This window comes from Python bivittatus, unplaced genomic scaffold (genome assembly GCF_059951505.1).
Source record: "Python bivittatus isolate LINGU-HERP-01145 unplaced genomic scaffold, Pbiv_v1 ctg000980_np1212, whole genome shotgun sequence".
Classification (NCBI taxonomy): domain Eukaryota; kingdom Metazoa; phylum Chordata; class Lepidosauria; order Squamata; family Pythonidae; genus Python; species Python bivittatus.
Genome location: NW_028277125.1, coordinates 59,610,430 through 59,754,608, shown reverse-complemented (window position 1 = coordinate 59,754,608; position 144,179 = coordinate 59,610,430). Strand labels below are relative to the sequence as shown.

Genomic DNA, 144,179 nt, shown 5'->3' with positions numbered 1-144,179 from the left:
TGCTTGCACGGGAGACGGGGAGCAGTTGCTGGTAACGCGGAAGCCGCGCATGCCCGAAAAAGGCACGAAGCAACGGAAACCTCATCTCCTGCACTCGCCAGCTGGGCTCTGCTCTAGGAAGGAGGCAATGGCAAACCACTTCAAAACACCTTGCCTTGAAAACTGCAGGGACTCGTCTAGGCAGTTGCCACAGAATCGGTAACGATTGAGTGCAGATAAAAAAAAAAAATTATATGCTGTCCATCTCCCACAGAGTTAAAATAGGCTTATTTATTAAAACTGCCAAATCATCATGCGACAGTCATAACTCTAGAGCAACTTTTAAAACAAAGATTGAAAAGTAGTGTGTGCTGGTAAATTGTCCTTCTTTGCTCACATCGCTACGCCCTGTCCACTAGTATTAGTGTGAATGGAATACATATGTACCATTGCCAGAAATTATGGAAATAAAACTACGGTCTTGCAATTAAAAAAAAATGCTTAGGTTTTAGAGAAATAAGGAACTGTTACATATGAGAAACATTAACTTCTGGGTGAGTAACCTTTGGCCCTGGTATAGCCTTCAGTTGTATGGTGGGGGAAAGCAGTATGTTGTAATGGATAAGTTGTCAGGTTGGGGTTGGGGAGACTCAAGCTGAAATCCAGCCTCAGCTTGCAGAAGCTTATTGGTTGATGGCACTTGGTGCTGTCTTGTGGTTCAATCGTCCTCACAGGAATCCTGTGGGGATAAAATAAGGGTATTTTATGCAGTTACCTTGAGTTCTTGGAAAAAGTATAAGATGTAAACCCAATAAGTAAGCAAGTAAGTTAGTTAATTTTAGGCAGCTATCCTAATTTCAAACAAAATTATGCAAGACATCAGTCCAGCCTTTTGGTAATCATGATCAGTCCTTTTCCTGCAAACTGCTGTTTGAGAGAAAGGCAGCATAAAGATAAAAAAAAGAGTAAGAGAAAAGGAATGAGTGCTTCCATTCAGTTTTGACTCTGGTCCCAACCACTGCTGCCTAAGCGTATGAGGAGGACCCCAGCTGATGATCCTTGAAGGAATGCAGCTTAAAATATCTTTTCCAAAATTCCTTTAAAGCAAATGAAAAGTACTCTTGGATATTTGATATTATAGGTAGTCCTCAGTTTAAGAATGAGCTCTGTTTCAAGGTCTGTCCTTAAGTTGAATTTATATGTAAGCCGGAACAGTATTATTGTATAATACTGTATAAGTAGTATTGTGTAATGAACTCCAACCATTATGTATTTAACTTGAATTTTGCTATAACAGGCTCTGTTCTTAACTACAGGTCATCTGTAAACCGGGCGTTCTTAACCTGGGGACTACATGTATCAACTGCATTTGTGAAAATAAAATTTTGGAGAGAATGTGAATTAGACACCACAGGGTCTTTTTACAGCTCTGAGAGACCCTGGGGAAGAATATTTACAAATGAGCCCCCTGACTATTTTTTTCCTCACTGTATTTTCTGTCAATGTAATTTTAGGTAAATGAGCATGTGAGGAAACCCCAAATACTGAAATGACTCTTGGAATAATATTTGAACAGAATAATATTTGAATGCAAAGTATCAAACTTTCTGATTGTGTCAAATACTGAGCCACACTTTGAATGGGATTTTCTCTCCAAAAAGCCTCGAGGAACAGTTTTGGGAGACTTGTGAAGGAATATATTTGTCACTTTCCTGTTCCAAAAAGTCTGATTAAGTGCTTCTGAATGCATGCAGAATTCCTTTCAAACAAACAAAGTGAAATATTTATTTTACAGTGGCCTATAAGAGGTAAAGAGAATCTTTTTTTAAAAAAAAACCAAAACAAAGCAAGTGTTCCTTCATTTGGCAGAAGACTCTCCAAGACTTTATTATGGTGCGCTTGTTCTTCATCCAGGCCACCTTTGATGGAACCAGGCCCTTAGGAACTACATTGGGTGAGAGGTGGATTGGCACAAGGTAACAGTCAGAGGTTTAGCTGAGGAAAAGAGAGTTGGATTCATTTCTGTAGAGGACAGTTCAAAGATTGGTTCACATACTGTATTGCCCCCATGACAATGTAGTATGAATGGGACTACAGCCAGTATGTAGACCCCCTGCATGGTAAAACAGTTTAGCTGAATTTCTACATGGCTTTTTGTTCTCCATTTCTAGTACCCAGAGAAATTCTGGCCTGTAAAAATTGTTTCTAGGAAAAAAAACCCTTTCTCTGATTTCTCTAACAAGTAGAGGTTCTGTAGTCTGTCCATTTAGTAAACATGTTCTAAGGTGAATTCCATGTGGTTTAGAGTGTGTGGTAAGCTTATTTCCTTGTTTATCATTCAAGAAACATGCAGATGTGTTCAATATAGACATGGTGAGCTGTAGTACTGGAGTCATACTGCTAATACTTTTGCTTTAAATAGTTTTAAGTGGCTTGTTATTTGCTTGTTTTTAATCTTCTTTATTTTACTGTTGGTGATATAATTCATCAGCTATTATGACCATCTGACATTGAGCTATATATGTGCAAAATGCACAACTGGAGAAACAAATACAAACTAACTGAAAGTGGTAAAAAAATCTATGACAATAGATTTGCACCTCTATTTTTTTCAAAAAAACAATGGATTAAATTTTCCATCACTCAAATATCTACACTGAATGCATAGATGTCAAACGTGTTAAGTGAGAGCTAAAATAAACTAAGCACTTAGCGGTCTAGGCAAGGTCTGCAGAGAATTAGGCTTCTCTGAGGGTTTAAACAATGGCTCCCCCCAGGGCCCCCAAAAATCCATTATATCTTCTCGCTTGCTCCCTACTTGTTTTGTTCCTGGCAGAGTTGATACCACTTATATTCATGCATGCATGCATTGGGAGGGTGGAAAGGAATGCAATGGATCATTTATATGTATTATTCCCTGCCCAGCCCTATGGGAAGAAGCAGAATGGCCCAACAGCAGGAGTTTTTTCCTTGTGCAGGATCAAAGATGCCCTGCAGACATGACAATGGAAGCTAACCTGATTCTAAGCAACAAGTACAGAGTTAGAAACATTAATTTTTCATTCCATTGCTGTTTTGCCTAACATTCATCTATAGTGCAGTGGTAAAAAGAAGGGAGTTTAATCCCCACGAAGAGTGGGAAATAAATAGCTTTTCTAAACGAATACAATTTATTGTTCCCATGCTCCAGTCTACCATAGCAAATATATTTTAACCTTAGAATTGTGGTGGGTTAGGGCAGGACTTTAGGTCAGAAATCCAGGGCTCCATTCAGTAGTATGAGCAATAAAGTTTCCATTACTTCTCATAGTTCAGTCTCCTGTGCAATACATTTGACTTACCACATAAAAATAATTCTGGATTTTCATATGGTAAATTATATATTTTTTAAAAAATGGCGCAATGGATTATTCAGTATGAAACAAGAGTTTTGGGGCCACAAACAGGCTTAAAAACATGTAAAGTAGCTTAATACTGAGTGACACTGTTTACTGGCAGTGGACGTCCCAAGTCTGAAGCAAAGATCTTTGCATTTCTGTGCCCTGAATTGCTTTTAAAGTAGAAAAGCCAGGGACTAAACTTGGGACTCTTCAGTCACAGATGGATTCTACCACCATGAGGATGTAAACCCCATCAATTACATGACTAATGGGAGGAGGATGTTGTTCTCCAAGGAAAATGAGACATTTTAGTTGTGTCCTTTGGAGATGGAACCACTAAGGCAAGTGCCAGCCTTCATAAAACTCTGTTGCAACTGTTTATGATTTCTTTAACATTTACAGAGTGAGTGCAGAGCACTTCATTGATTTATCTCACTCAGTCACAGGAATTCTATCATAGGGTGCCAGTAGTATATTTTACAGAGGGGATGACCTGGTCAGAATCATCAAGTGTTTTCATGATCAAGCAAGCTCTGTTACATCTTCTCCAGGGATTTCTCACTGATTCTTTGTAGTACTATAGGAAAATCTGGATGCCCTAAATAAGCCAGCGCAAGTGAGCCATGATTCCATTTTGCTTCTCCTTTCTTGTTCAGAATTTCCAGTGCTGAGCTCATCTATCTTCTCCTTAAAAGGGATACCAAAGTATCTATTTTCTTTTGGAGGACTGGGTTCTTAATACATTAAACTACTTAAGTTATTAAGCTACTTAAGGTATCTTAAATGTGTCTGGGAGGAGAGTCTCACGTGAAACATTAGTAATAAAACCTGTAAGTTGTAAAACTTGTTTTTCTCTTTGCTATTCAACATATTTCTCTCAATTTAAAATACAGTACAAAAATTAAATAAAATGCAAAAATATAGTGTGAAAAGGGAGCCTAAAAAAAAATCTGTCTACTCCTAATAAAGGTTAGGGAGCACCTAAAAATCCAAGGAAAGGAAACCTAGGAAATGAATTCTCACAAAGTAAATCTTTAGTATTTTTAGTTGGAACTTGAATGTCCGACTCCAGTAAATTAAGGTTTTATTTTTTTCCACATGTTTTATCTTCTCTGGACTAGAGCTGTTATTTAACTGAAAGCTAACTGTTAGGATTCTCTTTGGCAGAAGAAAAAGGAAAGGAAAACAGATTTGTAAAGCCTAAAACAGATGCATCACGTGTTTTGTGTAAGAAAGGTGATAAATTGAAACAATAAATAATTAGTTCGAAGGTTTCATAGAGTAGCAACCTTATTCCAAGTCAGAATATTTATCTAATGAGACCAGTATTGTTAATTGTGATGGCAGTAGCTCCCCAGCGTCTCAACTAAGAATCTGTTGTAAAATTCATGGACTACTTCTTAGTTTAGTAGCATGGCATATAGGTAATGGCATGAGAAAAACAGTGAACAAGGCAAGAAAGCAAACAAAGCAATCAAGCAATCAACGGAATGCGGCCTCAGATATGCAAAACCCAGTGAGTGACCCAGTTTGAAATGAGTCCATGCTGGAAGCTGGCTACTTAATGAAAATTATACACCAAGCAGTAAAACCTACCTATCCCAGCAACAAAGCATAGCTGAGGTGGAGTTGTAAAAGAAGTGCTATAGAAAGAAGGGCCAGAAGGGCACCTGATTGGAACACAACCATCTGGATAGTGATGTAACCTCTCCGCTCCCCACAGGCATCTTGATCAGTTATTCTGGTGGAGTGTGGTGAATATATGGGAAGTAAAGGGACATATGTGCATGTGCTCATGTGCTTAAGCAAAGCCTTGCTATATTGTAATTAATAAAGCTAGGAGGTTAACAATGAATTCTTTGTATGCTGTGTCATTCACCTGCCCAAGAACCCATAAATGTTGATATCTCCTTGAAAGGTATGTGTGTTCCCTGCATAAAGTCCCAACCAACCACCAAAAATCTCAAGTCAGCCACCTTGCCATTCCTGAGCTGTGAAGAATTGGAAATGGGGAGAGCTGGTAATATAAGCCTCAATGGGAGGTACAAGGAACCCTGACTGACTATAAGTGAGATATTTAATGGTGGAGGATGTGGGCAGTGGTCACACTTTTGTTAATTCAGCAGATTTTTTAGTCTGGACAAGTGGAGGTAGCCTATGAGAAATGAGGATGGCCATGGGTCAAAAGAGAAATCGTCAGACATGTCAGTGACTCTTGGGAATGGGAAAACATAGAAAACTTTTTTTTGTCCATCTCAGGACCTTTGTCCCCAACTGACAATCATTGCAGAAGGCAGTACAACATTTGCATAGGTTTATTGAATCAAAGCTTGAATACAATTATTCCTTTAGTACATTTTTCAATTTCAGCAAACTAATTAGAGGTACACATCACAGATAAATGCAATTTTCCCAATTAATGTAAAAAGAAAGATTGTTTAAATTATCTCAGATTTTGGACTCAATCTTGTCATGGAATATTATTACAATTTAGAACACAAATTGGGGAGGGGTCTACTGTTTGGGGACAGTTCTTGATCATGGAAGTTCCTGTCCTGACCACTTTTATCCATCAGTCATAATTTGATCTTTTTCTGGTCTTTGGCACATCATTGTTTTAGTCTGTCATATCATGCTGTTCTATTTCCATGCATCTGGGCATTGAGAGGGATTATATGTACTTCATTAGATTGAGTATTCATCATGTTGTTCATGAACCCAATATCCAACATGATCACTAGAAGAAGTCATATGCTGGGCAAGTCTGCAAAGAAATATATTCCTTTCAAACATGAATTAACTTTGGTTCAGCTGGTTGTCTTGATTTCCATATATCCAAAGTACCCTACCATTGATGAACCTTATATCCTCTGATCTTTTTGTTCCATGTCAGTGTCAACCCTATGACCAATGCTGACCTTTTGAGAGAGTTGGTGGGCATGACTGGAGTTCCCTGGGACAAAATTTGCAAAAGGATAGAGCAAATACAAAACTCTTATTGAAGCTAAGGAAAGAATTGCTGACTATTGAAAAATCAAGTGGCCTAGAACCAAGAAGGGCAATTTGGCTTCCTTACTTTGAATAAGTTAGGAGGTACATTAGGGGCTGCTAAACAATGAGTAGAAAATACCTGAGAGGAAATCAATGCTTTTGAGGAATTGAGGAAAAAGCTTCTTCAGCAACAAATTTCTTCAATAATATCTGGGGTACATTTAACACACAGGGTTTGAGTAAGTTTCCATACCAGATGGGAATTCAAAGCCAGGTTTGTTTAGGGATTCAGTGGAAAGAGTTTGACAAACCTGAACTATGAGAAAAGCAATTTGAGAACACTTAGGTTCTCAAATTAATAGTGAATAAAGGGTTGAAGATCAATTTGAAAAAGGCTCAACTTCTACAGCAAAGGGTGAAATATCTGGGTATTGCTCTGGAACCTACTAGGAGAGAGATTCAGGCAGATGAAGACCTCACTCTGCCCTGAAGTATATTTTTCAGGAATCTCATATGCCCTATGTGTCTAACCCATAGTTAGCTCAGTGATTAGCATATTTGACACAGAAAGGGCTCCCCTCAAAACACTTAAAACAATCAGATTTGCTTAATTCAGTTATTTTAGAACAAAGTACAGAACATAGTTATGGACCCAGAGATTGGGAATTAGAAAGGCAATGCAAACCCTTGGCAGAATGTTTTTAGTTTGTTTCATGGATGGGGCCTCATGGTGGGAGGACGAGGATAAATTTACTATAACATGGGCCAAGGTTTCTACCACTGGCCATACAATGGATGCCTCTATACCTAACTCTTATTGTGTTCAGAAAACCAGAAATATTAGCAGTAGTAAATGTCCCTGAAACTGCAGTCCAAGAGGGAGAACAAACAGTTGCTATAGTTACTGATAGTGAATATGCTTAAGGCATACAGCATTACATGACATGCTGAGCTAAAGATAACTGACACGATGCTTTTAAAAAAATTAAAACATGTTAACACTTGGAAACATATTTATAAATTGTGGAAGAAAATTGAAGGCTGTCTCCATTCAAGGCTCCCCAAAAGCTCACGCAAAAGAACAAGACTAGATTAGTAAACATAGCGCACATGCAGATGCCCACACAAAAATGGTAGCTTCATCCTTTACAAAAATTGCCTAAGGTCCCTAGATGGGAAGAACAAGAACAAATTACTTTTGATAGCCACAACATGGCACATGAGGGTGTTGATAAAATATTAGTCAAAGTATGACAAATCGAGTTTTTGCCTGAGCAACATAAAATGGTCAAACTCCTTGTGGAAAATTGTTCTACCTGCCAAGTACAAAAGAGGGATGATGCAAAGATTAAAATTCTTTTCTGATCCATGGCACACAGTGTGTACAGACTACATTAAATGGTTGCCTGCTTCTTCAGAAGAATTCACTCATCCTATGGTTGTAGCTGATGGATTTAGTAATTGGATTGAGGCTTCCCTACCAAACAAAATAGTGCATTGGTTATGCTTAAAGATCATATCAAAATATAATGTGTAGATATGGTTTGCCTAATGAGCTGTGGTCTGACAGAGGTGTAACATTAGTTTCTGAGAATCTGGGAAATTTATGTTACACTTTGGGCATTTCCTGGAAATTCTGCAATGCATACAGAGTTCCAGAAAAGTGGAAGTATGAATGTGGTAAGCAAAACTGCCTTAAACTCTGCCATGAACAAAAACAAATCTGTATGAAATTCTTTTTGGATTTCCTATGCACTTCAGGATACATTGGGAAACCAGGGGAGAAGACTGAAGAACAATTTATCCGAAATGTACAAGAAATGAAAACTCAGAGCAAAAAGCAAATTGAACTGGCTCAAAAGGCAAATCAGATACTGAAAGAGGTAAAACAGATTGGAGACAGAGTTGAGGTGATAACATTTGGAACTTTAAAATATAATTTGAGAGGAAGATGGAAAGGGCCATTCATAGTCACTGATTATATATCTTCTCATCTGCATTATTTGGAAAATAAGAAGTGGTATCATAGAAATCAAATGAAGCTATGGCATGATCATCTAACATAATTTTTTAAATTATCTTTTTCTGTCTTCCTTTCATTTCCACTACTTCTTTTGTTTATTGTCAGGCATTGTTGATGAATGCAAGTGGTTATATTATTTTGTTGTGACAGCTAGCTAATGGAAATACCTATGGGAGATTGTGAAAAAACATTTGGATAAAAACTCTTAATCTGAAATCTTGGGTGAGAAAATTATCTAGTTTTTGGGTATGTCACCAAATGCCTAAGTACTCAGGACAAGAAATTATGCTTCTGGCTTGTTGCACCCTATTCCATTTTTGGATGTTTATCAATGATACCACTGTTATATAGAAATACCCACCAGGCACTGCTCCCAACTGTACCATTCTGTGCCAGGCCCACAGGTCATCTAGCTTTGTGTGTCTGTCAAAATTGAACTATCCATAAAAATAAGAGTAGACCCAGTTTGTGGTATGCAGTGAGAAATCAGAGAGGTTGTTTAAACAATGGTACTATAGAATTATGAGAACTAAATGTGTTGGTATGTAAAAATGAGACAATAAGACACTAGGATTATCAGTGGGCAAACACATCATATCATACATTGGTTAATTGAGGAGGTAGTTAATGGTTCAGACCCTTGTAATAATAGCACAAACATTCAAAGCATCCAGTGTGTGTGTGTGTGTGTGTATATGTGTAAAAACTCAAGATGGCTGGCACAGCAGTACAATAAACATATTATAAATGCTTCCATGGCTTATTGGATGGTTTTTAGTGATGCTTATTCCTGGGGAAGCCTGAATAGGATGGCAAGTTGGTTCAATAAGTGAAAAATGTCTATGTCCCCTAGGAGCACTGTTTGTGAGGTTCAAATATGTGTTTGTCTCTCTGTGTGTGCGTGTGTGTAAGATTTTGATATTAAAAGAAACAAATCCATACCTACATAGGGTTGTATCAAAGTAATAAGGAAAGATACTGGAAATTATTTAAGCATTGGTTTCTGTTCAGACAAAAGAGAAATCAGTATCATTCTGGTGGTGCACGGCCTAGTGAATGGATGGTTTGTGCAACAGAGTTGCCAGGCCATTGGAGCAGAGTAGATCACTCTCCCTAACTGTGGCATCACTGGGTTAGTCCTTCAGGGCCCCTAGTTTGTTAGCATATGAAGTTTTATGTTGGGAAAAGGAAAAGAAATCATTTCCAGATTGGGCCAACTAAAGATGACTCTAAACTGCCTCAGCATTAGGCTGGGGTGAGATGGAAGTGATGTCATGAGCACATGTCCCTCAAAAACAGTTAGTAAAGCAACTCCATGCCATAGCAAGCAGTACATGAAGATGATCTTTTAGTCTAACTACAGCATAGAACCTGCATTCTACTTTCCTAACCATTGGAGAGAAAGAGAAATATGTGAGGACCTGAACTGAACACAAAGACAAGACAAGGAGATGAAGAAGGAAGTGAAGTGATGGCAGCTCTGAGAATATCTTATAACTTATCCAGTAGGAGGCATATTATGTAGACAGGCAAAGGAAGTACTGTATTTTAGACAAAGAGCAAGAGATAACAGTGCAGAGTCCCTCTGCTAATTGTCCCTGCTTCTGTTGCTCCTAGTGGTCAATAGGTCTATAGGTACTGAAAGTCAGTACCTGCAAAGTTGGATTACAATAGTTAATCCCACCATTTGAAAATGCTCCACACACCATTGCCAAAATCAATCACACAGTTAAACTTCAGGGATTTCTTTGGCCACCACTGTTCAAAAATATGTAAAGCCAAATTTGTTTACAAGTAGAGCTTTATTTTCCTTGAAGGTGTCTCCAAATTTGTTCAAAAATTTTAATTTACAGTCTTCCCTATTCTGCAATCAATTAAGTGGAGATTTTGTATAGCAGTATCAAGGCTTTCTATGGGCTGCTTAATATCCCATTATATTTTCCCCTCAAATAAAGATCAAAAGACCATAACAAGCAGAGGGAATTGGATCGGGAAGGGTAAATTAAAATCAGTACATTTGGAAGGTGCTTTGTTTTATTAATTAATTTGTTTGTTAACTTTATATCCTGCCTTTCCTTTGGAAGCTCCAGGTGGCATATACAAGTCTCCTCAGTCCAGTTTAAGGTAGTTTTAAATAATTTTTATATTATAGAAACTGGCTTTCCCCAATATCAGATTGTCCATCTTTATATTAGTATCCATACAGAATCACTATTTCAGCCCATGTAGACATATACACACATATAAACACACACCCAATGACACAAAAAACACACATGTGCACACACACACATTTTGTTTTCTGCTGAAGAGGACTCTGCAAATACAAAAGCAAAAAGTATGTTGAATCCTTGCACGTAGGGAAGAAAGGATTGACTTAGTTGTTTCCTTGACAAATTATTGAAAGATCTCCTCCACCCACTAGCAATTTTCTCACTTGCAGCATACAATAACTCTCAGAGAACAATGTATAGCTTACTCTATTATATATATAAATTGTCCTTGATCTGTCACTAATGTGATATTCTCTGTTTTCCTAGGACTGCTTATGTAAAGATTTTATAAAGGATTATTGCCAGATAGCATATTTTATACCGAACTCATTATGAAGTGACATCTATTGCTTTCTATTTATTTTATGGTGTTTTAAAGCATGTTATGCAGTGCCACATAGTCTTAAAAAGATCACAAAGTGGCTTACTATAAAAGTGACATAAAGCAGCACCATATGGACACAAACAACTCCCGCTTAAAATACAATAATTAAAGCTGCAAAACACCAGAGCAAGGAAACATTAAAACTGTAAGTTAACTCTCAGAATACCTTCTGATTTCTCTAAAAAAGAAGAGGTGTGCAGAATCAGATTAAAGGCCTAACTAAAATGTTTGAGTTTTTTAAGCTTTATCTGATTCTGGTAGTTGGTTTGTTTCTCATCTTGTCTTATTTAGCATCCTGAGTAAGTCAGTCCACTGCATTGACCTCCTGACTGGGCCACAGGATATTGGCTTGTAAGGTAGCCTCTCAATTGGAGCTTGCAGCTTGCATAGAATAGGATAAGGTTGCTTGGGTAAAACTGGGCTTTGGTTGTGCTTGTTGCATAATGGGGTCAAACTTTAACAGACCTGACCAGTACTATACTGACCATTAGCAGGGATTGAGAATGGTTAAGATGGTAACTTCAGTTACACCTTATCTCACTTGAAGTTATGCCTTGACTGACCAGAGCCATAATGGGTGTTAGATGTCAATATCTGTGGGCCCCAGTGGTGACAACCATGGCATGGAGAAGATTGCAACTTGGAATGTAAGAGGAGTAATAGTAAGGAGCCTGCATTGATGACTGCAATGAAAGAAAGAATGTGTTTGTGAAACAAAGAGAAAGGGGAATGATGAGGTAGGTATAAATGAAGGTGCTTTGATTTTATTGAGTGGAAGAAAAGGAAGATAGAGGTTTAACTATGAATGTCAACATGTATGTCAGAAAGTATAAACTGATACAATCTACATTGTTGTGGGTGTGCATGAAAGTAGCAACCTATATGTTGGTGGTAGTTGCATGTTATACTCCAGTGAAAAGTGATAATAATAAAAACAGAGATGAGTTTGAAGAAAAACTGCAACTTTCTGAACATGGTCAAGAGGGAAAATTATTCTGCTAGGTGATATGAATAAGTGGGTCAGAATAAGATGAGAAAATTAAAAAAAAAAAAAAAGGACTGGACCATTTGGAGTTCCAAGAATGAATGAGAATGGTTCCTGGCAGATATCTGCTTAGCAAAAAGTCTGTCTTGAATACATGGTTTAAGCATAAGTCCAGTCATGAATGCATGGCCAAGGAATGAATGTAATCTAAAACATGATTGATTTGATTGTTTATGATGACAGATCGAGAGAATAGTGAAGGCCACAAGGATAATGAAAGGTTCTGAATGTGGGACAGATGATTTCTTAATAATGTGACGAGTGGATTTGGGGAAAAATAGACATGGGAAAAAAGGGAAAAAAGGGAAAGAAATAAGAAAGTGAAAGTAGAGCAAATGCAAGAAGAGAAAGTACAAGTCCTATATGCAAAAATAATATAAGGCAGAATAATCTCTCAACAATGTATGTAAGTAAAAAGATGTTGAAGCTGCTTGGAACATAGAATAATTATGTTACTACATAGTGCCACACAAGTATGTGGAGTTATGTTAATGGGAAGGAAGAAAATCTGTTTTTGGTGGAAAGATGAAGCAAAAGAGAAAGAAAAATGCATAGGCTGTTACAAAAAGAGGATGAGAGAAATATATTGTGTAATGGGTATAGAGAGAAAAATATAGTTGTGAAGAATGTAATGAAAAAGAGCAAGGAATGGTAGAATGGTTTGCAACTTGAGTTGCATCTGTGCCTGGTGACTGAAAAACACTATTATTGTTTCCCTGTATAAAGTTAAAGGTATCAAGAATGAATGCAAAAACTACAGATGGGTAAGTTTACATGGGAACATGTTTGGCAGAATTTTAATTGAAATATAACAGAGATGACAAATACGGGAAATGCAGTATGGCTTTATGCTAGGCAGAGGTGTGCAGAGTAGATTTTTGCATTTCAGAAGATCATTAAAAAATGTATGAGTATGAGAAAGTTTCATTTGTTGATTTAGAGAAAGTGTACAATATAATGAATAAGCAATTTTGTATGACTTTGACAATTAATATTCCAAGACCAAGACAGCTATATGCGACAGAGAAAATGGAGTGAGCAATTGCAAGTTACACAATAATGGTTAAAAACTAGAGCAAGTAGATGAATTTGTGTAACTTGATGGTATTAAGCTTCACCCACTCATGTGTGACTGAAGTCCTTGATAAACTCCCAAGAAAAGCCACAACTGGGGATAAGCAATACTGAAAAAAGAAGTAATAAGTAACACAGTTTTAGGAATTAGCTTTATTTATGGAGAAATGGTTTAAACTTTCTTGTGTTTTATTTCTCTTTCCACCCTACTTAATGGATTAATTGGCCATCTCTTTGGATGAGCTGGCTTGTTTCCATCTGACCTTTATTTTTGCAATAGTCAGATTTCTTCTTATATTGTTTTTTAGTGACAGTGTGAGAACTAAATCTCACAAGTGGAATCTTTAAATAGGGAAATGGATGGAAAAATTTTAAGATGTTTGAGTGCTATTAAAAAGATAGTGGGTAGTATGCAGTCTATTGTGTTGAATAAATGAATGTTTGTTAAAAGAAGAAAAAAAGACTCTATAAGAGCATGCTTCTGGCCACGTTGTTATATGAAAATGGGAATTGGGTACATCAGAAGAAACATAAGGGTAAATAAATTGAATGCAATAGGAACGGGGTACTTAAGAAATGTGTGATAAACAAGAAAGATGGGGCCAAGGATGAATAGGCATTGAAGGAATGTGGACTGAATACAAGAGAGGGTGATTGGTGTGATATATGTATGCTGAAGTTTAGTCATAGAGACTGAATGAGGATTTAATCCCAAAAGGAGTGGAAGAAGGAATAATATTGAGTACTGAGAAAGTATTGACTTGATGGAGTGGATAAGACCCTTGAAAAGAAAAAAACAAAAGGGGAGTGGTGAATGAAGTAGTGGAAGCAAAGATAGAAAGGTGCGGAGAGGTTTAGTAAATGGTTTTGTAAACTAGTTTTAACTATTTAGTTTTTTGTTTCTTTTTCTAATCTCATGCCCTTAATTTCTTTGCCTTATTATTTCTTATTCCTTTTCTGTGCTCTGCATAAAGTTGCTTACCCTGAAAGGAAATTCAGTACATATTTCCTTTAGCATGATGGATATGTATGTATGTAGGTTTTGTTTTTGTGTCCTGAAATTCATAAACTCCATTTGGATATTGTTAACTGCCAAGTCTAAAAAGCTGTTAAACATATGGAAAAGCACTCTTGGAAAGCCTTTCACAAACACAGTAGTGGTAGTGAAGACTAATTTCTTGGCAGCCATTACTTTGAATGAGCTCTTAGCTGTACTTGATCGAGTTCATTCAATGTTTTTTCTTGATTGCACTCAGGTTCTTATCTCTGTCTCTTCCTTGGCATTCATTTAAAGTACTAGTGTGACTTGCAAGCATGGAAAGATGCTTCAGAAGTGTTATATCAATCTCCCAAGACACATCATTAAGGCATTTTGGTGACTTACTGGATCTAGCAACTATTGTAGAGGATACTTGGAATAAAACTACAAACCCTCAGGTCTGGCAAGGATAACTTCTGGTGGTCCTAACTTATTTGGTATATGTGACTCCATGATGATGGAGTGGTTATTAGCAAGACTGTTGGATCAAAACTAAATTCTGCCCTACTGCCCCCTTGACTTATCTGCCTGGCTGATCTGCAGGGAAGGTGGGTGGAGCAATGGCAGTCAGCAGCTAAATGAGTGAGAAGGGAAGTAAGTCAGGTAGCACTAAGGGAGAGAGAAGACAGTTGCTCCTAATAATCCTAAACAAATATTGACTCTTGTGTTCCTTCCTGCAAATCTTAAGTGCAACCTAATTAGACCTTTCATTTTGGACTTTATTCTCTGCTGGATTCAAGGTTGTTTTATGGCCAAAACTATTGAGAAAAAACTCAAGTAGTGGGGTATTGCTTGCTGCTCCTGGAGTATCTCTTCTTCCTCTCTCAGCTGAAGAAGGCAGTGTTGGAGTGCTACTGGATGGGTGACATGCACAGTCTTCTTTCTAATGTAAGAGAGGATGCCAGCTTATTCCTACCAGTTTAAATGTATCCCAAGGGTGTATTCCAATCAACGCTCCAGAGGAAGCACTTCATTTTAAAATGTGCCATGGTCACTAGTTTTCCTGCCAACTGTTTGTAAATTGTGACAAGGGCTGAAGTAAAAATAATGGTATATATTTGACAATTGAGAATGTTAGTTGGCTTTTGTGGACTGTGATGGCTTTGTTTGGATTTTTCATGAACATTTTTTTTTTCATATAAAAGAAAACTTTGGTTGTGACAGAATGGAGAAGGTAAACACCATCTGCTTTCTTGTCATGTGACTTCCCAGTCATACAGACTGTACTCGTGGATGATAGCTTGAGCCTGGGAAAAGGACTAGATAATGAGTTTTCATATGCAGAGACAGTTTCAAGGGAGGGGGCAGGGTGGCAGTTAAAAATGGTCTAAGAAGCTGGCAGGAAATTGGTTGTGGGGACATTGGAGAGGAAAATAAGAAGGAAGGTAGCTAACCACCAAGTGGGAATTAGACAATATTAGGTTGCTGAAAGAGGTGCAGGTTCCAATGTGACTCAAGATCACTGATTACATATTGGCATAAGGGTTGCTAGCAAGGAGAACAACCCAGCAACTTGCAGAGATGGCTAAATGGACTTCCTTGATTAGAAAAAAGACAACATCTACATTCTGGCTGACTGCTTATAGACTTTTTGCATGAAACCAACCCCCCCCCCCCCCAATGGGCTTATGATTTAAGGTTTTGATGATTAGAAAAAAATAGATAATAGAAAAAAGAGCCTTTTTTGTAATCATAGAGTAAGAGATAACTTTTGTAATCATACTTATATTTGCTGCAAAGGAAATCGGAAGCTCCTTCTTTCTGTTTCTTTTATCTTTTCTTTCTGCACTTTTGTCTTTTTTCCTTTCTTTTTTCTTCTTTTATTTATTTTGTATTAGTTTGTGTTAGGTTTTATGTTCTTTTTAAAACTTTTAATAAAATTATATATGCATATATGAACATGGGATCTGTTTACCCTGCACAAATATGTCTCATTTCACTAAAAATACAAAATAATGGAGGGGAAGAGCAGGAATCCTAGCAGTTCTGAACTGGGCACTTAAATATTGCCCTTCTACAGACTAATTCTATCCATCACTGCTGTGGCATATTTGACTCAGAGCAAGGATTTTGTTTCAGAGAACACTTCTTCCATAGACAAATTTTTGTTACTTCTGGTGTACAGATACTTTACTCTAACATTCCAAACTACTGCATTGCTTCACTGGGGGCCCCACAATAATTGGTTTTTGTGGGCCCAGAAGTTTGGTTGTTGCAAAAATTGGTTATTGCAGTAGCTGATAACTGGGGCTTCCTTTATATGCCTTGTATAACAATACAAGAAATTGTCTTTGAAAAGCCTGCTTCTTTCCAGTTTTCTTGCTTCCTGAGAAGTGGTCCTAGTCAGAAAGGAGAAAAAGGCAAGGATGTTTATAGTATATTACTGGCTTGTTTTTCAGATGCAGCTACTGACCATTACGTAGTCTCCTGAATGATTAGGTCAATCCACAGGGGTTCAAATGCTGGATACTGACTTATAGTGAACAAAGCAGAACAAGTTGCCCAATAAAATATCCAGTAGGCTCATCTAATACGAGGACCTGCTTTTAAAATAAAAATACCCAGATCAATGTAGTTAAGGGTTAAATTAGGCCAGCGTAGCTGAATGGGCATCAGAGAGGTTTGGGCCACTCTTTTTCTTGGACACTTATGCAATATTCCTTTATTGGGATATTCCAAAGGAAAGTATAGTAGATTATTTACCTCACAGAATTCACATTATTTATGATTAAGCACTGATGCGTCTGTTTCTACATATCTTTAAAAAATGCTAGTAGTTAGGAAAAAAATCACAAGGGGAGGTGCCTTATTAAAGATACAATGAGCAGCTTTAGGTTTTTCTAGCATGCCAGGAGTCTGTTCCCCTAACCTGTTCCCTGACCATTTGGCCTAAGAGATGTTTGACGGAATTGCAGACTTGGACATTTTTGGTTTGTAGATGATTTTTTTTCTCTGAGAAAATTCTTTCTCTGAAGCAATGAATTCCCTGCATAAATGGATTTGCACACGTTTGACACAAATATAAAATGTTTATGGATTACTTTTCTCCCAAACAAATTATATAGAAGCAAGTTCCACTGATACTACTGGAAAGTAGTACTTTGGTCCAATGATTTACTGCTGTGCCACCAGTGTATACACAGAACATTTCACCTCTCCATAAGGATTCTTCTATAAATCTTGTTGATTGATGGAACACCACATGTCTGCTTGCATGTATAAAATTGCCTTTCCATGAGGCTATGTAAGAACTGGGGCAATAGTAAACATGAGCTTTTGGAAAAACTACTGTTTGTCTTTCAAAATCTGATATAGCTTGGAACTAAGGAACCCAAACAAAGCCTGCTCCCAGCCTGTATCTTGATTGACCCCAAACACTAAGCCATAATGTGGTTTGTTTGGTAATTATGATGTTGGGCTCCATCCAATGAGGTTTAAAGAAACTATGGCTTATCATGAGGTGTTTATGTCAGTATAGAGGCCACCCCTCCCCCCCAAATGCTCCCTCTCTCAAAGGTTAAGTGGGTGATAATTCAGAGACAGTCTTTGTATTGTGGTTATTCATTGGCAAAACATTTTACTAGACACCTACAGATCTCAATGCTAGGGGGCAAAAACATTTTCTATTTTGGGACCAGTTACTACTTGAGAAATTTTATTATTTGTCTCTATGCTACTTTTATTTTGCCAATATATTTGGAATTTCATTTAAAATACATTTTTTACTTTGAAAAAATAATCTACCTAGTTAACTGGCTTGGAAGTTATACTCAGTAGTGCACAACTGTCAAATTTATGTATAGGCAAAAAACCAATCGTTTATTTAATAATTTATTTTTGAAGCCTTATCTCTTTCATTTTCCATTACATTTGTCCAGTTTTCCACTTCTTTCGAAGACCCAGATCATCTTCTATTACTTAAACCTTTGCATAAATTGGCATGAAATTATAGGCATTCTAGTAACTGCCCAAGGGCATTAAAACTGCCAGATGTGTGATGAACTGGAAAATTAAAAAGGTGCACATGTACATCCTGTAACTTTCTCCTTATTTTAATGGAAGAGCCAGCAGATGATTTTTCCACTTGTTATTTCCACATTTTTGATAGAAAAGTCTTCTTCCATTCTCCCAGGATATCACACTTGTTAGATCTCAAAGAGCTGTGACTAACCATCTGCATTTTGCAAGCTGTTAAAACAGGGTAAAGACAGAACTTAACTGCTAAACAGAGCTTACTTCTCCTTCCTTGAGACCTTTTGGTGAACTATATATAAAGTGTTAGCCTGCAGTTATTTAAAATGCAGTTAAAACAGGTTTAATGAATACATTTTCATTTGAATTTGTTCAATTTAAAAACATATTTTTATTTTATAAATGAATGAATGTACAGAACAGAGAAGATTAAAAAATAAATAAACACCCTTAATCAGTGCTCTGGAGAAAAACAAGCAAACTGTACTACTTTGTTAACCAGGGCACTCAAATCTATTTCTGTGTAGTTACAGTATGCCAAGACTACTTGATACTAAAATTTATATTGCAGCAACTCATACTGTAAATACCTATTCTCTATTATATTTCAAGAGGGCTTTATGGACTATACAGTAAGTATAGGTAAGTCCCACATGCAAAATTTCAGATTGCCTTTGTTGAAAATAAAAATCCACATACAACTTTATGTCAATCTTCTTTATGCCTGTAAGAATTGTGGAGAGCAATTTGGATTCAATTGACATAATGAAAGTTTGCTTCTCTTTTGATGCTCCCAGAAGTGGAGAATCTGAAACTTCACAATTTGCACAAAATTTACTTGTTAATCCATTTAGATTAGTTAACTTTCTCCAGGCCTTTGTGATTTCTCTGAGGCCTTTGTGATTTCTCTGAGGCCTTATTTGTTTGACCAGGACTTCTCCCCGAACTGAGTGGTTTGTAAAGGAGTCTTGTTTTTTTTTTTTTTTGGAGAATGGGGAAACTGAGGATCTTACCCTCTTTGGAGGTTTACAGATTATTGGAATTAAGCAATATTTGGTTATTAAACTAATTTAAAATCTGTTTAATATTGTGTGTAAAAGATCGATTTGTGACAAATTCAAATTATCAACATTATGCATCATGCAGGAAACGAAGATGCTCGCTGTGTGTTAATTTCTTCTGTATTTTGTAAAAATCTCTTCCATTTTTAAAATTTTTAATTACAGCAAAAGAACAGGATGACAAATGTTCTCAGAACTAATCTTTATTGTTTTGTTCCCAGCAGTCTACCTCTAATGTTGATTAACACGTCAGAGTGTTGGATGCAATAAAACTAATGTCATATGATCATTGCTATGGTTACAGCAGACTATGAAAAAGATCTAAGGATCTAGATTTTAAAATTATGCAAAGAAGTAGGGCTTCAATAGAGCCACCAAAGAAATACTTTTTATTTTTTTATCTAAGAGGTACCTTATGGCTATAGATTATTCTTCCCAAATGTAGTACTCTTAAAGCTGAAGCTGCTTGAAATTTGGGGATTTGCTGTCCTAACACATCTGAAGAGTCCTGATTGGGGGACACTGATATAGATACATACTGTACCTATAGATACTATAACCATAGGACAGGATAGTGGTGGATATAAATCACTGTAAAGTATTGGCAGTTTCACTGACAGCAATTCTGCATGTACGATGTTCACTGTTTCCACCAGAAATCCCCCACAAATCAATTTTAAACATCTTTAGTTCTGCTGGCCTTGAAATGCTAAGAACAGAAAGGAAACACCATGAACCAATGATACCACTAGCTGTCCAACAGAAGAGTTCAAAACACAGGACTCACATGGTGTCCCCTCGCCTCCCTTTATACTTAGAAAAAGAAAGTGGATTGCTAGCACCTCCCCCCCCCTTTTTCATAAATGTGCCTTTGTTTAGATGTTGGGGGGGCAGGGAGGAAGTAATTGTTATGGGAAAAATAATAACACCACTATGCTATGAAGGCATTATTTATTCAATTTCTTTTTAAAAGCTTTTGCTAAGTGTTATGCTGGAAAGGTAGCATAGTGACATACTTGCAGCCAGGTGGTTTTCACAAGAGCTCTAATAATGGCTGTAGGTTGCACGTTATGTGTGCTATCTATGACGGGGTAGACTAATGGCTTACTTAAGCCCAGTGGCTTGTAGGTGGGGTTAGGCAAGGAATGGTCTTGCTCTGTCCTGTAAAGCATTTTTATTGGATAGCACTGTTGATAGCCATAGAACCCCCTATTTTGTGGGACTAAAAGATAGACCTGTCAGTCATTCAGCTTCATTCCCCCAAAAGTTAAATTATAACTTTTAATCATGTATTTCTGATTTTAGTTTGTTGTAAGCCGCCCAGAGTCCCCCATTGTGGGGAGATGGGCGGGGACAGGTCTATTAAATAAATAAAAAATAATTAAAATAAATATCATGTCCTCATTCTAACTTTTTCCATAGGAAAAGGAAAATGACTGGAATGGAGTTTGGTAATCTTAACACCCATGGCAGTGATAGATGATGCCAGATCATCTCCAAATAAAACTAATGAATAATGTTAAATTTAAAAAGTGGCCAAATTTACAATTGGCTGATGGGTAAGGACTGGGCTTTGATTTGTGGAGAAACAAAATTAGTTCAAAGAAGACCAATTCAGTTTGTGATTTAGTGAAATCTGATGCATACCACACCACATTATGATTCATCTTTTAAGAATAATAATCTAGAAATTTAAATATCATAGAACTATTTTACATTGTGGTCAAAAGGGCAGAACAAGTGACTAATTGAATTTAGCAATGCATTCTTAGTTTGGTAAATGTATTAGGTATGCTTATGAAGAAGTCCTATAAAACATTTACTAATTTTATATACAACTGTATAAGCCATATCCAGCTCATTACTGTCCTTAGATACCAATTCAGAATTTTATCCCAATGTCTGCAATGATGAAAAGGACAGATAATGTTATGTGTCATGCACATACTGTGAGAACACATTTAAAATTCACTTTACAATCTAGCAGTTTCACATAAAGAACATTTATTATTGGCAGAAGTTGTCAAAGCTTTAATAATGAGTGGAACTGATACTTTACACAAGTGCTCATGAATGCAGTCAAATGTTCTTCACATCTGTCTATCTATCTATCTATCTATCTATCTATCTATCTATCTATCTATCTATCTATCTATCTATCATCTTTCTCATCCATTTCTAAATATGCTTCATGAGTTGGTGTTATTACCCATAGATACTGTATTGGATTAATTACCTGGCAGGTACTGTTATGCTTGCATAGTTTATCCTAGCCTTGTTATAGTGTGTGTGTTTTGGAGGGGAGAAGGGCAAAACTAATCATACTCTCTTACTGAAAGTATCAAAGTTGGGATTTATCACTGTGCTGTCAAAATTCAAGCCCATAAGTGTGCCCTTGGATTTGATTTTTCTTGCAATCCTGAATTTTGTTTTGGCTTTCAGTAAAAGCTTTGTGGAATGGCTTCCTGCATCGAATTGTTTTAATTAAGGAGGAAAAAAAAGTATTAATAGCTCATGCAGATAGATGCATATTACACAATCTGTGGAAATAGCACATATTATAGTAACCATATATGCCAATTTATATTTATATTTACATCTATTTCCTACCTTTCCAAATTCCAAGTTACTGACTCCGAATGTATGTAATTGACTAGAGTCTCTTACAACAGCCAGGCCAGGCCAGGCCAGGCCAAGCCAAGCCAAGGCCCCCTCCCCCAACACCTGGCAATTACGAGCTGCTTGAATCCCTCAAATTTGCCTAAGCATCTTCTATCATTGTGCTAAATAATAAACAAGAAGGAGTAAGAACATAGGTATCTGCAGCAAGTTTTCTAGCAGGGAGAGACATACTAGACATAACAAGCACTGAGAATAAGTCTTTGAGGTTTCTATAATGGAGCAGTCACAAAACCGTGCGTAGAGGTGGCATCTGAAAGTGTCTCTCATTGGTTAGGCCTATTATCTGTCAAAACTGCATCTGCTGTTCTGATATTATTCCCCTACAATTCTTTCCCTGGCTTCTTTATCTCTCAGCATCTTATTCCCAGCTTTATATTCTCCTCTGCACCTTTTTCCCAAACTTAATCCTGCACCTGCTAGATCTCTTCTCCCATTCCCTCCCTCCCTTCCTTCCTTGTTACTTTCTTTTCTCTATTAACTTGGGCAGCTCACCTGGTTTCCTCCTTTCCTTCCCCCAATAGCAGCCACTATAGTCAAAAGGGGTGAAAAGATACCTATCCAAGTGTCTGTGTCTTTGTTTCCTAGAAACATGGCAGACTCATTTTCTTACCTACAACATCTGGGGTGAGAAGAAAACAGAAGGTGGCGGCACTGGGATGAATTAAGACTGTTGTCAGTGAAACAGCTGGTGAGGAATTGCTTTCATTGCAGATATCCATTAACAGGAATAACAAGACGAACAAACTGAGGCTAAATTCTGACCAGATAGGAATGCTGTTGGTCATTAGGAAATCAGAACTGAAGGTCTGAAGCTAATCTATTCTGGGACAAGTTATGTTCCCTTTGAAAGGGCAAGTTTACATGCTGGGTGTACTACTTCATCCTGAGGTGCCCCTGGAACCCTAAGAACCAGTGGTGGCAAGTGATAATTTGCACAATTACATTTAGTACCCCAGCAACTCTTCCTGAACAAGTCAGGTGTGGCGACAGTTATGCAAGCTTTCTGCACTAGATGTCTGCAATGTGCTCTACGGGGAACTTCCCTTAAAAAGTGTCTAGAAGTTTCATTTGGTGCAAAAGATACAGGGGAGCTTCCATCTGCCTGTAGGCTGCTGGATGTGAGGTGCCCATCTCTGTGACCTGGGTGACATGGGGTAGGGTGGAATTAGAGGTGGAGAGTAGCTTAGTGTGAATGTGTGGTGAGGGAGGGAGGGACTGTAGTAGTCATATGCACTGAATTTGTGGCAGAAGGACTAGGTGGTTGGGTTATGTCTACTTTTTCCCCACCTTGGATGCAGCATGTCAGTGAGGCATGGCCTGGAGGTGGCAGAGGCAGTGGGTGGGTGGGGGCTGGATGGCATTAGGCGGAGAGGGCAGTTGGCAGCATTGAAGGTGTGCTGGCCATGTGAATATATGGTGAAAGACAGCGGCAGACCACTCTTAGGGATGGCTTACTACATTCTGGTTACCTGTGCTCAAATCTAAGACCTGGTCTTCAGAGCTTCATAGACCCTGGACTCCAGATGTTGTTGCTTAATGCTAGCCTGGCCTATAATACAGCTTACCTTATCTCTGTACTTCAGTTACTTTTCTGTGTTATTTTTAATTTAATTTGATTTAATTTTATTAAGTTGTTAGCTCCTTTGAGTACCCTTACTACATGGAAAAACAGACAGACATCTACATCATTATCCTATTATCATTAATACTCAAAATTTAAGATATAAATTTTAATCCACTTCAGTTAAATTTTTTGTACTTATTTTTTCCATATAGGAATAAGTCTTGATCAATATTATTGTGACTCCCCTCTTGTGGAAAAATCCACATTCTAAAACACTCCTGAGGGTTTCCATTCCTCAACTAATTCTAGCTCACTAGCTACTTTCATAGTTATCCAAAGAAGAAAATTTAGTTCAGCAAAAATGCATTCTGTCCTCCCCATTCAGTACATAATCCAGAAAATGTTCCCTCATAAAAGTGTCCATTACCTGGAATCTGGAATAAATGTAAATCGATATTGCAAAAAAAAAAAAAAGAATACAAGGCTTGAAGAACACCAATTCTACATTAGTTATACAATGAACTGAAGAACTTAGTTATCTTTCTATACTGAGTAAGTATTTTTCTGGCTGACTTTATGCATCCCTATGAAATGTGGACTTCATATTCATTTCCTGTTTTTCCTATGGTTAAGGAAAATTGTCATGAATGTATAACATGGCTAGCTCTGTTTATCATATAAAAGAAGCATGTTTTGTTGATACTTTTTTCGCTTTCTCTCTCTTTCTCTGTACATAATGTATATTTTTAAGTGGTTCAAATCATACCTAAACTTCAGATTTTCTCTTTTCTTGTTAGTTAGCAAGTTGGATTATTGTGATGGGTTCTTCATGGGGTTTCCTTTAAAGACCACTTTAAAGTCGTCCACAGTGCAGCAGCCTGTGTGTTGACTGCTGGGATATATTACACTTTTGCTATGGGCCCTGCACTAATTACTAACAGGCTTCCAAGTACAATTTAAAATGCTGGTGTTAACCTATAAATCCTTTTATGGCTCAGCACCAAGTTACCTTCAGGACTTCATTCTCTGATTAGAATTGGCTTGACACATCCAGTCTTATTGGGAAAAGCTCTTGATGGTTCCCCATTTTCAGGGGGCGAGGTGGATGTTTTGTTTTTGGTAGTAGTGCCAGCCCTATGGAATGGCCTCCCTTCCCTCCCCCCCCCAGAAATTGGGCTAACCTCCCCTTTAAGTGCCTTCTGGAAACAGTTGAAAATGGAGGTCTTCTGGAAGGTAGATGGGAGTTTATAAATTGATGGCTGATGGTCTATCATGTCACATTTGGGATTTTATTATATATACATAGTTTTAAACTAACTGTGGATGTTTTCAGTATTGTGATATATCCTGTGAACCATCGATATTATTTTGGGGATTGTGGAATATAAACAAACACATTCTGAGATGACAGCTATCTCCAAATACCTTCTGAAGGCAGCTACTAGCTACCCATAATCCTGCACTGAAGATGTTACCTAGCCAGGTAATGAAACGCTTTCAAGAAAACAACAAAGCTCAGAGAACCCCAAGGACTCCACAGAGGTAGGGAAAAGATGCAGAGTGTGGCTTGCAGAATGGCATGGCTTTCCAACCCCTTTACTAGTTGTGGCCATTTGTATTTTCTTCCATGTTACATGTGTGTCTATATGTGTGAAGGTATGTTTGGGATGGGTGCATATATATTCTCTCCTCATAGGTGTGTGTATGTATCTGCTTTCATATTGAGTTTCTGTGTTTCTGTGTATATCTGTGAACTGGGAAGCACAAAACAGGACCAGTATAAGCTCCATTCTGGTCATATGACTGGGAGGAAGTGAGAGGGGAGCTTAGAATGAACCAACCTGCAATATTCTGAGCCACTGTCCATTTGCTTCTGCCATAAGGGTGAATTATGGATTTTTTTCTGGAATGTTTTTCTCTGTACCCCCCAGCCTGTTCCAGCCCATTTTGAACTAGATCTTTATTTTGCCAGCTCTTCCCATCATACTGAGTTTGTTCTGTTCTTTTTAGTTTCAAAGACTAATCCTGCTGAGGGGCAGACAGACGGACTAGTCCCAGCTTTCTTTACATAATTTCTTTTCAACATTCTCTGGAGTTGGAGAGAATATAGAGAATTGCATAGGACCGCTCATAGGACCACAAGAAATCCTTCTCCCTATCACTAGAGACTTCATCTGTGCTCATAATGCCACAAACATGATAATAATAGAAATGTTGATAAGTATACTCCTTTCTTCTGCCAATATTACCAGTAAATTCTGTCATAATCTTGTGATTATATTTGAACCTTAAAATGTGGATTTCATAAAATACAAATTAAGATTAAGAGTGAAACAAAATTTATTCAAGAAATAATAAAAAACAAATGCATATTAATATAGAAAATTCTATATTGTTATATTATTTATTCTTTAGTCAGAGAAAAAATTAATCTGATAAACCTACTCATAACCTAAAAATCTAAATCCTTCATTTCTCTCATCTCATGTTGCTAGCCAAAACGCAAAAGGCAATGGCAAGATAAATTGTGAATTAGACTGACATAACAATATAACTGATTATATTACATTACAACATTTTAACTGAATACATTTGTAGTCTATATTTCTTTTTAGACATTACACTATCATGTAGCATTATATATTTATGCCTGGCCTTTCAAATAGTTTCCTGCTTACCCAAAGGGAGATCTAAAAACAACCCAGAGTTAAGTTAGCCTGTGGTTCTGGAGTGCACGTAAACAGGATACACTTTAGTAATCAGTGTAAAGGATTGCATGAATGAATAAAGATATTTTGAAAGTTTAGTACCTTTTTATTTCCATCAGTTGTTATCCATCTTGATATTAATCTGATGTTATTTTACAAGCAGCTGACTAGCCAATAAAGATTGAGGTTGGCGGACAGGGGAAAAAATCTCAAGGGAGGCAAGAGTCTAGTGCTTCTAAATGTCCATTTATTTTCCTCTATTGGGTAAATTCTTGCATCAACATTTAAACTAATAGCGTTTTCATGTGACAGCTACTTAGAGAGACTGGTGTTTCAGCAGAACCTTCAGAGGGGAAGCAGTAATGCAAACAAGAAATCAATTCTAGCTATGCTGTTTACAAAACTTAATGTATTAAATTAAGTCAGATAAAAAGTAGAATTCAACATATATTGGTTGAAGATCCTGCCCCAAAGAAAAGGACTAGAAGCAGGACTTTTCTGTTATGTTGGCCTTGCATGGATGGTGTTGTCATTCTTTCTTACATGCTTCAATAGAAATACCTTTAACAATGGCTTAATGGGAAGAATTAACCAGCAATAACACACTTTCTAGGTAAAATTCATATGGGGGGAGCAGAATTGGATCTACCAACCTTCCCCCAGTTTTATGCAGTTGCTTGATCATATGTGCGGAATCTGTGCTCCTACAAGGTTTATATACATAGATTCTGTACACAGGACTTGCAGTCTACATTTTTGCTGCATTGTGCTAATGGAGCCAATACAATGATTAAAATTTCAAGAGCAAGATTAGTCCCTACTTGTGAAATAGTCTCTGAGGAAATAAACTCATGAGAATTAGCTCTTACTGCATGCGGAGGATGGCTAACAATTGGAAAAGCTTTTATATACTTGATGTTCCTCCCAATTTGTAATTTTAACTAAGTATGGTTTCATTCTGTAGAAATCTTTAAAAGCTTGCAGAAGGACATCTCCTACTGATTTTTTTCTGTTCTACTTAATTATTTATTTTTATTGTTTTTTAAATAATAACAGAAGAACAAAAAACACAAAGATAATCATCATAGAAATACATACATTATCAAGGAAGGAAAAAAATGACGTGTGCTTAAAGTAAAAAAAACAGAAAAAAGAAAATATAACAGTAAGTTTCAATTCTATATATGCTTATCTAGTATAAATATTATGCAAGTATAAATATATTTATTTTTAATACATTTATATACAGTAACTAGCATGCTTTTTAAAAAAATCTATTCTATTTTGTATAAATGAGTCCCATATTTAATTATACTTATCCATACAAAGTCTGCATCTATAGGCAATCCGCTCATAGATGGCAAGTGTAATCAGGTCCTCCATCCATTGAGTAAGGGGGGCATACATTTATCTTTCCAATGCTGCAATATCAGTCTTTTGGCCGTAGTAAAGACACAGAGAATCCATTTACATTGTCCAGTTGTAATAGGTATGTAGTTCAAGACAATATTATCCTCTGAAAATTTTAACTTTTGTCGCACAGTCACATTTATGTAGTCCACTACTTTCTCCCAAAACTTAGTAAGTATAGGTCATTGCAAAAATATGTGTTTTAAAGAAGCATTATACATCTCCAACAAAACACTGTCTTAGACAGTCCTTTTCTATACAAATGTAGTGGAGTCCATTAAATTTTAAATACTATTTTTTGTTGTATAAGTTGTAATTTAAGGTCCATTGACACTCTTGCTAAAGAAGTTAAGACACTCTCCCACTGTCTAGGCAATATAGGAACCTCTAATTGTTTACTCCACTCATTTCTTAGCATCTGCATATCTCATTGATTTATTGCTAACAAATATCTATAAAAACTAATAGTAGGTTTTTTAGCTTTAAAAGATATAACAAGTTGTTCTAGTATCTCAGGTGTCTCAGAAGCTGAAAATGCTGCTGGTCCAAACAATGGTGTTAACAAATGTTGTAACTGTAAATACTGCTATTGGGTTACATCTGATAGATTATATTTATCTCTTAACACAGCATATGTTAAAAATTCATCTTCATCATCTATCAATTGGTCCAAAGTCAATATCCCTGCTTCCATCCAATTTTTCCACATCACCATCTTTTCCCTGATTTTTAATGTTGGGTTTCCCTATAATGTCAATTTAGCATTGGAAAATGGATCAATTTCTTTTTATTAGACATTCCATTCCATAGCTTTGTGACTGATGTAATTGTTTCCAGTTGTACTAGAGTTTTAGTATATTTAGATCCTAATACTGTCCATTTGACCAAAGGTGCCCAAATAAGAAAATTAACACCAATTGTTGGCTTCCAGTATTTAATACTGGAACAATAGGTAAGCTTGATGATACAGCTCCAGATTTGGAAAACCAAATCCTCCTTCATTCACTGGTAATAGCATTTTCTATAGTGATATTATCGGAATCGAAGAACCCCATAAAAATTTTCTAAACAAAGAATTTATTTTCTGAAAATATTTTCCCAATATATGAAATGGAATTCCTCTCAGAATATAAATTAATCTCAGAATAATATTATTTTGAGAGCATTCACCTTTCCTCAAAGGGTGAAGTTTAATGATTCCCATCTATCAATATCTGAAGAAACTTCGTTATATATTTTATTTATATTACCTATTATTAACTGAGTTATATTTCTTGGTATGCACATACCTTAATATTTAATGGATCCAATACAAATATGGAATTGATATTCCTTAAATGAATGGGTATCCAAATTTTCACCTATTGCATCAATTCCAATTGGACCAATTAATAGAATATCCTGCTATTTTACTACAGGCATCTATCATTTGCATCAACACTGGAATAATAGCGTGAGGTTTAGAAATAAACAGAAGAATGTCATCTGCAAATAAAACCAATTTGTGTTCAACTGAATTATGTACTATTCCATAGATCTCCTTATGTTGTCTAACATCACAAGCCAAGGGTTCCACACAGATATTAAAAAGCAAGGGTGAAAGTGGACATCCTTGCCTGATTCCACCAGTAGGAAAGTAGCAGAAAACGTGCCATTAACCTTTACTTCTGATATGGGTGACTCATATAATATCCATTTTACGAATTTCAAAGGAAATCTGAACCTCTTTAGTACAGCAAATGTACTGTCCATAAATTTTGTCAAAGATGTTTTCAGCAGCTAATGATAAAATTACAAATTGATCTTTGTTTTTATTCAAGTCTATTAAATTTACCACTAATCTAATGTTATCTGCTGCTTGCCTAGTTTTTATAAACCCTGCTTGATTGTTGTTAATAATGAATGGTATCACTTGCTATAATCTATTTGCTAGCACTGCTGCTAAGATCTTTGTATCAACATTAATCACTGACTTGGACGATAATTAGTACATTGAGTATGATCTTTACCTGCTTTTGGTATAACTGTAATATAGGCCTGTTTAAATGCCTCTGATAATACTCCCTTATCAAATATCATACAATTGACAAAGTTTTGGCACCAAAAGATCTATAAATATTTTATAACATTCTACAGGAAATCCATTCAATCCTGGTGTTTTACCACTTGTTATTTTTAAAATTATTTGTTTTATCTCCACCTCAGATAGTAGAGCAAACAAAAGTTGTTTCTGTGTATCATCTAAGTGTGGTAGGTTAATATTATTTAGAAAGGCCTCTAAAAAAAGTATTTTATGTTCTTTTTTGTATTTTCGTCACTTATTTTTGTGTGTTTTTTCTGTTATTAATTGAAAAGCAATAAAAAATTATATTAAAAAATAGAATGGCCTCTATATCTTAGTTCAATAATTCTCTGATTTGCTATATAATTCTGAATAGAATTTTAAAAATCAACAGTTTTTATACCCTTTGAAGTTTTATATATTTCATCTTTTTCACTTCTAATAATTGGAATCATTACCCTATCTTTCTTTTGCTTTAAGTGATTAGCCTGGTAAGCGATTCTTTCCAGGTCTTTCACCATTCTCCCAACATGTTAGCATGAATTCTGTCTGCTGTGATATTATAGTATTTAGTTCATATTTCTTCTTCCATATTTCTCTATACAATGTAGTATATGGGCATCTAACCATCTGTGCCCATAAATATTTCAACTCATCTTTCAAGTTATTTTCCCTTTTATTTTGAATCTTATTTTTGCATGATACATAAGCAATCATTTGACCTCAGATATATGATTCATATGCTTCCCATTCCAAAATTTGGGCACTTGATGTTTCTGAATTCAAATCAAAGTATTGCAAGATCTCTACCCACATTTGTTGTACAAATTCTTTATCATTCAATAAGGTGACATTGAAATACCAATTTCTTGATACCTTGACCAGTTTCTGAAACACACAATTCAAAGTATTGCATTATGGTCTGATACATAACAAACATCAATATTACATTCTTGGGTTTGGTGATATAAAGATGATATTAAGAAATAATCAAGCCTAAAAATATTATATTGTATATAATATATATTCTCTTTTAGTTGGATACATCAAATGCCAAGGATCTATTAAATTCAGTTCTTCTGTATAAGTCTTAATTGTTTTTTCTGTTTACTGAGGAACTTCACTGTCAACATCCTTGAGTTACTTCTTTAGACAATAGTATAAATGTATTTTCAATCCTAAAGGAAATCAACCCTGATTGCTCATTGGAAGGATTGATAATGAAGATCAAGCTCAGATACTTTGGTCACCTAATGCGAAGAGAGGACTGTTTGGAAAAGACCCTGATGCTGGGAAAGATTGAAGGCAAAAGGAGAAGAGGACGGCAGAGGATGAGATGATTAGATAACATCACTGAAGCAATGAGCATGAAACTGAGCAAACTCAGGGAAGCAGTGAAGGACAGGAAGGCCTGGCGCAATATGGTTCATGGGGTCACGAAGAGTTGGACATGACTTAACGACTGAACAACAAACAACAAATAAATGTATTTTAAATTTATTCTTTGTTGATGAGCTTCTTTCTAATATTACTTTCATGTTCTTTTTAACTTATATTTGCTATTTGCTATTACTGTATTGGCAAGGCTTAGCAAAACATATTTGCTAATATGACATTAGTGTAATGATTTCCTTAATTTTCACATTTGACTACATTAGCTTTCTTTCAAAGAAAGAAGCAGTTAATACATATAAAAATTCAATGAATATACATATATTTGTTTCAAGGATTATGATTTTAAATTAATCTGTGGATACAATTTCAGCTTGGTATATATTGTATTTCAATTGTATTCAAGTGCCCATAGCCAAGGATAAAAAAAGTCCATTACTTACTGGTAAAACACATATTTCCTATTCAGAAAGCATTAACATACCTATAAAATAAATGTGCTGCTCAAATGTTTTATATAACCCAGGATTGTTTTTTTCTGATAACAGTGCTTTGAAGAATGACTTCAAAAAATTCAGCTAGCTTGCTGTTTTAGCTAAAGGAAAGCTTGGCATCCCTTCACATTTCACATAGGACTGCTAGTTTAATTTTATGCCAGTATTGATATTGTGATATATTGTATCACGCTTGAGGCAATCAGCAAGTTAGAAGAGCTTAAGACAGGTTTTGTGACATTTACACTATTGACAAAGAGGAACAATTGGGGAGTTGAAGAGAACAATCTTTTGGAAGATCCGGTTCTGCAAGCATTGACTTGTTGCACTTTCCCAACCTAGTGGCCACTTAAAATTTTTGTATGGATTTCTCTCTTTGACTCCTTCACATTTTCTCTTTGAACTACTGCATGTCTCTAGTTGGTTAGACTGATATTCTCATGGCTGTCATTACCTCTAGTTCCTGTTCCTTATTCCTCCTCCTCCTCTCTCTCTTCTCTGGTAATGGAATAGATACTGTCAGGCTCCAAAAAATCTAGCAAATTGCATGGCCTTTCATTCTTTTATTTAGAATATAGCTGAATCAGGCTTTGTAGTGAAATATCATTTCCTAATACAGATCTTTTTCCTTTTTAGAAACAGCACTGAGCTCCAGAATTCCTTCTGTGATGGGCTGTTTTATTTTTATTTTTCTCTGCACACAAATTCTGCTGCATAAAAGTACAGTACTCCCACACAATCATCAATGCCCCAGCATTTGCTGCCTGAAGTGATGGCTATATTTTGCCTAAAGATTGGGTCAGGCTTGTGCCATATTGATTAGCCTTGACAATGACAAAATGAGAACCTAACGGGTTGAATATGTGGCACATGTTTTGAATGTAAAAGATCCCAATTAAAGCTGCATTTTTTCCAGGAAGACTTCAGAACATCTTGTTTTCTGAAATTGTGGAGGACTGCTACCAGTCAGAGTGTAAAATAGTCTAGATTTCTCAACCTTGGCAACTTTAAGATGTGTGGGCCAGCATGCTGGCTGAGGATTTCTGGGAGTTGAAGTCGCCACATCTTAAAGTTGCTGAGGTTGAGAAACACTGGCCTAGATGGATTAAAGGACTGATGTGGCAAGGCAGTGTCCTGAATTCTGGTTCAAAGAGTTCTTTAAAACATCTGACTGAAATCCTGCTGGATTTTCTATACAAGAATATTTATGTTGTAATTTTTAATTGCTTTGTCTGCTTTTGTGCTAATTTGCTTCAGCCTTAGCTAAGTGACCGTTGAGTATTAATATCACTTTGTCTAGCTATAATGTTTTTGTTATTTTAATTCTGCCACCCAGAGACTTTGGAATTAAAGACATCCATAACTGTTCCTGAAAAAATATTTACCATTTTCACAGCCTAAGCACACATTTTTTCTTATACAACCCCAATTGTGTGCCTTTGAAAATAGTGTCTGTCTACTTGCTAGAGTGGGGACATGGTGGCACAGCAGCTTAATGACGCTGAAAGTTGCCGGCCAGAAATGGTCGACGCTTCAGCGGTTCGAGTCCAGCCTTCGCATTAGCAGGGTGAGCTCCTGTTTCCTCCCCAGTTCCTGTCAACCTAACGGTTCGAAAACTCACGTGAGTAGATAAATGGGTACTCTCACTCGGGTGGGAGGAGAAATGCTGGCAGCGCCTTGCAAAAAAGGAGTTGAGAGCAGTTGCCGGTAAGCGCGAAAAACCGCGTGCGCCCGAAAAGGGCACGAAGCAACGGAAACCCCGCCTCCTGCACTCGCCAGCTGGGCTCTGCTCTAGGAAGGAGGCTCTGGCAAACCACTTCCGAAACACCTTGCCTTGAAAACTGCAAAAGGACTCATTCAAGCAGTCACTGCAGAGTCGGTAACGACTGAGCGCAGATTAAAAAAAAAAAAAAAACCTTGCTAGAGTATTCTGCTCCCTAAAAGTGACCCTTCAGATCTGATGTATTTTAAAGTGCTGCTATTTAACTTTGTAACACAAACAGATCCTCTGTTAAACTTAACAATATTTAATTTGGGGGAAGGGGGGTGTTACTTGGATCCTAGGGAGAGTTCAACTCATGTCTTTATTCCATCTCCTTTCCTGATGAATGTCTCTCAGTCGCAGGATTGTAAACATATTGATGCTTTTCATCTATGATGTCTTCCAGCTGTGACATATGTTTGACAGCTAGCAATAGAATGTCGTGGCCATAGGCAGATTCATCAGTTGATATCTCCCTGCTGTTCTAAGATGGATTAATAGCTACTTCGGACGTATGTGACAGAGAGTCTGACAGGAAATGTTAAAAATTCAGGCTAAGGGTGTAAGCCTTTGCATTTTGACTTTCTTGATGAAAAATGGACAAATGATAGATGGCATATGTGTTCGTGCATTTCTTTGATAAATTCCAATGCTAACATTGCTAATTTAGGACACCTCAGTGATAAATTGCTGTATAGTGAGCAGTAATCCTTGAATGGGTTTACAGAGCTAGTTTATTCTACCTATATTTTTATGCATTGAAACCCCAAAATACAAGAGAAAATAGATTAATTTTTGTAATTTAGTTCAGAATAATTCTAGTTCTAGTAATTTGTTAGAGGTATCCCAAAACGTTACTGAATAACAACAATGATAAATATTTTAAATCCAAGATGTTTTGCTCTTGAGCAACATAAAAGATAGACTTTATCTTCCAAATAAAAATTTAAAGGAATAACAACAGAAGTGAATGCCACAGTGTCTGTGAAATAAGGCAAAATATTTTGGTTTTGGTTTAGCATCAGGATTTTATGCTCGAACAAGTAGTTCAAGGCAAGGTAATCTGTTAGTTAGCTGTTGAGAATTTCTGCTTGTAACTTTTTTGGGGGGGTGCTTGACGTCATAATTAAAGTTTGGGGCTTATATGTTAGCCACATTATGTTTTTACAGTTCAGGGGCATTGGAGTGGTCAAAGAAGTCAAGATGGCAGCTTTGACTGCTAATTTATAACTATCTTGACGTTTTTCACACTCACACCCACAGGGAGACCGCTGCTACAGATTGACATAGACTGGGAATTTATCTGATGCTTCAACCAAAGGTCCTATCACATCTTCCTTCCATAAAGGGGGAATTATTTTATCACTGGATTCACAATATATAACAATTAGCTGCCTACTTATGATACCCCGAAATCACTGATAATTTTACCTAGTCTGGTAGTGAAACATCTACAAGAAAATTCAGAGAGCAGGAAGAACCCAACAGTTAAAACCTGAGCTACATACATTCTCTTCTATGAGACTCTCAAATCAATTACCCAAGGTAGCCATTATGCCCTACTTAATGGCACCCAGATTATGTGTTGCGATACAGCCTAGCATTTAAGGATTGGGAGGGGGCAACCTCATTGGAGGTTATGTCAATTTCATTTGATTCTCCTACAGTACTCGTGAATGTCACAGATGCCACTACACTTGCTGTAGCTTTTGATTCCACTGTCCCGGTGCGTGGAGGCTTTGAGGGTCTGGATCGGAGAGAATAGGCTTAAATTGAATCTTAGCATGATGGAGTTACAGTTGTCCATTGGGGGTTCTCTGTCTTCTCCAGCAGTGTTTCTTGATAAGGTGCCACTACCCTGAAGGAGCAGGTTCGTGACTTGGGGATCCTTCTGAATCACAACTCCTGCTAGTAAACAGCAGGTGGAGGCCATGACCAGGGAGCACTCAGACCTTTCTACAATCACTCATGTGATCATTACCCCCAATGTGCTGCCTTTAAATATCACTCAGAAACTGCACTTGTTTCAAAACATCTGCCTATAAGTTTGCTAGCTTTTGCTGCTGTTAGCACATTACGCCAGTGCTGTGGGCCTTGTATTGGTTGCCAATAGACTTCTGAGTAAAATTTAAAGCGCTGGTGCTGACCTGTAAATCCGTGCATGGCATGATGCCAGGTTATCTGCCTTCTCCCACTGGAATCAGTCAGGTGAAGCTGTTCGTGGTTCTCTGCTTTAGGAAGGTCAGAAGAGCTGCATTTTGGTGGTAGCACCTGGCTTTTGGAGTGGTCTCCCAAGGGATAGTCCGGTTGGCTTCCACTTTAACTACTCTCTGGAAGCTTCTCAAAACAGAGCTCTGCTGGAGGGCCTCTGAGACATGATTCCATCACGGCTGGGTTTATAGATTAGTTTTATTACATATTCTACATTTTGAGTTTTGTTTTAATTGGGTTGCGAATGTTTTAATTGTGTATTTTTATTGCGTATTTTTATATTGGCGACTACCTTTTGGATTGTGGCTATAAATGTGATTAATAAACAAATAACCCACAATAAATAAATAAATAAATGTCAAGTAGTTCCTACAACATCTACTGGCATCTATATGTTTATTAAATGTATAAAACCATTCAATTCAGATCATACCTGCAATGGCTCACTTAAGTCCTGAAGAGCAAAATCTCAAAAATCATATACAAATGTGTAAATACCTTTAGTGCAATATAGTGTCTCACATTTTTTGTACATAGTCTTGAAAAGAATAGAAAAGGGAAAGTAGAAAAAGAAAGAAAGAAAAAGACTTGGGAATCAAGCAATGAAGTCTGAGCAACATCATTCTTTTTGCCTGTTGAAAAAAATGTACCCAAGAATTTTTATTGTGAAATTCCACTTTATGTGTACAATAAGTGCACTGTACATGTACAATGAGAGCCAGTTTGGTGTAGTGGTAAAGGCATCAGGCTAGAAACTGGGAGACTCTGAGTTCTAGTACTGCCTAGGCACAAAGCCAGCTGGGTGACCTTGGGCCAATCACTTTCTCTTAGCCCTAGGAAGGAAGCAATGGCAAACCACTTCTGAAAAACCCTGCCAGGAACTTGTCCAGGCAGTCTCTGAGAATCAGACATGATTGAACAGATTTTTTTAAAAAAGTACAATAGACGTTTATATTATTTCTCTATTTTTGGGCTTCATTTCTAAAAGAGGTTCAAATCTCTGTTAAAACTAAGGTTGTACCAAAGATGTGTAAATTTTGTACTATAGTTATGTAGATATAGGAAATTAAATATTAGGAGGAATATATTAAGTGACTAATTCTGTATTTTCCTCATTGGAATTATGTGTACATACACTTCTAGAAGGGCACTGTCAAGGGCATGAGTGATGCTAAACTTATCCATTGTATGCCAATTCTTTCCTATAAATTCACTCCTCAGGCATTTTTAAACCTCCCAGCTTTTCTGCAAAAATATAAATAAACTCAGCTCAGGAGGAAAAAAAAACAGCTTGGCAGGTTTGCAAGAAATAATATATGAGTACAAGGAAAATTAAGCACCTATCTGTTTTCCATCAAGATTCTCTTCTGTGAAGGTTATATTAAAGTTACTTGAACCAATTCAAATTTAGGAAGAACCTAGCCCAGTGATGGCGAACCTATGACACAACATTTTGGGTGACACGCCAGTGTTCACCAACACCTGACAACAACAATTCTCCCTGTTTGAATTACCAAAGAAACTGAGTTTGTTTTGCTCATATTTCCTTTTTGTAATTATTTGTCGTTTCTTTATATAATACATAGAATTACACATGATTGGACTGTATTTTTAAAAATAAATGAATATGTAAAGAATTGTTTCTCTTTTGTTCATGGGGGTTGTGTGACATGCCAGCAGAGTCAGGTTAGGCATTTTCCAGATTTTTGACACGCCAAGCCCAAAAGGTTTGCCATCACTGAGCTAGTCCTTGTGGTAATATGTAGTTTGCCCTTCATCCTACTTGGGGTTGGATTAGTTCTGGTTATTCGGTAGTGAGCAAATAGCCCATTCCTGTAACTCAAAAGGATTCTTTTCTCAAGGTCCCTGGGCATGTGCCACTGTTTTTTCTGCTCCCAGTTATATTACTGGATTCTGAACCTTATCAGTTTTGGTGCCAGAATTAAATTACGTGGAATGACTAAACATATGATCAGGATGAGATATGAGAAGCTCTATGTCAACTCCTTCAAAGAAATTGGGAGAACAGAAGTTTTCTGTGTCCTCACAGAGCATTAGACATTTCAGTAATTGAATATTACAATATGTAGAAGGAATATAAACAAAGAGAGTTTCTAGGAGCAACAGTCTAGTGGGATAGCAAGAATTTGAAGAACTTGTCATTACTGATCAAGTGAACTTCCCTGCTAGGTAAGTCTAAAGAACTAACTTTTTTGAATTCAACCCACTGGCATTTCTTTAGGCTGAACAAAGTATACATTCTGGAGCTTACAATTATGACAGGGATTATTGCTTTTACAAATAATGTGTCATTGCAATGTGATGCATATGTTCCTATGAATAGACTGCTGTCTTTGGTGAGTAATAATCTGCAATTTTATTGCCAGAGAAGTCTTACTTTGTTTGCCACAATTATATTTATTAATATGAATTAAACTTACAGTTCAATGGTAGAGCTGGATTTTGCTTTGCATCAAATTACTCAGGCAGAGTTCATAGTCAGTTGTGCCTTTATACAGCTGCTATGGCTGCTGAATGCCAGGTCAGTCTGTAATAAGGCTTTCCTCGTTTATGATATAATCATGGATGAAAGGGCTGACTGGGCATATGTTACCAAGACCTGGCTGAGTGTGTAATGTTAGCTGAGACTCTGGGGCAACAGTGGGGGTGTAGCCAGTGTCATCTGGGAGACTCTGCTGGCTTCCATGGGTACTGCTCTGCAGATAACTGGATGTGATACCTTATTTGTGAAATTTGGCCATAAAAATTAGTTGGTTGCTGCTTATGTACCAGTCTCCCCACTATCAGCAGTCTCCCTACCTGAGCTGCCTGATTTTGTGACCAGGCTGGCGATGGAATTCCCCAGGCTTATGGTTCTGGGGGATTCCAACATCTTTCTCTGAGTTGGGTTTGGAGGCTGCTTGGGAATTCATGGCCACTGTGGCAACCATGAACTTGATCCAGGTTGTGGATGACCCAACTCACAGTGGGGGTTGCACACTAGATCTGAATTTTGTCTTGGTGCAGTAACAATGTGATCTGGAGTTGGAGATCTGCAGTTGGAGATTACTCATCACTCCCTTGTCATCATTCATCACTCCCTTGTCCTGGACAGATCACTTTCTGTTAGCCTTGGAGTTTTCCAGGGCTATCCCCCACTGCAGTGGGGAAGGACCTATTCAATCAGTTCATTCCCATTGCCTGATGAACCCAGTGGAGTTCCAGATGGAACTTGGAATTGTTCCTGAAGCTCTGGTTTGACCAAAGTCTTTGTCTCTGCTTGGAATTTGTAAATGACTGTAATGAGCTGTGAGCATAACCATGAAAAACGGGGAAGAGCTGCAGCCTAGACAACAGTCTGATAAGACAAATCTGAGTCCAAAGCAGGAATGGGGTGGAAAAAGCATCTCAGAACTGACCCTCTCTAGTTCTTTGGAATGTAAAGGCAGGGGAGGGGGGAAGCACTTTCAGACTTGCAAGATTCTGTTACTGTAAGCTTACAATAAAGGTAGTATTAGTCATCTTGGTTTTAGCTTCCTGGTCTGGACTACCTTGAATGGACAATGACTGTAACTTTGGATTGGTGTGTGACTATGCAGATTCTCTATGTCCATGGATCCTGGAGGAACCCTTGGTTTTCAGAAGCAGCAGCATAAGAGACACCTGGACCAGGGTTCCTCAACCTTGGTGACTTGAAGATGTGTGGACTTTAACTCCCAGAATTCCCCAGCCAGCCCATGCTGGCTGGGGAATTCTGAGAGTTGTAGTCCAGACATCTTCAAGTTGCCAAGGTTGAGCAACCCTGATCTAGAGGATCACTAAAGAAGACTAAAAGCCAGTTTGAGAATAAGCATGAATCTGTATTAAGGAATATCTTTTGGTAATAAGGGCAGTGAAACATATTTATTTCTCTGTCCCTATTGCATCCATGGACAGCCACCTGGAAATCCTGTTTCAGGTAACTTGATCCCTCATTTTCTTCCACCTTTTCCTCCTAATTTTTGCAGACAGTTTCTAGAAAATAGAGAAATCTTGTTGGTGCTTAGCAACTGACTGCAGTACTTAATATTGGAAACTTGCCAGCTGCTTACCCACCTTCAGCCACCTCCAACAGAGTATTTTGCAGCTTGGCCTGAGTTAGCTTTGACCCCTGATAATTGTTGATTAAATCTGGATCTTGCTTTCAGGCAACTTAAACTCTGTTTGGAAAGTAGAAAGTTGACAGTTAATTTCTCTTTCATAATTCTTTTAATTTCTCCAACAACTGTCTTAATAATATTGATATTAGAAGTAATCACATTGGTTTATTTGGCTCAGTCAACCAGCTTCTTTTTCCTAGAAAAAGATCCCTTTTCACACTGAAGTTAACATGCTCCCTGTTTTCCCAGATAAAGAGATGCTCAGAGGCCATGATACAGAATGTAGTTTCTTTGTAATATTTTGTTTCATTTAAAATTAAATAAAGAGAGCATAGTAAAACCAAATAGGTTTCTTAAAGCAGGCAGCAGAATTATTGATTCTGGAAGGGATTTCTGTTGAACTCTTAGATCTCAGCATATAAGAAATGGTGAGCAGACCATCTACACATTAACTTGTTTTGCTGATACGCCGGTAAGATGATCTGTAGTGAAGAGTCTTCGCATATATGCAAAGGCTTTAATATGAGCTGGAACCATGATAGTATAGGGATATTGCTTGAAAAGGGTAGTTGTGTCGTATGTTGTCCGATGCTCCAAAATTCTTACTAATATTTTCAAACGCTTAGCCTGTTAATCTTTGGTTTCGAATTCAGAACTCTGAAATTGAATATAGACTATTGTCTGTCTTCTCCCAGCTGGAGCATATCATCTTCTCACTCAGACCTTGCATTTCTTTCATTCCCAGCTGTCTTTTGTAAAGTAGATCCAGGTGGGTCTAGTAGTTAAGGCACCAGGCCAGAAACCAGGAGACTGTGAGTTCTAGTCCTGCCTTAGGAATGAAAGCTAGCTGGGTGACTTTCGTCCAGTCACTCTTCCTCAGCCCAACTCACCTCACAGGGTTGTTGTTGTGGGGAAAATAGGAGGAGGAGGAGGAGGAGGAGGAGGAGGAGGAGGAAGGAATATTAGATAAGTTCGCCACCTTGAGTTATATAAAAACAATAAAGACAGGATAAAAAATCTAAAACAAAAAAGTGCCCAGCCAAAAATGGGTTGCACTGTTTTAATACTTTTTTTTAAATTACACATAATTGCCTCTATCAATTTTTTTGATAAAAAGTAGGAACATTTGTTCCCTTGCTGATTACCTCTTGGCTGCAGCCAATAGTTCCTGCTAGTGAATTGTTTTATTGCTTATCAGTAGAATTTCTGATTACAATAGAGACGTAGATCATGAAACATTCAGAAAACATGTTGCTTTCTCAGGTTGGCTTTACAGTGGAAACATTCTGGTGGACACTAGGTCATAAACTTTCAGTAACTCTTTATAATTTACAGTCTTAAAATGGAAAAAAAAAAGCCCCTCTCAAAACTAAACCAAACCAAGGGACAACCTGGTATTACTTAACTGATAATATCTCATAAAATAACTCTCCTGTAGGAGGTTGTAGAAGAGAGGAAAGAAATGTCTGTGAAAATAATGGCACATTTATTCAATTGGTTTTGGATTGTTACGCACAATGATGATTATTTGTGTGTTAACATGGAAAATGAATTAAAGAAACAAGATACAGATTATTTTATCTGTAACCTAAAATTAGCATTTTAACTAAGAATTCCTGGCTTCTCTCTGATCAGAGGTGTCCTACCTTTTTCAAGAGAAAAAAACAATCTAGTTTTATGTGAAAATGAAGCTGAAACAGATTATAAGAATTATCCCCAAAATACGGAACTGGTACAGTTTTCAACAGGATCCCAAATTGGATTGTACTACTGCTATATTATTTTCTAGCAGAAAAGAGCAGATGCTTGTTGTCAGTGTGAGAATGGCTCCTGGAGATAAAGCTACTGCCTGGTGATGCTTGAAATGGGGCTCATGTCTGCTGTTTGACAACCGATGGCTTCCTCTAATGAATATTTGAAAGTGCCTTGTGCAGAGACAGCACCAAGTATTATCTATACTGGTTTACTCCAGAATTTCAACTATGAGTCTTTTCCACGTACTGTACATCTGGAGACCATGGGATCTGAAACTGGAACCAAAGCATGTGCTCTGATGCTGCCTTACTTTTCTTCTGTGCCACTGCAGTATGAGTTGGATGGCTAAAACAGTGTTATATGATTTGACTGTGATTGCTGTAGAGATGCTGTGAGAAATGGTTTTGATATGATAGCTGTATTGTTTGCAGCTTTTCTTTCTGAAGGTGATCATTTTCTGGGACTGGCTATTTTCAGAAAAGGAATCTTTGGGTTAAATAGACCATTTGACCTAGTCATTAAACTGTGGTCCTGCAGTGAATTAACCTTCTTGTGAGTTAAATGCCATTTCAGCTTCTATTTTCATTTTATATATGTGTTTTAAAATAGAGAGCACTCTGAACTTCATGAAAGAAATCAATAAAGAATCTTCAGAAAATGTTAGAGGCTAAGCAAACACTTCCTCTGATTTAAGGCCAAATCAAATCTTACATAGAAAGAAACAGAAGCAATATTTAGCAATGTAATATGATGAGTACGGCAATATTATATATTATCATATTATATTATACAGTATATTATATTATATTGGATCATATCATATCATATTATTATATTATACAGTATATTATATGGTATCTGCAAGACCCGCAGCATTCCAAATGTATCTTGGGCATGGAAAATGATGCTGCAAATCCTTTGAAAGGGTTGCTTCAGATCACATGGATGAATTGTTAAAGCAGACTTGCTTCAGAAGCTATTCTCAGCCATCTCCATTTGGATGGGTGTGTACAGCCTCTTTTATTTATTTTTCCCAGCCAAGTGAAGTGGTGCATGTGGACACACATTCAGAGACAACCAGGAGCAGCTTCCAAACCAGCCATGGGAGTCTGGAAAAAGGGGTAGCTGCTTTAATGATCTGAAATGAATTGTTCCGGCACATTCTGAAGCACATTCTGAGGCTTGCATAGCCTCCCAAACTGATGTTGCTTGCAGCTGTGTACTGTAGTTGTGCCAGATAAAGTCACATTAGTTGCACACACTAAAAAAACAAACAAGCAACAACAACCCACAGACTTCGTTCTGAAAAATGTGCCCAATAAAGTTTGAAACAACTCTGGCTATTCTGTTCCAAATCAGATTCATAGTCATTGTTAATACTATCTCATTCTCTCTCTCTCTCCCCCCTCCCCCCTCCCTCTCTCTCCCCCCTCTCCCCCCTCTCCCCCCTCTCCCCCCGCTCTCATATGACAATAAAACTTAAGGAAGCAAAAACAATTGTAGCCTTCCTGAATACCTAATACATCCAGGGTATTTTCCCCAATAATTTTATTAAGTGTTACAGTTATACAGATAAAAACTAATACAAACTACAAAAAATAAAAGAATAGAAAGAAAAAAATAAGTGAAGAAAAGAAAAAAGAAAAAAAATAAGAATATAAGAAAAAAGAAATAGAAGTAACTTCCCCCTTCGTTTCAGCAAGTATAAACACTTTTAACAACTTATCACTTTTTCTTAAAATACAACAAACAATCTCTTCATCCCATATCACATCTCTTATTTATAGGCAAATCCTTAAAACCTTGTAATTCAGTCCTGGCCAGCAAAAGTCCATTAAAGGTTACCAGAAATAACAACATCTTTATATTCCTTCCCTTTACTTTTAACAAAATACATCCAGGGTATTAATAAGAAAATACTCAGTGTCATCTGAAAATATTGGCCCATTCATCTCGACGTTGAGTCATGGCAACTAGACTTCTTTTCTTTTGGTTTGATATGTTTCGCTGCTTGTCCAAGCAGCTTCTTCAGTCTAGAAAGTTGGTTAGGGGGGACCCCATAAATGTCTTCCAGGGTGGCTCACTAACATGATGGGCTTGTTGAAGGGACAGTAGGAGATGTGATTAGTAGAGTCTCTGGAAGGTGGATGTCTTGCTCCTAATCCCTCACTCACCCCCAAGTGGGTTGTTAAGTGCTGCCTCCCTGGTGAACTTGTGAAGTGGTCTTAATCTTCCTGGGGACTGATGAAAGAGCATCATGAAAAATGGGAGACAAGCTGTGTCTGAGGCTTAATTGTGAAGACTTGTGAAGACAAGTTGTGAACAAGTTGTTGTGTTTTCACTTACTGTGTCTTTATGATTTAGCCCTCATGTATCTGTGTATAGTTTATGTAGGAATATAGACTACATGAGAATATCAAAGTGCAAATGCAAGCAATCAGATTCAAAATGCAGATGCCATAAAACATTTCTCAAATGAAAAACAAGGACTTTCCCTTTAAAGAGACAAATAATCATTGTCATTTCATTTGTGTTTCTTTGAGCTGTTATTGCTGAAGTTACATGTCTCTAACTTTTGGGCAGCTTACAACAAGAGGAAATTTTGCAGAGCTAGACTTTTGTTACATTGTTAGTCAGTGTATAATAACTCATGACCCTGAAGTTTACAATATCCTGTAATATGTGAGTACTAAAGCCTTATCCACACATATTTTCTTTGGAATAGAGACAATCAAACCTTAAGTCTTCTCCATTTGGAAACAGAATCCTGTTTTAATTAAGTTATGCCAAAACTAGAGTGTTTGCTATTTTTTAATGGGTGCAATTATGTGAAAATACTGGTCTTGTTTTCTGGCAAATAATGTTGAGCATTTCTACTTAGCTCTAGTAAAGCTTTGTGGAACTCAGTAGTTGTTCCCATTTGGGATGGTAGGAGTGTTGGAGAGAGTGTTTTAGGTACATAGCAATGCTTGCAGATTAAAAAGATTGGATGTCCTAAAGAGAATAGGCATCAGATTTTAGTCTCTAATATGGTGTCACAGATATTACCACCTTTGCTTGGTACTACTTTACCATGATGCCATTGCTTTGTGCTACTAGCAGATCTCACATTAATAATTCTCTTCCTCTTCCTTCTAAATCTGTGTTTCTCAAAATTAGCAACTTTAAGATGAGTGGACTTCAACTCCCAGAATCCCCAGCCAGCAAATAGTGCTTCCAAAATGAGTCTCACTCCACCTCTTTTCTCCCTTTCAACCAGGTGCTGTTTGCAAGGTGAGTCCCATCTCTCTGCTTGTAGTAACTCATATTGGATAGGAGTTGCTCTATCTCTTAACTTCCACAGTCATCACCTTCTATTTCCTTCCTACTTTGGGACTTGATAAAACCCTGGCTGAATTGAAAGAGAGGATTTCAGATTTAGATATTCAAAATGACAGAATCAAAGTCTCCCATCCCTTTTATAGTGCAATCGCTCCTCCTTCTTGGACTGTCCCTAGATATTTCTTTAACATCTTATATGTTTCTCATAGGAGACTATTTAATCTGACCCAAATTGGGGTGCTATGTATTAGGGCAACAACTGGTAGATCTTTAAGTCTCCCATATGAAAGCTGAACTTGTTTCTGTTCAGACTTAGAGATAGAATCTGTTTCACGTGTGCTATTGAAATGTCTGTTGTATACCCAATGACAATCAAGCATAACACTTCCAATTGTTAACAACTCTAATTGCCATTGTGACCAGAAGGCTGTTACCCTTCTCCTGGGTGACCACTCTTCAGAAACCTCTAAGAAGGTTGCAAAATTCTTATTAATAGCTAAAGCTGTTAAAAAAACATCTGGTTCTTCCCTCTTGTTATTAATTGTTAGTTACTAAGTATTTTACGAGTTTCTTGCAATTTTTAAAATTTCTTTTTTATAGCTATTCTATTGTACTGCTGCTCTTTTTATGGTATTTGGTCTTGGACTGTAAATGAATTTGATTGATTGATGTTTCCTATAGTGAAATAGAGTTACACAGTGCTTTGATACAAAGGGAAAATATGCTTCAGAACTTGCAGGGCCCCTTACATAACACTGGGCAACTTCTTAAAGCTGCTGTTTCTGAGATGACATGGCCTCCCTCCATGCTGCAGTGTGATCCAAGGAACAGACACCTTTGCTTTAAGGACATGCTAGATGAATATCTCCATACCATCTGAAGTAGATTTTCTTCTTCAAATCCAAAGAACTGCACAGCATGACAATTGAATATCTGACCTTAGTCTTGGACATTACATTATAGGGAATCTTAGACAGCAATTGGTTCCCTCAGACAAAAGCCAAGTAGCAGCCCTGTCTGCTAAGTAAATGTGTTGGGATAGGAGGTGCAGCATTAGTGGAAGTTGTAGAGGACAGTTAGATCAACTGCAGTGGCAGCATCGACTGCCTAGATAATAGCACAGACAATATGGTCCAGATAGTGAAGCAATCATATTAGGACCTTGGGTAGGGGATGACCTTTGAAGCCCTTCCCAGAAATAGTCATTTAAGAAGTCACAAGATATATAATTCAGGTTGGCAGTGTCTGGTAAGTCAGTAGGATAAGAGACAGTTGAACTGTTGAAAGACAAATCAGAAATCCAATGTAAATATGTAAATGTCTCTACTATCATGTGGTAGGCTTTATACTCAACACGTTAAGTATGTTCTTTGCCTGTAATTTGAGTTTATATTTTATTTTGTAAGCTGCTCTGGGATCCTGATTGAAGATGTTTTAATAAATAATTTTGACTTAAAAAAATCAAAAGCCAATTAATATTTTAAAACTGTTTTTTTTTTAAAAAAATATCTGTTCACATGAATGGCCACCAGAAGATTGAATCTTCATTAGATTCTGACTTGTCAGCAGAGAACTTAACCATGCTTTTAAGTCAAGGTGAGTTGCATTTAAGTTCCAGGTCTTTTCTAAGTGGCGTCCTTACTAGACAGCATAAAGGTAAAGAAACAGAGCAGAGATGGACAATGAAACTGCAATACTTGTCATTGTAGTGGCAGAATCCTGGCAAGAATTATTGGAGGCTCCTGATTCTAAGGTTTCTCCTTTCAAATGATTCTTCTAAAATTGCTGCTTTGAAATGATTCTTCTAAATAATTAGAGAAAGTAGATTAGGTTATATGTATTTGTGGTTGAATAGTATTTACAGATTAAGCAGGCTGGTAGCCAAGGACATGCTGTTAGAAAGGCAAGGAGATTAGTAATGCTTTGGCGTAGGAGCATCAAAGCAGTTGCTAAGCTCAAGGGAAAAATAGGTTGGTGAATCATGTCTTTTTTTCATTTTGATGTAATTTTAATAGTCGTTAATGTGAGCATGTCTTTCTTCTATTGTCTTTAGTGTGGCATTTATAGAACATGTTACACAACCAAGTTTTTAAAGTTGTTTTAATGATGCAAAATACTTTATGCCTTGGAAGAATTAATGGCCAAGATTGAATCATGTTTCTCCCCCACACTCAGAGTTTTAAAAGAAGCATTAAATGTGTGCATCATTCTCTCCCATTGAAACCTGTCAAAACATTTCAATAATACAATAGAAAATGGACTGCGTGATTTGAGTTTTCCTTTTCTTATTTTTGATTGAAGATTTCACTTTGCCGGTCTTCAACTGCCATTATATAATTTATCTGATGTAACTGATGAAGGTTTATGAGATGTACAAATGCAATATTATGTATATCAACTAGGAAATGTCCCATTGGTTTCATGAAGATAAACTTTGGTAAGTGAGGTAGTTCATTAAAGTTTGAAGCTTATTAGTTATTTTCAACACACCTTGCATTGTTATTGTGTTGTGCCATTATGCTGAATCAATATATACATACTGTATATCAATCATTAGATTGGAAAAGAAAGAACCTACCAGTGCAGAAAGGCCGGTTAGATTTAACTCAGATTCCACAAGTGGCAGCACTTGGCTGACCTTGTCTGGGCACACATATTAAGTAAAATCAGCCTGTATAGTATTTGGACAAGTGACTTCCAGATCAGCAGTGCTACTCTTCTGAAAATACTCAGAGATTGTTGCAACTGAAGGTAGGCAGGCAGGAAAAAAAAACCATCCTGCTTGCCTGGTGTGTCAGCTAATAATGTCAACCAGAGTATTGCAGACTAGTGGGATTTCTAGGCACTGTTTTCATGCCACATCACAGTCAAGTAAGGCCATTAGAGAAAGACAAAGATTGAACCCAACAGAGTACATTTTAGAGTTCATATCAGATATTATTTTGTGGCAATCAGAGCACCAAACTATAGTTATTTTTTTGCTCTTAGTATGTCTGCAGATAGTCAGACATGCATGGTCCTGCTTAAAGTGATCTTTTCCCTGCTGGGAAGGGACAGGTCAGAAGAATATCAACTGGCCAAGGCTCATTGGTTACATTCGTTATAACTTCTAGCAAAGTTGGGATAGGATTAAAGTGACCATTCTCTTCTCCTTCTCTTCTCTTCTCTTCTCTTCTCTTCTCTTCTCTTCTCTTCTCTTCTCTTCTCTTCTCTTCTCTTCTCTTCTCTTCTCTTCTCTATTTCTCAGCAGCATTTGATACCGTCAATCATGATATATTTCTGGACCAGCTATGATATCAGGGAGTGAGAAGCACTGTGATGCAGGAGTTGTCCTCCTGGTTCCAATTGGTGTCTCAGTACTTGATGCTCTTATCTCTCCTGTTTAACATCTATATGAAACTGCTGGGTGAGGTCACCTATTGACATTGGATCAGATCCATCAGTATTCTGATGATACTCAGCCATAAATCTTGGTCCCCCATCAGCCAAGTTATGCTGTCAAGGTCAGGTCTCAGTGCCTGGAGGGTGGATGAGGAGGAACAAAACAAGTGGTTATGGATGCATGATTCTTCTGGTCCCAGTGTATCTTTGGTTCTGAATGGGGTTGCACTTTTCTGTTCAGAGCTGGTGCAAAATTTGGAGATTCTCCTGGACTCACAGGTTCTGCTTGATGAGCAACTGGCAGCTGTGGCTAGGAGGGCCTTCACCCAGACTCATCTGGTGCACCAACTGCTGAAACCTTTTCCTGAATTGGGAGTTCCCTGTCATGGTCCTCACAAGCTTGGTCACCTCATGTGTGGACTAGTGCAACATGCTCTACATTGGACTGCTCTTGGAGAACATTCAGAAGCTATAGCTGGTCCAGAATGCAGTGAGTGAGCATCATTTCTACCCACCCCTGACAGGCTGGGTGCACTTCATTAAGCAATGTCATCTGATGTGAACCAGGAAGCACGCCTTCTCTGTCACAGAGCCTGCCCTTTGCAATAGCATCCCCCTGGATATTCAGATCACCCTGAACTTGCAAGCCTTTAGATGTTGTTTCAAAACTTGGCTTTCTCCCCAAGTTCTCAGATAGGGGTGCCCATTTGAGGTATATTGTTCAGTGGCCCTGGCTTTTGGCTGCTGCTACTATTAAGCTGCTACACGATGGCGCAGCGGCTTAATGACGCTGAAAGTTGCCGGCCAGAAATGGTCGACGCTTCAGCGGTTCGAGTCCAGCCTTCGCATTAAACAGGGTGAGCTCCTGTTTCCTCCCCAGTTCCTGTCAACCCAACAGGTCAAAAACTCACGTGAGTAGATAAATGGGTACTCTCACTCGAGTGGGAGGAAAAATGCTGGCGGCGCCTTGCAAAAAGGAGTCGGGAGCAGTTGCCGGTAAGTGCGAAAAACCGTGCGCGCCCAAAAAGGGCGTGAAGCAATGGAAACCCCGCCTCCTGCGCTCGCCAGCTGGGCTTTGCTCTAGGAAGGAGGCTCTGGCAAACCACTTCCGAAAAACAATTGCCTTGAAAACTGCAAGGACTCGTCCAAGCAGTCACTGCAGGGTCAGCAATGACTGAGCGCAGACAAAAAAACAAAAACAAAAACTAAATGCTAGGTCGGCTTATAATAAGGCCTCCCTCATCTGTGATTTAATCACTGATTAGGGGGCCAACTGGCTTGTATTACTGAGACCTGACTGGGTCCAGAAGGGGAGGTGACTCTTTTGGAAATATGCCCAGCGGGATTTTGGGTATGGCATTAGCTGACACTCCAGGACAGGGGTGCGGGTGTGGCAATTATCATCTGGAAGTCTCTTAAGGTGTTCAGGGGCACTGGTCCACAGGTTGCTGGATGTGAGATCCTGTTCATTAAGTTGGGCTCTGGGGATCAGTAGGGATTGTTGGTACTGTACCAGCCTCCCTGCTGTTTAGCAATCTCCCTGCCTGGGCTGCTTGACTCCATTTCCAGATTGGCAGTGAAGTTCCCTAGACTTATGGTATTGGGGGACATAAATATGACTTCTCTGGGAGTGAGATCTGAATTGGCTCAGGAATTCATGGCTACCACGACAGCCATGGGCCTATCCCAGGTCATCCAGAGCCCACATGGAACAGTGGTAACATACCTGATCTAGTTTTCCTGTTGGAACAGTGGCAATGTGATCTGGAATCTGGAATTGGGAAGCTCCCCTTTGTCATGGTCAGATCACACCCTGATTACCATGGGATTCTCTAGCATCACTATCCACTGCAGGACCTATTAGATTGGTTCACCCTCGGTGACTGATGAACCTGGATGAGTTTCAGAGGGAGCTGGGGGTTGTTCCTGTTCTGCTGCATGGTCCATCTGAAGCCTTGGTTGCTGCTTGGAATAAGAGGGCAGCTGAGGCTTTGTGTGCTTGTGCAACTTCTCCCCTTTCATGGATCCTGTCACTCCCTGTGGTTTACAGAGGGTTGAGAGAGATGAAACAGGAGAACATGTCTAGAACATCACTGGCATTCGACTGGGGATGAACTTAACTGGACACAGGTTAGAGCTGCTATCAAGGCCTACCTTGTGGCAGTAAGGGTGGCAAAGTGATAAGACGTCCTTATTGCGTCTGGGGATAGCTGTCCTGCAGCCCTGTTTTGAGTGACACATGCTCTCTTGGATAGAGGGGACCTGAGATCCCCTTGCAGGATTGTGCAGAAGAATTTGCTCAGTATCTGTTGGACAGAGTCACTTGAATTCACTCACAGCTGGACATTGGCCTTGTTGCAGGTCTGAGGGAGATGCCCAGGGAGGAGCCTCCTTTCTCTGGGGTTGATACCAGGCAGTGGCAACTGGAGGGTAGACATCCTGCCATCAGCCCCTACTATGTGGAGTGCAGCAGGATTTGGTGCTCTCTTGTCTCCTGTTCAACATCTACATTAAACCACTGGGTGAGCTCATCCACTACCATGGGGCGAGGTATCAGTACACTGATGATACCCAATTATACATCTCTGCCCCTGGTGAATTAAACAATGCTGTTGATGTCTTATCCTTGTGCCTGGAGGCTGTGAGGGTCTTGATGGGGAACAATAGGCTTCAACTGAACCCTGGCAAGACTGAATGGCTCTGGGTTTTGGGGCCTTCCATTTCTGGGACTAGGCCATTTTTGGTTCTGGATGGGGCTGCACTGCCCCAAACAGACCCAGTATACAACTTGGGGTTCTTCTAGACTCATGACTCCTGCTCGAGGAGCAGGTGGCAGTTGTGGCTAGGAGGGCCTCTGCAGAGTTTTGTGTTGTGCGCCAGTTGCGCCTGTTCCTAGATTGGGGGGGCCTTGCTCATAGTCACTCATGCCCTAGTCACCTCCATATTGTACTACTGTAATGCACTCTACTTGAAGCTTCAGCTGGTGCAGAATGCAGCAACGTGGGGAGTTATGTATACTTCCAGAACAGCACATCACAATTCTGCTCTGTGAGCTGCATTGGTTGCCAGTTTGCTTCCAGGTTCAATTCAAGGTGCTGATTTTAACCTTTAAAGCCCTTCGTGGTCTGGGAACGGGTTATCTGTTTCTCCCTGATTACATCTGTCCGTCCCATTAGATCTGGCAGAGAAGGTATGCTTCGGGTCCTGTCTGCTAGGAATTAAACTTGGTGTGTCCCAGGAGGTGGGCCTTCTCTGGTGTGGTGCCTGCCTTATGGAACATTCTCCCCGCCCCCTGCGAGTTGAGGTTAGCTCCATCCCTATCAATATTCCGTAAGTCCCTCAAGACCTTGCTATGTCATCGGGCCTGGGGGTCCCAGGGGTCCAGTGACATTCTAAGATGGCTCCATCATTGTGGTTAATATTTACTCTCTTCTGCGTCTGGTGCTTTTATAATTTATGTTTTTAACAATGATGTTTTTATATATTTATTGTTTTATTTAATTGTTGTACACCACCCAGAGTCACTTTTTGCGAGATGGACGGCCATATAAATGTGATAGATAGATAGATAGATAGATAGATAGATAGATAGATAGATAGATAGATAGATAGATAGATAGATGTAATTCTTTACCTTTATTTACTTTTACTTTTTCCCGAATTGTTACCTTTTATAGTTTACCTTGCAACTCATTTGAAACAAAACATCTAGTTTATTAATCTGACACTTCATGCATTTTAACAGCTTTGCCTATCATTTGTGTTGTCTTTCTTTAAAGGCCTTGGATGGTTTTGTCTTGATATTTTGTGTTGCTGAATTTGTTTGATTTCTTGGTATGCCTTTTGTGTGCTATTAGAGTAATAATTTCTAATATTCATTCTTTCAGAACAGATATAGGGGCTATTCACACTTCCCTTCCACTGCCTATACAAGATGAGAACATTTATTCCTCATCTCTTCCCATTAGCAAAGTCTGAATCTATTGTCAGTGCATTGCTTATTTTATGCCAAAAGCCCCTTTGCTTTTTTTGTTGACATTTTAGACCTTTCTACATTTGGAATGTTATTAAAACTCTTCACCTGCTGCTACAGTCTTGCTACATTTTAAAAATCATTGCTGTTTGTATAGTTTTGCCAGAATCATTTCTGTAAGGAACTTCAGCTTTTTATTTTATTGCCCATTTCCTTATCTATCATTGGAATAGGTATACTGATATCCAATGTAATGCATACTTTTCTCTTTGTGTCACAGTACCTATGGTACCTAATATACCAGAATATCTTTGGGCCTGTTTGAATGTTAGGGACTTCATTTCATTGATTGCCATTGTAATTCAAATAGAAAATAGCTTTGTTGTGTAATAGAGTTGCCTTTATATTTTGTCTCTAGATTTCTTTTTCCCCTACCAGTACTTTCATTAGCTTTCTTGCTTAATTTGTCTTCTTTGTATTCAACATTTTGCCTGACTTTCCATTGTAAGAATAATAATGTGAGAACAGATAAATGTTTATACGTTATCTATAAGAGATCTAGAAACATAACTCATGTTTATGCTTCACTAATGTAATCCTGATAAATTCAAGTCCAGCTCAAGTGCTGCTACCATAGATAAAACCTATTGTACAGTATTTCCTTTTGTATATATTACTTAATTGCCAAGAAACACATGGATTGGTGCAGCACCTTTGAAAGCGCTTGATAAAGATGAGGAAGCATTCGGAGGAACTGAGGGGTGCCAAATTTGGCTGTTAAGTGTTAGGTTTTAGGAGAGGCACAGACTTCCCCTACAAAATCAGACTCTTCCCATCCCTTCACATGGATGGGACATATGCTTAATAGCAACAAAATGCTGCCCTGAAGTTTTCAAGCAGAGGCTATTCTTCCCTTTGTCATTAAAGGGAACAACAGTCCATAGCACAACCATATGTTTTCTCACTAGCAACTTACAGCATCTTCTACTGTCAGCTAACCATTGTTGTGCCAAAATAACAGCAATGAGAAGAGGCTTTTCATCACTTCAGCAATGGCTGGGTAATGCTGTGAAGACATTATAACTCACTAGTGTGGAATTAGTCCTCAAAGCAGTACTAACAAAGTGACTTAAAAAGAGGAATTACTGAGAGAAAATAACTGCACAGGGGCAGCTGTGTTGGTTGTTTGCAGCAAGAGAACAGTGCCTTGTTACTCTGTAAAGATATTTTTCTGTTTCTTCGGAGAGAGGAAGAGAAAGAGATGCTGTGAAGTCAATTTGAAACAATAGAGTCATAAAGCTGGAAGGGGTCATTTAGGCCATCATGTGCCACCTCCTAGTCATGCAGTGCATGCCGGCAGGTGATTGACCAGCTTCTGCTTGAACAAATCTAACAAAGGGAAGCCTGTATCTTCTGAGGGTAATTGGTTCCACTGTTAGCTGCTCATATTATTACAAAGAGTTTCCTAACTTTCATTTGGAATCTGCTTCCTGTAATTCAAACCCAGCATTCTGTTTCCCATGCTCTGGAATGACAGAGGACATGTCTTGACCTTCTTCAGTGTTACATCTTTTTGGACATTCAAAGAGAGCTCACATATTTCCCCTTAGTCTTCTTTTCTCAAGGCTAAACATGTCCAACTCCTTCGATCTTTCTTCATAGGGCTTAGTTTCAAGTCCCCTGATAACTGTTATTATACTTCTCTGAGCCTTCTCCTATTTCTCTGAATTTTTTTTTGAAGTGTGGTGCCCAGAACTTGACACAGCATTGAAAGCAGGTCAGGCCAAAGCAGAATAAAATGGAACTGTTTCCTAATTTGGAAACTTTTCTTCTGTTGATGCAGCCCAAAATTGCATTTGCCTTTTTAGCAACCATATCACACTGCTGACAAATATTCAGTTTTCAGTTAACTACTGAATATATTCAGTAGTATTGTAGCCCTCATTCTCTATGTGTGTGTTTGATTATATTTCAGACTGTAGAAAGAATTTGATTCTGTTAAATTTATTTAACAGAAGCATTTGTTTCTGTTACATTTCATCCTGTTACTTTGAGCCACTTTCTCTAATTTGAATTGTATTTAAATTTCAAAATTTCACCAGCTTTGTATTATCTGCAAATTAGACAGCAGAAAGATCCATTTTTTAAAAAATATTCTACAAAATAGTGCAATCGACTTACATTAGCAGTTCCACTTTTACTGGTTGTTGAAGAACCACAATTTTATAATCCTTGATCTCGCTCAGCCCTTTCTTCATCTCAGTTTCTTGCTGCCCATCAATGCACTGCTCTGTTCATAATGCACCACATGAGATTTTAAATCTGACATACAGTTATTGGTAGGGCCTTCACTTATAAGAATGATATGATATTAGAAATTATATTCTGTATTAATGTCTTGGTATATTCTACTGAGGCAGTTTGGTGTAGCTGAGGCAGTTTGGTGTAGTGGTGAAGGCACCAGGCTAGAAACCAGGAGATTGTGAGTTCTGGTCCCACCTTAGGCACAAAGCTAGCTGGTCACTTTCCTCAGCCCTAGAAAGGAGGCATGGCAAACCACTTCCAAAAAACCTTGCCAAGAAAACTGCAGGGACTTGTTGTCCAGGCCAGGAGTAAAAAAAAACTGTCTCAAAGGTGTGTGTGTGTGTGTGTGTGTGTGTGTATGTATATATATGGTTTATTAATAGGCAGTTTAACCCAGATTCATAACTTTAGCGTTATGGCTTGCAATGAAAAATTAAACTTCTACTCAAGCCGAGAAGTTGATTTGTTCTAGATTTTTTGCTACTATGTCATATTATTGAATCTGAGATATGAATAGCGACTAAGGGCTTATCTTTACATCCCACTTATCTTGGCATGAAGATGACTTGTTAACTTTTTTAGGTATATGATTTTTTATGATATCATTGCTGGCCCTCAATAAAAGTGGCCTACAGTTATCCTTAATTGTTCCCAAGTTCTGCTGTTAAACTGGTGTCTTCCCTCTTCTTCTGACATAAACCTTGCCGTAGGAATAGTCTGTGGTGCCTTAGTGATGATGGTGGCAACAACTCAGGCGATGGGATTGCTGGACACTTCCCTCTGCTGCAGGCAAAGGTCCTTCCCTCTATGGCCATTTTCAGCTTGGGTTGCAAGAGAGACCAGATACCTGGCTTGTGCAGAGGAACCTGCCCATGTTCTGATTAGGTGTTCTGCAGACTCCTTGTGTATATGGATTTGCCAGTCTTCTGGAAGAATGGTAGACCTGTTTTTAAACACTTGTAGATTCATTCTTACAAAAAGACTGTAAGACCTATCTGAAAAAACTCTCTCACATGCATATCTGTTGGTTGATTTAAATAGAGGGTCAGATGTGTTGCTGGTTATGTCCCAAATGTGGTAGAGTATTACAAGTTTTTCACTAGTCTTGATGAGAACTGGTTTCATGTGGCAGTGCATTCCACTGGCTTTATTGTTTGCTGGTTAGAAGGGGTGCTCCATTTGGACTATGCCAATTCTATTTTGTGTACTCCATTGGCTACTTCCAGGTAATTTCAGGCCCGGCACCTCACTTCCAGAACTCCCCTTCATTGGGCTATACATGCAAATGATTAAATGTTAGCAAATGCTAAAGGTTTTTAAGGATATTTCTTAGAAACCATTAAGTGAGTAGTTTCTGAAATTCAGTGAGAAGATTTTACTGGTTATGTGCTCTGCTGTAATTATCCTAAAAGGAATAGGATATGGTGATTTAATTTTAATCAGAAAGTTGTAATGAGAAATGTTTAGATGAAGGTCCTATTTATTTATGATACCTAAGCAGACTGAACATCAGTCTGGTTCAAATGTATTATTTACTCTGGTGAAATTTGCCTTTTCACTTGTGTTAATGTGGATTGCCTGTTGACTGAATACATAAATAACAATCCTCTGATATCTTTGGCATGTCTTGAATTATGATTCATGCCAGATCTTTCATTAGATGGAACACGAAGCAGACTAAATACACACAAATAAAATAGCTGACATAAAATGACGACCAGCATCTAGAAAATCACCAAATGCTTCTCTGTTTACTGCTCCAGTTTACATAAAATCAAATATATGACTAGTGTGTTGTATATCTGAAGTTGTTGTTGTTTTTTGTCCAATTTATACCAGCAGTACACAATACTGTACATTCCCTAATTGTCTCACTCTCTTAGAAGGCTTTCATGATGGGGGAAAATATAAACTAATTATTAAAATATGTTCCTTCAGGGTACTTGGTAGTTAGTAAGTTAGAAAACAATTTAAACTGTCAAGTATTTCAGATTGATGTCTTAAAGGCATGAGAAATAGGGGAACTAGAAAAAAAAATCCTCTCAGATTGAGGGAAATAGGTGTTGGAAATGCCTGGCCTTAGATAACTCAATTATGATCCACTTTCTGATGAACATGACTAGGCTTGTTTGCTTACCTCAGATTTGGCCTCTCTCTTATGAAACACATGTACTTGGTCTCCTTCTCGCCCATCAGCATAATATAACTCTGTGATCTTCCTTTGCATTTGGTTCTTTAGCTTAGCTTAAAGCCTTCCATTCTTGCTATGTGTCTTTGGGTCAATGTGCTGTTTTCATCTTGTCAACCGCATTGTCACACTGTGATAGTATGTAACAGGAGGAGATCGAGAACTGTAACTTAGATATGCTCTTTACAGTACTTGTTCTATGGAAATATTGGATATATATTTAAACAAATCTTTGAAGCTCAGTTGGGGTTCATATTCCCTAATCCTGCCTGGAAGAAACATGAGTGTTATCCTGCATAGAGTGTAGGATCTGACCATAACTGTTTTTATATTATTAATCAATATAGTTTTAATAAGGTGAGCTACATTGTTTATCTGAGTGGGTGTGTGTCTTGTAAAGAATATCAACATTCAAAAAATGTACATAGCACTTACACCTGTTTCCTGAATCTGTGGTTTCTGGCTAAGACTACAGTTGATTGGCAGTTAGTAAGAAAACTGCTTTCTGAATTTCCTAGATAGGGAAATTAGGAATATTACTCATCCTTACAGTGTTGATATCACATCTTGCCAAGATAGTGATGTAGCATTCTGACTTTGGTTTCTGACCTGACTGGTGAAATGTATTGTTCTCATTAGTATATGTTCATGAGAGACAATATTATGGTTGGATGATGAATAATTAATGCCATATATTTCCCATTCTACTTCCTAAAATACAGTAATTTTCCCTGGCAATCTGCCAATGATGGACCAATCAAACTGGGTTTGCTGAAAAAACATACTTCTATAAAAGATGGAGGGTGGGGGAAACAAGTAAAGGTTACACATCATACTTCTGTTTTAGTTTAAGCAGGAAAAACTATTGTTTTGCAGTACTGAAGGATCAGCAAAACTGTTTAAATTATGTGCTAGGGATAACATGAAACTAGTGTTGTGTAATGGAGGGGAATGTTGCAGCTGTCAGGCTATTCTGTTGCTGAAGTAGACTGCAAATAGGGAAAAGCCTTAATGTGGTGATGATAATAATGCATAACAGGCTTTCCTAACTTGGTGCCCTCTGGGTGTGTTGAATATAACTTTCATAATCTTCAACTGCCATGCCAATGACTGGCTGAGGGAGAGGAGTGAAAATGAGAATCCAATGAATTTGGAGGGCACCAGATCAGATAAGTCAGAGGAAGAGAGCTATCACTCTCAAAACTATATGAACTGTACTGGACCAAAGAGCATTAACTAACAACACAGCACCCTTAGGATACATGCTGTAACACTGAGGACTTTACTTTGGTTACCAATATATAAGATTGTCCTTTGAATGTTTAGAGAAAATATTTTCCTAGTAAAAGTAGGAATCATAAAATCATTTCTTTTATTCATGTAGGTGGTGACACAAATTCATTTATCATTTTAAGGGGTCACAGTATTGCAAAGTTTGAAAACCATTGCTGTAAAGGATAATTGGCACAATTGTATAAGTTGTTTTCTATTTTTACTTTTTCAGATAGGTTATTTGTTGAAGGTCACGTATTTTATCGCATTGTAGTGCTTCACGACATTTGAAACATCCTAATAAACACATTTAAAAGTTTAATGTTCCTTGAGGGGCATTTTTAAAATAAACTTAATATTCTAGTTAAAGTTTAATAGGATTGTAGACCAGCATCCCCTTAATATTCTATGCCAATGTCTTATGTCTGCTCATTCTGCTGTGCAATCATAGAATGAGATCTTCACTGTAAGGCTGAAATCCTTCAGATTCCATGATTAGTAGGATTTATAACAGTGCTTGTATGAACTTCCAAAACATACAACCATATTATGAAACCTCCAAATTGTTTAGCAACTTTAACTGAAGCTGGCTACTTTGAGAAACAGTATGGTATAGCGGGTTGACCCTGGGGTTGCATAAAGATCTGGGAGACTAAGATGCAAATCCATGGAAGCTGAATAATTTGAGGCCAGTGCTTCACATTAAACCCAACCTATTGTTGACTATAAAGTTAGAGATGGGAGGATTGTGTAGGCTTCCTTGATCTCTGGGATGAAATGTGGGTTATCATATAAATAAAACATTTAAAATCATTTGGGACATATTTATGCATAGTAAAATGATAAATAAAAAGTTGGTGGGAATTATTTATAATAAAATTATAATTATTTGGGACTTTTAGCTTAGAAAGAAGCAAGTGTAGGGAGAGGGAATATATATATTCAAGGTGCAGAGAAAGTAAATAAGGGAATGTTGTCTTCTCTGTCTCATATGCTATAGTAGGAACTGAGATCATCCAGTGAAGCTGAATTATGAGATTCAGAACCTGCTGGGAATTTATTATCATTAGATGCAGTGATGCCCATAGTCTAGGACTGCTTTAAAGAGGATTAGACCAGTATGGTTAATAAGAATATCAATATATACCATTTATAATAGCTGTATACAGTATCACCTCTAGTATCAGTGGTAGTATGTCTCTCAATTACTGGGGAACATGGAATTTCATACTTTTTTTTATTCACCTCCTAGTCCTATCTGGAACTCTCCTTAATAAAGCCTTGTCTTTGATTTTAGATATTGTTTTAAAGGAGACTGCACAAACCCTACCAGGTAGTTTAGAAGGAGTTGCAGAAGAAATGTATATCTATTGATGAAAAGGGGAGTATCTGAAGCAGAAGTGGTGCAGGTAGTAGGAGTAAATGAAGGAGAGGACAAAAAAGAAAGCAGAACTTCAACTGCACCAGTGTTTGCATTTTAACTACTCCAGGTTTGGAGGAAAATTACATCTTGGCAGGACCGCACAATCTAAAAAAACCCACCTCTGTTCATTTTCTACACATTCTCATACAGTAAGGAACTTGAGTTAATCCCAAAGTTCAATTTTTCCATTCTATGCCCCCAGATGTTGTGGGACTTTAGATTCTATTTCCCTGATAATAGGCTATGCTGTCAGGATCTTATGCATGTCAGAATCCATCAGTATCTGGAGGGCCACAGGTTGTTTTCCTCTGCTCTGAACAAAGACATTTTAAGTTGGCTCATTTTCAAATATATACAATATGCACACTCGGTAGTGAAGTAGAAATATTTTTACAAGGATCCTGAGTGTGTTAGTACATGAAATAAAATTCCTGGTTGATGATATGTGAAGAGCAAGGTAGGTCCTTAGATTACAGATTCTAGCTTGCATAGAATAGCATGAGCATCTTGTGGTAAAATTGAGCTTTGGTTGTGTTTGTAGCATAGTGGCCAAAATGTGCCAAAACAGACTGATAGTGTGTCTTTATTGTTAGCAGAAAATGCTGCATGTGACTGGTGAGGCTAGTGAGTTTCTTTCTTTTTCTAAAAAGTGTTATGTGAAGATTTCAATTGATGAAAGCCATAATGGGCATTAAAGGTCATAGACTCATCTGTTAATGACCATGGTATATGTAATATAGTCACTTAAAATGTAAGAGGAATAAATGGCAAATAGCATGAATGAATGAATGAATGAATGAATGAATGAATGAATGAATGAATGAATGAATGAATGGAAAGCAAGAAAAATAGATAAGTTTGTGAAGCTACAAAAATGGGGTAGGTTGTAATAGATGTGAATGAAGGTGGGCTAATTTTGTGTAGAGGAACTGATCACAAGCAGGAAATGAAAGCATAGTTTTACTTCTGAATGAAAGGGCTAAAATGAATGTCAAATGAATTGATGTCATTTAGATGGGTGTGTCTGCATATGAACTTCATACAACAATATAGTTGTGGGCTATGTTCTAGCGAATAAAAATAGGTTTCTCAATAGGTTTCTGCTTTGTTTCTCAAATTTCAAACTGTTGAGTCTGTATTTTCTCATGTCTGTGTCTCCCACATGCTTTGGTACCTTTTGTGATTATACATAACATCATTTGTTTTTGGAGACGTTTCAATGGGATGTTGCAGGATAAAAGCTTCTATAATATTATTATATATGTATTCCATTATTACCCATGTATTAAAGGCCTTTGATAATATAAGGGCGTGCCTTGCATGGAAATCAATGTGTCTATAACATATAAATGGTGACTGTATTATTGCAGTCAATTGTCCTCAATGTGCGACTATCTGTAGGCATTCACATATCATTTGAAAATGTTGGCAGAGGCTTGGTGAGGCTTATCCAGAACAGTGAGGAAAAAGACTTATGTGTCAAAACAAAACTGATCCCAAACATGTCACTAGACAAGTCAACAGGAGCAGCAGTTTTTAGGGACCAGTCATACTATTCAGAGTGTTTGACACTGTGCTGTAAATGGCTTTTCTTAGAAAATGGCTGCCACATTGGATGTGGTTAGTGAAGAAACACCCTTTAACTAAAAGATTATCCAGTTTTGGTTGCTCAATATTGCAGCATTTAGTTTCCATAGAATGTTTTCCATCATTCCAGGGAGATGACACATTTCTAAACAAAACCAAGATTATAATCCCCTGTCATTTTTCATCTGATTAAGAATCAATGAAAATTTAAGAATTATGTCAAAATGAAATAATGCAGGAGACAAGTGCATTGATTTGCAACATGCTAGCTTTTGTAATATTAGATCTTTCTTTAAACCAAAGGAGGAAGAAGAGGAGCTGCTTCAAACCATAAAAAACAGACCTGCTCTGAACTTGGGACATATGACACTGAGAGAAGGAGGGGGGGAGACAATACATTCTTTCCTTCTGGTGTCATTTTTTAATGAAACAATCTCCTTCCTTGCTTCATTTGTCATATTAGAGGACATTTATGTGCAGCATTAACTGGGGAGTACTGAGTTGAAGAGGTTATTGCCTGTGCATTTAAACCCCAAGTGTTTACCACCCCAAGCATTACTTGCAGTTCTGTTCCTTGTCAAAAGCATAGTCTGAAATTTGTACTTTCTCATCCTTGACACACTGAAAGATATTCTGTCTGCATTTACATGACATATTTAACTACAGATTAGCATGTTGTATGCTCAGACTGCATGATTAGTTTATAGTTCAGTGTGTCATGTGAAAGAAGAAAATTGGGTTTAATGGGGGGGGGAAGCCTTTGTTTACAGGGGGTAGGCAAGTCATATGCACACAGTTTTAGTTTCACTTTTCAGATTAATTGCTGCATGTTGCAGTCATGCTTCCAGCTCAGGATTTTGATTAAGGATGCTTATAGCAGTCTTAAATATTTAAAGTAAAAAGTCCCTCAAGTCAACTGTTGGTGGTGATTTCCTGGAGGGAAAAGGTAGTCTTCTCCTACCTTTTTAGACCATTTATTTCTCCTTTACTGTATAGAGCATAAGAATCCCATCCAGTATTATACATTTGTCCACACCTGATATCTGATGAATATTGTCTAACTGAACATCCCTCTTCCCTTCCCCTTTCTTCCTCCTCCTCTCTGAAAGACAGGCAGTCAAAGCTGTGCTTGGGATGTCACCATCAATTCAATTTTTATTTAATATGGTCTCTAAATAGCAAATAAAACAGAAATAAAAAGGAGAAGAAGAATCAAAATGTATAAACACAGATAAGCATATACAGCAATCTATCTTAAATCTTACTGTGGATCCCCTTCCAACACCTTGCAAAAAGTCAACTTAAAATAAGCTGGCAAAACTCACATGCACCTTCACATATTCCAGTGTGTATATGTCTTCAAGCCAGTCTTGGTTTCTGGCAACTAATGGACAAGTCTCTGTAGTTTTCTTGGCAGCATTTTTGGAAGTGGATTGCTATTGCCTTCTTCCTGTGGCTGAGAGAAAGTGACTGGCTCAAAGTCATCCAGCTGGCTTTGTGCCTAAGGTGGGACTAGAAATCAGAGTCTCTTGGTTTCTAGTCCAGTGACTTTAATGACCACACCAAACTGGCTCTACATACTCTAGTAAATCTACATAAAATGGTGTGGTTTATTATCAGAGGCAGGCTTAAAAAAGTTCTTTAGCATTTGAGGTTTTGTTGGAGAAAGTATTAAAATCTTTGCTCTACCTGCATTAAGTGATTAAATGGAAATAAAAATGAATGTATTATCTTTGCCTGCTGGGTACGATTTTTCTACAGCTTTTAGAGTTAAATGTTAAGCACTCTGGGTAGTTTTTAAAGACTTTCATGATTGCATCATCTCCTCAAAAATTAGCATACTGCAAACACTGAGTGAATATTTCTTTACCTAGCGCAGTCTTAATAAGCCTATAGAAGTCTTATTCGTTTAATTTTGTTGTTGAGTCAGAGTACATCCAATCAGCTGGATGTTTAGATAAAATAGCTTCTTAAGCTCCTAGTGGCAGAGTTCTACTTAGTTCCTGTTGGTAGTAAGTTTTTTTAATGGAAAATATATTTTAGCAAATAGATATTTTGCTATAATAATGTAACCATTTGATGCTAATTATAGATACCACTGGTAAAAATTCTTAATTAATTAAAATTTTTAATTGTACGTAAGCATTATGCTGGCCTGTGAATGGAGCTCCTGCCTATTCTGCCTAAAGTAATAAATAAATCCTAGAATTGTACTGAACTGGGATTGGAGTAGATTGGGCCCCTATCCGGTATCCTTCATAAATGCTTTGTTTTCTCTTCCTAAATTTGCCAAGACAAGGCAATGCTTTAATTTTTATTACAACTAGCTTTCCCAAGAACTTGGGCAAGCGTTGATCCAAGAGGAACTGAGAATGCAGTTGACAGTTACGTGAGAGTTCATTCCTTTGAACTTCCTTTAGAGTACATAGGAATTAGATTGCTTTGTAAATTAGTATGGTTCCTAATGCCTCTGGATGCTGTCCCATGTGATGTCTAGAAATACTAGGAACCTTATAGATCACCCAGGACTTGCTATCATAGGATCCTTTCCTCAGGAGAGAAGGATCATAGAAAAAGCTCATATTAGATGCTGTAAGAGGGAAGAGATGGATTTGATTAGGGTCAGGACTGAATTCTAGAAGATACTAGGTACAACTCTAATGGATAGCTGCAATTAGATATAAATTCTTCTGTTTGTATTGTAAAAACATAAGTAAATATAGTCTTTTTAACCCCTTATTATGCTGTAGGGTAGCTTGCCTGTGAGCTACAGGAGTTAAAAGCTTAGAAGTTATTTGCTATCACAACATTATCCAATTGTAACCTATCATGATTAACATCACAATGAAAAGTCTGAATTGTATGTGAACTGCTGCTCTTCATATAACACAGGGTTCCTCAACCTCAGCAACTTTAAGATAGGTGGACTTCAACTCCCAGAATTCCCCAGCCTGCATGGCTGGCTACGGAATTCTGGGAGTTGAAATCCACCCATCTTAAAGTTGCTGAGGTTGAGGAACCCTGATATAACACCAGCATAGACATTCACATGCCCTATGCACATGGATGTCTTAATATCAACAACTGGGGGCAGGGGCAAGCAGAAGGAAATAGCCGTGACCACAAAGAGTGAATGTGAATAGTACAGTGACATATAGTCTGTAGTATTAAGAGACAATATGGGAAAAGTGAATCTGAGAAAGAGTTTTGAAGGTAAGCAAAGCAAGTAACACTGCTCATGTAATCTGAATGGCAATTTTTGACATAAATGAGCAGCAGCATAAGGGAATGGTGAGTGTTTTAAGGGAAAGCAGGTCTTCAAATGCCTTAGCTACAAGATATGGAGCCATAGGTGAGGGCATAGGAGGACCGAAGAACTAAAATGGAAGGGCAGAGAAAGCTCTAAAGGCAAAGGCAAATACCGTAGTTTATGACCATCTTGCTTTGCACAAAGTTTCAAGGATGTGAATGTAATTTATGCTCAGTATTAGAATTTTATAGCTCAATATTAGATTAATCTTGTCCTGAGAGCATTTGAGATTTGGGATGCAGCAGAAGGGGAATCCATAACATTAAAACTTATCAACAAACAAAACCACTTACCTTTAGGAAGGGATCACAAATGTGAAGGCACTCATTTAGAAAAAAAGCAGCCTTAGTTGGCATTTACCATCTGGAAAAAAAAAATTACACAAGTGTTTCTTCACAAGAGATATTGCAAGAAAATTGCAGCTTCTGATTTTTAAAATAATAATTATAAAAACATTTTGAAATATTGACCAAATTGTAATAACATGAAAGAAAAACCTATATGGTGCTATAGACAATGTTAAGCAGACTGGTGTTTATGGTAGCAATGGATGAATTTTTATATTGAATCATTTCCACACAATAACATATTGCACTTTTGATTGTTGGAGCAAAACAGTTTCCCCATTATAGACATCCAGAAAATGTAGTATAAAAGCCAAAAGAATTAAAGAATTAAAATGACTGTAAATTATCCTTTGATATTTAGTTTTAAATAGCATTGCTTAATCACTTATATTTTACATCCTAGAGGCATTAAAATAAGCTTACCTTCTAATTTATGAAGCTTAAAGTTGTTTGGTTGAAGTTGAACAGAACATTTCTCAGCTTTGGGCCATCCACTGCCACTGAATCTAGTGGTCATCACATCAGTCATCTGCTTTCCAGGATTTTGACTGCATAGACAAAGTAAGTGCACACTTTTCTGACAATTGTAATCTACAGCAGAAGCTCATAGTTTTCTTTTATGCAGTTTGGAATGAAGTGTGTGCTTCATTTCCTTGAGATCGAGATCAGAAAAAGGATGGTACAATCATTTCCAGCATATCTCTAAGTCTGCATAAATTGTGTAGGCATGACAGTAGGCTAATAGGCCTTTTAATGGAAGAGAGATAATATCTGCTGAAGCTCGTTGCCAGGCACAAATGAATCTGTATCACTTCTTCTATAATCTGCAGTATACAGGAATCAGGGGCAGAAGAAAGAAAAGTAGCTCAGCGGTAGAACACAGGTTGCAGGTTCAGCGCTTGCCTTGGCCAGGTAGGAAGAATCACTGCCAGTCAGCACGAGAACAGTACTGTGGTAGATGGACCAATGATTTGACGTGGTATACAGCAAGGCAATTTTGTTAATCTCAAAGTTCATAAATTACAAGCAACCACGGTGGCCTAAAAATATGAGTAATAATTATTTTTCAGTGGGAGGGGTGTTGTCACAACTGTTTTCATCATGAGTTTTTTTTTTTTACATTAAAATAGAATCAAATAGGAAGAAATATGAGACTATGTTGGGGGTGGTGCTTGGTGCTAATATAGAGATATTTGTATAGAAAAATATATTTAAGTGTATAGAGCTGATAGAATGTAGAAGTTAGAACAGACTGGGAAGGGAGGGAACGGCACCAAAAATCCCATCAAGTTCCTTGAAAAAAAATTAGAGTATAAATGTAATAAATATGCAGGATATAAACACATACTATTAATTCTGCTTTCCAAGAGTTAGCACTTTTGATGGCACTTCTCTTCACCTCAACAATTGGCCTTATAAGATGGGCCTTTATGAATCGTAGTGCAAAAAATTTGATATCAGGAAAGGCTGAATAATAATAGTGTATTATTCTCTACCTACGATTAGGAATCTAAGACAAAATCAGACATCGCTCACATGTGTTTTAAATTCAAATAGTGGAAAAATGCATAACTACTTGACATTTGTATCTGAATACAAAAGTCCTGTGATAAGTGGCCTTCTGAAGGGAAACTTTATAGCAAAGAAATTGAACAAGTACCTCAGTTTCCTGGAGTTTGAGAACAAGAATATGTTTACAATAACTCATTATGTTTGCTCTGATTGGATTTCTAGCTTTTATCCTAACCATATTGATTATCATTTGTAGCAAAACTTTGATGATATAAAGAAGCCAATAAATGTTCTCCCTCACTGGAAATCCTAGATTATGTCCTTTGGCTATTGTAATTTATTTTACAATATTTGCCACAGATCTTTATGTATAGCCAATAAGTCTACAGCAGAGCTGGACGGGCTGAATGACAAATTATTTTAATGCTCTCATAGAACCAAGCTTTTCAAAAGAGGACTGATGAAGGAGGATGTTGATGCTATTGTATATCTTATTTCTAGGTTCAGTCAGTCTTAATGTGGATGACCAATAAACCATCATTGAAAAACCTCACAATGAGCTCCTTTCTACTATTCAATACTTCCTGAACTGACCATAGGATGAAGCCATGTTATATGTTATATGGGTAGTCAGGCAGTCAAGAAGCATCAGAGAAGGGAATATGTCTTTGAAAATTGCCCCAAAGTGCTGTAAGCATACCAGATAATCTTTATCTGTCCACGTCTGATCTTAGCTAATAGCAGTTTTCTGACCATCTCTTGCTTCCCTTTTCATGTGGTGCCCATATCAAGAGAGGTGAATATGACAAAACAGTAAGTACTTTTATAAAGACTGGAAATGGAAAAAGGTGAAATGATTTCTGGATTTGATGATTGAGAAAGGATTGAATAAGGGGCTGAAGGGATTTTGTAACACTCCCTGGGGCAGTGTTATTGTTACTATTTATTAATTTCCTGTTGCTATCCAAACGCACCGTTGATCTTGCTGTTCGTCACCGAAGACAAATTCCTTGTATATATTTTATACTTGGTCATTAAAGTATTTTGTATTGTATTTGTATTGTATTGTAATATTAAAGAAGAAGGAAGGACAATGAGTTTGCTTGTAACTGTTGAAAAGAAGATAGGAAATTATTTCTTTAAGTATCTCTATTCCTTTCTTCCACTGTATTGCTTTTTGCACTTTTCCTTTTTTCTTTTTCCTTCATTTCTTTATATATTTTTATATTTGTCTTTTACCTATGTAAATTAATTTTACATTATGTAATTACATTATGTATTAATAAAAATTACATTACAAATAAAAAAAGTGACTATAACATATCTGCATTCTACATAGCAAAGTAGGGTTAAGTAAGTTTCATAGTCACAGTGCAGAAACACATTTGTTACAGAAAACATCTGTCAATGTTCACTTGTCATGATGGGGAGTATAAAGAAAAAATAGAAGCATTGATGATACATGAAAGACAAGTACAATATTACCAAAAAGGATCCACAAATTTTATTCGGTTTTTTTTTACCAGATAATTTTTCTGGACTGAATTCCATTTTACAGAAACATCTTTTAAAACCTTACCTGTAGTCTAGTTATGAACCCAGCAGGGTGGAGAGAACTTCCATGGAAAATTTCAAAACTTGTGAATTATTTGGATTAGCTTCAGTGCTAGGAGTGCTCATGATCTTTGAGAAGGAGAAAAAGGAGATCTTGTTTATCACCTAACATCGTTTGGGCATTTCTTCCTTTAGCTCTGAAAGCTTTGCTTTTCTGTTTCCAGTTTATCAGCCAACATTTCTATTTACTCTGTCTAGTACTTGAGAAGCTATGCAACCTACTCATTACTATATGTACCCCCCCACACTTGTTTGTGCTTTTTCATGCTATGTGTGATCCTTCAAAGAGCTTTAGTAAGCCTTAGTAAAAACTAAAAAAAATCGTCCTGATGAGTAAATAGGCCTTTGTGATCCCAGTGATGTCTGCCCGAGATACATCAATGTTTACAATATTTCTAGACACACAGAGATACACACAAATGGGTTGGGAGGGGAAAATATTAAATGATGAAATACAGTGGATAGGGGAATAAACTTTTTCACAGACAAACTGATGGCACATGCTTAACAAGATATGTTACCTGAACTGAGAATAAGATACTTGACATATTGGTCAGTTGTGTATTTTGTTGTATTAACTGTTGATGTAATGGAAGAGAGATGTAAACCAAACCTATCTAACTAGCCTTTATTAAAAACCCAATGGGACTGCATAATATATTTCACTTTCAAACTGAGTTCATTTAAAGAACATGAAAGACTAATATTACCTATAAAAACCCTTACACCACATACACTATATTATGAATTAAAAACAATACCCACTTCGTATTCCACTTTATTTTATTTTTCTTATTTTGTTATAACAGTTTGTCAACTATATTCCTTTTGGCATTACTTAGAGTTGCCACATATGAGTTGTACTGAAAACGTGCATATGAAAACCCATAAATGTGATAGTTGTGAGTTACTAATGTTGAAGAACTTTCCACTGTATTGCATAGGATTGCAAAGCTATAATAATTTTTATGAGTTTAGCATGGATTTATTTAGCTTTATACTTGTATAACTGATGTTATGAATGTGTGAAATATGTATCTAAATTGTAATGTCACAGTTTAACTAATTCCATTTTGTAATGCTTTTGTTTTCAAAGTACTGTACAATGGAACCTCTCCTTAAAAATATTTTACATCTACTTTAAGTCTTATATCTATGTATACTTAAAATGGCTGCAGAAGAGGCCAAATAATTTTCTCATACATATCTTTTAACATATAGTATATATATGAAAAGGACATCATTACTAAATGTGAAATGTTTTCTAAAGAATCATGTATACAATATACAGTAATATGTCTTCCATTTAATTATGGTGAAGGAAGTAGGGTCACAATATATCACCCTCTCCTTTTCTCTACTGTGATTATTTTTAAATTAGTATTGATCTCAGTCATGGTGCAAAACTAACTGAATTTCACTACTTACCATGATTGTACTTATAAAACCTGCTTGACCCTACACATTGAATATGATGAAGATTTTTTTCTGATGTACCCATACTTAAGACTGGTGGGATAAGGGAAATCATGCTTGAGTTTTGGTGAAGGGAATGCATAAATTCCAGCTCATCCCTGATGAAAAGAGCTCTGTAATATCTGTCTGGTCCCTTAAGTAGAGATATCAGTAAATATGGACATATAATACTTCAAAATATTTTAAAGAGTGGATGTTGTTGCACCATTGTGAAATTCTGTTTGAAGTAGGAATTGATTTCACACGGTACATAGGTACCCGTCAGATTTTAGAAGGTTAGCTGTCGTGTATTTTCTCATGTGGAAATGCAGGAATCCTTAGGAGAGGCAAAAGGGAGTGAGAAAAGCTCTTGTTCATCACATCTATGGTTTGTCATTTTTTCAGATACAGTCTGTCCATTCTTTAAAACTTGCCTGCAGATGTTCAGTAGACATTAATTGGATAATTCAAACTGTGCAAGCGATAGTGTCATCTCTTCTCTCTTCTGTCTGGAACCTGATGTATGAAGCTTGTGATAAGTAGTTTGTAATTTTTCTTTTCTCTGAACAGAATTAGTATCAGTACTCATGTTCTCATGCTTAGGAAATGTTGTCCTAACCCAGCATGTCTGGGTAGATGCTTTGATTGGACTGTCCATTATTTATTTGCCCACTGAGATATTATGAATACCATACAAATATGTGATGATAGTGAGGAGAAACAATTTGCAGTTGCCACTCACTTCCTCTGAATAATGGTTGGAAAGAGCAGGGGATGAGGAGCCAATACTGATAGAGGACTCTCCACTGCTTTCTTTCTGTTTGCTTAGTCTGTTGCCAGAAGAGTACATAAGTAAGTAGTAATAAAGAGGAAGAGGAACATCAACATCCTCTACCTTTCTGTATCTCTCCCTCCCCCCTGCCTCTCTGGAATGGACAGAATGTACAGTAGGGCAGGGAATGAATACAGCTCAGTTCCTTAATGCCAATACTGCTCACTTGTAAAGGTGGAAGTCTGTACAGGTAGGCAATAGTGGCAAGTAGCAGTAGATTGTGTATTGATGTAGTCATGGTCTCTTCTTAGATATTAAAGCTTCAGCAGTTGCTGAAGGATGATGACCCATGAATGGGCTTTCCACATCTGCTGATCCTGGGTAGTTCCTTGGTTTTCTGAGTTGCTCCACAAAATGAAGTGGATGAAGAGATGCCTGGAGCAATGTTGACAGAAGATGAGAAGTGAGTATGACTAGATGCAAGAATGAGATTACGTTTGAACGTATTCCGTGGTGAGAAGAATGGTGAATAGCTAATACTTCTCCACCATTGTTGCATCTCTGCTGCATTGTTTATAGTGATCCACAATCTTCTTGTGAGAGATGGACCTGAAGATTCAGTCAGTGTACATTGGGATTGTCTGGCTGATAATTTCATATAGAAAATTGTTCATATCCTAGGTGGACAGGATCCAATGAGAAGGCAGGAGAGTTCAACTGATACAAAGTACAGTATCATCATTGCTGTGGGGGCTGAATTGGTTGCAGTGTGTTTCTGGGTACAATTCAGTGCTGATGGTTCCCTATAAAGCCATATATGGCTCATGGCCTGGTAATCTTTGAGATTGCCTATTCTGCATGGTTTCTTCCTACCCAATCTGCAGACCCAGAGAATGCCTGCCAAAGGTTCATACCAGTTGAGAGGTGCAGTGGGAAAGGCCCAATAGCAGGTATTCTAAGTGAGGTTTATTTATTTATTTTACACCATATAACTCTTAGAGTTTCTGGGTGGTCAACAAGTAAGCACAGAAAAGAATAAAAGAATACAATAGTAAAAACAAGGAAAAAAAGATGGCACAAACCAGGCCACAACAAGAAGCAAAGCCACACTACCCAGAAGGAGGCTTCATTCTCCCTCATCAAAGGCCTGGGCAAAGAGCGAGGTCTTTCAGGCCCCTTGAAACACCAGCAGGGTGGGGACCATCCAGATCTTGGGGGAACCTCATCCCAGGTGCTATGACAGAGGAGGACAGTTTTTTGCCCAGGGAGGATGCTCCTGTTCTACCTTTGTAAATAATAAATATTCCCATAAACTAGCCAGCCTCAGTGAAACTACGAACCGTCTTAACAACAGAAATCATTTTGCAACAATCAGAGACATTAAATATTTCCAGTTTCGATGTACCAATCCATTTCATCCATATCCATCCATGGCATGGATAACCTGCAGCTATCCAGGAAGTGTTGAGAAGCACAATAAGTTTGCCATTGTTGCCCTTATGCCATTGGTATAAAACCATAAAGAATACCGAATAGATGTTAATTAGAGATGAAAAGATAAAGTCTCCTTCAAATAGAGTTAACTCCAAGGCCACTCTGAAAATTAAGTGTAATGAAAGGACAAAGAAAGCCTTTAAAAAAAAAAATTATTAGAATTTACAAATATAAAGATAAAAGACTAATACAAACTAAAGAAAATATAAAAAGCAAAGCAAAGAAAAAGAAGTGCAAAGAAATAGAAGAAAAAGAAAAAAAGAGAATATATAAAAAATGACTTCTCCCTCCCACTGGACAAGTATAAACAATTTCAGTAACTTAACACCTTCTCCAATATTTCAAAAGAAAAAAGATCTCTTCTTCCCATAACTCATCCCTTATCAATAATCAAAGTATAAAAACTCGTCATTCAGTCCTAATCAGCAAAAGTCTATTAAGAGCTACCAAAAATAATAACATATGTATTTTAACCTTAACAAAAAAATCCATTTTGTAATCCAACTTATCACTTTCTCTAAGACGTAAAGCAAACAAAATCTCTCCCTACTTATAAACAAACCCTTAAAATCTCGTCATTCAATCCTGGTCAAAAAGAAGTCCCATTGATAGCTACCAGAAACCACAACATATATTTTAACCATAGTCAAATAAATTCACATAGTCAAATAAATTCACTAAAAGAAAGCCCCTTTTGGTAGGCCCCCTATCTGCAGTTGGCCTTCTGTATTTTATTTGGCAGAATGGATCTAAAGTATGCAGCAAAGAGCAATCTTTATTCTTGAGGCACCTATTATAATGCAAACTGTCTGGCCCAAACACAAAGTTATGAGTTTGCCTACCGTAAATGAAACAAAGTCTAGATTGTACAGTACAAGCTTGCTTGATAGGAAGAACTGTTACACAGCTATTTCAGTCATAGACTTCAATAAATGGCCCATTTGTCCCAATTATAAATGTTCAGTTTTATATGACCAAAAGTGGCACGTGAAGATAAATAGAGACAGTGAAAATAAACATGCAATATTGTTTAGCTGAGTGCCTTTCACATTTTGGGGGTTTTGTCCATGTTTTCATTCCCTACAAGGACATAAGCATCCCATTTCATAGGGAGGGAAAGCAAGTTGCTGCTAGTAAGACCTGACGAACTAAAACCATCTGAATAAATCAAAATTAGAGGCCTGACTTCTAGAATACCCAAATGCTCTGGATCAGTGTTTCTCAACCTTGGCAACTTGAAGATGTGTGGACTTCAACTCCCAGAATTCCCCAGTCAGCCATCTTCAAGTTGCCAAGGTTGAGAAACACTGCTCTGGAGAAACATATGGCAAGAACTCTACAGTTGCCTCATCACCTTTACTTGCCCCCTTTTCCAGTCCCTTTCTGGTCCCTTTGTACTGCTACTTCTCAAAAATATAAAATGCGAAACAAAAGGAATTAAGTTATTTGGATAGCATATTTCCTAAAACAAAATGAATGAAAAATGTTTAATTATAAAAACCAATCAAGTTCTTTGGCAGATAATTTTAGTAATAAGAACTGTTAAATATATAGAGGGGAAGGAATATATGTTCTGAAACATCTTTTTGCATCTTTTTGTTGAACAAACTTTTGAATATAAAAGCACAGTAAAGACTTTGATCTTTACAAGAATGTAGTAAGGCTCTTATACTTTACTAGCAGATGAAGTATGAGAAAATGATGCCTTGAATTAACTATTGGTTATGTGCACAAACTAGGGCTGTGCAGCACTCCAGAAACAATGAAGAAAAAGTGCTTCAGAGCATGTGGCAGCACAAATGTATCACTTGTCTTGCAACTCTTTAAAGCAGTCGCATATTTTTGCAGGAGTGTCTGGCTCCCACATGATCCCAGGAAAGGATGTTGTTTCTTTAAAGAGGTAAAGACAGTGCTGTAGTTCATGGTCTTGTGCACTTCAAAGCATTTCTTTGAAATCAAATCAGAAGCTTCACGTAGCTGAAGAACAAATATTCTTTAGAACAACATGTTTATTCTTGGAATTGTAAATTTTGTATTTGGTTTAATTCTTAATAAATAAAACAAAATCACTGATAATGTAAGACAATAAGCCTCTGAGAGGAAACTTTGATTCTCCTTGATGAGGTTGTTTGCCCATCAAAGGTGCCACACCACTGAGGAAATACATTTTGCCTTAATGAGACACATTTCTTTGTATTGCTGCCTCTGGGATATTTGGATAATTTAGAAGACTTCTGACCCCCCTGTAGATGCCCCTTATTTCTGAGTAGAAACATACAGGAATATATTATGAGGCTGTAGTCCAAAATTCATACAGTGATATGTATTTCTAAGCATAAGTTTGAGCTATTTCAGGAATTGTTTTTTAATATGACTACAATTCTATGGCTTTGAGTCAGCATCACAGAGATCTGGCATCAGAGGGGAATCTGATGTCAAATTCCCACCAGTTTCCATAGCTGTTGCTTTCCACAATGGGGAAATCCCAACCTCAGAAAGCTGCAAAAAGGGACAAACATGGAACTGGGAGGAACTAAGATAGCCAGTTTGATGTAGTGGCTAAGGAATCAGGCTAGAAACTGGAAGATCATGAGTCCCTCTTTAAGCACAGAACCAGCTGGGTGATTTTGGGCCAGTCACTCTCTCTCAGCCCTAGGAAGAAGACAGTGGGAAACCACTTTGGAAAATCTTGCCAAGAAAAATGTAGAGACTTGTTCAGGTAGTTACCAGGAATCAAGAGTAACTTAAAAGCACAAAATAAGTAAAAAACTTCCAAATTTTTAAAATAGCTAGCAAACAAACAGAATTCTAATTTTTCCTTGCTGGACTGCAGGCAATAGAGTGTTGGAATCATTGGCGTACTTCAGTTAAGTTTTAGAATTACTTCGTAGCTGTATGTGTATTTATGCACATTAAAGGGTAGCATTGAATATAAAACATTAAAGGGACATTTAATGTATAATGACATCAGTTGAAACAACAGCATTCACACCTTTAAACCCCATCCCCACCTCAACTACTTAAATTGCATTCTTTATGGTCTCTTTTGAGATAATCTGATAATTATCTAAAGTGTCGATATCTAGGTTTAACATTTTTCCATTTCAAAGCTGTGTGTTTTATCCTACTGGAGTTTTCTAGACAGCTGGAGTTCAAGTTTAATAGATAGCCCAGCTCCAGAAACTCCAGTGTTTGGCAATTTGGGGGGGGGGGGTGAGGGGAAACAAGAGAGACAAATCTTTATGAGGCTCTCTCTGTATAGCATAAAAAGCTATAGAGGGCATAAACAGCTCCATTTTCTTTCTTCCAGAAACCTTGAGAGCATATAAAGATCTTTGGAACCAAGACAAAAGATTACATATTTAAGACAGCTTTCCTTCTCTTTTCCTTGACTCAAACTTCCCTTGAATAAAATAACACATTCAACACATATGTGAAAAATGAAGGTGCTGCTGCTGCTTTCTTTTTTTTTTGGTGAAAATTACTCCTCACCGAAGGCCTGACCTGTCATGACAGCAGAAGATTCCTATGAATTCCAATGGGTGCTCTCTTGGGTGCTCCTGAAAGCCTCTGTGTTGTTCACTACCCAGTTAGTGCAAGGAGACCTACTTATCAGAGAAAAATGATGCTGCAATAGGCTTACTTGAGAGGGCCATGTCAAAACTGCTGCTGTCCTTAGCTTTTTTTATTTTATTTTTTTAAAATTTTATTACAAAAATTAAAAAAAACACATAAAAGTGGTTAAAAAAGTGAAAAAAGTGTGAGTATATCATTATAACAAACAATTTCAATTCTATATATACTTATCTAATACAAATATTATTCACGTGTATGTGTGTGTGTGTATATATATATATATATATATATATATAATAGATGACTATCATTTTTTTTTAACGTACTGTATTTTAGGAGTCTCATATTTCATTATACTTGTCCATACAAAGTCTACGTCTATAGGCAATCTGCTTATAAGTGGCAAGTGCAATCAGGTCTTCAATCCATTGAGTGAATGGGGACATACATTTATCTTTCCAATGCTGCAATATCAGTCTTTTGGCCATAGTAAGGGCACAGAATCCATTTATGTTGTCCAGATGTCATATTCCATGTACTAGATATATAGTTCAAAAGAATATTATCCTCTGGAAATGTTAGCTTTTGTCACACAATCATATTTATATAGTCCACTACTTTCTCCCAAAACCTGGTAAGTATAGGACATTGTAAAAACATATGCTTTAAAAAGGCATTGTTCTTATTACATCTCCAACAAAACACTGTCTTTTCTATATAGCTGTAGTGGAATCCAATAAATTCTAAATATTATTTTTTGTTGCATAAGTCATAGTTTAAGGTCCATTGACATTCTTGCTACAGAAGTTAAGACACTCTCCCATTGTCTAGGCCAGCTTTTCTCAACCTTTTGATCCTGGAGGAACCCTTGAAATATTTTTCAGGCCTCGGGGAACCCCTGTACATTCAGACTCAAATATAGGCCAGAAGTTACAAAATTATTATATTCATTTCATGTGTAGGCCTATATATATGCATTAACAGTGTTCTTAAACTAAAAATAAATAATGAAACCTCTTTAATGTGAAGCCTGTGCTTGTTTTTTGCTGCCCAAATACTCAATTCTGGGCCAAACTAGAGTTTGGGAGATCAGTTGTGGGAAATTTTGGGTTTTTGTGGGTTGCATTTTTTTGGGTTATATTGTGCTGCTTTTAAGGGCATTTTGGGTGATATATCAGACTGTCATGAATGATAACTGCAAAATGCATCTCAGGGACGCAGATGACACTGGCGTGCTGAATCGGGTCGGCCGGCCTCCTCTCCTCTTGTTGTACCACCAACACCTCTTTCCCCAAATCTAGCTTCTCCTTTTTTGCCTTCCCTTTCTGCCTCCTCTCCCAAGGACCCCTTTGCAAAACTAGAGGGGGGCTGATGCCTTGCAACTTCCAACATGCTTCCCCTTAATATTTGGACTCCTCAACCTCTCCTGAACCTCTCCAAAGCCGCCACCACCAGCAGCACTTTTTACTTCCCCCCGCCTTTGTGGGTGGTTCCTGCTACCACTGGTGCCCAGGCCAGCCCAGTCCTGGATCTCCTGTGCCTGCCCTGAGACAGAGTCTTCTGTGCCACTGCACCTGCAAAAAGGCAGGCACATGCTGGCAAGGAGAGCCCTGTCACTGCAGGCAGGGAGGCCCTGGCAGTGTCTCTCTCTTGCATGCTCTCTCACCACCTGCTGCTCCGCAGCTGCATTTCCAAGCCCCGCTCTTTGACTTGTGCTGTGCTTGCCTCCCTGCTTACATGAGCATGCACAATCCCCACCCCTGCCCAGGGTCCATGCATGCTCTGGTGGGTCAACTCAGTGTGGAGGTTGGTGGGTTTTTGTTTAGTCTCTGCTCATCACTGTGATCTCCAAGGAACCCCTAGTGACCTCTCATGGAACCCTAGGGTTCCGTGGAACCCCGGTGGAGAAATCCTGGTCTAGGCAATATAGAAACCTCTAATTCTTTATTCCATTCATCCCTTAACATGTGCATATCAAATTGATTTATTGATAACAAATATCTATAAAAAGTTGTTGTTGTTGTTCAGTCGTTAAGTCGTGTCCGACTCTTCGTGACCCCATGAACCATATTGCGCCAGGCCTTCCTGTCCTTCACTGCCTCCCTGAGTTTGCTCAGTTTCATGCTCATTGCTTCAGTGATGCTATCTAACCATCTCATCCTCTGCCGTCCTCTTCTCCTTTTGCCTTCAATCTTTCCCAGCATCAGGGTCTTTTCCAAAGACTCCTCTCTTCGCATTAGGTGACCAAAGTATCTGAGCTTGAGCTTCATTATCAGTCCTTCCAATGAGCAATCAGGGTTGACTATAAAAAGTAATAGTAGGTTTTTTTTAGTTTTAAAGGATTTAACAAGTTGTTTTAATGTCTCAGGTATCTCAAAAGCTGAAAATGCTGCTGGTCCAAACAATGTTGTTAACAAATGTTGTGGTTGTAAATATTGCCATTGGGTTACATTTGATAGATGATATTTATCTTTTAACACAGCATATGTTAAAAATTCATCTTCATCATCTATCAGTTGGTCCAAAGTCAATATCTTTGCTTCTATCCAGTTTTTCCTTATCACCATCTTTTCTTGCTTCTTTTGTGGCCTTTTTCTAGTATGGCAATAAAAAAAATGAGGATGGTGGGGTAACAACTGTATTGGAAATAAACAAAACATTGTTTGCCTAGGATCTGGTACCAAAGATAAACTGAACAGAGAAGTCTGTGATGGGTCTTATAGTCCACAAACAGAAATCCTGAAAGTAGGAAGTAAATTCCCTCTTAAGCTCCCCTGAATACTTTTCATGACTCTTTCCTTCCTGTCTTTCTCTTCATTAGTCTGTTTCTAGTGTTCCTCTGTTACTTTTGATATCCTGCTGGATTCTTTACATCTACAAGCCCCTATTTTAAAGGTGGCTTTATAGAACTTGTGTGACTTTCTGTTTCCATACAGATTTTATTGAAACTGAGCTGAGAGACTAAATCTATGCCCCTGTCTAATTTTTTTATTTATTTGCCCTTTAATCAGACAGGACCAGATAAATCAGAAATGGGCTTGTTGTTCTCACTCTTTTTATATTGCTATTAACCCAACTTCACCACTTTCCACGCAGTTGAGCTGACAATTTCTGTGGTCCTATACCACATTCATTTAATACCATTCTAGCATTCTTCTTGGCAGCAAAGTCAATTTTCTTCTGGCTTGTCTGCACAAAATCTCAGCTCATAAAACCACTGTAGTCTTAATACATCTTAATATTTTGCAGGATTTTGGATGCATCAGTAGGTTCAAGTGTTTCAAAGGTGGTGCTGGGGATTCCATAGCTTGGGCACAGCCCATTGTTCATTTAAGTTAGTCTCCTTCCTTTACTTGCTTCTATATTATACTAATTGACATGCAACGGAATGTGTAGTATGGAGATCGGCGAGACTGTTTTCAGTTCCCTTTTAGGGATCTCTATTAACCATTGGGGATGGAGGTAGCTTACTCAGGTTCTTTTGAATGAGGGAGTGGCTTAGCATGATATATAAATCAGGTTAATATGTATGTGGGGTAATTACTCTACTTTGACTTTAAAGCAGGGTCTCCCACTGCACAATTTTAGCTTACAATGCATATTGTTGATTAAATGACTTGGGTTCATTTATGTCTTTACAGGATATATATACAGCTCACTCCACAAGGAATCCCAGCAGCTTACAAAAAAAAAAAAAAGTAAAGTAAAATCTGTGCAAACTGCAAATCCATATCCTAACCACCCAAACTGGCATCCACACAAGTGATTCCCCAATTACTCATTGACAATTAAACACTGGAGAAAAGCTCCTTTTTGACTTCCTAAAATACTATTAAGGAGCAATTGTGTCCATAGTAACTCAAAATATTGCTGGCTGATATAATTTGGGAAGAAAATACAGAATGCTTAAGTTCAGTATGCAGCTTTTTAGTGTACCTCTCAATGTGGGGTCCAGCTAGCTTTGCTATATTTGTGTCCCAAATAACTGCAACGTCAGCTTCCAAAAATGCAAAAGCAAAAATTATTTAAGAACCTGCATACATTTCTTAAGCTACTGAACTCGCTCGGTCTGTGTATGATGGCAGTGGGGTTGTTCCCCTTTGGGATACCATATTATTTCTTTCAGTCAGGTATATATCTTGAATAGTGCAAATTGTTGCACATCCGTAGGCTTTGAGTAGATCTGCTGCGTATGTGAGTATGAATAGTGGGGAAAGAATGCATTAGATAGGGCATATCTTCTGTAATTAACAGGGCAACAGCCTCCTTCCTTCCCCTTTAAATGGAAGTGTGGAAAACTGCTTTAGAACAAAGCAAGTCTCTATGCAATAGAAAGAAAATGGCCTTTACCAAAACAAATGCAAATGGTTAGGAACCGGGGGGTTGGAGGTGGTGTTGCCCTAAGCTACTTGGAAACAAACAAATCAAAAACTTTTGAAAAAGAATATTTTATGGATTTTTACCCCAAGGCAACTTTGTAATGATTAGACTCATAGAGCTGAAAGGGGTCATTTAAGCTATAGAATTCAAGCCACTGCTCAGCGTAGGAATTTAGATTAAAGCATACCTAACAGTTGGCTGTCTAGCCTCAGCTTGAACACATCCAGTAAAGGGAAACATACCATTTCTCTGGTTAATTTGTTCCACTGTTGAACTGTTCATACTGTTAGGAAGTTTCTTTTAATAAGCATTCAATTGGAATTTGCCTTGTGGTTGAATTTTTTAAAACGTATATTTCCCCCTTTCAAGGTTTCCTGTATTTCTTTTGATTCTGACTTACTATTTAAAAGAGATGAAAAGCAAAACTGCCACAGATTCTTTTGAGAGTTACTACACAATGGGAAGATCCCATCTTTGTAACTTGATACCCTCCTGCCATACACATTCTTCTTACGATTGGAGACCTGCAAAGATCTGTAGCATGCTGTACATTCTCAAGAATTCCTCAGCATTTTTGGAAGTGGAATTTCTTTTATTTCCATCACACTATCATTACAGGTGAACACACATTCTTTTTGCATCTGTAGGTGCCTGTTTTCTGCTTGGACAAGCCATCCATCATTCTCCTCCAACCTCCCAACTCTTAGTTTTTCCAGACAAGCCTGGGGAAGTTCCTTGGATGGTGTAACACTTATAGCATGCAACAATCACAGACTCCTTAGGGAAAATAGACTTCACCACCAACCCCAAAGGACAGCATATGCCATTCCTCCAAGCTAGCTGTCCCACTGTATTTTGTGGGATGGGGGCAAATCCAAGCACTCTGTATATGTATGTTGGAACAATTTTTTTAGCTCTCTTTAAACTTTTGTATCTCTTTCTACTATTTATGAATTCACAAAATCCTGGAAACAAAGGTGGAAAGAGTAGTCCACACAGTGAGAGGAATGTATTGGCCAAAGAAAATGCAGGCAACTTTCTTATTTAGTCAAATGCTGCTACTGAGTCGGCAGCAAACTCTTACTCCATTGTGCTCTTTAATGTGCTTGGTGAGCAGAAGTATATTTTAACTTTCCACCAACTGTGTTGGTTAGTCAGAAATGGAAATTACCTTGTTCTTATTATAAACTTTTCATCTGTAATCTCTAGGAATATAAGTTCCTTGAATGCTTCTGTTGTTTGGTTTCTGATCAAAAATCAATAAGGGAAAGGAAAGAAAGGCAGAGAAAAGTACACAGCTTGGCTGATCTCAAATCAGGCTACTCAGCTATGGACTGTCTCAGGATGAGTAGTGATTGGTTGAAGGTACTGTCATTAAGCTGCAGAAATTGAAATCACAGACATATGTGTGAAATCAGAATAAAAAGGTCTGTGATAGGGAAGGACTGGGAAGGCAAAAAGTTGATTGCTATATAGGATTTGGGAATTAGTTGCAGATGAAGCATATTCTAAGAGTAGAACTCTTTTACAGTGAAAAGCAAGATCTGCCCATACAAACTGCATTGCAGCAGGGAAGGCAGTAATACATGCAGACCAGCAGATTAAGGTCTGCTGTGTTGAGTTCAAATTATTTATACCAGATAACATGTACAGTATTTGGGAAGTTTGCATGTAAAAAAGTATACTATGTGTAACTGCATTTAAAAAAAAAGTGTATATCATGTAAATTTGCACACTATCAGTTGTAGCCATATTTGAATGTTACTTGTCTACAAAACTCCATTACAAAAATGTATATTTAATAGCATGTATCTTTATTTCAAACATTGGCAGAACAAAAATAAATAAAGGAGTGAATTTAGATTAAACTACACCTCCTTAAAACCTGGAGGCAAGAGTCTATTGTCTTGAGTGAAGGGAGACAGAATTCTCTTGCCATCCTCCAGGCTGGATGATTGACAAATAAATAAAGCCATGGATATACTGTAGTTCAAGAGCTACTGGTGATAGCAGTTGGGGTAAATGCTTCTTATTTCTGACATGGTACCCCACAGGAACAGATCAAAATGAACAGATGAAAATTAATACCTGAAAGTCAACAAAAAAGATAATATTTTCATTCAAGTGATTGCATAGTTGATTAGTTTGCCATCTAATTATATGCATTTTGTTGATTTCTACCCTCTCTCCTTGAATATTGTTGAAATTAATTTGAGAGAGGGTTTTACTGATCTTCCCAAGTATTTGGCACATTTCTTATCAGAAAAAGGCTGTCAATCATGTGGAGTAGCAGTCTGGAATATCAGGTCTGCTGATGTTCATAATTATTGTATTATGTCTGTGCTATGATATATAAAAAATTGATTTAGTTCCCAGAAACCTGCATAACGATCCACCAAGATGAGATAGTTATTGCCATGCTCCATACTCTCCATAAAGCAGTTTATCTGTATCTTGCTCATAGAACTGTTAGAAATGCTATGCATCATCAGTGCCTCTGTTGATTTGATTGTGATTCTAGAAGTGCATCTCACTTTCTTACCGTTCTCATATTTCATTAGCAGTAACTGGCCAGCTCTAATTTCCCCACCAAACAGTCTTCTATTATGAAGTAACAATGATGTATTCTTCATGGCATCTTTTTTCTTATGAATTTTGACTTAAAAATATTAAAAATTTGCTTTTGTTACCATCTTGGATAATGAATACATCATCAAGGATGTTTTCCCCCTGGATATCTGGCATCCTACTAAAATGGGAAGGGTCAAGATTTGAAATTCATTATCCTGCTATTAATACTTTCGTGAATTCCTTGAAACTCTTACTGAAAAACAGATATGTGGTCAGGTTGAATAATGCCTTTAACTTCCTTTTATAGTTTTGCTTCAGTTCCCTAGTTCATATTTTTGTCTAGTTCTGTGTATTTCCAGGATTTTAGAACTTGTCAAGAATGACTTCTTATGAATGATTTCATCTCAGATATTTTTATGACTTCTTAAAATTACTTACATTGTCCCCCACAGGAAAACAATAATTTTTAGACATTTGCTGTCTTAATCTGTATGCTCTGTGATTTTATTTTTAAAAGGTGATACAAATACAATGCTATATGCGTTTTGTAGAAGAGCTTCACTGTGATCAGTTTTACTGGCATAGCTTGGATAGCAACAACTTTGTCTGTGTCACTGCATTTTTAAGAAAGGATGTTTGGTAACTAAATCATTGGTCTGTTTAAGTATCGTATGGTGTTGGAACAACCATGTCCAGCTTGGGGCTAAGCATCCAAAGGGCTGCATTCAAAAAAGTAATGAGAGAACCCAAGACAAAAATCAAATGTGATTTTATTTTCTTTAGATTTAAATCTAAATAAAAATTAAATAAGTTAATGTGATAATTATTACATAATGCATTTAATAAGTTCCACCTTCTGTCCATAAACATTATAACTTGATACAAGGTTGTGGCGGCTGTCTTGAGCTTGGTATCTAGAATATGCAACTTTTGTAAGTCTGATTTTGTAAAGTTCTGGGCATTTATGTTTTTGCCTGTTTGTGATCTGCTCTGTATGGAATACTGTTGTTAAGACAGAGCCTCTCCTTTTTTGTTGTTGTTGTTCTGAATTTTTTGGCCATTCTAAGAGCTCCACGATAAGTGTGTACATCATTTCTTCACATCTATATTTTGTTTGTCATGGCACAAATCTTCTTGAGATCTGACCCTGCATCTTCTTGGGACTGTAACATGGATCTCTTGCCCAAAGGCAGCCTTTGTCAACTTTTTTCCTAAAGTTTAAAAAGCATTTTGACAACTACTTTAGTCTAATCTGATTGATAGGCATTTCCTTTTTACATTCACAAAGAACATAGTTTACCCTGACAAAATCAGGTAAGAATTCTTCTATGTCAGGCTATAAACTCTTATCAATGCTGTATTTAATTCCTTGGATTATTGTACAATTTTCATTTAGCTGTGGCTATGAAGCTTTCTACCCTTTTTTTTAGGTTATATGACTTTGACATGAGAGCCATATGTGGCAGAAATTGGATTCTGTCATCTCCTTTGAAACTGAGTGATCCCAAGAGATATCCAGTCCTTTTGAAGGCAAGGCACAGAGATTCTTGTATATCTGGTGTACTTTTTTTTCCCTTAAGGAAAGGGAAGTTCTTGTTGGCTACTAATTTGATTTAACACACCACAAGCATCAGTGCCTTATAACTAGTTTCATATGTTCACTAGAACCTGCTGATAAGTAAAACTTCTGTCTTGTGTTTTCAATCTGAAATTTTTACAGGATGTGGTAGATGTTGTCATATGGTTACAGCTTGGCATTGTTTGGTAGTGATAATTTTAATGATATATCTTTTCATAATATTGTTAGCCTATCTTTAAAAAAATGATGTTCTGCTAGGATTCACCCAGCAATTTTCCTCATATGTATTCAAACTATTTCCTTATATGTATTCAAACTATTTCCTTATATGTATTCAGTCTCTAAAAGTCTAAAATAGAACATCCTCAAATTGCAGGTACATGCAATCAGTCAGATTATTTGTTTCTTAAAAGAACCTTTTTAATATCTGTTTATTGAAATCAAAGACAAGAACATTGTTACTCTGAGCACAAAATCATTATTTAGAAGAAACATAAGCATACTGTAGACCACATAGCTTATGGTTTCATCTTTTGTAAATGAAAATAAAAACAAAAGATTCTATAGACAAAATTAAGCACAGAATTATTTTACTTTCTGGAAATAATCATTTTCATGCTGATTATAACAATCTTGTCTTTGATATGTGATGATATTGAATACACAAAAGGAGAACTGCTTTTTAATAAAAAGTTGTTATAATTTATGTTCAAGACATTTTATTATCTTTTTTCCTATTATTTCTATTTCAAGAGTTCCCTTGGAAAAAATGTATATTTCCTAAAATGCATTGGGCCAAAAAATATATTCCTTCAGTTTTTCCTCCTTTTTTGCTGCATGTTATTTCTGCTGTTGCTTCCCTAAAGTTGTTGACTGATATTTTGGTTATTGTTGACCAAATTTAGCTTGGTTTAAATTGTTCTTTAATCAATCAATCAAATAAGAAAATTACCAGAAAACACTTTGTGTTGTTCCTGTGAATTCAGGTGAATGGATAATCTCTACCTTTCAATCCCTATTTGCCTAATGCATATTCTGCCCATTAAATCAATCAATCAATCAATCACTTCCAAAATGGTGCTCATTTGGTGGTGAAGCTCACCTTGTTATAAGTTACAGGCTGCATAAATCTGTTAGCTTGCCACAAAATGTATTGATTTTGGAAGAACTTGATAGGTAGCCAATATATTTGGGGGATTAATAACACTTTGTAAATAAAGCTTGGCCTTTGCTCTTTTATGAGCAGAGAATGTAGCTTTCCATTATTTCTACACCTTGGAAAGAAGATGTAAGATACAATGATTGAACTGAATTAAGGACTATAGCTTTACTAAATAATATAATTGATTCACAATGAGAAGGCCTTCTCGATGGAACACAATCAGTTGAGTAGCAATGAATGAAGAACATAGAACAATAACTGCAGAAGGATGATGTAAGCAAGATCACCAAAGAGAAATATAGTTTCTTTCTGCCCACTATGCTGGCAAATAACATACACTAAGGCAGAATGGTGATGATGTAGTAACTCACAATGATAGTGTCAGTATCAAAAAGAACCCTATTTCTCTTATAAGTTATTATAATGTATTATCTGTAGTAGCTGAAGAGTTCTTTAGAAGTCACATGTCATGAATGATTGTGTTTTACAATGAAAGAAGACTCTTGTAGATGGTTGAAAATAATTGCTCCAGCTAGTATGCTCCAAGCTTGCACCTGTCTTTAACATCTGCCTTGTTTATTTGCAAAAGAATATATGAAGTAAGCTTATTTTTATTTGCGTATCTACAATACTTAAGCCCCAAAGGACTTGGGTGGTGTAGAACATCAAACATAACAAAAATAACTAAGTCCAAGTCAATGTCAGAAACCAAAATTAACCCACAAAAAGAAAAATAAAGATAAAGCCTAAGATAGGCACCGAGAGACCATCAGCTGGGACAAAAAGCACATTGGAGTAAATCAATTTTAATTGGCTTATGGAATAGCAACTAGGTGGGGGCTGCACATATTTCTGGGGGACAGTATTACATAAAGTGGGGCCATTACAGAGAAAAGGCTTGCTATCTCGCCTACACCCTGTGAATTTCACCAGAAGAGGGATTTTCTCTCTTGATGAATGGACCAGAAAGGCAACAACTTTGAAGATGTTTGTTGCGGGACTGAAACAAATAGTTGTGATTCTCAGCTTTTTTCAACAAAAGCAGCTGAATTATTATTAGTAGCAGTGGTACTAATAATAGCTCATATGCAGCAATAGCTTTCCAAATATTAATTGCAGCCAGAACAACAGTGCTGATGTATTTTGCATGTTGTGTAACTTAACTAATTAATTCCAGAGATGTGTGGGGCAGAATAGCTTAATAACATTCACACCAGGAACCTGGGGAGTTAGCAGAATGGAGTACAATAATGAGCAATAGCCAGACACTTACACTGACCTATTGACCCACTATGGAGAACTCTCTGGGGAACCAGTTTAGTATTATGCACAACAGCAGGTTGTCCAACTTGGTGAGCATCAGCTGAAGTAAAATAAAACTGCATGCAAAGGAAGCTTTCTGCAAATTCTACCATCATGAAAATTAGCTATTTAGGCAAAGGAATCTTAAACAGATCCATTCAGAAGTACAGTACATCCTATTGAATTTATTTCAAATTGAAGATTGATTGATTGATTATGTGCCATCAAGTTGTTGTTGACTCTTAGTGTCTACATATATAGATTTCCTCCGAAATGATCTATCTCCAAGTCCTAACCTGAACTTTCATGTCTTTGAACAATGTACTCATCACCACTGTAACTGAATCCATCCACCTTGCTGCTAGTTGTCCCCTTCTCTTTCCTTCTACTTTTCCCAGCATTAGAGCCTTCTCCAGAGAGCTAGGTCTTCACATAATGTGTGTGAAGTAGGATAATTTGAGCCTGGTCATTTGTGCCTCAAATGAGAACTCTGGATAGATTTGTTCGATGATCCATTGGTTTGTTTTATTGGCTGTCCACAGTATTCTCAGGAGTCTTCTCCAACACCAAAGTTCAAAAGCGTCAGTAATCCAACTTTCAGTTCCATAGAGTGACACAGGTAATATCATGGCTTGTATGATTCTGATCTTTGTAGGTATAGACACATCATGGCATTTGAATATCTTTTCCAAGGCCTTTATGGTTGCCCTACCAAGTGCTAGTCTGCAGCGTATTTCTTGACTGTTTGTTCCTTTGCTGTTGATGGTTAATCCTAAAAGACAGAAGCTGTCCACCACTTTGATATCTTCATTGTCAGTTCTAAGGCTGGCTGTTCTACCTGTTGTCATACATTTGGTCTTCTTTGTATTTAATTTTAGTCCCATTTTTTTTCACTGTGTTCCTTGACTTTTGTTTACTAGAACTTGCAGATTTTTTGCATTTTCAGCTATCAGGACAGTGTCATCAGCATAGTACAGGTTATTGATGTTTCTTCCTCCAATTTTAAAATCATACTCATCTTTTGCCAATTAATATATATTTGGCATATAGGTTAAATAAATAAGGGGAGAGTGTACAGCCTTGTAGCACTTCTTTGCCAACCTGGAGCCGTTCTGTTTCACCATGTTCTGTCTGTACTGTGGCTTCCTGACCTATATATAAGTTTCTCATGAGGACAATGAGAAGGTGCAGAGAAGGGGATGAGATTCCCACTTTTCTGAGCACATTTCACAGCACAGCTTGATGTGATCAACATAATCAAGGCCCTTCTGTAAATAATGAAGCACATACTGACTTTTTGGTGTTCTTTGACTTTCCCAATTATCCAGCATGCATCAGCAATAATGTCTCGTGTTCCGCAGCCTTTTCTAAAGCCAGATCAAACATTTGGCATCTCTTTTTCCATATAGAGCTAATGGAATATTAATTGAGTTAATTTTGTTCTGGGCTTTATAATTTATAAGACTGTTCAAGAAAAAAAAAGTTATTAAATCACATTACTCTTCACAAGGATGCTGACACTTCCAAAATGGTGCTCATTTGGTGGTGAAGCTCACCTTGTTATAAGTTACAGGCTGCATAAATCTGTTAGCTTGCCACAAAATGTATTGATTTTGGAAGAACTTGATAGGTAGCCAATATATTTGGGGGGTTAATAAAACTTTGTAAATAAAGCTTGGCCTTTGCTCTTTTATGAGCAGAGGATGTAGTTTTCCATTATTTCTACACCTTGGAAAGAAGATGTAAGATACAATGATTGAACTGAATTAAGGACTATAGCTTTACTAAATAATATAATTGATTCACAATGAGATATCTAGTTACTATATCATCACCATTCTGCCTTAGTGTATGTTATTTGCCAGCATAGTGGGCAGAAAGAAACTATATTTCTCTTTCGTGATCTTGCTTATATCATCCTTCTGCAGTTATTGTTCTATGTTCTTCATTCATTGCTACTCACACTGATTGTGTTCTATCAAAAAGGCCCTGATAGCAGCATTTGCTTGACTTCCTGCCATGCTGTTAGGCTAGGGGTAATCATGCTTCAAGGACCAAAATACCATTGAAGCATTAAGAAGTTGACTTAAATATTTTCCTTTCCCCACTAAGGGGTCTGACTTGTTTAGTGTATAGGTGACATATCTTTTTCTATAGTCTCCAGTACGTTACCTGCAGTTGCTTCAAACAGAGTGGGGGTATTTTAACTGGATCTTTAGGGTTGTTATTTTGGATTGGTTATAATGCTTCATACTGTACTGAATACTACATTCTCTCTCTTATTTTTATGATAACTTTATTAAATTAAAAAAAACAAAGATAAAAACTAACAATAGCTAATAATCAAGAAAGAGAATAGAAAAAAAGAAAGAATGAAAATAAAGATAGAAGGCAAAAGTTCAGAAAAAAAAAAGAAAAAGAAAGCAGAAATACAAAAACGAATTACTTCTGACTCCCTTTACAGAAGATATAAATAAAACATACATTAAACTCTTACTCTAAGATTTCAACTTAACATCCATTTTCTCTGTAATCTATTAATTTTACTAATCATCAATCCATGTATCATAATTTCATTTTTTTCTGTTTCCCACAAAAAGTCCAAAAGGGGCTTCCAATTAGCATCCAGTCTTTTTTCTAATCAAAGCTGTCAATTTTGCCATCTCAGTTAGCTCCATCAACTTTACAATCCATTCTTCCATTGTAGGTAATATTGTGTCTCTAAATAGTACCTTCTCTAGATCCATGAGATCTACAGAATTCAACTTCTGTCTTGCAATATAAAATGGAGGTCAACCAAAAGATTGATGTGATCTTTATGCAATCCTTTCAGTAAATAAACCAATTTTGAACTGTGATGAATTGAGGAATTTAGAATTCATGGCAGTTGAACATGTCAACGGCATTTGGCAAAAGTACAGAACATGTAAAACACACAGCTATTTATGTAGAAGATACATTCTATTTGCATTGTCAAGACAGCTTTGATATTTGTCATTATCATTAACCTTGTACAGACATTTGTAGCATCAGTTCAAGAATGGAAAAAAGTAAGATTTTCTATCATAAGAGACATGATTATTGACAGGAAGCCTATTTCTGCTGAAAATATTTTGCTGAAAAATTGGTCACCAGTTCCAAATTGATTTCAAATGAAACATTTACCTGTCACAAACAATAGCAGTACTTAAGGATGGTGCTTATGCACCTCATTTAAAATCAAAGGATCCTCTTCAATATTACATAAATTCTTACTTTGTATAAAAAAGGCTATCTTGAAAGTATGGGAAATAGAACTTTATATTGAAATTTAATATGTAAGCTTATACATTTTAATGAATAAAATTCCCCCTAAATCTATTTTGGCGAATCATCAAGAATGGACTATAAAAATATTTCATGGATGATGGTTCACCACCCCCTTAAAAAGGCAAAGTCTTTCAACGTTGTGTGGAGTGGTTGTAATCAAATTAGTGTATATTACAATATCTAGGGGCTATGCACATTTAGTTACTTATATTGGCTGAACCTGAGGGAACTGGAAAGATTACACAATGAATATGAATGTTTACAATTGTGTATCTCTTCTGAAGATTTCAAATTCATTATGTACAACTCCATATTAGGATCCAAGGAAAGGATTTTTTTCTTGTAATTCCTAGCCAATCTGACCTCTAAAAGATTCCTTTATGATCTCAAATATTGCAGCCCTTCTCAGTGTTGGTCCGAGAACAGGCAGCAGTCAGCATAAAGACCAGCAATGACAGTGCTGATGCGGGAGCAGGAGAATCCCTGGCCTGAAAAAGAGAAGTTTTGGAGATGAGCAATGAATAAACTCAGGACCAGAGGCAGTAAAAGATCTTCAGGAACAGCTTGTGCCCTAGCATGTCCCCACCTCTCATCTCATTAACCAGGCCAGGCCCCTTGTCAGAGTAAAAGGCCATGGCTGCTGAGTAGGGCAAGTGGCCATATGTGGCAGGAGGGTGGGAGCCAAGAGCCCACCCAGCAGGAAAGTGAGTGTCAGAACTTGGAAGAAATTTCCCAGGCCAGTTGTGGGAAAGTTAACAAGGTCAGCCCTGGATAGATAAAGGCTAATTAAGAAGAGAAATGGGTGGGAAAGTGAAGGAAAAAAAAGCTTAGAAATAAAGTAATTGAAAGATATAAATAAGAGACAGGGAACAGGTGAAGGGTGAAGTAGAATAAATAAAGACAAAGCTAAAGAAGAATAGACAGAGAAATAAAGCTAAAAAGGTTTAGAACATAATAGTAATTACAAATAAGTAGTAACTAGGATAGAACACGATAAGAAAGTAGAAGGTTAAGTTACAGATTAAGAAATAATAGCTGTATGATATAGTCACTGTAAATAATAGATCATACTACTTAAAAATTTAGAGAGTCAGTTCAGTGAGTGGTTAAAGTACCAGGCTAGAAACCGGCAGACCATGAGTTCTAGTCCTGTCTTAGGCACAAAGCCAACTGGGTGACCTTGAGCCAGTCACTTTCTCTCAGCCCTAAGAAGAAGGCAATGGCAAGCCACTTTTGAAATCTTGCTGAGAAAACTGCAGAGACTAGTTCAGGCAGTAGTTAGGAGTCAAAAACTGACTCAAAGGCATAAAAAAAAAAAACTTAATTTTTTTTTCTGTTTTATAATAAGTTATATGTGGCTTGAATGATGTTACCTAGTTGGGTAATGAAATATCTGTGAGCAAACAACCAAGCTCAGAAAGCACCAAGGACTCCACAGTTCAACCCTGAGTTACATATATTCTCTTCTATTAAATAGCTTCCTTCTGATAGGAAAAGGGAATTGATTTTGCACCCTCAAATATTCTCCAAATGGCTTCCCAATTTTCTGGATCACTGGAGCCTACAAGGGACAGAGATGTAGGGAAAATTCCACTGCCAAGTCAAAAACAATTGGCTTTCCTCCCATGAAAGCATGTCATACACACTTTGCACAGTAACATTATTGTATGCGTGGCATGTAATATTGGGGGCATGATCTTCTGTGCAGAGAGGCTACTCAAATATTCTACTTCATGGCTATAAGTATTTAAATATACCTAGACCGAATCTTTTGACTGAGGCTATATGTCAGAATGGTGGGTCTTCTGGGTTAACATAGAATTTTACTGTTTGGGCAGAAGTAATGTATTCTGAGACCAATATAACTTTTCCCCTAGTAAGTGTTTTTAGAAGAGCTGTCCAAAGATTGTAATTTGCTCAGGGAAGCTACAGATGAATGTCAAAGGACAGAATATGGTACAGAGAGTCCAGGAGTAACTTGTATTTTAAAACTGATACCATAGAAACTATAGAAAACAAGTATGTGGTTCAGATGAATAAGATAAAAGAAGCTTGAATCTAAGATCAGATATGCAGGCAGATGGTGAAATGAATTAAATTTACAGAAAGAGCAAAGCTAAGATGGGAGACAAAAACGAAACAGGATGTACTGTGAAAAGAATAATTACAGGCTAAATTTAAAAGACTATCTCAAACAGGATACAACTAAGAGTATGAATTTCTCTTTGAAGGACATTCATGGTGAAATCTATTTAATTTGTAAGAGTACAATGGATCAAGCAATGAATAGAATATGTTCATTGTGAAGAATCTTCAATGTATGCCTTTGAACAGCACATTACCTCTTAAAAGTTACAAAATTAAGAATTATCTGCATGAATAATATTAAGAGTCAAAGGACTCCATACAAAGACTTTGTATAGACTAAAATTATCTGCATGAGTAATATTCATATGCCCTGAGCTTAGCCAGAAAACCAAATGATTGCATGGATATGTCAGGTGAAAAACTGGAAAATCTGTAAAACCTATCATGTGGTAGACTTTAAGGTTGAAACAAGATTTGTATAATACACCAATTTTAATTTGGAGTTACTACAATCTGGGGGAGAAAGCGCTCTGTAAACCTGTTTGATGTAGTCAAAACTTTTTATTTAGTTCTGAAAATGTAAAGCAGCATTCTCAGTAATAGATTTTAAAATAATGTATTATTTTATACTAATAACTTTTAAGTCAAGAACAGTTTTGGATCCAGTTTGGTGCCGTGGTTAAGGTACCAGGCTAGAAAGCAGGAGACTGTGAGTTCTAGGCCTCCCTTGGGCATGAAAGCCGGCTGGGTGACTTTGGGCCAGCCACTCTCAGCCCAACCTGATGCAGCAGTAAAAAAAAAAAAAATGTTCTGGCAGCTGCATAGTAAAGAAGAAACACCTCTGTAAGGGTTCACTAAAGGTTCAAAAGTTTGCACCACCTTTGGGTGGAGATTTAACATTGTAATTAGCTTTAGGCACAAAAGCACAAGGAAAATATGCTGATATAACGTGTATTTTCAGCTTTAGTAATGAGTGCATAGTAGGGCAGTTTGCAAAAGGGTTAACAGTATGCATGAACAGGAATCAGGGAGTAGATGATGCAAATTAGTAGCTAGGCAACTGAAACTGATAAGAATGGTATGTGAAGGTGTCTCCTTTGTATCCACAAACAGCGTAGGTATAGAATAGAAGGCAATGAAAAAAGAGGAGTGTGAAAGGTAGCATGAAACATTTAGATGGCTAGAAACAAATTGAAAATAGAATATATAGATGCAAAGTAGTGGAAGTCTTGATGAGCAGCAGATATTTTATTTTAAAAATGAAATTTTCAAAAGTCTGGAATAAGCAACAGAATAAATAAAAGTTAACTAAGCTAACTAGATAGTATTTCCATATTCAAACACAACAGTGCCCTTTGAACAGTGAAATCTGTTGGTGACTGCTAGTAGAAGAGAAATTGAATTAGATCCACTAATAAAAGGGGAAGCATCAGGATGCTTGGGAGAAATGCAAGACTAGAACAAGTATAAAAGTTTTTTCAACCCCCCTCCACTTCAAACTAATCCAATGAGGATTAAGCCTGCTCAGAAGCTACAAAATGTTGGCTGCAGTTGGAACAGAAACATTTTTTAAAAATGGAGGCAGGAGAAGATAGAATAAAATAACCTAGACTAGGGACACTGTCAATCCTTCAGGGTAGATCAGGTCAGGAAACATACATCACAAGAAATATTAGAACTCTGCTTTGATATAGGCTATAATTACAGAATCTTCACATCCCTCTTACATCAAAGATAGTCAGTGGGGCAATTTTAATTGTCTTTCTTGGCCATTCTTGTTTTCCCAGGCTGAACTTATGTTTTTCTAACCATTTCCACGTACCTTCTCTGCGATTATCCGTATCCTCCTCTACAGACACTTCAATCCTATTAGAAGATAAGGATGTTTTTCATCATTTTAGTTCTAAGGCTTTCTTGTATCTCTGAGGACTGCAACTTTCATGCATAGCCGGTAAACCTCCTAGAAGTCCCTGGCTCACTTCTGCTGGAAATCAGAATTTTGGAAGATATTGATCTGATAAAGCAAGGCTAATAGAGTATAAACAGATGTTTAACAAGTCATTGGTCCAGGAGCAAAAATAATATTTTGAAAGCCACTGCACTTTCCATATCCAGTGGCGCAAAAGGAAAGTCATTTCCAGGTTGTCACTATGTTAGGCCCTATTTATACATAACTGGAATTATTCTGAAGCTCCTTAGATTGTAAATGCTTCTTTAAATTGTTAAGCATATTTGCCCTTTCAAGAAATTGAGATGCACTGCCTATGATTACTGACAATTTGCAATATCTGTTAAAAATGAAATGAAGCAAAAAGTTAAACCAAGACTAAGCTATAGATCTAGAAAATGCACATATAATTTTTTTATTGCAAACTTGACAACTGAAATGGGAAAGTATTTAATACAATTGAACTGGATGTCAGGTTCAGCCCAAGAACCACAATGAGACCCTCCAGTTCAATACAGTTCCTTTACTGACTATTACCTATTAGACGGAATCTCGCCAGACTAAACTTATCTACAGCTACTATAGAATATACTCCGTGAGGCTCTAGGGAGGAGCCAGCCTCATTCTCTTCGTTTTCCCACAGTCTTGTTGCAGGCTGAGGAGGTGCTTCCCCTGGAATGTCTCTCCCTACTCCTGACAACCATGAAGCTCCATTCCAGAATCTTCCCCGCTCAGGCTATCTATCACACTGGATTCACTGGGTTTGAAAAGTATGGTTCCCCATACATCTTACTAAATATAACCTAAGATATCCTACCAGCCTGAAAAAAGTAGGACTAGTGTAATACCTGATCCACTTCCTGAATTTGTGAAGATTTTTATAAGTTAAAATTCCAATGCATAATCTTTATAGTCATAGTTTTATCCCACCACAATATTATATGATGTCCTCACAGGTATCAGGGTATTACTTTTTCCTTCTCATGTGATTCATAAAGTGCCTTTGTTTTAAGGACTGACTCTAAAACCTGCTAAATGTTCAAAAGTCTCCTTAAGTGATTTCAGTTGTTCAGGGTGACTTGCACATTATAGCAAGTCATGGATTTCAGAATAGAGGGGCTATCCAGTGATGCTCCGACTTCTGCATATTTTATTGTAGAGTTTGGAATTGTATTTCTATGATGAATGAATAGTTAAGCTATACTTTACATTTTCCTTCCTGCCCATTTCTTAAGACTCTGTAAACTAAACAATTTGGAGTTCTGGCACTTCCCATGGAGATCTAATATGTTAGCAGTAAACTCTGGCTATGTTTTGGAGTGGTTAAGCTGTGTTTCAGAATACCAAAATGAAGTCAGTATATGCTCCATTTACTGTGCAAAGGCCTTTGATCAAGTTGACCATGTCATGCTGTGGAACGTCCTTAGGAAAATGGGAATTTCAGAACATCTCATTGTCCTCATGTGAAATCTATACCCAAGACAGGAAGCCAGAGTCGGGAAGTAACATAGTGAAACAGATTGGCTCCAGGCCAGTAAATATAGAGAGTAAGGAAGATGACCTTGATGGATATATGCAAGAGCTGTTGCCTAGGCAAAAGGGGCTGATGCATTTTTAAAGTCCAGAATAGTGAGATAACATTCAGAAGTGGCTCGAGCAGATGCCAATTCATTGAACAATAAGAAGAGGCAGTACAACACAACAGACTTGCAAGATTCTGTTATTATAGCCAATCTCAATAAAATTAGTTTTAGCTTTCCTGTGGAGTTGATCTCTGGTCTGGTCTACCTAGTAGGGCTGACAGCAAAGGAGTGAGACAAACCTGTATATTCTCCCGTTTTTTATTCAACTTATATGAGGAATATATATTGAAAAAGGCTGGACTGGAACATAATGAGCGTGGTTTTAAAGCTGAAAGAAGAAACATCAATTACCTGAACTACGCTGATGACACTGCTGAGATAGCTGAAAATGCAAATGATCTGGAAGCTCCAGTAATGAAGATAAAGGACCCTAGAGTGAAAATGGGACTATGATTAAATATAAAGACCACCAAACTAATGACAACAAACAGCAACCAGCCTTAGAAGACACTGCAGTGGTGGACAGCTTCGGGCTTTTGGAAACGGTTAAAGGAAATATGCTGCTTACTGTCATGGGTTCATTTTTAAAGCAAACCCCATTAGATTAACCCAGACTCAAGAGAGACACAAAAGCACTGGACCCTGGACCAAGTGATTTCTTTTATATCTCCCTATAATGGATGGGGAGACTTTTTGTAAATCAAAGGTATTTTATAAAAGTGATGTGTTAAACTTAACTACAGTATATACACAAATATATATGTGAGTGCATCCTATTACCTCTAAAGTCTACTCTATTACTTCTATATTATTACTATTACACTTACAATTACATGTACACTATGCTCTACAACATAGTTTTCTGTTGCTATCTACTATATATCAATGTGTTCTTCTTACAGAGCCTGTTCTGCCTTTTTTTCTCTTTCTGGGATTTATTATACTTTTTCTCCTCTGTTGTCACTTTTAATGATCAGTGTGCAGAACTCTTGCACCTTTCCAAGTTGTACTCTTCCTTGCTGGGCCTTTATCCTTTTTTTTCCTCTGGTCCATCCACTCTGTCTGAAGGAAACGCATCTTTTATCTTTTTTGCTGCTGGACTTCTCCATTTGCTGGTGGCTGCAGAGCTCCAGAACAATGTGTCTCCTCTCCTCCCCCACATCTGTGTCAAGGTTGCTGTTTTATTAGACCTCTACTGTGCTTACAGTGGGGAAAGGCTCAAACAGTGGGGACGGAAAGAATTTTCACAAGCAGCCAACTCTTCTGCACATACTATCACTTGGTGGAGTAGCAATGAGAACCTTGGAAAAGATATTCAGATGCTGTGATATGTTTATACAGTGGAACCTCGAGTTACGAATTTAATCCGTTCCATGACTCTGGTTGCAACTTGAATTGGTCGCAACACGAGGCAAATTTTCCCATAAGGTTCAATGTAATTACCATTAATCCGTTCTGGCGTGGAGGAAAGGGAGGTGGCTATTGCTTGGAGGGAGAGTCAGGGGCGGAAAAATGGCCGCAGACCACGTGTCAGGGGTGGAAAAATGGCCGCGGACCATGTGCCAGGGGCGGAAAAATGGCTGCGGACCACGTGTCAGGGGCGGAAAATGGCCGCGGACCACGTGGAACAGGCGGAAAATGGCCGCAGACCACGTGGAACGGGAGGGAAAATGGCCGCGGATCCGGTTCGTAACTCGAGGTGGTTCACAACACGAGGTAAATTTTTGGGGCCGGATCTGGTCGTATCTCGAAAAATTCATAAGGAGGGCCGTTCGTAACTAGAGGTACCACTGTACTTATAAATATCAGAATAATTCAGGCAATGGTTCTTCATGGAAGTGAAAGTTGGACTTTGAAGAAGCAGGATAGAAAGAGTATGGATGCTTTTAAACTTTGATGTTGGAGAAGATTTTTAAGAATACTATGGATAACCAAATGGATCACAGAAAATATCCAGAGTTTTCCCTTGAGGCATAAATGAACAAGCTCAAACTATCATGGACCCATTATGTGAAGCCCAGCTCCCTTGAGAAATTTATAATTTGTAAATCACCCAGAGGTACTGTGAGTTGGGTGGCATATAAATTTAATAGATGATATTGATATTGATGATGATGATGATAGGAGTGGTGGACATAAAAAGAATAGGGTGACAAGCAGCAAGATGGATGGACTTGATTACAGTGGCAATGGGTGCACCATTGGAAGACCTGAAAGGACAGGCTGGGGACAGATCCCTAAGAAGGTTGCTAAGAATCAACATGGACTTGAAGATACACAATCATCAATCAATCAATCAAACTGTATTTTGCTTTGTGCTAAAATTATTATTTACAAATAGACAACATTTTACAAAATGCCAATGAGGCTCCACTGATCTCTTCCCAAAGGGAAATAATTCAAGTAAATACAGGGTTCCTAAAACTTTTCACCATTCAGAAAAGCGGGTTGAAATAAATACATTATCTTGTAGTACAGCTCCTCATCCATTACGGGAAATCCACATGCAGAGAGTTTGTAGCTGATGAAGATAGAGGTAGTTAACTCAGTAGAAATTTCAGTGGTATAAAGACTGGTGATTTCCAAGCCAGTAATCATTAGAAAATAATACTGGATAAAGCCTGATCATATGGAGAACTCTATTTTTAAGAAATGCAAGTACAATATCCCTGCACCCTTCCTCATACAGTCCAGCAAAGTTGGGAATACAAGGGGGAAAATTCACTCATGTAACACAGTTAAGAAAGCAAAAACAGCATCTACAGGCATATTTACTTATACTAATTTTAGGAGTTCAAGGAAAGAGCTGAGTAGAGTTTTTAAAAACTTAACACATTTTAGCAAAAAATGTGAGATGATCTGATCTTTTTTCACATAGCATCCTCACAGTAGGGTAGAAGAAAATGTTGAGAATACCAGATATCATTGCAGGGTTACTTCTGCTCTCTGTCTGAAAATAGAATGACTCTTGGAAAGATAGAAAAATGCTGAAAAATATACCAATTGGATGAAGAACACTGAATTTATAGGCAAAGCCCAATCCAAAGTGAATGGGAATAATAAAATAGACACATTTCAATATGAAACAAATATAGTTCTGGCAAAGAAAGATTTTAATAATGAAAACAAACAGTTTAAAAAAAATTCCCAGCTGGATAGCCCCCAGATATTTCCAGTATTTTTCAGAAGTCTTATATATGATTGTGCACATAAACTACTAGCTGGTAACTGCTCAACTGTTATTTAGTACTGCAGAAAATTCATGAAAGTTTTGGTTTAGAATTTGCTATGATAAACAATAGTGATAAAAACAGTCTTTCATTGTAGAATCCTTTCCATTAGTGCATTTCTATTCTGCTTTTTGGAATAGAACCATAGCATTCTTCTTTCATAAATGTTCTTGATGCCACTGGGAACATTTTGAATGATATATAAAGCCTAGTTTAGAAATTCTTCAATAATGTTATCTGTTTTCAGATTCATACTTGAGGAATTTCTAGTATGCTGCAGCTTTGAATTAGCTGGCATGGATACTTACTGTGCATAATTTCAGCTTCACAAAAATCTTGGCTACTAGCATAATGGACACCATGGTTCTTTTGAGGGCTGACTATGCCAAGACTCACTAAAAGGATTTTTTTGTTCATTGACTGCTAAGGGCTCCTTTTGAGTTGCCACAAATATTCAGAATAAATCACCAAGCACCAACTTCTTAACAAAGGTGGTTTTACATTTTTTTTTAATGAAATTGTTTTGAGGGGGGAGTATTTTCCTTTCGTTAATAATTTGTTGAAAATATAGCATTTGTTTAGGATGGAGGGAATGGGTTAATTCCCTAGAAATATTGTTCAAGGACCTTCACTGAATTTTATTCAGCAGGGCCTTCTGCCCTAAAATCTTTCCCTGATCATGTCATTAGGTTGGGCTGAAATATGCAAAATTTCAGTTGTTTTTTGTGTCAAGCAAGTCAATTACTAATTAAACCCCAAACCCACAGTGGTCATTAATTCAGTCATGTTACTATAATACAGATAACAATCTGTATTATGATTTAATCAGAAAGGTTTATTTTTGTTTAGGCAAGTTGTCTAAACCTGTCACATGACTTACAAATTCCTCAAGTTGAGTGGATTTCACATCATGCTGCTTCAAAACAAACAAATACATTATGGCTTAGCATTTTGTGTAAATCAGGTTAGTATAGATCCCCTTGGCAAAAGTCATGCTCACATAAACTATTTATCCCCCCAGGGTCACCTGGCTTCCCCTGTGTAAGATGAGACAGCTGCTACAGCTGGCACAGTGGAGTGATAGATTGAGCAATATGAGCCCAAGGCACCAAATCCTTGGTTGGAAGTTAGCAAGCGCAAGACCATACAATAATGAACAGGAGATATCCAAAAGCAAGGGAATGCTCATACTCTGCTTCTGATAACTTCTTAAGATGTTTTAGGCTTCTCTTTGATCTTCTGATTGATATCCACTCACATCTAAGGGGCTTTTTTCATAAGAATTTCCTGATAATCCAGATAGTTTTATAAATGGAAATAATAAGGGATTTTAAAAATGCAAATGTGGGAAAAGATTTGTCCATCTATGCAGAAGTCTTTAAATTCCTTGCTCGTCAAAGTCTGGGTTTTAATCCCTGTGAATTCCCCCACCCCTGCAGTGCTGAGTCAGGGTTGCCATCTCTTTTTGTGCTCCTAGTTTCACATCTTTAGCGTGTTGATATTATATAGATACTATATGGTTCTCAGACTACGGGAATAGTTGTGCCAGATGAATTGGCCCTCTGTGTACTGGAAAGAATATTGTTTGGTTCATTTTTGATTAAAAAATTACCCAAACTGTAAATTTCTTCCTAAATGAGATGGAAAAACATGAAAATATAACAATTTGAATATAAGAAAATAAAAACCAGGGTAGTCTCTGTGGTTATTTGGTTAGAAACAGCAGTTCAGGTGGTTGACTGGAACTGGTAGTGAATTAGTGTTAAGTCTCCACCTGTTGCCTTCTTGATTACACCTCTGGATAACTTCCATGTTTTCTGTGGAACCCCTCAAAATGATGCCTAGAGAGTTAATCATGGAGAAGGGGTACAGGAGAGGGAGGACTCGGGGACCCTGAATATTTGTTTGTTTTGGATGTGCGCCTTTAGACATCTCACAGTTACTGTGGACTTTGCTGCCATCACATGTAGTGATGTGCTGATGATCATCAGTGTAAATGGTATATAAAGAGGTTGAACAAATCATGTAGGATTGATCTATCAATGGGTGTTTGCTCTCTCCAGTATCACAGGCACATGTCTTGGATAGGAGAACTGTGGAAGAGGGCTACCTCTCTCCTGTCCATTTCTGTGAGCTTCCTGTATGCATCTGATTTGCTATTGCTAACACCGAACTCTGGACTAGATGATTTATTGGATATTTTCTTTGGCCACTTATGAGGAAACTGATCCATCAATGCTTAAAAAATATAAACGCTGGTCTTAACTGGATTATAGCTGTAGTTATTAGATGTGACACACTGATATGTGTGCAAGTAACACATCTAAATCACCGTTTCCCTATCATGCTTGAAATGAGCTCTGCATAATTTCAGGAAACATATCACCATGGAATTTTGGAAAGCAATCTCTAGTCTGGTCTGAGCAGAGCAAAATCCAGTGATGTCTTCATTTGATGTCACTTATCCCGTTAAGTTATTCATAAGGAAGTTCCAATGATGAGAAAGTATTTGAAGGACTGGTATATAATGAATGTCTTTGCATTTTTATTTTTTTTTGCCTTAGAGATAATTCCATGTTCCTGACAAAAACAGCATGAGAAATGTGCAAGTATTGTGCCATTATGGCCAGCAATGAGAAGTCAAAAAGCCAATAACTGAATATCAGTTCTGCCTTTCTTTGTCTGAAATAAGAATTATGTGTTCCTGTCAGATTTCAAATCAAGAAAGGCAGTGACACAAATATGAGAACTGATATTCAAGAGTGGCAGAGAGTAGCTTACTTCCCGAAGCAGCTCCAGTGCATATGGGTGTAGGCTAGGCTTCTAGAACTAACACCCAAACACCCATTGTCCTTAGTCTCTTGCAGTGTTTTGCAAGAGAAAGCAGAAGTTTCTGTTTATAGCTTTCTATGGGATATGAAGTAAGGGAGGAATTAATCATTTGCAAATTCACATCCTCCAACTGTTTGTTAGTGTAGTAATAACACAGGGGCAAGGGCATGTTGGAGAATGAATTGGCTTGAAGGGATGGCTGCTTAACCCTTCTGTCCTATAATTTTCCAGTTCTTTAAACTAGGAATGCTTGACAACTTTCCTTCAGCCAAATTTGAAGCTCATTTGAATTTTGCAAATCTACATCCTTCTACTTCAAGCTTTAACTATAAGCATAAACTAGACAAATGACATAAATTGCATATGGAACTGTAAGGATTGAAGTACAGGCCGCACAGCATACTGTAAGACAAAATGCATATTAAAGTATATAATATGCACACAAAAATGGCACATATTTTGGGCAAAACCGCAAATTCATGTGAAATGAGACCACTATACGATACTACACTTGATCTCAGCCAAAAGTGTGATGTGAAATGAGACCAAATGGATTGAAGAATTAACGTGTGTGAAACTGGCATGAGTGAGAAGTGTGCAAATCCATTCAGCCCTGTGTAGGTAGGAATATCAGCCATTCCAGTAATTCTTCTGCCCAAGGTCCTCAGCAATGTTTACTTTGTCTTTAAGAGGAAATTTGTGCTTTTTAAAATAACATGTATTTAGCCATAGACCACATGTACTTAGTAATACAAATCTAGAAATAAAAATTGCATTGAGCAATACAAAAGTTTTAGTGCACTTATGTAAACTATACAGTGCAGTATAATAACAAATTCCTTACAGGAGCACAATAGATGCTGAAGTGATTACTTTTCTGCCCATGTGCAAAAGTAATGTATTTGCATGTAAACATTGAGATGAGCAGATAAAACTCTGCTGCAAGACCTTTCAGAATGACCCTTTCTTCTAGAGGTGCTGCCTAGAAGTTCTCTAGTTGCATATCCAGTGTATGCCTAAAGCAAAAACAGAACATTCACCAAATTGGGAAGGGTTAAAAAGGTAGAGGATTAGCTTTATCTCTCCTAATTTCTATTGATGTTCTGAACTGAAGGGTAGTACCGTGAGTGTGGGGTAAGCATGGGGAAAAGATGACACATGTGTCATGCTATGTTGCAAATAACTTACATAATTGCATCAGATGTTATAATCCAAGTTCTAAGTTGTGATGTACATGGCTTATTGACATCATTAAGGCTTATTACGTATACTGCAGATCAGCATTGACCCGTACTCTTTCTAACTCCTTTTAGCAGGTTACCATTTTGAAAGGCATCCTGGGGTCAAATGCAACCATGGGTAGATTGCATAACAGCCTTCCTGAACAGTTTAAAGAAAACAAAAAGGTGACTACCAGACTAAAGGAACTGAAACATGCCAGTTAATCCATTCCCAACCTGAAACTTGCCTTGATGCTTTAAAATCTCTACCCACTCTTTTGCAGTTTTGAATGAGGCCATGCAACTAGAATGTCATTTTGATTCAGCCGTAATTCAGGGCTGTTATTCTGTGATGTAGAGAAGGAAAACACAGAATGTTACATCAATAAAGGATACATTTTCTTGAGACTGTCAAGATGAAGAAAGCAAGTTTTTAGGTCTTATAGCTCTGATATAGTACTTGAAAATGTAATGTAATGCCTGAACTCTGAATTTAACAGTTAAGGACAACAGTTCAGTACAAAACACATAATCATAGAGTTGGAGGGAGCCATTTAAGTCACTGAATCCAAACCACAATTAAATGTAGGAATCCCATTTGAAATAACCTTGATAGATAGTTGACTAGCCTTCACTTGACCACATCTGGTAAAGGGACTCACCATCTCTCCAGGTCATTGGATATCTTTCCAGATACTACGAACAAATAAGAATAAAATGAGCAAAATAGCAAGCATGTAAATTACATTAGTATAGTATAGTATAGTATTTAGATGTATTTTCTCTTTCCTTCAGGAGTTCAGGCATTACACATAGTACTTGTCCAGTTTTTGCCCCACAACAATATGTAATTTGGTGCAAGAGGAAGAGCTCTTAGGTCTCTCTCTCTCTGTCTCCCCCCCCCGCCACATACACGCACACACGCACATATATACAAATACTGTATACATACTGCAAGAAGAGCTAGCATATACTAGCTTTAATGTGGTTTAATTCAGTTTGTAAGAATCCAGATATTGACTTTTTTTCTTTTTCTCCAATATAGTGAAACAAATTGCAATTATTAAAATCAAAATAGCTATACAAGAAATACATATTTTAGTTTGGGTTGACTCTCTTCTTGCTGGCTGGATTCAGTCTCGTTGTTGGCATCTAAATTCTCCTTTAGCTGATGAGTAGCTTTGAAAAGCATGACTCATGAGGAAGTGCAAAAATAGTCTTTTGCAATCATTGGCTGTTTCTGAAAATAATCTCACATTGTTGCTCTACAGGCAAGTGGAAATTGTAGGTATGGCAAGCTGCAATTTGGATTATAGTGGTCATTATTCCCCCTGTTCACATCCTAGTGATTGTTTGTCTAATCAATTAACCTTTCCTCTCAAAAGGGTTTAGCAGAAGTCTTCCAGATAATTGAACTTTAATTTATTGGAATGTAATGGAAAACTCATATGAAGGGGAATAGAAAGCTAATTCAAAATGGTACTAAAAGCAATCAATATGTTAACAAATTCCTTCAACACACTCTGTTGCTGATTTTTTTTAAAGAAATGCAAGCATTTCTTCTAGCTGTACAAACACGTAGGGCATCTCATATCTTCAATTTAATCCCCAAGAGCCCCTATGCCATTGAAGTGAATATATCTTTGAAAATACAAATCATATACTTGTTAGTGGGCTGAGGGGAAAATGATGACTAAGCCGTTTCTGCATTTATTTATTTGAGGCAGAGAGGCAAAACTAAATATCTGTGGATTTGATGTACGTTGTCTTTGGGAAATTGTGAAAATAAAGTTACATCTGGGTTACAATGAATAAAGTGAATTTTCTGAAACCAAAGGCTATCAACTGCAAATTAAAAGTTTTCTTGAAATACTGGACCTGTCAGCCCTATAAGGTAGACCAGACTAAGAAACCACTTTTTTAAAACCTGCCTTTATTATTTTTATAAATAACTCAAGGCAGTGAACTTACCTAATACTCCTTCCTCCTCCTATTTTCCCCACAACAACAACCCTGTGAGGTGGGTTGGGCTGAGAGAGAGAGACTGGCCCAAAGTCATCCAGTCGGCTTTCATGCCTAAGGCAGGACTAGAACTCTCAGTCTCTGCTTTCTAGCCTGGAGCCTTCACCACTAGACCAAACTGGTTGTCTTGGTTTGGGTCAAGCCTTGTTTATCTGATCTGAACAGATCTTCTCTCTGTCCTTCAAGGCCATCTTCTGTGAATGTCTCATAGAATTTAAGGAGATTATCCATCGAAGTAGTTAAACCTTTACTAGTTTTGAAATCTTATACCACAGTGGACCTCAAGGTCAGTTCCTTCATATTGAAATGTTCAAGCATGTGGAATAAAACCTCTTCCATACTCCTTTTGAATAACTAATAAACATACTCCTGCTCTCAGTGGTTTTAGTCCTTCCAAGTTTCAGCTATTAAAATGCATATCGTTCAGGTTTTCTTGGCTCACATTCATATTTAAATAGATCTAATTTGGTTATATATTTATAAGGCTCCAGGTAAGTTTGAAAATTCAGTGCATAATCAACCATCTTATAATTGGATTTGATCCAAGTCAGATGAGAATTTCAATGTACACAGTTGATGTAACTGAGCACAAAAAATCCTGGTTTTTTTACATATTGCAAAATCTGAGGGAAAAAAAACCTTGTGCCTTAGCAGTACAGGTAGTCCTTGGGTTACAACAGCAATTGGGACTGGAATTTCCATTGCTAAGCAATGTGGTTGTGAAGTGCAATGTCACGTGACCACATCAGTTAGCGACTGCAATCCCAGCAGTGCTCATTGCTGTCATTAAGCGAGAAACAGTGGGAAGACGTGGGAATCCAGGCAAGCAGACCAGCAGGCAAAAGCTACGGGCGGGCAAGAGCTACAGAGGGGCAGACACTACTGAGTGCAGGCAAGTGCCACTGGATGCGGGCAGGTGGGTGCTACAGAGTGCAAGTGGGCAGGCACTATGAAATACAGGTGTGCAAGTGGGCGAAAAAGTGACGGGAGCAGAAGTGACTTGTGGGAGTAACTTGTGACCTCTTGCTGGCTTCCCCATTGACTTTGCCTGTGGAAGGGAAGGCCACAAATGGTGATCAGGTGAACATGAGATGCTGCAACCTTCAAAATTGCCCTTTGAACAGTCACTCATGCCCTTGTTATCTCCCATATAGACTACTGCAATGCACTCTACATGGGGCTACCCTTGAAGAGTATCTGGAAGCTACAACTAGTCCAGAATGCAGCTGCGCAGGCTATTGGGGGGCCCATGTAACTCCGTTGCTCCGTGAGCTGCACTGGCTACCAGTTTGCTTCTGGGTCCAATTCAAGGTGTTGGTTATCACCTTTAAAGCCCTACATGGCATGGGATCAGGTTACCTAAGGGACTTCATGACTTCAACCCGTCCCACCCAATCACACAGAGAGGGCATGCTTCGGACCCCCTCGGTAAAAGAAAGCGGGGTCCAGAAGGCGGGCCTTCTCTGCGGTAGCCCCCACTCTTTGAATATGCTGCCTCTGGAGGTGTGATTGGCCCCCTCACTCCTGGCCTTCTGAAGGGCTTTGAAGACCTGGTTCTGCCACTTGGCCTGGGGTGGGGAGGGAATACATCAAGCGTGGGGATGACTAGCCCCATAGAGGCCTGCTGTCTTCAGTCCCAGATCCATCATCTTCTTGGACTCTCTTCTTCTTTTTTAGTAATGTTTTATTTAAATTTTTATGTTTTATGTATTTATATGTATTTATGGTTTTAATGTTTTGTGTGAGCCTCCCAGAGTCCCCCATTGGGGGGAGAGGGGCGGGGAAAAATTTAATAAATAAATAAATAAATAAAATAATTGCGAGCCAGTTGCCAAGAGCCTGAATCATGGTCATGCGACTGCAGGGATGCTGTGACAGCTGCAAGTTTGAGGACCTGTTGTAAGTCCCCCTCATTCAGCGCTGTTGTAACTTTAAATGGTTGCTGAATGAGTGGTTGCAACCTGAGGACTATCTGTACAGTTTTCTATTAGTTCCTTAAGGGTTAGACCAATGCCTCCTTACCTTGTCTTCATGATAATCCTTTGTAAGACACCCAAATACAGTGAGTTGATTAGTGGGGAGATGGAAAAGAGCCATCCAGCCACCTATGAGGATAGGATTCTAATAAATAATTTGCTTAAGAAGAACTGAACAAAGGCTAAAGCTAATATTAAAAAAAAAAGTTTTTATTTATAAAATGTATTGACTACCTCAATTCTCAGGGACTCTAGGTGGTATACAGATTCATGCCAAATGTAACAGCCAATAACTATATGAAATATTTTCAATAAGATTATGTTTTAATCTGACTTATCTGACTGATTCCAAATACTTGAAATACTTCTAATAATACTTTAATAACTTATTTCTTATACAAGCATCACAGATCCTCTTAACCCTCCTTGATGTTTATGGAGAATGATTGCCTGTAATCTCCATGTTTACTGTCTGAACACATGACTCATTCTGTTTCTGAAAGGGCTATTTCCTCAGCATGGCTATTCAAATTGGGATTGCAGAAGTCAAGTCTATGGCAGGCCTTATAGTATTTTACAAAACGAGTGTTGAAAGAATCACTATGGAGCTAGACAATTTGTTTTTAATGACTGTTCATATAAATATGAAAAAATCCATGGGGAGGGTTTTTTTTATAAAATGACAGCATTCATCTAAAGTTACTAGTGAACTGACCTACGATATTCTGTATCAGATAAGTTGGTACCCTGTCCTGTGCTTCATTTTCTACATGTTTCAGTATTGGTAGTTGTGGATGACTTCTCCCTCACTCTGAACTAAAACTGATATTCACTCATGCCTGCAATCCAGTCTTCATTCCTCATGGGGTATGTTCACAAAATACACTTAACTAGGTCAGATAAAAACTTAACAGCTGCATTGCTACATCATGCTAAGCTTGCTATGTGTTAAACTTGGTTGGATTTTTGATCCTAAATATCTTGGGCATATTCAACCTATTTGGTTAGTTTATGGTTCAATGTATGTGTGAATCTAGTAAAGAGTCTTTTGGTGTGGGTCAGCTATAAATCATTATCATGATCATCATCTTCAGTAACTAGGTTAAATGTGGATGCAACTACTATTTGGAATATTGTACATTTATCTAGACAAACTTACCAATTGCTTTAAGGGATGAGTGGAACTTAGATTTCAAATGGGGTCTCTGCAGAGATGGAATTTCTGTAGTTCGTGTCTGAGCCATGATATTTAAACAATTCAGTCTCAGAATAAATATGCTACATCTCCTTTGCACTGAATTTATATACAAGATGATAATGTTCGTAAATGTGTATGCTAGCGAAAGGGTATTAGGCTCAATTACTGTTTACATGTGGGTCCATGTATCAAAGTATATCTGTATTTACAATTGGATAACAAGATGTCTTTTATCAAGTCAAGATTATTCTGTAGAACTTTTTGGATAAAAAAATATTGACTTTTGACTCAAAAGAAAGGTATGAAATTATACCAATCTTTTCTATTCTTGTGTGGCTGCTGCAGCAGCTACAGACATGCAAAAGTTTTGATTCTTGCTCCATTTACAGATTCCATTTAGAAACTGAGACCATGTGCCTAGAGAAGTGCCTTCGTTTGCTTAAGGGGAACTGAAGAAGAGAGCTGAAAAGACAGGAGATAGACAAAAGGAATTGCTGCAAAACTCATTCTGCATTCTAGGGTCTGGTGGACTGACAAAGCAAAGTTGTGCAGGTTGGCAGTAAAGGAAATTTGGCCTCATTATTAAAGGAATCACCTTTTTATTTAAAAAAGGAAGTATACTTTCCAACTTATTTGCATTTTTCAGCTATCCACTGTTTCTTATTTCCTGGTGTGGTCCAGGAGCACTTGGACTTTTTCACAAGTTGCAATCTGACTAACATTATTCATATTCTGGAGTAAGAATTAAAATAATTGCAAGCTATGATGAGAAAGTTGTCTGATGTATTGACTCCTGAGCTCTCATTATCTCAAGAGAATTGTGTCCCAAACATCTTGCCGCTTGCTCTCTCCTAGGACTTTTGCATTATGATTTCAAGCTATTCCAGTATATCTTAATATGTCTGGTCCCTGATCGTTCTATTTACATGACATCAAACTCTTACCTCTTTTCTCAGCACACCTGTTGTGCGGCTCTTAGTCTCTTACCTTACCAGGTCTGCTGACTAACACAGGGACAGTCACATTTTTAGGGAAATGACATGTGGTCTATGCTCAAAATGACAGCCACAGAGGAAGGCTTGCATATTCACAAAAGGGGCCCATGGTGGTGGTTGTCAGTCTCAAAGCATCCATTCCTAGAAAAGAAATTAGTGGTGTCCCTTTCCCCCTCTGCCCTGCTCTCTGTCACTCCAGTTTACCTTTCCATTTTTTGTTTTGCAGGCTTTCAAACAAAATGGAGCTGCAAGCACACCGAGTGTTTATTTTCTTAGAACCTATATAGGACCAGTGGCAATACACTTTTGCTTCTGTCTCTCTCTCTCATACACACTTCCATACTCATGCTATATAAGAGAGTAATCTTTTAAAAAAGTGCATGGGGAATATAATGCTACCCTAACTCATAAGGCTGATTTCTCATCCTGTATTGATTGTGAACATTTAGATTGCTTTAAGCCAACAGAAAGTGGTTGAGACCATTTATGTAATCCACACATACTGAGTATATTATTGGGCTTAGCCAAATCTATTATTTTGAAGGGGAAAAATAATTTGATAATTTAGAAAAAAATGTACAGTAGCAATGGAAAAAATATTCTTTCTGAACTGGCCTGGCCCTCAGAAAAATTCTCAGTAGGAATACGGGGGCAGGGGGAACAAAATGCCAGGTTGGTGCTGGTTAGGATGGGGGTTAGAGAAACTCGATTCACTTTCTCCTTTTTTATCCAGTGTTAAAATTTAAAAAGTCCTTTGAATAGGGAAAAGGGCTACATTAGCCAGAGGCTTACATATACTGAGGTGGCCTGATCTCTAACCTGACAACGTGTGTGTGTGTGTGTGTGTTTTATATACATATAAAACATCTATATATCATCTTTCCATTAAAAAAATACCAAGGAGACTCATAGCAGTATCATAAAAGCAATACCAATACATGAGACTGCACAAGAAAAGGCAACAGGTAAAATTGTTGTTTTTAAACAAAATTCTAGCTCATAGTCACAAGTATAATAAATCAATGAAATAACAGGCAAACCAAAATACATCTGAAATTTCATCGGGAAGAGAGAAAGGACTGATGAATGTTCATGGTCAGGGAGTTTGGAGCCACAGACAAGACCCTCTCCCACCTCCGGCCAAACCTCAGATGGTAGTGGGAATCTTTCCAGGTAACCTCACAGAGTAATATAGCTAAAGACCAATTAAGACGACCGTAGACTAATCAGTATTAATTAAGGACCAGTATTTGCTTTCTTAGCCCATAAATAAATTGGGCTTTACGACTGTTCAGCCTAACAGTCTAGCCATCCAATTTTCTTCCTCCCCACAAACAAATCTTAGCTAAAAAATAGACTTCCCTTTTTTACTTTCCTTTGTAGTCATTGTAGAAGATCAAATTCTCTTTTTTATGAATATTTGCACTGGTATCATTTAAGTGCACATATGCAGGGAAGTCTCTGTATGTATTGTTGTTGTTATTACTCTGTATGTATTGTTGTTATTGAACCCTGAAATAATTTATGTATTTACCTATCAAATTTGTATACTGCAACAATCCCAAAGATCGACCAAATCTGAAATCAATAAGGAACAAATTAGGGGTATGGTAATTAGGATGGGAAAAGCATACCCAGGCTGGACAGCTAAATTTCACAATTATCAAATCTGCTATGAGATAATTAAGCACCAAACTCCTAAGAATGGGGACAGATGGTTTCAAACCTATAGATCAGAGATTCTGCCTTCAGTTATAGCAGTCTTATATATGAAAATAAACTTCTTATAATGATACTTTTTTTTTTTGTAAAATATATATTTCATGGTAAAGAAAAATTTGGACAAGGAACAAATAGCTTGCTGAAATTAGGAAGATTAGCCCCTCTTGTTTAACATGAATCCATTTGGGTGAGGTCATCTGTTAGTTGGGGTCTAACAGGTATCATCAATATGCTGGTGTTAAGCAACCGTACATCTTCATCCTGGGCTGACGAAGTGATGCTGTTGAAATCTTGGCTAAGTGTCTGAAGGCTGTACATGTCTTGATGTGGAGGAACTCAGACTCATTATCAGTCCTTACAAGACTGAGTGACTTTGTATGTTTGGACCTTCCAGATCAGGGGATATTGCATCTTTAGTCTTTGGTGGGGTTGTACTTCCCCATTCGAGACTTGTATGCAATCAGGGGGTCATCTTCAACTCATAGCTCCTGAACAAAGAGCAAGTGGCAAGTATGGCCAAGAGCGTCTTTGCCCAGGTTCATCTAGTGTGCCAGTAGTGCCCATTCATGGATCAGGAAGCTCTTCAGACAGTCACTCATACCCTGGTCAACTCACAATTGGATTACTGCAACATGCTCTACCTGGAGTTGCCCTTGAACACCACCCAGAAGCTAGTTTGTCCAAAATATGGCAGCAAGGGGCAAGGATGGGTGGGTTGCTTTATGCTCACGTATCACCACTGCTTTGTGAGCTGCACGTTTTACCAGTTTGCTTCTGGGGTATAATTCAAGGTGCTGGCTTATCACCTATAAAGCCCTTCATGGCACAGGGCCTGGCTATCTAATGGAATGTTTGTCTCTAATTATTTCTGCCTGTCCAGTGATATCAGAGTGGGTGTGCTCTGACTCCCACTGATTAAACAAGGTCACCTTGCAGGGCCCAGGAAGCATATCTTTTCTTTTGGAATGCCTGATGTAATGGAATGTGGGAAGGACCTTAGGAGACTGGGCCAAGAGATACCACCAAGGGAACAGTCAGATAAGAGAGGCATAGCCCACAGCTGGATGGTGGAGTTCCTGGAGGATTGGAGGCCATTCCTGAAATTCTTCTCTTTGGAAGAGAGTAAGAGACTTGCAAGATTTATGTCAGCCTCGTGGGGTAAACTAGATAGGAATCACAACCAAATGCTCTAATTTTACTTTATTGTAAAGCTACATTGACAGAATCTTGGAAATCTGAAAGTAAATTCTCCCCCCACCATCTCCTTTACAGCCCAAGAAACTAGGGAGGGTTTCTTCTGAGCCTCTTGCCCCATCCACTATCCAGCTGCGGGCTATGCTGTCTCTTCACTGACTGTTCCCTTGGCAGCTTCTCTTGGCCCAGTCTCCAAAGTCTTTCCCATGTACCATTATACCTGCTCTCTGGAATGACATCTCTCTCAGAGATTAGTACAGCTCCCATCATAATGCCATTCAGAAAATCATTAGAAACTTTGTAATTCTCCCAGGCCTTGGGATAGGATGGATACAGAGTCCCCATGGTTTTTGGTTTTTTATTGGTAATGTGTAATCTTCTGGGCAGTTGTGATTTTTTTTTTCTATATATGTTATTTCTTTTTTAAGTGTAAGCTGCCCAAAGTCGTTACGGAGTCACACGGCTTCAAAATTTAAACAAACAAACATCCTTCAATGAAAAGAAAAAGGAAGTTCTAGCCTTTGTAGAGCTTCTATAAAGCAACAACAGCAGGGTTAGGGTTAAAGTTTTAAAACTTTCTACCTTTTTAAATTTTGTTTTACAGAGAAACCTTAGATCAGGTCTTGGCAACTTTTTACTGGATACTGGGTATATATGTTAACGGCAGGAAAAGAATTGGGCAGTCTCTATTAGGCAACCCAGTAGCATCTACCTGGGTGGGGGCAAGGAAGGGCCAGAGTAATACAGGCAGTGTCTCACAACATTATATGCATGTCTCAAAGGAGCAAATCCTGTACCTTGAGTGTATGACTCTGGTCTTGCAGCAAAATGACCAATCTTCAGAAGGTTAGGTAGGTTGAGGGTTTTAAGGGTGGAAATGGAAGCAGTTTGCCCCCCCAGAGCCTCTTTTTCTCATTTTGAAAAAAAAATCAAAAACAAACAAAACCAAACCCACACAGATGAAAAATTTACTATTTTGCCACTGCTGTGGTTTTTAAGGCATAGGAGAATAGGAATAATAGTGTCTGATGAAATATGACCTTTTCTTTTTGACTAGACTCTTTTCTAAGTTTTGTTTTTGTCACCAGTTTTAACATTCATGCTTTCTGTTTGCTTGTTGCAAACCCTTTATATTTACCCTTTTGTTTCAGCTGCATGCCTGGTTTTGCATCTATCATCTACCACTTCAAACATGTTTATAGTCACCTACAAGAACTTTCAATTTGCTACCACAGAGTGCCATATATCAGATGTATATAAAGGTCCCAGTAGGCATGGCAACAATTAGGGAATGCCATCTCTAATCCTGAGTGGAAGAACCTGTATCCTATGCCAAGACTGAGCTGGTGTATATATGGTTACCAATGTGTAATTGTAGCCATTCTTGTTCTTCTCAGTTATTTGCAACTCTACAAAACCATATAAGAAACCCTATATAATTTACGAATCTGTTTCCACTTAAGAGATACATTATATCACTGATCCCCTTCATCTTTATTGGACTTTGGTTCATACAGTCCCTAACAAGCACAGTCAATGGGAGAAAGCTATAAGCAGATCTCCTAAATAAATCACTAGATCATTTTCAGATCAAAAGGAATGTCAAAGTAAGTCAAAAGCAAACCCATTGTACCAAAATTATATCTTCTTCTTACCTCAGGAATGGGCAATGATGTTGGGGAGAGGGCTACATTTAGTCTTGTCAAAACTTCACTCAAAACTTGGTGGGGCCAAGAATGTGAGCAGTGGTAGAAAGATAAAGTTTATTTCTATGTAAGTTCTCCATTAATTTACCAATGTATCCAATATACTGATTTTAATATAATTTTCATTTTCTAGCCATTGATCAGTTTTATTCACTTTGAGTTTTAATCATTTTCTAGAATTCATTGGATTAACCAATATATTCCACATATTAATAATAACAGTAATAATTCTCAAAATATTAAGCTCTTACTTTGGCAAGCTTATGATTGCTTTCTCCCACAGGCATGATGACATTAGCAAACCAGACACAAACATTTTTTAAAAACTATTTGCCATAAAATATCACTGGATTGATTCCAGAATGAGAGCAATCTGTTCTCTGTAGAGTTACTGATCCTACAGTATCAGTAATAACAGCATTCTATCCTCAGTAGAGGATTCTCTACTTATTATTGATTCAGAATTATGGTCAGGTTAAGAATCAGGACTCTAATTAGTTAGCATGTGTTGCTATATTACCAACATTTGACAGTAACAATTGAAACTTCAGCAACAAGCTGCCCTTTTTTAAATAACAAATGTGGAAAGGCTTGGGAAACCACACAAAAGCTTCACAGATGTTACACATGAGCTCCAAATTGATCACCTTTTACTTTTTTCTGTAGGACAAAATACACCTGAATTAAGAAATAGCACTTCCTTGTACTGTAATTAAGAATGAAAGTGGAGTTTGGTGGGAATGAAGAAAGGACAGGAAATAACTTGAGACACACCTAGCTCATTTGGAAGTTTTTGTGGAAGAGAAGTTCTCTTAGGGTTTATGTGCACTGCCCGGTTGCCCCATTGTCAGGCTGTCATCCAGAAGCAGACATCACCCTCTGTTAATCCCCAACTTGCCTTTAAAGCATCCTCAGGGTACACTTCTCTACCACACTTTCAAAGTACCCTTTTCCCTGTTATGTCACCTCAAGTATTGCTGCCTGTTTAGGCTAGAATGCTTCAGGTTGCTATAAGCTAACTTCTGCAAGTTACTACTTTGAAGAGGAAGGACTACTCCTTTAAATGAGCCAGGGTTTATCATGCATTTAAATAGGTTATACACCTCCTTTTCCCACTAATGCTGAAATAGGTTAGTGGTTAAAATCTTTCTCTAACAAAGAGAAGGTTAGCAGTTCAAAACCACACAGAATTACTACAATTTGCTGTTGAGTGGTAATTTTACCCTTAGGCTTTTTTTGTTACCTAAGGTAGGAGAGTTTTACCCCAGCTCTGAGACAGCCTTTGGATTTCTCAAGTAAAAAAAATGGTAAACCCCTGGCCTTATTAAAGGAGCAGGAAGAAGCAGAGAGGAAAACTTCCTACTCAAGAAAAAAAAACAACTGTATGCATGTATATGCCAGATTTTAACCCAGCAACCTCTCTATATTAAGCAAAAAATCTTAACCACTATGCTATTTCTGCAATACTTGTACAGGGAAGTACACAAACATTGGAAAAAATGCTGGAAATAAGATTTTTTTTAAAAAAAAGGCTTATTATACCTACACATATCTGCATCTTAATTATTTGATCTTGTTTATATAAATTTAATCCAACTTTGTGTTGAGTGTGTGTGTGTGTATGTATGTGTGTGTATGTATGTATACACACACACACACACACACACACATACAGAGAGAGTGAGAGTTTGGTCTAGTGGTGAAGGCTCTAGGCTAGAAAGCAGGAGACTGAGAGTTCTAGTCCTGCCTTAGGCATGAAAGCCGGCTGGGTGACTTTGGGCCAGTCTCTCTCTCTCGGCCCAGCCCACCTCACAGGGTTATTGTTGTAGGGAAAATAGGAGGAGGAAGGAGTATTAGGTATACTCGCCACCTTGAGTTATTTATAAAAATAATAAAGGCAGAACAAAAAAACCCTAAAAAACATGTATGTATGTATGTGTGTATATATTTGTGTGTGAGGCAGAATGTGAGGGAGAGGGAAAGAGAACCAGTGTGCTCGACTAGGAGCAGGGAGACCAAGATTCTAGTCATCCTTCTGGGATGGAAGCTAATGGGGTGATTGGGCCAGTCAGTCTTTCTCAGCCCTAGACTGGGAAATCAAAAATCATCTTATCTACAAACCTTCACTGGACTAGCATGGTAAATTATGGTGGATAATCTTCAATGAAGAAGTCTTTATCCTGCAGTGCATATTCAGGGTCATAACAACAAGAACAGCAATAATACGCATAGGTATGTGTTTATTGTATACACACATACCTATGCGTGTGTGTATGTGTTTATTGTATACACACACGCGCACACACAGAAACATATAAAAGTCTTGGAAGAAAAGCAACTAGCTATTGTTTTCCAGAACATAAAGATGGGAGGGCAACCAGCAGAATTGCCCAGTGTGTGGACATATTAGTCTGTACTGAATAACTTAAAACCTGTTGCCAAAATGTCTCATTCCAGGCAGAATTTTCTTAAGCTGACTAGAATCAAGCTGGCATGAACACAGGACAGAAGGAGTTTAAATTATAAGTGTAGATATGGCCTTAATTATTTAGATATTAGATATGACCAACACGAGTAGCTGACTCATGCATTATAGTGACTTCCTAAAAGCATTTTGTAGGACTGAACATTTTTCCATTTCTTTTATCCATCCAACTGCTATTTATGACATGGGTTAAAAACTAGTGTGCTAAGGCCCAGGGGACATTTTCACACTTTTAGTTCAGAAACTAAAAAGTCCAGGACAGTGACACTCAGTTCCAGCTTCTTCTTAATCCCCCAAAATGTCCACTGAGATTTCTCTTCAGGTTTCAACTTGCAATATTGGCTTGTGAATACGAAGACTTGGAGGAATGAAAACAAAGTGCTTTCTTGCAGTCTGCTCAAGGGATGACCAAATGGCATGTGAAGAATTTGGGAGTGACAAAGTATTCAAGGCTGTTGGCTTGTAATTAGATTCCTGTGAGCTCAAATACTGTGGTCCTCTTTCAAGCTAGGCAGTTTGTAAATTGGCTCAAAATACTGAGCTAAATTAGCTCTGTAGCTTTGAAGTACTCTTTCAGGTATTTCTTTTTCCTCAGTTTTAATCTGTACAGCAAGAAACGGCAAAACAAAGAAAGCACCATTTGCACTACACATCTTGGTCTGGCTACATCTGGAATGCCAAGGGCATAGCCCAACAGCTTGCAGCACTGCACAGATTAGAGATATTAGATAAACACTGATTGATGGTTTTATTTCTTTTTCTGTAAATGGAAGGAACCACATCAAGAGAAACCGCTTACTTTCTGAGGAGCAAAGAATAAATCTTTTAGTGTTTGGTGGATGGAAATGGCAGCCATCTGCAAATGATTTTCCTTTTTGGTCAGCCCTATAAAACAGCATTTGATTCAAACTTGTCTTCTGTTTAAGTCTAAAGGCTCATGTTTCTATGGTTTTATCAACACATACTTCATTTAATTTAAGTGAGGAATGTTTAGAAAGAGGCTTGAGAGTGAAATTATATGTTACAGAATGAAGCATTGAATCGTCCATCTTCTTTTCTTTTACTCTAGAGTAAGTGTTTGAAGTCCCAATTCAGATTTGGACCACCATGCAAGTGTAGGGGAAGATTAATTGTTCTTTCTACAAGCTGATTCACTTTCAAATTCCCCTCTTTTGCACAGGACTTAAACAATAAAAGAAATCAGTGGAAGATTTTCTGTTAGTTATTTTAAACAGTTACTGTTATTCCAAACACTTCGCATAATGTCCAGATTGAATGTTGGCCTCCTTACAGAATGTCAGATCCGATGTAATTACTTTCAAAGAAAATCCTTTCTCAGTGATCACAGGACACTATATTTAAAAAGAACTCACATAAAAACCCTGTTGCCACATACCTGCCAATACAGTGATGCCATTTGTATATTTACCCTCTGTTTGGCTGTGCTCAAGGGGCTGTGCATGGCTGGCTGGTGAATTTTGGGAGCTGAAGTCCACACATCTTAAAGTTGCCAAAGTTGAGAAGCACTGGTGTATATCATTGAGACTCCAGATTCCCAGCAAGATGGAAAAACTGTTGGCAGAAGGTTGCTACGGATTCCCTTTCAGCAGTCTACTACAGATTCCTTCTAATTATCATTCAGTGCAGGATGTTAAACAGGATTCCCTTCTGCTTGAGTCTAGTATAATCTGACTAATTTACCTTTCTTCATGACTTTTTCCATTTTCTTATTTTCCATTAGCTATGAAAGGGTGAGTGTATTTGAGACTGAATTTGGAGATGCTGGCATAAGAACATAAGCAGTGCCCTGCTGGATCGGACCCCTGGTCCGACTAATTTGTTTGTGTGTTTATTTATTTATTTCAAGATTAATAAGGCCACCCAATTCAGACAATGTGACTCTGGGCAGTGTACAATATAAACACACAATAAGTTGAAAAAGGAAAACCATCTACAACGAACAGACAATATATAAATGTGGAGTCCTTGGGGTTCTCTGAGCTTGGTTGTTTTCTCGCAAACATTTGTTACCTGGCTAGGTAACATCTTCAGTGCCAATCTACAACAAACAGACAATATATAAATACAAAGTGTAAAATGTAAAATTTACATAGTTCAGCAGTCTGTTCTCACAGTAGCCAACTAACTGCAAAAGGAAGTCCAGTAGTCTCCCAGCAGATGGCCTTCAGACTCCAGAACTGTGGATATTGGGAATGTTCCTTGTGATTATTTGATTATGTGAGAATTATTCTGTTTTACAGGCAAGAAAAAGCATGCCTTATCCCTCGGCATAGGGATATGATTGTTTAAAAATAAGCATTTCAAATGCAGAGAGCTGACATACAGATGGGTAACTGCTCTGGGGGGGCAGGGGATGTCATGAGCAGGTGCTCCAGAGCATAAGTGGATGTGCAGGTGCCATGGGGAGGCAGGGGGGTGCTTCAGGCAGGTGCTATGGAGTGCGAAAAAGTGGCAGGAGCAGGAGCGACTTCCAACTTCCTGCCAGCTTCCCCAGTGACATTGTTTGTGGGAAGCTGGCAGGGAATGCTGGAATTGTGATGCAGCTTGTCTGTCACGCAGCTTGCTCTGCCATTGTAGTCATGAGATGGACACCAAGTGCTTGCATTGTGATCACATCAAGGATCGGTTGTAAGTCCCCCTTGTTCAGTGCTGTCGTAACTTTGAATTGCGAATTTAGTGACAGGTAGTCCTTGCTTAACGACTGTTCAAAGTTATGACTATCTCGGAAAACGTGCTTTACGACCTGTACTCACACTTACGACCATCACAAACTGTTGCACCCCCCACAGTCACATGATCACAATTTGCAACCTTTTTTACAATGGTCATAAAGCGAATCACCATGGTTCTTAAGCAAATCATGTGGTTGTTAAGAGAATCATGTGGTCATTAAGCAGATTCCATAAAAAAACGCACATTGGGGAAGCTGGATTGGCTTAGCGACCATGTGATTCGCTTTACAACTGTCGTAAAACTGGTCGTAAAATCGAGTCCGGTCATGTCATGACTTGCTTAATGACTGCCCTGCTTAACAACCAATTTCCTGGTCCCTATTCTGGTTGTTAAGCAAGGACTACCTGTAGACAGATCTTCTCCATGGTGATCTATCCCTAACCTGTTCTTTCAAGTCTTTACTTAAATTAATTGTTAATAATAATCTTTTGAACAAAATGTATACTTTGCTGATTTTTATTACTCTTCTTAAAGTAGTGGAATATAGTAAGAAGTTTGATCCATGAAAATAATTCCTTCTGGTAATATTTATTATTTATCTGTATATATATATATATCCAGATAAATAATGTTATTCTATTTCAGGGTAGACAACATTATGCATAGCATGGTAAAGTGAGAAGTGGTGAGAAAAAGAAATTACAGGGATGAGATACGAGGAAAGGAAAGGAAATACAAATACATCTAGCTTACAGCAATACAATTCACTATATGTTTCCATGCCTGTCTATGCTTGCAAGTCATTTTTGCCTCCACATTGTCCATACAGTGATTCATACACTACCCTTTGTTCATGAACTTCTCACTCTTTCTTTTTCAAAATCTCAACAATTCCATCCAAACACAACTTTCTCAGTCCTCTACTTCTTCTCAACCCATTTACCATTCCTTCATATAGTTATTTAGCAATTCAGTCCTTATTTGTCCTCTCAGCTTCTCTCATTCCCTTTTGCATTCAATCTGCATGTATTTATCACCCACTCATTTTCTTTTTGTTTTACCATGCACACTTCTTAAGTAATCCATTCCCACTGCATTCAATGGACTTCCATACAACAGAGTCAGCAGAAACGCACAGCCATTTTCTCTTTTGACAAAAAAATTGTCACAATGGACATTTTTCTAAGCAGATAGTCACAGAATAGTCACTATTCTAATTCTTAAGTCTCCAAATGACCTAATCACTTTTTCTGGACTGTTTTGTCTAGTCCTCACCCCTCCATGTTTTCTTCTGCCTTGCACTGAGAAAATTGCATAATTTTTCCCAAACCCATTCCTGATTATTTCATTTTTACTGTTAGCTGGAGAGTAACATGCCGTCACCAGCCTATGAGTTTCTGCTTTCATATACATGCAGAACAATCTAATAACACTAATTCTGATATCCAGTTTTGGCCTTTTGTTCACATTTATTCTATCCCTTCACTTCCCCTTTCTTTCAGTTTCACAGACATATCTATTTTTCTTCCTTTCATTCATTAATTCATGCTATTTATTATTTATTCTCTTACAGTTTAAGTCACTGACTTCCATTGAGCCATGACCTCAAATGCCCATCATGCCTTTGGTCAATTGAAACCTTCACATAACCCTTCTCCATAAGAAAAGAAAATAGGCTAGGTTACCAGCTTTAGCTGTACCTATGTTACCTGTAGCATTTTCTGCATGTAAAAAACAGTACAGGTCCATTTTTGTACATGTTGGTCATATTATATCACAAGTGCAAGCAATTTTACCACAAGTACACACACCCCATTCTGTTTCTAACCTAGATATTACCTGGCAAGACAATATATTGTTGCCAATATCCCAGGATCTAGCAGGTACATGGAGTGTTCTGACACACTGAAGGTACTTCTAAAAACACAAAATTAAAAATTTCAAGGAACATAACAAGGAAACCAAGTTATTTTACTAATATAGTACTTATACTTTTACAGGATTTTAAACATCTACTTAGATTTTATTTGCAACCATCTGTTTCTTCTGAAGGTTTGAAGAAATAATTGGCTTTAGCAAAAGAATATTAAAAATACTATGACCAGACTTTGTTTATATTTAATAAGAGGCTGCATTGAACAATTAAGAGATACTAAAATAACATATGGGAAAGGATGATGACCTTTTATTTGGTAACCCAAATGTTTCCTGCAGAATGTGCTTCTTTTATAATATAAATTTTACAAGCTGCTAATGAAAGGTTTTGTAAAAACATCTGTATTGTGGTTGAAAGAATTCAAATGGAAATTTAGGGAACTTCTAATGCAGCAATACCTCTTAATTTTTCAGCTGCGATTTTAATACAAATATTTTATCTCTCTGTCTCATTCACTTACATTCTTGGTGGAAAGGAGAGGGACTGTCAGCCCTTTGAGGTAGGTTAGGTCAGAACCCGACACTGTAAGGATTCAGAAATCTACTTTATTATTGTAGAATATAATCACAGAATCTTGAAAGCCTGTCCAAATTTCTTTGTGTCCCATTTTATATTAAGCAAAACCAAGGCAGAGTTATTCTGATTTTCTTTCTCACATTTCCTCCTCTCTCTGGATTGTGTAATGGACTGTGTAATCCTTGTCCAAGTCTCTGTTTCTTAAGTTCCTTAATGGCTCTTTTATACCAAGGTCAGCTCTAAATTTCTTAACAAGGAGAAGGAATACAAGATTCAGTGACAGTAATTCTATCCTCAAACAAGAATTATTCTTTAATCAGCCTACAACTTTTATCCAATCACAGAGTTTTAAGGATGGAGTAGAACAACTTGGGGGACCATCATTCTTTTAACTATTTATCACCCTTGCTGTTTCTGTTTCCATGTGTAGAAGTAAAACAAAAAATTGCATGTCTCTTATCTACCTAACTGTCCTAGGGATTCGTAGGGAACGATCAGGAAGGGGTATAAGGTGGGAAGAAAATATAACAACAACCACAAAACAAAGTAATAGAAAATGAAGAAGCTAAAGTCCAAAGCTCTGGGACTTTGGAATTCAGACAGACAAGCACCTGCCACACAACACCCCAGACTTAACAACTGTTGATAAGAAAGACCCAAAAGTCTGGATAGTGGACACTGCAGTACCTGGAGACAGCAGAATAGAAGAGAAAGAACTGGAGAAAATCACAAGATACAAATATGTAAATAGAAATAGAACAACTGTGGTAAAAGAAAGCAAAGATAGTACCAGTAGTAATAGGTTCCTTGGGTGCAATCCCAACACATCTGGAGTACCACTTGAAGACCATCAGCACTGACAAAATCATCAGTCAATTGCAAAAAGCAGCATTACTTGGAACAGCTTGTATCCTGCGATGATACCTTTAACACCATCAAACAACAACATCTGCCTATCCCAGGTCCTTGGGAAGGACTCGACAGGTGATAAAAATGCCAAATCCAGCCTAAACATCTGGCTAACTGTGTAGCCAATCATAATAATAATAATGGCTCCTTGCTGGCATCCTCCTCCTTTACACAAAAAAACCCTATGTGTCTGAAATTTGGTCCTGATTTTTCTCACTAGAGATCCATTTTTGCTGCAAATGTCATTACGTTCTATCTCAAAGTGAAATGTTTTTGAAACTTATTGGAACATTAGGATTTGAAGTCGAATAGTTAAAAACCCTGCATCAATTTCTACAATATTTAGTATGCTTCATCTTTTAATAGGGATTTAGCTTCCCTTTAATTATATGGGAGGCACACTTATATATGTATGTATGTACTCTACTCCAAAAGCAGGGCTCGGACCCCAAAAATCATATTCATTTCTTTTAATTTAATGAATAGCTCCTGATTAAAATTAGTTGCCTATAGTATAAGGCGTTCTGTTTATAAAATTAATTAACCCTCACCTGCATAGCAACCACAATGAGAGGCATAAACATTCACTTCCTCCTTTGGGTAGAAGTTGCAAAAAGGAAGGGAAAGAAATAGCATGGAGATATGGAGCAAGAGGTAAATGGGCAGGATGCAAAAGGAAGAAAAAAGGGAAAGCCCTATCTAGGCACTTGAAAGCAAATTAAAATGTACCAGGCAAATTTAATCTAAATGAAGGGTGGGCTTCAACAGCACCCAGGCCCGCTGTCTCCCCTTTGGCCTTTCAGCAGCTTCTTCTCCTCCCTTCATTGTAGTAGATGAGCCACATTCCATTCATATGGTGTTATTTGGGGAAATAATATCAAGTAAATACATTTTTGCTATATTTATATAAAATATTATATGTATGTATGTGTGTATATATATTTGTTTAACTTATTTGCTTCCATAAGCATTTAATGTGTTTTATCGGCAGAGGTGCAATGTTTGGAGCAACATATAAGCCCAATTAATAAAATAAATACAATTCTTATTTCAGCTGCTTTCATTTCTTTGTCCATTCGCTTTTTGGAGCATAGCCCACGGGATGCCATACAAAGGCCAAGTAGTGCTGTTGGCTGAAGAAGGACCACCTCCTTGATTTTCAGGGTTACAGTTAGGATAACACAATCTCAGGCTGTATATTGATGAAGATTCTCAGTCATCCAGGTGGAATTATCTGGAGGTTGAGTCATGGCAACTGGACTTCTTTTCTTTTGGTTTGATACATTTCGCTGCTTGATAGAAGAAGAAGCTGCTTGGACAAGCAGCGAAATGTATCAAGCCAAAAGAAAGGAAGTCCAGTTGCCATGACTCAACCTCCAGACAATCTCAGGCTATTTTTAAGCTTCCTTCAGTCTAAGGAAGGTGTCAAGTGAAATTGGTCTGGGATCTGGAAATGAAATAAATATATATGATATTTCCTTACAGGCCATGGTTTCAGTTCTGTACTGGTTGTAATTTATTTATTTATTATTTAATTTTTTATTTATTTATTTATTTATTTATTAAATTTATATGCTGTCCTCTCCCCCGGAGAGTGACTCTGGGCAGCCCACAGTTAAAATCCAAAACAGTAAAAACAATAAAAATATAAATATCCATATTAAAATTAGCTAAAAATAATTCTATATAAGAAGACTATATACAATTCAAGATGACTGGGCGGGGGGGAGCAGTATTGATTATCCACCAGCCAATTCCAACAATGCAAGCCCCCATCGGGCCCCCATCCCATTTTCCGGAAGGCCACGAGAGTGTAAACCAGCATCCTCAGCTCACAGACATGTTTGGACTACACTGCCCGCCCTGGACAGCCAGAAACCAACTGTTTCATATTGAATGATAATGAAAGCTATAGTTTAATACATGGAACGTGCTAAGTGGAAAAAGGCTGATCTGTGAATATTTTTGTTACAGTCCTCCTCCACTCCTAATGTCCAAACACTCTTGTAAAACAATTCGGGTCTTTCAGCATCCTTGATTTAGTGCCTTTAATCCTTTTCCATTCTGGAAATTCCCACATATGGGAGCATTAGCTCAGATATAAAACAGTTCCCAAGAAGCTTTGCTGAACTCCAAGCCATGCAGTGGGTGAAAAACAAAGACAAACAGCTAACCTGTAATTCATCCAAAAATGAGATCCCATCCTCTTGAATACATTTCACAACACCAAAGCTTTTGAATTACATAAAGGCTCTGCACGCGTACGGGCAAAAACAAAATAGCATCTGCAAAAAAGACACATTGTACCCTGAGAGTGGAATAAAAGAGCGAAGAACCTAACAAACAAAAGAAGGAGCTACCTCCCCCCCCCCCCGCCAAACAGAACACGCAATACGTTGGGCATTTGATTACACTTTCTTTCACTTTTTAATATGTGAATAAAGAAGGACATCTTAATGAGGCAGGCCACAGAAAGTTCAGTCATACCATGTGGATTACAGAATGTGGATATATTAGTTTTACTAGCATACATGCACTGCACTCCTTATGGAGCTTTACATGGAAATGATGAACTATAATACTGTTGGCCAAAGCAGTCAGCTTGAGCAATTTTATATAACAGGGGCAGGCTATTTAATGGGATCTAAAAGTTGATGAACTATATCCCTTATCATGCTTCCAAGGATTAAGCAACATAATTTAGCCTGATCTAAATTTACATCCAATTTGTGTTGCTTTTAAGTGTGGGCTGTCTGTGTGGTTTTATGCTTTCCCTCTTTTTGCAGATTTTTGGTTTTGTATGCCGCCCAGAGTCCACTGGAGTTGGGTGGTTATAATAAATTTGAATAAATACATAAAGAATTGATCTAACTTTGTTGTGTTTCACATGTGAGTGTGGCCTTCATCTGTCATTGTTATTGGAAGCCCTGCAAACTTCTCTTATTGGGAAGTGATTTATTTTAAAAAATTACTCAGTTTTAATATTTTAGTAGCAGTATTCTGATCTGTTTTTAAATTGTCCAGACTTGCCTAGCGGAGTGCGCTTTATGATGAGGTGATCTCTGCTAGGGAGGAACCCTTCTGGGTGCAGGGGGTTGAACTTGATGACCTCTTAGATCCCTTCCAACTCTGCAAAAAAGTGCATTATATATTGAAAATAACCAAATAAATTATCTTAACAGAGCCAGGTAAAAAGATAGCTAAGAACAAGCCTTTAAATCCTGCTAAGGATGTTAGCCTGAAAAGCAGTGTAACTAAATTAAACAAGGTGTGACTGCATCTTCAAATTGTGTCTTCTGCATCATCGCAGGGTGGTCAGGAGATGAGGAGGCAGAGCTGGCGTGCACACCTCCATGTCTCCTCCAGGCATACAGTTCTCAATGCCTGAGAAGAGCTGCTCTGATATTTAGTTGTCTCTGTGCAAGGTCATGCCATAGCTAATGGTCCCATCACAGAGAGTCTGACTTTCAGTCTTACCTAGAGTTGCTTGAATAGGTGGTATACAAGAAATAGTAAATAAATAGATTTAACTAACTAACTAATCCAGTTCTACTTTCTAGACTTCTGTCTGTTTCTTAAGCCCAATTTCTCAGTGATAATAACAAGAAATGAAAGATAAGACAGAGGACCATGTTACTTTATGAAAAGCAGAAAAGAAGTTAATGGGGTGAGGGGAGTTGCACAAAAGAAGGGCAAACTCTTGATTCATTCTTTCTCTTTATTAAAGAGATTGAATAAACAGGATACAGTGTGAACAGATGTTCATACAACATATTAGATAAATTAAAAAGAAAGTTTTAAAAGTTTAAATACAGGTGTTTTCAGCTTCCCTTGGCTTTGGATAAAAGACACTGTAAGAAATGAGTTTTCTGCCTCTTTCAAGAAGAAAATGAGCTTTCATCTCAAGAATCACCCTATCTCTCCCCCTCTCTAAGTAAACTGGATACATAGTATATAATATGAATCTAGCATTTTTGAATAGTTTTATCATTTTTAAATCTTCCATTATTAATTGCCTGGTTTTCTTGGCTAGTTTCACAAGAATGAAAGGGAACAGTGCCAACACTCGAATGTAAAAGTGGATGGAAGGAATGCTGCCTGAGTTACAATACTGAATAATGCCTCCTCATGAGTCAAGGCATATCACTCTTGCCCAGTCAAGCTATTTTGGTACTTGAGGGGGGGGGGGGAAGTCACAACTTCTCTCCAACAGCAAATACAGTATAAAACAACTTTGATTTTTCTGCCAACCCAAAAAGTAGAGCCTGAGGCCATGAATGTTTGCTAATGAACAGGGAAAAAATGTCTCTGTAATCTTGTTAAGGAAAATATTCTGTTATCATCGCCATTTCTTCATGTCCCTGTTCAGACTCTCCACATAAAATGGCAACATCTTGCAGTGGGAATGGGATTTCCTCAATATATTTCATATAATGCATATTTTGTTGCTGAGACTTTTACTTTAATAACCCTGGATTTAGAAGCATGGATCCATGCTTCTTACACTGCAGTTTAAATCTTTTGCAGTAATCAAACCAAAATGAGCTATTGTCTTCTTGAAAGCTTAACTCTATTTTCTCTGCATGGTCTTAAAATTGACATTGCCAGTGATTCACCCAGTTTGCTTGGATGATGGAAAGTACAGCTGATGTGTTTTACAACATTGAGATGCTGTCTAAACAAATTCGTCCCCATTCCTACTCACAGAGTCAAATGACACTTGTAAGCATTACCCAATCTCTGCATTCCCTCATCTATCAACAGATATTCAAAGTTACTTAAGCCGGAAAAACAACATGCACACACACATTTACTCACACACCACAAATTTATATACGTATATGGGCATGGCTATTTCAGCTTCAATATTATTTTATTTAAAATTTCTTGAAGCAAAAGCTTGGAAGGAGATGATATATAGGTTTCTCTGAAAAGTGAGCTGTTGAGGACAGGTGGGAGAAAGTAATTTAAATCTCTTCATTTCCCCCCTATCATTTTTAGTACTTTCTGCACTTTCTGCGCATTGGGTTTCAGCTCTAATGAATTCCATCCAGTTTGGCCTTTGGCTGGATGTGTGGGTTAAAGTCCAATGCATCTGGAGGACACCAAATTGGGCAAGGCTGTTATAAAATATTATTCACACGAACCTGTTAAATTTTGAATATATTGTTAATCTAGAAGGATTAGGGTCTAGGTACTAAATAAATAGAATACAGCTATGTTTATTCCTTTTCATTAGAAAATATAGCAATGAGATATAACAAAGAAGTAATATTTGATTACTACTCACGTTACATTTTACAAAGATACATTGTAATATCACAACTATGTTGACATGCTAGACTATGCACACCTGCATGTTCATTCTGTTAACACTGAACAAAAAGTGTATATAAATTTTTGGGGGTGGAGGGATAAATCTAGCCTTGTTACATTTGTGATCTATAATCTGTTCTCCATATTTGTAAGTTGCAATTCGTGTTTGGAGAGTTCACACTGTGTGAAGTGAGAACAGAGTGAGGTTAATATTTAACCATGTGAAATCAGATTCTGACATTAAAGTCTTACCTTGAATAAAAATAAAGTCTTCCTGCTTAGATTCTTTGGCAGAAGAAAAAATGACACCACCAACTCTAGTAATTCAGATGTTGAGTGAAGTGAAAGCAAATGCTTTCCACAGTTTGCCATTCTTCAGTAACACTCCAAAAGTTCAGATGACTCTGTTTAACACATTAGTGCTATAAACCATTTACAAATACCTACAGCAAGAATGAATTTAGTTCCTATTTGGCATCCACATTTGCATCATTGAACAAATATACCCCGCAGCCGGAGAACGCTGTGTCTTTTCAACTGATCAAACAAAAGGTACTAGAGTCAGGAGAGGTTTTTCTGCAGTTCGTTTTTCTGAAACTTCCAGAAAAACTAACTTCAATGATTCTGCAAGAATTACAATATAATATAGACAAGCAAAGTAACTGAGCAAAATTCAAAATCTCAGGCATGTTTAATAAAGAAATAATGGTAGCAATAATAATAACTACAAGGATTTTAGGCTCTTGTGGTGGGAGTGTTGCATGCTGCAATGATGCTGAGGGCTATGCAGGCCATAACCTTGTTACCAGAAGCTTCAAGCAAGCCAGACAGGCCTCAATTGAAAACCAGGCTAAATACCTCCAAAACTCAATAATGGTGAACACCAAAAATTATATTTCCATATTGAACCAATTGTAACTTGTGTCAGCAAGAACTGCCCCACATGCTTTGGCTCCTGAGAATGAGTGACAAGTAAGTTACAGGGTTCAGTCCTGTCTGCTAGGCCACAGGGCTTAGGACTGTAGTTCAAGTGGATGGCCCCAAAATGAAAAAAAATGGGCAAAACTGGAAATGAATTGCTTGTGGAAAGTTATTATCCATCTAAACCAATTTTAAAAAAATCCAAAATTGAATATTTGAAATGTGGAAACAGAGATTTCCAAATTCAAATATTATTGAACAAGAAATCATGGACCAATGTCATGTTATCTTTAAAAGCCAGTTCTTCTCAGATATAGAACTGGAAGCAATTGAGCAGATAGCAAATTAGATGTGGAATCTAATGAACCCCAAATTGTGGCAAATTTAATATCTGAAAATACAATAGAAAATGCAGTTGAACAAAATTTAAAAGATCACCTTGGCCAAGAAGAAGGAGAATAACAACAACAAAACCAAAAAGCAAAAATGAAGTAGTTAGAAAGATTACACCTGATTATCAGAAGGAATTGGCGGGAAAAATTAAAATACAAAATATAGAATTAATAAGATTACCATACTTAAAGCAAATTAAAAGAAAAGAATTGGCTTTCCATTTTGCCTGATGTTAACATGGCAATCCATGTTTGCCAACAGCAAATGTCATGAAGGTAAATAAACTTATGCACTCTACTGTTTTTGTTGCAACAGTAGAATTGGGAATTGAAATAATGAAACCAAAGACATTTGCATAAATAAATAAATAAATAAATAAATAAATAAATAGGGAAATTTGACTTGAACAACAAGTAAAAAGCAAAGCAAAACAAAACAAAATTTCAGGTAGATTTAAGTAACTTGAAGAATCTGAAACAAGACAATTTAAAAATGAAAAACTCAAACATTGTTTTAAAAAACCTTATAATATTAGACCTAAGGCCATTATAAAGTGGTTTTGGAAGATTTGGCAAGAATCTGTTATAAAAAGTTAACAAATCCTAGTAAGGCTCATAGCTCCAACATGACTTGTGCTCTTGGGCATTTACAACTGCATGAATTTTCTCTGAACGGTTGTGTATGCTGTGGGCTTTAATAGTGTGACTGCAATTTGTATTATGTTTAAGAAACTCATAGTTCACCAGTCTCTGCAATGCTGCCTTTTGATGCAAGTGAATTCTGCAGTCTTTCCCTCTATGGTTAGGGTTAGGGTTATGGTTCTGGTGTTTTTTTTTCAGAATGGCACTTTGAAATCTCTAATTGAGTGTCCTGGGAAGTTAAAACGCTGTGATATTACTTTGTCCTTTTTTTGAGTCCCAATTCTTTTGCACAACATCTGGCCTGTTTGTCCTATGTAGAATCCAAAGGGGCATTGCTGGCAGATTAAGGCATATACCACATTAGAGGAAGAGCATGTGAAGGTGCCTCTAATCTTGTATGTGAAGCCTGTGACTGTGCTATTGGGGCAAATGTGGGGGCAAAGTAAACAGATTCTGGTTCCCATGTTACCATCTTTGGTCTGTGGTCCTTGTTGCTTGTGAGAATCTGTTTCAGATTGGGTGATTGAATATAGAAGCATGGGTCTGCCTTCCAGTGCCTGGGGAAGTGCAGTGTCATTGTCCAGTATGGGTTGTAGCTTATTAATAATGCATCTGAACAGCTTGAGCTGTAGGTGACAACCAGTGTTGCTCTGTTTTTGTGGTCTGTCTCCTAATTGCCTGGGAATTGATCCGTTTGTATTGATTTGTCTATTGATTTCATTGGTATAATCTTGCCATTTGCTGATTATATCTGAGCACATAGTTGGCAATCCCCTTTTTGAGTATCATTGTCACTCCATTCCTTTTACTGGTCTCATGCCATTTAGTAATCATTTCAGTCCACTTATTTCTGCAACATTAAACTATATGTGCTTTAAAATGTGCTTTGACAGTTTCAAGTTTTCCTTAATTCATGCTCCTCACATTCTATGCTCCACTTGCATGTAGCCTTAGGAATTCCACTTTCAACACTGGCACCTTCCATGACCAAGGTTCCTTGTAGTTTTGGTTTGGCCACATAATCTCCTCCAGATTACCATGAAAATTGGACATGCTGCTCAGGAACTAAAGTCCTGCCTCCTGACCTGAAGATCTCATCATATGGGACCCAAACTTACTTGTTTAAAAAATGTTTCAGGCATGTCCATACAGTTTCTTGGCAAAATATAGAAATTATTTGCCATTTCTTTTTATGTGTTGTTGCTGTCACCATCTTGGATACTTAAGACATGTCCAAATATTCAAGATGATGACAGCAGCAGGAACAAACCAATTTTATTTCCCAGCATGAGAAAATTGCTTATTGTACATTGTATGGAAAGTTATGTACTTACTTTTATGGATGGAACATCATATCTGTCATCTTTCACTTTGAATATGGCTGTAGAGCAGGGCCCACAAGGGAGTCAACAGGCACAACTGGGGTGATCAAAGCCCTGTTCCTTTTTACATGCATGTGATGCATGCAACACACAAGAGGCAGGGCTTCAGTTGTCTGGATATCCCTGTCATATTGATACAGTTGCTTCCCCCACATAGACACCCAGATGTCTCTATGTATGCTGCAGCTAGGCAACCAAAATGACACATATTGGTAAATGAACTAATCTGTATTACAAACTTTCCTACATGCAAAAGCAGGACTCAGTGATATAGGAAAATGGAGGCAGATCATCACTTTAGTGACAATTCTGGGAGTTGAAGTCCACTCATCTTAAATTGGCCAAGTTTGGACAACACTGATCTATGATGTGTGTGGGGCATGATAAATAACAATATAAAACAAGTAAAAAAAAAATGTAAATGTTTTTTCCTTTGTTTGAGGGTCCTCAGAAAAATATGAGGTTTTGCCTTTGGGAGTGGGGAGGAAATAGGACTGTAGCAGAGGAAGAAAAGATTACATTCAGTGCCTGCACAATTCCCTTTAATTTTCACTCCCTGGTATATAATTTGCCATATGTAATTTGCATTTTAAGATTAACATGTATATTAACCACTTCTACTTTGTCCCTAAGCTTTTACATTTTAGTTCACACATCAAATATATTTAGGCTGAAACAAAGTCTAGAACACATTTATATTAGAGAGGATGGACACTGAAACTATATGGAAGCAGAATGAAATTCAGGCAAGAAAATTAATGCCATCTGGAACACAAAATACAAGCTTTTTTTTTTTTTAGTTCTTCACCTGCTTTTCCCATCCCTTCCTAAATCATCTAAATGTGAATCAGCAATTAAGAGAAGATGCTGCATTTAAATAGGTTTAAAGTAGCACTCCCCAAAGTATTATTTAAAATGAATTTAGAGAAAGTATAGTATCTTTGACATGCCTCTGGGAAAAAAATCGTTGGCAAACTAAAAAAAAATATTACGAGCTTCTTAAACAAGTGCTAAAAGCAGTGAATTAGGAAAATAGGCAATACATGATATAAAAGTTGGCTATTTGATGAACACAGTATGAATGTGTGGATCATAAGTAGCATAGAGAATAATGATCCAAAAATTACATCGTTTATTTATTTGAAATCCTATAATGAGAAAATGCTTACTTGGCTTTTGAACATTATTTATGTTTTTTAAATTTGTTTACATAGATCCTCTTAGCAATATAGGAAAGAAAAATGGGAATTTTAGCAGAGTTCATACAAGCCATTGAATCATTTAGCCCAAAGGCCAGAATTCTTTTAACGGTACTGGAAACAGTAATGTAGTTTCATCTTAAAAGTTTCTTGTGATTTTGCCATAACAAATCCCAATCCAACCTGAACAATGACTGCAAAGAGACCCAAGAATTAACACTGTCCTTGAACAACGAGATAATGTCATGAGATTAAGGGACAAAAAGATCCAAATCAGAGCAAACAACAGTTACAAAAGTCCCATGTTGCCGTTAAAAAATACAAAGGTACTTTCTGCAATCTAATCTCCCCAGCAGTCAGCACATTTAAACTTATTTGAATATAAGTGTTCAGACTATGCATTATGTTGAGTTGCCTTAGTAGAAATATAATCTTGCTTGATTATTATGCACAAGTCAGCCTTTTCATACGTGTATCACTTGTTCATCATCTACCATAGAGAATTATTGTATGTCAACCAAAGTCACGTTTTGTGAGATGGGCGGCCATATAAATATGATTGATAAATAAATAAAAATAAATGACTATAAATAAATTTTTACTATAACAAACTAACTGAAAAACAAAGCATCATTATCTTTATCTAGCCAACACTGACTATTGCAAAAAAGCTTAGCAGGATTATACTTCGAAGAAAAGACCACCAAGATTTTCCAGCACTGTACACTAGACAGGAAATTATTTTTTTTTTTAAAAAAACCTCATCCTGGAAGAAGACAATATCAAAATAAAAAAACTACATGATCATGTCCAAGAGTCAAGCTGAAGGCAGACTTCACCTTTTCAAGTATATTTACCCCATTATTTCATGGCTTTTTAATCTGATATCCCAGTTATGGCATCTAGGAAGTATTTTCTTCCAAAATTTACCCATAAAATGCTCCTATGACCGTAATAAAGTTTTGATTTGATTTGATTTGTGTTCCTTTGAGCGGTATAAGGTGGACTGTATGATAATTATTTTAGTGAACTGTCCACAGAGGGGGTTCAAAAGGAAAGGTCTTAAAACAGTGCACTCATTGTGACTACTTCCCCCACCCATTCAGTTTATACCTAGCATATCTGACTCATTTGCCACAAACAAACTGATTTTTTTTTCACATCACCACTTAACTCACATGTGATTGGTTTCAGAGAGTATGCAAATCTTTCACTTAGGTTTATAGCAAACAAGTGTAGTGCTGCAATTCTTTTTTCAAATACTGCATTTTTAAATAAACAACTGTTGCATGAAACAAGGGATATGAACAAGGGCAGAATTTTAATACCACTGGATTGATCAGGAAGCATTTCTTTAAAATACAGAATTGATTGTACTCTTCTACTTTTATCTCAAATTTAGCTCATCTTTTAAATTTTCACTAGATTGTCCTTTAAATGTGGGATTCTGTCTTCCATATATTTAGAAAGTAGCTACTTATGCTAGAAAATATAATAAAGTGAAGGTTTACTGACACATGTTTTGTCTACTAAGTGCTAGTAATCTGAGGTGGTGGCAACATCACAACCTGGACATTCTTAAGCAAGATCATATGGACCGCAAAGGTTATTGACCTGTTGGAAACTGCTGGCAGCAGATTGAGTGAGTCACAATAAAAAAATAATCTCAAAAAAGCTTATGGCATCTTAAAAACGAATATATTCGTTACGGTATAAGCTTCAGTGGATTACTGTATCAAGTACATTAATAGTTAATTATGTATGTATTTGGTTTTTATTGTGATTGTGTTTTTATCCTATTTTACTGTATTTTAATTAATATTTATTTTTTGTTTTTATTGTAAACTGCCCAGAGTCACTTCCTAGAGAGATGGGCAGTAACCAAATTTGAAATATAAATAAATAAACAAACAAACAAATAAATAAAATATCCTGAGTTGACAAGTAATATTCAATTCTAATAAAATTACAACAAGGCTATTCATAACATCTGTTATGTGTTATAACAAGTAATATCTGAATTCTAAAGTAATATCAGAAGGCAAGAAAGACAATCTAGTTTTTACAGTATACAGTGGTACCTCGGGTTATGAACGCCTCTACTAACGAACATTTTGGGTTACGACCAGCTTCGGCAGGAAAAATTTACCTCGGGTTACAAACTCGCCTCGACTTACGAACTGGATCCGCGGCCATTTTCCCTGCTGCCACGTGGTCGCGGCTTCCTGTGGGTGAGGTCACGGTAGCAAGGAGACGTTCGGTGAGGCTTGTGGTGTGTTTTGTGGTGTTTTGCGAAGGTTTTTGGTGTGTGTGTTAGCATGGCTCCAAAGAAAATGCAGAGCAGGCTTGGCAGGAGTAAGGCTCTGAAGAGAAAATTGCCTCGGGTTGCGACCAAACTCGGGCAGAGGGTGGAACGGATTAACCGGATTTACATTGAACCCTATGGGGAAATTTGCCTCGGGTTGCGACCAAATTCGGAGGGCGGAACAGATTAACCGGATTTACATTGAACCTTATGGGAAACTTTACCTCGACTTGAGACCAACTCGAGTTGCAACCAGAGTCACGGAACGGATTAAGTTCGTATCCCGAGGTACCACTGTATTTTTCAAGAGCAAGCCCAACATGCTTGCTCACACAGTTTACTGGTCAGAATGATTAACCTATAATTGAGAATTATGGTTAACCATTCAAGAAGCCTAAAAATTTCACCAATTCCATTTATCTATTTAAAAATCAGCAGAGCATCCAGAAAGATGGAATTAGGCCTACAAGCCAGATGTAGGCATTTTCCATCTCTGCTTTATGTACTGATGTGACACGAGTGAAGCTGAAACAAACAGGCTCTGCGAATTGGCACGTTGCTCTTTCAGAGTTAGCCAGGATAAATCAGAAATTTTGGTTTATTGTTATGAAACAACAACTCCTATAATTAAGGTACAGCACATCAAAATGCTTTATAGCTCATTGTTCTGAACTATTATTCTGTTTGTGGCTACTTTTTTTTGCTTAGTTCCTTTGAGGCTCTTGAAAAGCCTGAGAAATCTATATTACATTTCCCTAGATTTTTCCTTTGCATTGTACTTTACAATGTTCCATCATCTTACCAATTTGCAGTGTGCATGCTTTTCATGAATATGCATTGTTGGAAAAGATAGGAATGTTCTTATCACATTAATGGCTTGGCAATAGTATAAATGAAATGAATACTAATAAAGTCAAAAATAACCTTGATACAGAAGATAGTTTAATGTTGGATGGATTGTTCATATTTAAATAGCATTTGTGACATTGTGGCCCCATCCTTAATTTTAGTGTTTGAATAGCACATGAACATTCAGGTGAAGATAATATCAATAGCTTTGAAAAGAATACAGTGAATCTCTTATCTGTTATAATTTCAGGTGTATAATATAAGAACCAGCTTTAAGACAATTGTCCTGTGAATTAATTTCATTACCTGTCAGTGCTCCTTTTAATATATTAATGACAAAACTCAACTTGAACTCTTTGAATTCTTAAAGAGAAAATGAAGGTCTGTTAAAACATTCAATACATGGACATGGTAGCATTTCTGATAAATTAAGGTTGGGGAAATTAGTTTTTAAATTAGTGGAGTCTTTGATGCTCTCTGAGATTGGTTGTTTGCTTACAGGCATTTCATTACCTGACTAGGTAATATCATCAGTCCTAGTGAGTGTGGAGTTTGCTGTCCTACATAGTGGCTGTTAGCTCTCCAAAACATTTTAAGTAAACCAAAAGACCCAGTAGCCCAAGAAGGAGAAACAGGATTCATCTACAACATGCAATATATGGACCATAACAGCTACTATGTAGGACAGAAGGCAGAAGAGTAGCAGAGTGCATCCATGAACACCAACTAGTAGTCAGAAGACACGATTAAAACTCCTTAATCTCACATGGATAGACTCAACCATAGTTTCAACTGGCAAACTGTGAGTATCCTAGACCAAGCTAAATCCAAAAATGCTAGGGAATTCTAGGGAATCCAAAAATAAAAAGACCAGAACACATCCTCTCCAGCAACTAACACCCAGATAAGCAGGGATTAACACCAGACAATCAAGCAGAAAACAATACCCTAATCAAGGAACTACCAAGGAGAAAACCATACCCTCACCAATACTGGTAGGGCAAACTACTGTATATAAACAGGGAGCAAACCCCAAGCTCAGCAGCACTGATGATGTTACCTAGTTGGGTAATGGAACATCTGCAAGCAAACAACCAAGCTCAGAGAGTACCAAGGATTCCACAGTTCAACCCAGAACTACATACAGTCTCTTCTAAATTAGTCTCATTTTACACATACTTATTATTACTTGTGACAACTTATTAACTCTACCACTGCTCTATTATTGTATGGATTTCTATAATTAGAAAAGTAAAACGAGTTTTGTGATTTCTTTGTTAGCCAACTCATTACATAAATGTAACAACAGCCATTCTTGGCTATATGAGCTATATGAGTATATCCCCAGTATCCTGTGGTTCTAATAGGAGGTAACCATTTGGGTTTTCAAACATTTAAAGTTACAGGTTGTTACATGATCACAATCAACATCTATAGCGTCCTTCCTCCAGAAGAAAAGAAACCAAGCAAGATAGTAAGCAGAGAATCAGGCTGCTTAATGTGCTGATAAACTAACACCTTTTTGATGAAAGATGCATGACATTAAGATCATGCTTAATAGGATTATTAGTTATCATAGATAATAGATTAATTTATTTTTGCTGGGGAAAGGGTGGGTACAATCTTCTGATAAACAAGCAAGAGATGCTAGACTCAATTCCAGTATCTCTTGTGAAAAGACTGTGAAGTATACAAATTAGGAAGAAACTATTGAGACCATGGTAAGAGGGCAAGACCCACATTCCACTAGATATTGTCAACACATACTTACTTTGTTTATATTGCTCACTATTGCTTTAACATTGCTTTAAATTAGAATGATTTTTGCCTTGAAATGGATAATGAAGTGTCATGTAAATGTTTTAATGAATTTAAAAATGTCCTCAGTATAAGGAAGTTCCATCAGAAACATCCATAATATTTATCATGTGGAAGTACTGTATAGGAAATAGGCTACTACCCATCAGTTAATAATATATTATTATATAGATGGTGAATCTGATATTTGGAGTTTTCAAACCTGAACATGCTTACTCAGGAATAAATTCCATTGATCTGAGTAGATACTGTCCTATACAAAAGAAGATTTGCTTTTCTTAAGCTTTTTGTTCTTCCAGCAATTTGTAAATATATCAGCCATGGTAAATTTAACTCTTCGCTAGATAATTCTTGCTGTGTCTTTATACTGCTTCTGGAGTCTGGATGCACTGTATTTGCACTTCTGGATATGGACATATCCATATCTATAATTTCACTTGTTGCAGTAATTATCTCCAGAATAAAAAGCATTTTTGGTTGAGGTAGAGGTAAGGTTGCTGGCTTTATTATTATTTTTGTAGTGTTCTTGTTTTTATCGAGTTTTGTTTTATAATATGTCCTTTTAAATTCTTAACTTCTTTTGTATCCTTATACCATAAATATCTGTGAAGTCCATTAGCTAGGCCATCCCCTTCTATTATTGACATTCTGCTATTTGAAGATTTTACCCATTCTGTTCTCCATGACAAACAACTTGCACAGGAATATAATTTAAAATTCAGAAGAGCTCTATCTTTTTGAATCTTGCACTCTTGAGTTTTTTTTTTCCATTCCAGATAAATCTATTGCCTGTTCTTTGCCAATATTGCAAGGTAATACATTCATTTCAATGGTTGCAATTAATCCTAACCAGAGAGCTTTAATTTTTTCCCCACCTTTCAAGACCTTTTAAAATTTCTTTTCATAACTTGATGGAGGATCTTTAAGACAAATGATATAATCTGAAACACACAGAATCAAGACTATCTACTAGGAGGTATATATACATTGCTATTAAAATATGACATGGGGATAGAACAAATAAAAAATTGTATGATAGTGCAAAGTGGATGCAAAATGTTAAAGAAAAACATTTACAATACAAGGGGAAGAATTATGGAAAAATCAATAAAATTTACCCCAAACTAAAATTTAAGAGAAAATTAGTACAAAGTATTTTACAGAGAGTATATAACTCCATCAATAATTGCAAAAATAGATAAATCATATAATAAAAATGCTAAAATTGTTGTGATTACAGAAGGAACATTTTATCATATGTGGTGGTCATAAAAAAACTCAAAAGTACTGGAAAGAAGTATACAGTATTATTAAAAACATTTTAAAAACAACATTTGAATTGAAACCTCAGGTTTTTTTGAACTAAGAATTGTTCCAGAACACATAAATAAAAAATCTATACACTGATGGATGCAAGAACAAATCTATCTCAACACTGTCATGACCTAGGCTCAGGACTCAGAATCTGAATCTGACCCTGAAGAAGCTGCTCCAGCTGAGCCTGTGGAATGTCAGCCTCAGGGGAGACAAAGCCAGGAATCACATGAGGCTGATCAAACAAAGGCATCACCTGAGCAGCTGGAGAAGTCAGATGTGGATGACGTAAGGACTCCCAGCCCCCACACCCGACAAGAAGAGAGCAGAGCAGCAAAGGTCTATTAGGCTTCTTGCCAAGCAAGTGAGTAAATCTCCTGATTAATGACAGCTGGCTGCAGCCTTATTTAAGAAACAGCTCTGACCTATGCTTTCTTTGCTAGGAATAATATGTGATCTCTGGCTCTTGCATAATGTTCCTGCAAATTCCATTTGTATTTGAAACCTTGGACCTCTGGACTGGATGAGAACCCTGATCTGGTTCTTGGAATCCTGGATTTGGACTACGCTTCTGTGTGTCTCTATTTAGAAAGCAAACTCTTTAGACACTTAGAGTGTCAATTTTTAAGGGAAAAACAATTGATGTAAGGACTGTAATCAGAGCTAATTTCAATGCTTATAAACATGTTGATTGCAATTATCAGTTGGGATACAATGGGAAGGAACTTGAAATTAAGTAGTTTTCCCCTTAAAATAATGATAAACAGTGGTGATATTAATAACAGAGTTGTATAAAATTATTTTGTGTGTGTGCACCTTTGAGTTATTGTTGACTCCTGGCAACTGCTCCTTTTGATACTTTAACCTTATAAATGTAATCTGTGTGTGCATTGTTCCTTCAAGTCAGTGTTGACTCCTGGGGACTACCTGGATTAGTCCCTGCAGTTTTCTTGGCAAGATTTTCAGAAGTGGTTTGCCATTGCCTGCTTTCTAGGGCTGAGAGAGAGGGACTGGCCCAAGGTCACCCAGCTGGCTTTGTACCTAAGGCAAGACTAGAACTCATTCTCCTACTTTCTAACCTGGTGCCTTAACCACTACACCAAACTGGCTTTCTTATAGAGTTATAGCAATTTTTAAAAAAAATTAGTTCTATACAATCAATTAATCAAATACTATACTTCAAATTTTGTGACAATTGTGACTTCTCTGTTTATTTACTGATATTTTACTCTTTTAACCACTAAAAAAAGATAAACTTATCTGGCAAGAATACATTCAACAAACAATGACTAAAGAATATGAGCAGGACTTGCGTATTACGTGGTGGGAATATATTTTTGAAAGATATTTTGTGTGGCAATTTTAATACAGTATTTACAAAGAGTGGGAAGTGTTACAAACATCTGTGAATGTTTCACAATAGTGGAGAATGAAGACTAATATATTTTAAGGTAACTGTGTGCTGGTATCAGTGTAGATGTGTCATGTCTTGGATCTAAACACAATTCAGGCAATACTGCAGAAAAGAATACTGCAGAACTAAAAGTCACTCATTAGAACAGCAGAGCCAGTTATTAAAACTCTGCTGTGTGTGAATTTCCATTTCCATCTCAGTATTTAATATTCTAGTTTTCAAAGCACTTCGGCAGCAATTATGATTCTGAGCATAAGTAAAAAAAATGAGGCTGGTTCTATGGAATCAAGTTTACTGCTTAGGCATATCTGGGGGGTGGTAAAGGAGAGACACGAGTGCTTCCATGCCTCCATAGTAATAAGCATTACTTAATCTAATCTAGGCAATTACGTCTGAAACCCTTGCCATCTTTCTCCAGCTAAGGCCTCTCTTTTGGTATCCTTTTTATCTTTGAGAGCTGCAGCAATAATGATGCAACACAGAAATGGGTTGTATTGCATCATAAAAATGGGTGGAACTGTGATCTGTTCTCTGCCATTTTCTTCTACTTATTGGGAGTGGCTTAAGTAACATGTTAGTATTCCAAGCCTATTTTAAGGCTTACAATGTTAAGATAAACTTTAAATGGCAGAAAATTACACCATTGATTCTCAGCATTTTGCTACCAATTTTGGCAATGTGATTGGAGGAGGCTCTGGTAAAAAGTGAGAGCCTCCAAAGGTGGCTTGAGAGGAGAGAATGCAAATTGCTTGCCTGTTATACACACTTACCTGAGTCAAGCCCCATAGCTTTCAATAGGGTTTATTGACTTCTGCACAGCAAGGACAGAATTACACTATAACAAGCAAACAAAATGGGCCATCGATTGGTTCTTTGCATGAATGGGAAATGTGCTTTTTTCCCCAAAACTTCCTGCACTGATTTCAGTGAAGGGGGCACATATTGCCTCTTCCTAATGCTGTAGATTTCCTACAAATTTCTGCTGAAATTAATCAATGGAAGAACAAAGCTGAAGGTATACAGCTCAAAAAGCCTTTCAGTGACATTTAGCATGCTTTGTCTTCACATAGCACTCTAGTTCCTCTGTAAATGTCATCCCATTCTGTCAGTTACCCTTCTTTGTTTCTGCTTTTTCCCCATGTCCATTAATTGGCAAATGAAGGTCCATTTTAAGAAATCTCTGGATCCCGGCCACAGATGCAGTTTTGACTGTCCCAGAGGGAACAGCTGGACTTCCAGCTGTTTCCAGAGTGAATCACTTGGAGTTCCTCTTTGGGGCCTTGAAATGGATTGGATGGTTTCTTATATTCTTAATATTTTGGGAAGCTGCAAACAAGATGTATACATAATGTTAGAACCCTCTCCCCAACAGAATATTGCAGCACTTGAAGTAATGACTGAATGTACGTGATATTCACGTTGACTGGATACTGAGATATTTGTACTTCTATTTGGGGCAAGAGTCATATAGAAGAAACTTGGCTGAATCCTTCTAGGTATCCTATGAACATTATCAGTTGCATCAGTTGACACATCCACAAATATATTCCTTGGGAAAGATACATGAAGATGATCTCAAATGTATCTTTTAATTTAGAACATATAATAGCAAATTTGTTTTTAAAAAGTATAACATCATAGCATGCTTTTTAGGTTTTGTATTTCTGCTATCGGGTATACTTGAAAGATAACCCATATGTCTTGAAACAGATCTGCTGAATGCTTTTCTATCAGTGTGGACAAGTTTCCCTCAATTTACTGATAAACCATGGATCCTGGCAGGGTTTGCAGTGTGGGAGAGCAGAATGAGTCATTACTGTTGGCTGCTTGTTCATTTTCACCTCTCTATATAATGAGACTAGAATTTTGACAAGATCTCTAGCCATATCACCTGGAAACCACCCAAGAATGTTCACAAATCCATCCAGTTCCATAAGCCTTCAGGGGTTGGTCATCTACTCTTGCAGGGTTCAGTGTGGTATACCAGTGCATGTAGCCTTATTTGTACTGGGAGAAGAAAAGCAGCAGTAACATTCCTTCTAAAGCTAAAGACATTGTCAAGTTGAGTTTGACTCCCTGTAATTACATGGATACTTCCACACAGTTTTCTTAATAATAGTATGGACGTGGCTTACCATTTTCTTCTCCAGAGTTTATTTTGACTTGTCAAATCTAGCTTACGGCTCTGGAAATACTAACCACCCTGAGTGACCATGCTTAATTTCAAAATCCAGAGAAAGCCTGCCTGTGCTGCCACCTGCTAAGATGAAATTCCTTCTATAAAACTATAACAATTGGGCCTTCGCTATAAAATGGGCCTGGGACCTGGATTTTTAGTTTTTTAGTAGAAAAACACCAGAAAGTCTGTCAGAAATTCCCTGGTTCTGTAAAAAAATTATTAAAATTATATACCTTTGTAACAGTACCTCTGGCTTCAGGTCAACTACTGCAGAAGAAATTGCCTGATGCAAAAGTAATCTCTCATCCAAGGTTAGGAAAATTGCTTTATGTCTTTGAAAGCTCCTTCACCTACCTGAATTGTACACTGTGTGTGCTGTATGAATAGTGGCATTAAACATACTTTCACTTAGTACATTGTGGAGATGTTGTTGCTATGGGCTCTGTTGCTTAGAAATCCAGTTGACTACGGTTCTTCAAATGCTAAATAGGCTTCATCCATTTTTATTTAGCATGCTGTAGCTCTTCACAGTATTGTAGTTGAGAGAGAGAGTTTCTTACTCCAGCATAAATGAGATAAATTCACTTTAAAAAGGCCTTGTGGTATAAGCATTAGATCTGGAGAATGAGTCAAATCAGTTTGCAAGACAGATTCAGTGTAATGCTAAATAACAGCAAGAAGAATAACCACAGGTTAGTCATAACTGATCTCTAATGAAAAACAATATAAGTAGAAGAAGGATTGGAAGATGTTCACAAATATTGTAAAAAACAACACAAACGAAATAAGCAAAAGTTTCCATGAAAAAGCCAAAGCTAGCAAAACTCACTTCTTATGTAGAGGTAGAGAACAATACCAGCTAAAATGCTTATTTATTATAATTAAATATATAGGATGCAGAATACATTTTATCACCATGTAAATTAATATCTGAATTTTATTTCTGTTGAGTTTTTAGAGACTTTCCTATGTTTTACAACAGGAATAAGCTGAAGTTAAAGTGTTATCTACTGGCTGACCTCTGGCTAACTGGTGGTAGATCAGCAAGCATTTTGGATATCCAAAGTAGCTGTAACAAAATTATTTGGAATGAAGAAAGCTTAGGATAGATAGGACAGGGTTGTTTTCTGGTGAGATGGGCAGCTATATAAATTGTATAAATAAATAAAAATATTTTTGAGTGAAAGAAAGAATGAACTATGAATTCTTTTCACCTCTTATATTCAGAGTCAGACATTTTCATTGCAAGGGTATTTCTTTCTTTCTTTCCTTTTCCTAAGCTGGTCAAACACAAAACAGTTTCTGGGAAGCTAAAATCTGCATTTAAGAATGTAAGCAATTTTAAACAATTTCTGAGCAGGGAGAAGGCATATTAGACATCCTATGTGTAAAGCCTTCTTTGTGTGTGTGTGTGTGTGTGTCTGTATCTTTTCTGAGATAAGGCAGCCACAAAGACAGGAAAGAAAAATGTCATCTATTCCTAGTATAACTAGGCTTTTAGGCCCATACTGGACACATTTCCTGTTTTCTGTCTGCAGGATTTTGTGATATGTGACCATTTGCCAAATTCAGAGTAGCAGAAAAGTGTATTATGCTTTGAGTATAATTTGGAAGCCCATCCTGTGGTTTCCTAGCAACTACAGCACAGATTTCCTCCTCCTAAAGATAACCAAAATACTAGTTTCCTGAATGGTAGCTTAATATCTACAATGAATACACTTTTAGGCAGCATATCTCTGCTTTCAAACTCCTCTTCAAGAATGGCTATTTCTCATGCAAGGTTGAGAATTTATAGAAATTGGATTGCTTCCAGCAAACTGCCTGACTCAGCAAGAAAGCAACAGTCTATGGTAGATCTTCAATTCTTCTTTGTTCTTTTAGCCACAATATTGGCACTAGCACAAGGAGCTCTGTTCTTCTGAAACAGACCAGTGCCCCATCTCTCCTGTCTTTTCTACAGTCTGTTGCAGTAGCTTGCTAAGGCCCGAGGCAGGACTTTTTCCTTTGCATTCCATCTCTAGATGCTGGAGAATGAAGTTAAGCTCTTCTGTATGGAGAGCTATAGAGACAAGATCCAATACCTATCTCCTTCAGTAGGCTTATTGGATGTGAACTAGGCCCTGGTTTTAAAAACCAGAATACAAATTTTTTTTAAAGTATATTGAAATGATCACTAACCTTGATACCAAAATCAGATTTTTTGATCCCTTCCTTCCCTATCCTCCAGATAAGAACTACAAAGCCTGATAGCAAAGTTCTGAAGAACAATCTTAACTTTTCCAAGAAAATAATAGGTGAAATAAGTGGTTGAGCTAATCATACCTCTTGCAACTCTAAAACATTTAAAACAATGGGTCCGTTTTTTAAAAAGGCCCATCTTCTCCAAACCAATCAATACTTAATGGCAGGTTAGGAGCTGCATTTGGCGCCAGCTGCAACTTCTGGGATATCTTCAAACCCAATGTAAAACAAAAAATTGCAATAGGCTATCTGGAAGATGTCAGATCTAGGAAAAATTGTCAAAGGCTGACTCCTCTCTCTTCCCTTCCCTCCCCTTCCTCCCCCTCTTTTTATTTACATTTTCTCTACTAATAATTGAATATGAAAAAGCAACAAAAAGATGTAGTTATTTTGCTAAATAATTTGTAGATAAAACACTCACATGGGATATCTTCAAACCCAATGTAAAACAAAAAATTGCAATAGGCTATCTGGAAGATGTCAGATCTAGGAAAAATTGTCAAAGGCTGACTCCTCTCTCTTCCCTTCCCTCCCTTTCCTCCCCTTCCTCCCCCTCTTTTTATTTACATTTTCTCTACTAATAATTGAATATGAAAAAGCAACAAAAAGATGTAGTTATTTTGCTAAATAATTTGTAGATAAAACACTCACATTTGCTCAAATTTGTCTGCCAGATGGGCAGGTCCTCATGGGTAAATAGAGGCAACATCCTATGATGTC

General features: G+C 37.4%; 1 long non-coding RNA gene across 3 annotated transcripts; it reads right to left on the bottom strand.

Moving 5' to 3' along the window:
- Positions 1-81,128: 81,128 nt before the first annotated feature.
- Positions 81,129-127,194, bottom strand: LOC148213600 (uncharacterized). 3 transcript variants are annotated; one of them, XR_015794431.1, is made up of 4 exons: positions 127,056-127,194; positions 106,179-106,261; positions 102,743-102,830; positions 81,129-81,398 (listed from the first exon to the last, which is right to left on the bottom strand). It is a non-coding gene; the product is annotated as an uncharacterized LOC148213600 (long non-coding RNA). The 3 variants fall into 3 exon arrangements; XR_015794430.1 differs by lacking the exon at positions 127,056-127,194 and adding an exon at positions 107,292-107,380; XR_015794429.1 differs by lacking the exon at positions 127,056-127,194 and adding an exon at positions 107,292-107,380 and having other exon boundaries at positions 102,797-102,830.
- Positions 127,195-144,179: the final 16,985 nt, after the last annotated feature.